The sequence below is a fragment of the Cyphomyrmex costatus genome, unplaced genomic scaffold, assembly GCF_001594065.2.
Source record: "Cyphomyrmex costatus isolate MS0001 unplaced genomic scaffold, Ccosl1.0 scaffold55, whole genome shotgun sequence".
Lineage (NCBI taxonomy): Eukaryota > Metazoa > Arthropoda > Insecta > Hymenoptera > Formicidae > Cyphomyrmex > Cyphomyrmex costatus.
The window spans coordinates 39,294-154,579 of record NW_017279708.1 but is presented as its reverse complement, the minus strand read 5'-3'; the positions used below and the strand labels follow the sequence as shown (position 1 = coordinate 154,579).

The 115,286-nt window shown below is 34.5% G+C and overlaps 5 protein-coding genes across 5 annotated transcripts; 2 read left to right on the top strand and 3 right to left on the bottom strand.

Moving 5' to 3' along the window:
* Nucleotides 1-23,253: 23,253 nt before the first annotated feature.
* On the bottom strand, nucleotides 23,254-26,026 carry LOC108779069 (RNA polymerase II subunit D). Its single transcript, XM_018546418.1, has 3 exons — nucleotides 25,885-26,026; nucleotides 23,598-23,778; nucleotides 23,254-23,450 (listed from the first exon to the last, which is right to left on the bottom strand). Exons 1-3 carry the CDS (start codon nucleotides 25,946-25,948, stop codon nucleotides 23,276-23,278), a joined length of 420 nt encoding a protein of 139 aa, XP_018401920.1. The 5' UTR covers nucleotides 25,949-26,026; the 3' UTR covers nucleotides 23,254-23,275.
* A 13,639-nt stretch (nucleotides 26,027-39,665) lies between these two features.
* Nucleotides 39,666-59,929, top strand: Nep2 (M13 family metallopeptidase neprilysin 2). The gene is made up of 10 exons (XM_018546391.1): nucleotides 39,666-39,987; nucleotides 51,061-51,200; nucleotides 54,787-54,915; nucleotides 55,503-55,748; nucleotides 56,151-56,362; nucleotides 56,547-56,723; nucleotides 56,830-57,324; nucleotides 57,694-57,985; nucleotides 58,146-58,396; nucleotides 59,521-59,929. Exons 1-10 carry the CDS (start codon nucleotides 39,956-39,958, stop codon nucleotides 59,857-59,859), a joined length of 2,313 nt encoding a protein of 770 aa, XP_018401893.1. The 5' UTR covers nucleotides 39,666-39,955; the 3' UTR covers nucleotides 59,860-59,929.
* Nucleotides 59,930-64,302: 4,373 nt separating this feature from the next.
* Nucleotides 64,303-68,441, top strand: Plap (phospholipase A2 activator protein). Its single transcript, XM_018546393.1, has 6 exons — nucleotides 64,303-64,532; nucleotides 65,498-66,367; nucleotides 66,466-66,796; nucleotides 66,934-67,177; nucleotides 67,274-67,692; nucleotides 67,912-68,441. Exons 1-6 carry the CDS (start codon nucleotides 64,396-64,398, stop codon nucleotides 68,236-68,238), a joined length of 2,328 nt encoding a protein of 775 aa, XP_018401895.1. The 5' UTR covers nucleotides 64,303-64,395; the 3' UTR covers nucleotides 68,239-68,441.
* Nucleotides 68,442-72,006: 3,565 nt separating this feature from the next.
* Nucleotides 72,007-75,981, bottom strand: Mkp3 (Mitogen-activated protein kinase phosphatase 3). Its single transcript, XM_018546441.1, has 4 exons — nucleotides 75,591-75,981; nucleotides 74,290-74,475; nucleotides 73,876-74,118; nucleotides 72,007-72,679 (listed from the first exon to the last, which is right to left on the bottom strand). The coding sequence occupies exons 1-4, from the start codon at nucleotides 75,979-75,981 to the stop codon at nucleotides 72,303-72,305; spliced, it is 1,197 nt and encodes a 398-aa protein (XP_018401943.1). The 3' UTR covers nucleotides 72,007-72,302.
* A 23,534-nt stretch (nucleotides 75,982-99,515) lies between these two features.
* On the bottom strand, nucleotides 99,516-104,911 carry LOC108779090 (ATP-binding cassette sub-family G member 5). The gene is made up of 7 exons (XM_018546444.1): nucleotides 104,799-104,911; nucleotides 103,973-104,238; nucleotides 103,187-103,408; nucleotides 102,650-102,932; nucleotides 101,085-101,590; nucleotides 100,481-100,947; nucleotides 99,516-100,404 (listed from the first exon to the last, which is right to left on the bottom strand). Exons 1-7 carry the CDS (start codon nucleotides 104,909-104,911, stop codon nucleotides 99,808-99,810), a joined length of 2,454 nt encoding a protein of 817 aa, XP_018401946.1. The 3' UTR covers nucleotides 99,516-99,807.
* Between the last annotated feature and the right edge of the window lie 10,375 nt (nucleotides 104,912-115,286).

Below are 115,286 nucleotides of genomic sequence, written 5' to 3'. Positions count from 1 at the left end.
TAAAAAATTATTAAAAAATGATTATTAAGCGCATATGTCATTAAAAATCATAGAGAACTCTTCGTATCGTCAAAAAGAAGCAGGAATTACCATCAGAACTATTGTATTTAAAAATTAATTTTTCAAAAATTTTTAATTTTTTTTTATTATTCGAAAATTCTTTTTACATATCAGGAACTCTAGGCAATCGCAAATTGAATCTATTAAGCCGCCCAGAACTATTCCACCTCGAAATTCGATAAAAAATTAGCACCCCATTTTTAAAAAATATAAAAAAAATGTTTATTGAGCGGAACTCTTGTTATTAACTATAGGGAACTCTTCGTCTCGTCAAAAGGAAGTGGAAACTCTAATCAGAACTCCTGAGTACTATAGTTGGGGTGCTAACTTAACATACCCCAAGAAAGGAAACAATTTGGAGCTAGATATAGATCTGAAAATAATTTTGTTAAATCATCAAGATAAATATATAGGAATCTCAAACATGATGAAAAACGTTGCAAAAAGTTTTGACATTCTAACAACCAGATTGACATTTTACATATTTATTTTGATGATCTAAACAAAATTATTTACAGATCTGTGTATCTAAATTAGATATTTTACCAAAACCATCCTTTCCGTGCGCCTTTTCAGGAATATTTGATATCACAATTTTCATCTGGAAACATTGATTTTATACTGCATTGAGATAAAATTGATTTTATCACAAAGTTCTGACGTATCGATAAAACTGGTTCTAGCTCCAGCGAGAATCTCGAAGAAGCTTAGCTGCGTTTACTGTGGACATCGCATCGCGAGAATCCGCGACTGCGGAACGTTGTTCGCTGTCGCTCGTAGCGACAGAACCCGTCTAAGCCATGTTTGGTCACCACGCGAACAGCCTCGGGCTACTGCTTCACGTTTGCTCTAGAAACGCATGGCGACGAGTTTGCGGACGATCCAACCGGGGGCAGTCCGAACAAATACAACGCCCGGAGCGAGTAATTCCTGTGTGCTTCTATACATGCAAATGTCCTCGCCTTCAGACCCGGATCTGACATTCGGTTAATTGTTATTGAAACGCGTGACTGACATGGAACGAGTTACTTTCTGTTACGAGCAAGTGGAAAATACTAATTTCCTATTGTTGAGTTATTTGCATACAAAATGTATTTTGGAAGTCTCGATTCTGTTTAGAGAAAGCGCGTGGCTCTTTTACTAGACAAATAATTGTTAAACATATCACGTCAAAGAGTGAAATGATTTTTTTTTTTTTACGAAAGAGTGTACTTTACTTTGTGCAAATATTTACAATATTTTGAAATATATACTGAGAAAAATATCTGACTGAATTACATGGTTAAAATGGAGAATTTTATAGTCGAAAAATAACCGGAATTCTGATCGATATATGATCAAAATCTTCTGCCACATTTATTTTAAATCAGATATTTTTCCCAATAACAGTAAGTTTATAAAAAAAGAGTAAATTTATAAAAAAAAAGTACGCGGGAAATTATTTTTGAGAATTATTGTGAGAAACAGCAGATTCCTTTCTTTGTTACAAGATAAAAGATTCAATATCGAATTTTAAATGACAATTTAAAAGTTCGGAAACGTCTCTAAATATTTGAACGTCTTGTAAATTTTATAAAATGCTTTCAACGTTATATTGTTTGTTACGGCAGAAATGGTTACAAGTTTAAAATAATACTGTTACATTCTTAGAAAATATATTTAATTACTTTTTCAAGTATATAATGTCATTAAATTGCGATGTCACAGTACTTTATTCCTTATCTTACAAATCTTACTTATCTCGTATGGTTTCACGCGACTATCGTTACATTACTTCAAGCAGTGTGTTTAATAAAGATATCCCATAGATAACGTATCAGTTTCAAATAGCAGTTCGCATTAAATCGTAATATCAGGATCGATAAACTTCAAGATGCTGCAAATATGACAATATCTTCCATCGCACTTATTCTCTCCTCAAACGATATCCGAGTGGGAAATGTACTACTATCTATTGGCGTCTTTTAAAAATAGATAACACACGTCACGAGCACGCGTTATCGAGCGCAAGAAGCGTGTGACAAGCACGGGGACATCGTGATTCGAGAAATCGTTCGGTGTCGCGTTTCACTCGCGAGATTGCGATCAGCGGCATTGGGGAGAACGATTGCCGGTGATGATTCTTCGGAGAGGAAACCGTAGGTCTTCATGGAAAAAACCCGATTGCAACATGCTCCGAAATAAGAGAAAGAGGCAAGAGTGGAGGATGAGACCAAACGCACACGGAGAACGGGGAGAGAAGAGAATCGAAATGGGGGGGGGGGGAGGGAGAGAGAGGAAGGACACGCGCGCAGGAGGTGATGCTGGATGAGGACGGGAGCCCGGTGGAATGTACAGAATGCATCCATCCAGCGCACCTGCTCGCAGACTTCAGCTTTGACTGAGACGACTCGCTACTCGTACCTGCGAACAAGGAGTCTATCCTCGTGTAGGTGACACAAACGCGCCGTTAGATCGAAGGGTGGGAAAAGACAAGTTGAGGAAGGAGGATAGATGGGGACGATCGACTGGGAGGCGAGCGGATGGAACGGGAGGCTGCGAGAGAGAAGATGAGCTGGACCGCCAGGAGATCCAGGAGAAGTTTACAACGCTCTTCGTTCCACGTCGATAAAATCCGTTTCGCGCAATGCGTTCTCCCGATAGACCAATCATCTGGTCGCAATTTACGACTTTCGCTCGTTATTCGCGAATCGGCACACGTTATATATTATACGGAAAAGAAAATCTGACGTGGGAAAAAAAATTTGTTGAAATAACTAAAAATTTCACTGATTCAGCAAATCTACAGCCGCATATATATATATCTACATATAGGCAGCTAGTTTTCTACGTTAAAATAGCAAAGTACAGTTGAATAAAACTAGCGATCACAGATAATTATGTTTGTTGTAACAGCACAGCAAATTTGTTAATACACCACAGATAACTTTCTGATCAACCCAATGTACAGATTAAAATTTTTATCAAAACACGCTGGCTATAAGATTACTTTGCAGCTTTAATAAAGAAAACTTGTTACATTGGCAATTTTCATTGTCGCAAAGAATTAACTGAATTAGCATAATAATAATTGCTTACAGACACAATCTCTTTGTCGAACCATAAAATCTTCTTATATAGTTAGAAATGTTAAATTCGTGCAGCAAGCTGTTTAGCTTTGCTGAATCGTACAATCTATTTTTTCCCCGTGGACACATAAGAAGCTGCAAACGTAAGATCTTTCAAATTGCTTTAACGCAAAAAGAACGATATTTATGTATATCGTAAAAAACGCATAAAAACTATGTAAATCATCGATATAACTCGGAATGTATAAATAAGACTATAATAATTTTACTGATACAAAAAGTCGCGATAAGAAATCGTAGCGCGCGAGAGAGACATCCTGGCACGTTCCTAGGGTTAAAAATCGCACCGCGCCGTTTCGTTCGCACATCCAAGAGCGGAACAAGCGAGAGCGAGAGAAAGGGGCGTTTTATCTGGCTGAGAATGAGGCTTATTGACCTGCCGCTAGCCGCCGCGCTGGCCACGCCGACTTATGGCCTTAAAGCGCACTCGCGACCTCGAAGAAACCGGCCGCAAAATCGCATTGCTCACAAATTGGATGGCTTTTAAACGTGTTGGAAAACTGCATCTACGAACTCTACGGGATTCTGAGAAGAATTTAAAAGAAAAAGGTATCTCGATAAAAAGTATATTCCAGTAAACGTTTTAGAAAGGTTTCCTCCACGAATTATAAGCGATTCAAAATAATTTTACTTGAATTATGACTATTAGTTAATAGGAGGAAATCAATAATTAACTACTAAGATATTCAATACAGAAAATTAGAAAAGCATAAAAATGGCATTAATTAAATTTTCTCTGAACAGCTCGACTTCCAATTAATTAAAGAGACCATAGTAATAATATTCTTTGCATTTAATATGATATAAGGTATCTGACGTAAAAAAAATAAAATCTGATATAAAAATAAATACCAATTTTAATTGGAATTAAAGACATTTTTCGGATGCATATGTTGAAAATATAATTAATTAAAGTTTCATCAAATTTCAAATACAAATAGCAATAAATATTAAACTGGGTTAAATCTATAGTATAATTACACTTTTGTGTGGAAAACTTCGCAATTCCGATAGCTATTGAAAATTAAATATTTATAGACATTAAATAAAAATAATAAAAATTTGATCGAGTCTCCTTGAGAAAATTTTTGAGCTCATAAAGTTCATCCAAATATATAACGATGTATTATATATCAGCGATGACGACAACTATTTGATTCCATCATCGCCTGTCCTATTAGATACGAGACACCGTATATATGATGCAACAGCTCTTTATCTTGCGGTAAACCCGGTTTTGACTTTCAAGCGAATATATTATCTTATGGCGAAGTGTACTGCGTTCAAACGAGTCGCCCGTAGATGAAGCGAAGCAAGGTAAGTTCATTGAGAGAGAAATAAATAGAGATAAATAGAGAGAGAGAGAGAGAGAGAGAGAGAGAAACGCACTTTTTAGATATAATACCGATTAAAATTCATGAGTTGTACAGCACATGATAAGCTCATAATAGGGATTGGCGCAAGAAGCTTGTTTGCGCACCTTTTGGAGAAAACACGATGGAAATTCATGATAACACGTGTTCATTAATCAAAATTGAAGTACATGCGCGATTTTATTTTACAAAATAATTATATTTTCCAAGTAGATGTATGAATCTTGTACTTTATATGAAAGAACACTTCGTCAAGCAATCGATTAAGTACCTATCAGATTTTTATAACACGTTTCTGATCAGGTTTCAATGATTAAACGATAATCTCTCTTATCACCCATCTTGGATGATAAGAGAGATTATCGTTTAATTGAACTTTCCACAGGCGAGCTACAATTTGATATGAAAAATAGAGGAACATTACTGAAAGAGACTTCATTCATTATAAATTATCAAATTATTATTAAATTATCATGATCTATGTTATTGTTGTTATGTATATTCATAAAAAATTAACGAGCGCGCGTAAATTACGTAGTTAATATATATTTGAAAAAACAAACTGAAAATTTATATTTCATATAAACTTAAATTAGAATTTATTTCGTTCATTTTTTGACAAGTTAATGTAATTTTAACGAAAATCGAAGTGTTTTAATGAGCATTACTTCTTCGTACAGCTTCTTTCTTTCTTGCGTACCCAGAAAAATGAATCGAAGTACACGCAGTAGTCAAAGACGTGCTCGGCCAGACGGCCGAGTCGTCGGAGGCGCACGACGTTTTTATCCTTTTCGAAACCGCATTTAAGAGTCCCTTAAATACCTCGCCCGCTGACCGATAAGGATGGAACATAAACGTAGGGCACAGACACGTACCCTGAGTATGTCGCGTGGGTGTTCGTCGCAAAGCACCATGGTCGGTTACGAGGCTCTCGTTCGACCTGATCGGTGCTCACCGCATGCTTTTCACTCACTCGCGTGTTATACAGAGTGACCGATGATATCGCGTGCAACAGCCCGACCCGGGCGAGTTAGTACATTCGCGATGGGAAATAGCAAATAGTTGGCAGAATTATTTCGTCAGTCGACATGAAGAAAAATAATTTGATCCTAAAGAGACCTTTGCATGCTTAATATCATTAACGCAAGCGATTTTTAACTTTTTTTTTTCAAGACAGATAAAATTCATCTTTTATTTTTTGCTATCAACATAAAATACGACGTTTGATTAAAATGTAATTACTCCGTATATTCTACATATCGTCAAATGTGGTTCATTTATCATTAATATCTTGTTACTAAAATATTACTAAATTACTGCGCGCGACGATATTTATATTTTCATACAGATCTTTCGAACAACAATTTGGCATTAAAAATCTTTGTCACTTTGATTTCAAACGATTATATTAAAAATATACCATAAGTATACTGCACATTTAATAATGGCGCGCGCGTTCCGTCATTCTATTACGATTTGATATCCATCATAATAAGATGAAGAAATGAAAGCGACTGATAACTTTCTAAATTGTATTTACCGTAATTTACAAGACGTTTGAATGTTTTATTCAAACTTTGTTTGAATATTTGACAAATATAAATATAATGTAAGGGAGGATTTTTTAGCTTTTATGCGACTAACATTGAGAATGTCCTAGTTTTATAAGACGAAACGTTTGTTACAGTTATATACTTTGAAATTTGAAAGCCAGTAAATATTAGCAATTAAGAACTTGCTTTGGCTCTTAGCCCTTTCTATCATTTGTAACAATGGCGTGTTAAAACCGTTATTAAATTAAGTGACATAACTCTGAAATTCCTAATTGTATATCATGCCTTACGTGTTTCATTAACAGCGAAATACCGCCGACAAACAAAAATGCACGTGACTCAAGGCGTGTGCGACATAATATTTATCGTAAACGCGACCGACCTCGCGGCAACGATTACATGCGACTGACGAGCTGCAAAAGTCGTGCACTTAAAAACACGAGGCGTAAAAGCTCTCCGCGTGTGCATTTTGCGGTCGCCCTGCCGATCGCATGCAATGGTTGAGGTTCATTCGATAATAGTAGCGAGCTCGCGCGCGTTTGCATTATATCTTTAAACAACGTCAATTTCGTTCCCGTACCTGCCAGTTACCGGAGTCTAGAATCCCTCCGGCCCGTTCTTTCCTGCTCGATCCAGCCATTCGATAGTCGGGCTTCCGCGATAGTTTCGCACGCGTGCATAATTCGTAATTGACCACCGCTCCGGGACTGGAATTATCGATGCTGTGTCCACGTTTATCTAAGCGAAGAGTGCAGCTCTGCTTAACATCGCGTGTATAGCTCGCCCAAAGATCAACGTAGATATTTTGTTGTTTCATTTTGCACCACAATTACCGCATTAGAATAAAAAAAATCGAATCTAAAGTCCTATATATATATCCTCTAAAGTCTTTGGAACAGAATCTCACTCTAAAGGGTGAAAATTGAGCCAATCTTAAAAAAGAGTGGCTCAATTTTCAATCTTTGCAGAATGAAATCTTACTTTGAAAAGTGAGATTTCATTCTTCAAAGTGAGATTTACTTTAAAAGTATTAGAGGGTACGTAGAATTCATATCTTGTAAAACGATAAGAAGATCAAAATACTATCAAGATGATTAACGCGAAAAGATTAAATAATATCCATTTTGTAGTTTTGATGTATAGATTCTACTGCGAATTGTCTTCTGCCGTTTTTATTCGCTTTGTTCTTCTTCGATAAGAAAACGTATAAAGAAACGAATAAAAAGATACATGAAAAAAAAGTCGCAGACTTGCGTTGCCGAACGTGATTGCGAACAGCGTAGCAACGGCCAAGGTACGTTGATTAAGCACCGCGTGTGAATCAAGCGTGGGCAAAGCCATCGGGAGACAATAAAACCGGCGCCTCCGCCAGAAACGCTCCTGGAATCCGGCCAGATCGCTTTGTGTCGCGAACTCGCGACTAATGGTCGTTGACGACATCGATTAACCCGGACTTACCATATTCGTCGGAGCAGAAAGGAAAGACAGTTTATATCACAATTTATGAGACTTATATTTTAAGATTTTTGCAATTAAATCCTTCCTTCGAAATTCAATCTGCTTTAATTTCAATATTATTATTTGCAATTCGAAAATCATTGAAATACGATATAATACATTGTATTATACCAGATTATCCATTTTAATCTTAATAGAATTTCTCTCATTTAATTAGATTTATTCTCGTCGGTCTAAATTCGTATTATATGGCTTAATAGGCAAATATCTCGAAAACTTGCAATTTTACAACCAAAAAACATTTCAAATAAAAATTGTATAATACAATTTTACCGAAAAATATTTTAAATAAAAATTGTATGATATATATATATATTATATATATATTATATATACCATACAACTTTTATTTAAAATATTTTTAAAATTGCATATTTTCGAAATATTTATCTGTTAAGATTAAAATGGATTATCTAGTATAGTATAGATATACGTTATAATAATAACCAAAACATTTTATAAACGTGTAAATATTCAAGTTCAATGTAATCTATGTATGTTTACTTATCTAATCTAATAAGGATACTACTTGTGATAGTTTGGCAAACAGAAATTTCTGGCAGTTGACATCGAGACATGACTTAAATAACATAGGTAAAATAGTGCCAATTGACATAAAAGATGAAGAGACGAGTGCTAAACAAAAAGTGTTATAAATAACGTTCTTATTTAAAACAATCAACATCTGCTGTTTTTTATGTAAATATTTTATAATATTTAAATCATTAACACAATATGAAAATATAAAGAAGAAAAAGGAAAAGTAAGTAACAAAAATACATTATTATAAAAAAAGCAGTACTTTTTAAGAGTGAATCAGTGGCTTTAATGCTGTATTTATCAATGATGTAACCATCAACGAATATATTTATTGTTTTTAAATAATAATATCTACACTGAAATTCACTTTCAGACAATAGAAAGGAAATATATATGTATAAATGAATATATTGAAATAAACGCGCTAGAGTCTAATTTCATAAAATAACAATTTCGACCAACAATCAGCCACAAATCTCTAAGATTAAATCTTATTCTTAAATTTTATATACGTAGTAGAATTTTATATACAAAGGAGTTTGAAGTTACTCAATCGTGAACTACGTATACGATTTTACTTTTATTTGTCTTAATGATTAAAATTCAAACCACAATATGGAGATCGAGAAATTACTATCTCAATTATCATCTCAGAATCAATTTAACCGAAACAGTAATAATCAATCTTCCGAGCCTAACCGAAACGGGAATAATGAATCTTTCAACCATATCCGAAACAAGAACAGGAGGTGCCGTAAATGCAGAGATTTAGTAACACGTGAAGATGTGCTATATCACAACAGACTTCATCAATGCGGTAGCCTGCCAGAGAAGATTGAACATAACGAAGAATAATTTAACACGAAATAATGAATCGAAATTTGAATGATGAAATTTGCTATTCACGGTGTAGGCGACTCATCATGTCAAATTGCCAATAATCTTTTTCTTTCCACTTTTTGACATTTCTTTCCAATCGATGATTCGCGAGAACGTTTATTATAAATCAAGGCACGTACTAATATTTCTGATATCATGAATTGTGCGATGATGTTATCATTCGATTGTACTACGATAAACTGATAATTTCATATAATGTAAATGTGCATCCATATATGTGCGTATATACGTTACATGAGTAAATGTTAGTTATCATTACATTTATTCCCTCAAGGCATGGATAAACATTTATTCATGACATTTTACACTACGAAGCTGACTTTGTAAAATGCAAATTAAAAAGATTAATCGCATATTCACAATAGTAAATTGATGCGAAGAATTGAACGATGATCTTGATGATAGTTTAATGTCTACTGGGAAAATATGAAATCATTGATGTTATATGATAAGAGATTTTTAAAAGAAAATTTAAAAAATTAACAATATGCCATAATAATTTATACATATTATATTATATTATATATAATATATTACGCATAATACATACATATATATAATTATATACATTTAAATATACATGAATTATTGAAATAATAAAGTACGTGCGATAAATACTATATATAAAAAATATCCAAAACAAAAACTGACATTTCTTAAAACATTTTATTAATGAAACAAATTGCGCAATGTTATAGCAAAAATTAATTATGATACTTAAATCTTCGTTATGAATATTTAATTAAATATAGAAATTTTTTTTACACTACGTTTTTTAATTTATTGATCTTCCTTTACTATACAATATGTCAATATAATATTGCCAATATCTAGTATGAATTTAAAAACTAGATATATAAAATAATTTTCTGGTATATTTTGTTTTCAGAACATATGTCATGCAGTTAACATTTTACTTTACTAAAATTAGGATTTAATAAATATGACAGTGTAATATTTTTTATTTAACAAAATTAATTTTCTGCGACAAAATAATTAAAAAATTGTTTAAAAAAAAATTTTTTTAAACACATTTACATAATAACTAACAATCATCGGCATGACATGATGAAATATACCGTTATCAATGTAATGATAAATTTTATTGTATTCTCTTTTATAGCGCTAATAAAAAAACCAATGATAACATATCATTATAACGGTGGAAAAATTCATTCTTCATAATTTATGAAGATCGATAATAGATTGATCCCATAAATTATTAAAATACCATTTTTTTTTATTTGTCGATGAATATCTCACGAGAAATCAACATGAAAAATGTGAATTGGAAACAGAAATCCAGTCTGAAGTTCTGGTCTTGGTACAAGAAGCACAAAGTTCAAGATCTTATCGCGTCATAGTTATCATACGAATTGTACATGCGTTTCATGCGTATTCATTACGTGTCTTTAACGTTATTGGTATTAATTACATAATTGATGTTTATGCAAATACGCGCATGCAAACGGAGAAATATTTAATGATCGCTTTGGTAAACGAGAATCTCCAATATCTGTAGCCGCAAAGAAGCGACTTCCGTCAAGGCTACACATACAAATACGCTTATTACCTTTATCGCAATTGTCACTCTTGTACAAATTAGCACCAAACTATCGAAATTAATTAAAATTACAGATGAACTACGAATATATAAAAGTGCCAAGAAATTATCGTGAAACTCAATTATATTCGCAAATATAGCTCTAATCTGTACATCTGTAGAGATACACGGATACTCACTCTTAAATTAACCTGGACTGGAAACGTTTCATGTGGCAAAATAAAATATTCCATATCTAAGGATATTACATAATGTATGTATCTACGTAATTATAATATTGCAATCATAATAATAGCCATTTTGTACTTTCTATTGTTAAATACATTATTCCTACAAAACTAATATCAGTCGTGTAATTCACTGAGAAATGAACTACTCTATATAATATTATACACATGTATGAGTACACACACACACACAGATTATTATTGTCATTAAAATAATGGGTGTTATTGTAAAATAATGAACGTGTTGTGAATCAACGGTGTTGGCGTTTTCGAAATGGCAAAATGCAAAGCGATTCAAGTGAAAGTTAAACAGGAGAGTCGTCATTGTTAAAATATATCAAACCAATCGAGAAAGTATTCCGGATGAGTGCTAGCTCGCGTGACTGCAGCCTCTTTCTCTTATCGACAGGATCAATTTAGAACTCGTTGTAATTCTTCGGAAAGGTAATGCGATCATTCGCAAAGACTAAAGTTTTCTGAACAAAAGTTCAATTGCAATTGGTTAAAAGGATTGTATGATCCATGGTTTTCAACTCAACCCAAAGCTCAATTCACGAATTCAGGATGTAATCCGAAAATCAATGCTTAAATATTATTATCAGACAGAAAAATATCTAACAGATATGGTACTTCTCCCCATGGCATTGTTAATTTATCTAAAACTACGAAGACTACTATACATTCCAGTAGCACAATAAATTATCGTGACACTGATTGCTCTTGTATCTGCAAACGAGATGCACGTCATGGCAATCGCGGCCAAGTAAGTTCCCGAAAACGTTTCGTATCGTGAAACTTTCGTCTTTCTCGTCTCTTCGATCTCTTCTTCTCTAAGACGTTTCTCCCTCTCTTTCTCTCTCGTTTCCTTCTGACTCTCTCACCATCGCGTCGTATCTATGGGTCGTTGATATCATTCGCCTCGTGTTTTCTCAGATAACGTGCATGCAGCAGCCGTCTGCGAAACGCGCGGCACGCACTGCGCACCCGTGATAATAATTATTGACAGATGCGACCGACTAATGCGGCTTTCGTCTCACTAATATACCAGTTACGATGACTTATTTTACTGATGAAGACGCTGCGTGCTTCGTTCACTAACCAATGATAAATCGGCACGAGATATAGAAACTATTAAAAATTAGTATCGTAATTTCGCAACAACCAAATACGTATACTGTATGTATATAACAATTCCTAATGATAATTCACAATATTATATTACAGAACTGAATTAGTAATGAGATCCTAATAATTTCGTGTAATTCAACAGCAGATTCGTGTGTTGCTTCAACTATTTCTTTCGTCAAATTAAAAAGTAGTCTGTTAAGCAAACTATATACATATTTATTATAAATGCTTTAAACCCACGTGTAATTATGAGGATTTAATTATATTCATTAATTCTGATCTTATATATTAAAACGGATCAATGATTTAATGTACGAAACAGTATACTCTCTATAGTATATACTAGATATATTGTATCTAGGTACTTTACACACTAGCCGTTATGAATCTTGTATCGTGAATAATTAAAGAGCCCGAAGCAATACGTGTTAAGTCCCACGAGGGAAAATCTAGCGAGGCTCATGGCTTATCTCTGTCTACAGTTCGATTATAATATCCCGTCCAAAATATTCTCACATTCAAAATTTCAATAATAAAATAGTAAAAGTATGAAATAATATTTAATCATTAAAATTTAATATTCTCGTAGCTTTTACTGGATTCTTCAATTAAAGAGATAATATGTCGAACTTTATGAATTTTAAATGAAATTTAATATTCCATCAGTTGCAGTTTTGAATTTACTTTTCACTCTCGATTGTTATGAGAGAAAACGTCTTTCGAGTTAATTATAATATTACATAATCTTTCCTTAAAAAAGAAATAAAAGAACACGTTTCCTTAGTACTCTCATATTATAAATTAAATTACGATATAGTTCTTTCGACGTGAATCATTAAGGAGAATAAAGAAACACATTGTTTTTTAATACACGCCAGACACTACGCGACGGATAAAATATATCTCGTATATAACTCTTTAATTCCCTCGAGAGAAATGTATTTTCGTTACAAATTCTCAGCAGGATTGCAGCAAACAATCTTTTGACGCCATGTTAGATGTATGAATGTTTGATTCATTTAACTCATATTTATTATATGTATATTATACATGTGACAATAAATGTATATAAAATAAATCACTTTTATAAAAAATCTTAAAATTTATTTATTTTTTAGAATTTCATCGATATCGATCGAAAAATTCGTACTTCAAAATTAAATAATTTTAGTCCAAATTTTAATAATGTCCAAACGACAGCATGCATATTAAAGTCGAGACATAAAACTTCTAAGTAATTCTTTTTAATTTAAACTAAAGTTATTCTGACTGAGCCAGAGTTATTCTATTTTATGGAAACAGAAAACTGTTAGCAGAAAAAAACGTAAGAAAGGCAAATACTAGTACTAGCATGATAAAAAAATTAATCATATTAATAGAGTTAATTTTATGAATCATAAAAAAGTCTTGGCTCTTGAATTGGCATAGCATATGCAAAACGGTTGCGTAATTCCCCTTAATATGTTTAAAGAGAATTAATAAATTATAATATTAAAATAATTATGATTTAATGGTATAAATTATAGTAACATTATATATAAAATTGATTCGAATTTTCGTCATAATTTAAACGATAAAATGTAATTGATTCACAACGCAACGAAACTCAGCATCGAGCTGATATTAAAAAGTGACTCATTCGACCTTAATATTCGTGACGGAAACGTTTATAACCCGATTTTCATCGCTCGTATTCAGACGCAAGCGTGAAAGTGGGAAATCATTTTCCATGACTCATTATACAAGAAATTGCACGTCGCAAATATCATTGTGAAAAGAGGAACCTGTTTCTTCTTTCGAGGACTCTATGAATCTAGAAACGCAATAAAAGCAAACAGAAAAAAAATTAAGTAAAATGTTCAGTGACACTTTTCTCGGTAGCTAGAGACAAACTTTAATAAGTACTGTTTTTCATTCTTACGAGAACAAGTCGCGGGCTTTCGAGCGGCAAGATAGTGCCATCTTCTCTCGTTTATTTTTCCGTGATAAAAAGCAAAAGCCTCACAAATCAAGTGACTCACGGGCAAACTGTGGTTTTGTATCCGAAACTAATGAAATTTACACTTCAGGCTTGCAATGGAAAAAGTAATTTTGTTTGAAAATATTAAAAACATTTTTAAACGTCATATATATTATAAAAGAAAAGTACTGCTAACAAGGCGCTTTCCTGAAACAATTAGTATGAAAGCAATGTGACAATCATTAAGGAATTAAATTAGAAATTAAATTGATACAACAGGCTTTGAAATATAATGAAAAATGGCAAGAAAAAGAGAAAAAAGACAGATTAAACAAATACTTCCGGCAATACATTATATTATTATAAGCGTTCATCGCCAAGTTTTGTGATAACAAAAGTCAATAAATGAACGATAGACGATACCTATGCAGAAAAAATATTATGAACACGTATCCAATCGTTAAATGCAATCGCCATAATGTACCGCTCTCGGAAATAAATTAAAGTTCAACGTGCGCTACGCGTGCATTCATTCACGGAAAATCGTCTGCTGCAATTTGCATTACCATAGCCATCTAATTTATAATATACGTCATTACATCAAGTCCATTGCTGAAAAATGATTATTCACTATTATATAAAACATTTTGCAGAATGAAAATTGGCGGAATATATGGTATTCTTCTTTCAAATTTTAAATACGTCTAACAAAAAGCTCAATCAGCAATTTAATTATGATGTTGTTTAAACGAAAATCAAAGAACCGACAAATAACGTTTCAAGAACATAAATAAGAAACGGAAATTTATTTAACGATTAACTTAAATTTTCGACTTTGCTCAAAGAGAAATTTTAGATTACATAATAACTTGAAGTTTACTTCATAAATTTGATTTCTCATGAAAAATAATTCGAGCTATTAATATTAATATATAATACAGAGAAGGAAAACCTCGGGGAAAATTTGTAATAAAATCTCACTAAATAGGTACGTGTAGTTCGCTCTTTTATAGAGATTATATCCGTTAAAAATATGTTTGCAACAATAAATTAAATATAATAAAAAGATATAAATAAAGAAATACTCCAAGTGCTTTTTAAACGCAGGAATATTTGGTGGATTTTGAACCTCATGGGTATTTATCTATCAATGGCTATAGTGCTTTGCAATGCATGATGCACTGCATGCCCCGTGTTCGTCTTGCTCGCTTACTAATGCGCGCCTCCATTCACAATGCATGTTCGTTTCACAAAGCGAGTCAACCGTTTCGCGGAAACGTTTGCTTCGGCAAAATGCCAACAATAAATTCTATCTAATGTACTCGTAATTAAATTCATTCGCAGTATATTTAAATTCACTCACTGTAGAGAAATGATCATCTACTATCGTGCTAAGAATCGTTATACAACAAGCATACGCTTCTTTGAACGCATGTTCACCTTGTACGAGCAAAGGAATGGACATTTTAACGTGAAAAAAAGATCCAACGTCAGTGTTTTGTGTTCTTAGAATTACAGATACCGTAATACCTTGTTAATATTTATATAAAAGAACACGAGTTTGCAACACACGTTCGTGCGCACAGAAAAATATAATACATACTGTATTTAAATATTAATTGCTTATTACAAAACAGTTCGTCTATCCGCAAATTTATCACGAATTCATCACAAGAGCATCAAATTTATTCAAAATATATTCTAAATCCTAGTAAATTTAATATTTCAAGATTGTTAAATAAAAACAAATTCGATTGCTTATATTACATAAATATCGCTTCTTCATTCTTCGATAAAGTTTGATAATATATTTTAAAAGAAAATTAATTCTTCAAGTTTTTCTAAAATTTGTATAATAAATATATTTTAAGATTATTATCAAGAAAATATATTTTTGTAATGTATCTCAAATAAACCATTACTTTAATAAAAAAAAAAAAAAGTAAACCGAGTAATCACTTTTCTTACTGTTAGTAGTAGAACAATATTTTTCTATATGCATAGTAAATACATGAGTTTACGCGCGGATTAAAACTGTCGGATCTAATTAACTCTCCGGATAGTAATAAGATTTTTCGCTAAAAAATAAGTTTGACTTTCGAGGGTAGTAATACATTGCAGTGCAGTTTCTGAAATTAATGTAACGGGAAATACGAGGTAGATGAAAAAAAAGCTCGCCTGTTGCTGAAATGGACAAATATATGAATGCAGCTCAGTGTACGTACATACGAGGAGTTATATATTGTACACCGAAAGTAATAGTACAATGGTAGCGAGTCATTCTGCGCTCTGAACATTTGCGTGACAAACGTACGCGACAATATTGTGTGTCCAAGTCGACAATACTGATCACCACGATGAATCAACTCGCCCCTCGCGGTGTTAGGCAAAATGTATTCACGTATTATAACATTTTCGCGTATGTATTTGCAAGTGTAGTGCTGCGTACATTTTATACACGTATACGCTGATATACAAATACATATTCAGTTCGTCGACTTTGAATATGCATTTTCGTCGATGCATTTTGTTCGATATTTGTCCAATTTTAACAATAAGACAGCGTATGTTTTGTTAATATAATTGCTCGAAAAACGAACCGCTTGTTATTTCCATCCACATATATATTTTAATCTATTTGTCAGCCTTTCCTATATCTTTAAAATAATATTTTATCTTTTATATCTCTCTTTCTTTCAAATCGAATTCTAATTTCTCCAATCGATAAGATTCAAGAAATTAGTCCTCAACATTCTTCAAAATTTCGTTTTCAATTTCAGTAAAAAAATGCATATTTCATACCAGAGACCTCGTAACAAAGTTCGGGAACGAGAAATTTTGTCAAAACAAGAATAAAAAAAGATATATATAACTTCCTATGCTGCTTCATTCTAATTTACTGAAGTCCCCAAAAAACGACAGGCCAAACAAAAGTTTGGCATCTCACAGCCAGATTAGGCACTGTAAGAATTGCCGCAAATTCTTTATCCTAAAATTTCATAACTTTCCTTCGATTTCCAAACACAATTTTCATAATTTTTTTCCGATGCTTTCAATAATATTTTGGAGTTTTTTGCAGTTTCGTCGTGATTTAAGTTAAATATTTTGTCAAGAGAGTAATTTACATAATAACGTAAATCACTATTAATGTTCCCGCGACGCCGCTTGCATTTTTAGTTGCCAAGTTGGTTGCATTAAAAAATTCCGTAGGTATATGACGTATGCACATTGAACTCCTTTAAAGTCAAGAAATTTAATTATCTGGAAAATTTTGCAAAATTCCTCGACTCTTCCTCGATTTTCAGTTATGCGGCAATATCTTGTCTGTTATAGGATCTGCACCAAAGGGAGAACGAATCCAGGCATTTACCTTTCTCGAACGCCTCCAGCGACGAATCGTCCTTCCGATGGGCGTCCACTTGCAACTTCCTCTCTCGAGCAGCAGCGCAGTGCAGTGCAGCGTGTAGTTATACCGGTGCAGTCGGTCGGTGATAAACAAAAACACAAACTCCACGACTAGTCCGATCTCGTTCTCTCCGAGATGGCGTGTCTCTTTCGCGCGCGGCGGTATCAATCGCCCGCTGATTCTCCTTCTTCTTGCATTCGCTCGCGAGAAAATACGCGGCGCGAAGCGAGCGAGACTGCGGCCGCGAAGAGAGGAAGAGGAGGAGGGAGGCAGAAGTAGTAGATGGAAAAAGAGCGTGCGAGAGGGTCACGGGAGAGAGAAGAACAGAGACGAGGAATGATATATCCTGAGAAAGAGGTGGAGAAAGGGGGACGGGAGCGAGGAAAAAAAAGAAAAGGCGAGTGATACTACAAGTGATGGTGGAGGGACGGTGATAAAGAGCGAGCGAGAGAGTTTCCTGGGGCGAGACACAGCCGCGCGTCCAATCGGCGCCAATAATCGATCTGCTCGCTGTCGATTCCGCGACGGCGATGCCTCGCGCGATGCGTTGCCGTCGACGTTGTCGGGTCGGGTCACATCGTCACATTTAAAACGGACCGCTCCGAAAATGCGATCCTCGAAGGACGTGGTGCGCGAGCGCGAGCGCGACCGCGAGCGTCACCAACGGTTGCAGTTGGTTGCAGTCTCCGAGGGCGAATCGCACCGAGGGAAAGAGATCGTCCTCCACACCTCCTCCTCTTCCTCCTCGTCCGCTGGTATATGTTCCTGCTCAGGATCCGATCGAGCAGACACTGACCCCACGAGACGACGTCGGTGCGCAAAGAAGAGAGAAGAAAAGAGCGAAAAAGACGGAGAGAAGAAGTACGAGGAGAGGAACGAGTATATAGAGGCGCGAGGGAGAAACGGGATAGAAGTTGAGAGAGAGAGAGGAAACGATAAATAATGCAGCAGGAGGAAAGACGGTGGTAAAAAGGAGCAAAAGGAAGTAAACGTACGCGATTTCTTCGAGTCTCTACTTCACTTTCGTCGCGACATTTTCCCCCTTTCGAACACGCGCGGCTTTTAAAAACTGCGAGTCACGGAAACCCGAAGAGAAGCGACCACGGAGCGCTTCTTTTCCGCTTATCGTTGCGCGCACTTGGTTTTTCAAATTTCATGCATGTCCAGACACGCGAAAGTAGTGCGCAATTATATATCGATATGGGAAGAGAAAAAGAGAGAGAGAGAGAAAGACGCCGATCGTCGTCGGCAGCGGCGACGATGCGCGATGGCTGCGCGCTCGCGGAAAGTAAACGTGACCAACTCGTATCGCGCGCGCCTGCTTAACATATACTGAATACGTTTCGGCCGGAGCGCTCCGCTATACTGGAGCTCGACGCTCGGCTACCTTCGATCGTCCCCGGCGACCTTCGGCCGCGCAGACGACCGCGGCCGAACCGACCAACCGATGCGTTGCCCGGCCGACGAGACCCGCGTCCTCCCCCCCCCCACTCGCTCAGATTTACCTCGCTACCTGTCAAAACATCGCGCGCTACGTTCTTTCACATTTATTCAGGAAGAATTTGTATTTGCATGATGGTAATGTATGGAGAGTGAAAGCGATAATGGTGTAAGTCATTTTTTAAACCTGTCGACTTGAGGTCAATGATGCAGTCTACGTAAGTCGTAAAGGAAAATATCATTCTAATAACGCGCGAAGAAAAAAAGTGATTAATCATTTTTTTGTCTTTTAAATAACAATTATCGTTAACAAGAATATTTTCTTGATAATAATCTTAAAATATACTTATTACCAAATTTTAGAAAAACTCATTATGTATATTCAAAAACAAGAATTTATTTTCTTTTGAAGAATATTATAAAATTGAGCGAAGCAACTCTTATATAATATAAGCAAATTGAATTTTTTTTGTTTAATAATCTTCATTAAAGTATATTAAATTTACTAGAATTCAGAATATGTTTTGAATAAGATTATAATGCTTGTGATAAACTTATGATAGATTTACAGATATGTGAAATACTTCAAACAATTGTTTATTATTTGCGTACAATATGTACACAAATATGTTAGAAATAGTAATTTAACACAATTTACATAATATTGAATTTTTTTTTATAAATACGTATAAGTAATACGTTTTTATTTTTCATTTTAAACGCGAAGCGTTTACTTTCAAGTTTAATTATAACGTAAAAAGATTAATATGCTCTTTTTTGCATTATAGAATTAATGCGTTTTTTTAATCATAAATGTATATTTTGTAATTAATAAGCAACCGATATCTCTAAAAAATTAATTCTCCCGGACTGTCCTTACACGAGGATAAGATTTATCTGAAAATTATTTATGACTTACAGTGATTTAGTAAAGATGAATTTATATGTCAATTAACAAAAACATTCAAAAATATCCTCATGTGTACCTCGAAGCTGTGTAAGTGTTACTCTTAGTAAACAATTTAAATTTTATTTTATCGCTACGTCCTCTCGAATAATTTATACGAATGGAATTAATTTTCGTTGTTCTTTTTTTAAAGATTAAAACACTAGCAGCAAAAGTGCATATCATAAAAAATGTTCGTATGAAATACACTCATTGTAACAACATACATCATTACACACAATATATTGGTACACAAGTCTGATGTACGTGATATGTACATTGTGACACATTAACCGTGTGTTATTAATCGTCGTTACCAGACACAGTGCGACAGTTTAAATCAGTTTCTACCTCATTTGAAAGTACATTAAAACAACAGAACCGTGTCCTGCAGCATCATTAGTTTGACAATCGTTCACTCGGAGAAACTGTAAACTCGCTTAAAGCGTGAACTCGTTAAAGTTTGAAACATTAAATTGTTTTACAAATACAGAGAATCGTAAATCATTTTAACATGCAATACGACTTTATGATCTTATTCAAAATGATAATAATTTCTCTAAATTAATTTAATATTAAACACGATTTTATTATTCAGTCATCATTTTGTAATTTAAATATAATTTTATAATTTCATTATTCAAGAGAGAATCTTTAATCATCAATCGATAATGTGCTATAGCCGCGCATATTTTGCATATTTTAAATACAGCCAAATTTTTTTATCTTTGTAAGTTTCTCGTCACAATTTTATTTATGTTAGTGATACGTCAATGATATTCCCCTATCACTATATATGCATAAAAGTAACTCCGGCACATTGTCGAGCATACGCGTTCGCGTGTATACATTATGCAAATTGATTCCATCGATTGGCCACCAGACTCACCGCGCGAAATATAGACTTGTTGCACGTTTCAAAAGCTCTATCCTGATCTCTAGAACATGCTCCACCTGTAACTCGTATTTATACCACGCAATCTCAAGAAAATCATATTAAAAAAGAACAAATATGATAACGAGTCTTCCAGCAACGTGTCTATTGTGAATGTACTTTACAAGCGTTTCTAGAATATATTTAATTTGCATTTCAATTCAAAATGTAATAACGAAAAGATATACCGAGAAAAAGTATATTAAATTTTAATAAATATTTGAATAAAAATAACCTAACATCTACATATAGAGAAAATAAGTATTTACTAAATCAAAAATATTATATTTAAATTAAATAAATGGTTCATGTATCAAATAAATATATGTTTATATTTAGCAAATATTTAGTAAAATTTAGTATATATTTCTCTCAATAATATTTGAACGTAAAAATTCAGATTTTTCTTTTATTTCTCAATTTATTTTATTATAAAAATTAAAGATAATAATTACATTATATTAAAGTCTTAATTTTTGTAAAAACGATATATGATAATTTTACATAAATTTTAAAGTAACATTAGGGTAAATAATGAAAACCATTATGTTTTCCATTATGACTCCGTATTTAGAATTGTAGAAAAGTCTAATTATTGTAAGAAGAACAAGGTCAAAATAATTTATTTCTATGACGAAAAATCGTTAAAATTTTCTTGGGTTATTTATATCATAAGATTCATAAGTTTGTACCTTATATAATCTATTCGTCGTGAATACAAACGTATGCTATTTCAATTTGATCGATTCATCCCGTATTGATGGCATTTCTCCGAACATTTCGATAATTTCATTATCGATTGCTAGTCACGCGCAATTCGCCACGTGCAATTTGCCAAACGAGCGACATTTTCTCCGAGTTTACAGACGATTAAGGGTTGTCGTAATTATTTTAAGAGGCTTCTTCGTGGGAGCGGTGCTGTTGCCGATTGCTATGTGTCGCCAACGACGGCGCCACTCTTCTTACCACTAATATGGGAGTCATTATGCCTGGAATGTAAGCACTTTTCACGAGATTATCTAATGCACTTTTATTTGATTTGAAATATTTGCACATAAACGAAGACGAGAATGATTCGTCTTAGTAAAAAAACATCATTTGATAAAAGCTGTTTATAAAATAAAATTGTCACTAATCATGTTTCATTGTTATATCTTTTCATTTTGCTTGCATCCAGTAGATACAATTGCACAAAATAGTTTAAAATAAGATGAAAATCAGCGGCAAGGATAAATTTTTTAATTTAGTTTAGAATTGGTTTTTTTTAATCGAAAATTTTATCAAAGATAACAATTTATCGTACATTTTAATTTCTGTCATTAAATACTTCAGCTTTTATCTTCAATTTTTAAATATAATGGATAAAAAAAAGATGTGTGTGTGGAATATTAATTATATAATTTTTAATTTTTCCTTTATAATTATTAATTATTCGTACATTATCTTTTAAATTTAATATTAAAAAATAATTATTATTACAACTCTTTTATATCTAATGAGTTTTAAATATCGGAAGAAATGGCATGTGTTAATACGACCAGAAAAAAACAAAGCCAATGACGCAGATCTCTTTGTATTGCAAACAATATTTTTATAGAAACTAAAAGAAGAGACGTATATATTTTATTTCATCATAAAGTTTCCTAAATATGCCGTGTAAACGCAGGGAATACATTTCTCGCGAAAAGTCAAGAAAAAAAAAAGATTAACGAGAAAAATGAACAAGAAGAAACACTAACATGTTTAAATGCAAAAGGCATAGCGAAGAGTAGCCATTACGATTCGCAGTAAATGATAGGTAGAACGACATTATCGATCCTTATCGCGAGCTCGACTTTACTGAAGAGAGCAGCAAATCGAGCGGGTTTTGCTTGCTACCGGTTACCCAAGAATCATACAGGATGATAATGAGAGCCTACTATCTCATACCAAGCCAACCATAATTAGCTCGTTGGTAATACATGGTTGTCGTCGGCGCGATTAGTGCTGTCTTCTTTCGCGAGTCGTCTCGTCGTATCGCAAATTGCCGGAATTGGGTAACTGAATACGAGTTTTCTGATTACAAGCGAGTTTCTAGCAGTCTTTCTAAACTTGCGTCAACGTCGATTTTTCATATATATATATATATATATATATAATATATGTTATATATATGATCTAATAAATTCAGTCGTTAATTATCAACAGAAACTCTTTCCATACAAATTCGAACATAATATGAAATTTTTAAAAGAGGGTGACCATATTAGGATTAACAGAACTTATACCATGTACATAATTTATGACAAATTTTATTTAATTTATGGAATACTATCTTTTTTAAATAATTACGATACGAATCGACAATTACAATTTAATTAATCGTAATAATTGGATATCGTGGAATTTTATTAGAATTATAATGAATATTGGTAAAATGCGTTAAAATAACAATTAATGAAATCTTGCCAGTGCCTACAGCAATATATGAATAAATTAATATAATGTATTTTCATTGGAACAAAGTCCATGTTGAAATTATTTTATTCTTTATTAAAGATATTCATATTTATATTTTTGGAAGAAATTGCAAGGAAAATAGCATGTATAAAGTTTATTTTAATATTGTAATGATCTTTTTGTTTGTATATCATCCAATATCGTTCTGAGTTCTTCATCTTCTAGGCGTCCTTCGAGACTCGGGATGAGAGCTTTCGCCTCCTCAGGAGTTTCGGGACACAAGTTGGCTAACGAAGCAATTTCAAATTTGTGTAGCTTCTTTTGCATCAATAAACTGCAACGTAAAAATATTATATTTCGCATTATATTTTACTCATTTGTATATTTCGTGATGTTATAATATATTACAAGTATTTTACATAACATTCCATTTAAAATGACTTATCTGTATTAATAAGTTCATAAATATTAATAATCTAACCTTCTAACAGCTGCGATTGTCTCTTTATTTTTTAACTTTCCAAATCGGTTAGTATATGTTAAGCTCTTCATGAAAACTTCGGAAAATTCTTGTTCTTCTTCCGCAGATTCGTTTTGAGCTTTTCTGTGCTCAAGAAGCATATAAACTTCTGATATCAACAATGTCTCTGCATTTTCAAATTCTGCGAAGGAATTTATTGCCTTCGTTATTTGAATAATAAATTTACAAAAGAAAATCTTAATAAAAACGGCAGGCTAAAAAAGAACTTACAATCTATTTTACAAAATCTTTTTTTCTAAATATACAAAATTTTCGTTTATTAAAAATCATAATTGTCTTATAATTATTTTTTTCTAGAAAAATGCCGAATTTCCATTAATATAATCATTTTATTTAAAAATATATTAACTTAATTTAAGTATATCACAGTATTAATACTGCATTTCGTACAGTATATTTTGGCACCGTATCGGCTTCTTTGAAATAGAATCATTGAGCTGGCTTATTTATATGCCCCTTCTCCACCAAGAAGTCATATATCTTTCGCGTTTTGTTCACGTCGATTTTTAGGAGAATACGGGCCTGTGCTAATCTAAGATGACCACCCTTCTTGCTTTCCATTATCAAGAGATGCTTGAAGTCTAAATAATTGGCGGGCATGACTCTCGCGACGGAGCAAAGCTCTCTCTCGTCGGCGCTCAGTTTTTCGTATCCCGGTAAACCTTTTATAGCGAGAGGCGGCGCTGTTTTGCGTTGTGTGTTTCCGATCAGAGCTGTGTTACAGCTAACAACGTTATCTGGCAATAGATTTCTCCAATTGTATTCTGGATTGTTTAGATACTGCTTTCTTTCCCGTTCATATTCCTGCCTCAGTTTACTTAGCTTCTGGAACATGGGTACGCTATGAAAGTGCTTGAGCCCATTTTGCCTGAACTCCAGTAACCTATTGATACGATTCTTTAGCTCGCCGACGCGATGAAGACCTTCCATGAGAAGATCAAATTTTATCCCATCTACGAGCTGCATGAATATCAGCAATCTCTCTGCGAGCGGCCTCGTTATTGTATTCTCGTATCTCTGTAGCGATAATATAACTTTGCGTAATGCAATTAAACCATGTTGGCGAATAATTCTGTGTCTTCTCTTGCGCTCCTTTAACCTGTTGTTATATGCCTGTACTATTGCCACTTGCAATGCTTGTCCTAATTCGTATGTGTTGTCATCTGGTTGGAAGTCGTCGAATTTGAGCTCAGATATCAACGATTCTGCATGATTATCGAAATTCACCTCGAAATCAGATCTAGCCGCGTTATAACCTGCCAACAGTCTGCTGTTGGTCGTGTTTGAAGCAAATCTAGGAGGTTCTTCCAGATCTTGCAACTTGTACAAGTAAGGTATTGGTTCACAGCCAAATAAGCTGACTTTATTCTCCTCAATCTTCGGCAGACCTGGCAAAGTCTGATTTTCAATGTAATGCTGTAAATAATGTGTTTTACACTCATTGACAGATTTTCTATGCATCCTACGTCCTATATCTATCCAATTTCCGAAGCCACATTGTTGCAAAACATCCAGTAACTCAAGCTCTTGCTTGGCAGTCCAATTGCTGCCCTCAATCAAAAGAAACTCGTTCTTTATAATGGCATAGTCATGATCGTTCTTGTGTTCGTCAATCTCACAGCCCTTGGCAAAGCACGGTGGACATATCTCGACATCAGTGCATATGGCGCAACGAATGTATGGTTCCACTAGGATAGACCTGCACACGCGGCACATCGGATCTGAGGCAAGAATTTTGTCCTTCAAGACTGACACCTCAAGTTCTACGTCATTCTCAGATTTATCTGTTGGACTCAATAAACAGACTGAAAGAGGAAAATCGTTACCTTAGACTTGACCGCTCGGATGTGCAGGCATTTTAAAGTAATGTTAACGCAAAAAGCGAATATACTCTGCGGAATTGTTTGAAACTGCGTGTGCTTAAGCTTCATAACGTGAGTCAAGATTAAAAATTTACATTAACGTGTTAACACTGCTGTTGTTTACACAGCAGCAAACTGCATTTACACATTTGTTCCGTTTCTTCTTTTAGCGGGTAAATATCAGCAGAGTTAAAATGTAAAACAATTGATTAGATTTACATTTTTTATTGTAAGCTCGTGCAATTTCAAAGCCCTCGCAATTAATTACATTCACTTCTACTGTTATTATTAACAAGTATCACGAAAGTGAGGTTAACTGTAACGTTTCTGTCAGTTCGTAGATAACGGTTAAGAAATAAATATACCTTTCGGGAACTGCAGATCTGCTGCATCCTCCTCTGTCATATCCGTGAGATTAGGATTGGCCATGTTGACTGATTTTTACTAAATATATCTTTTATTCACCATTAATAAAAACGTTGCCGCGTCCAACACAGTCATGCTTCATTCATCCTAACCCAACTTGTCCTCCTCAGTCCCTCTACACAAGCCCAAGATAAGTCACGTGCAGAAGTGCTTAGTGGCGCAATCAGGTGACAAAATAGCAAACGTTTACACAACATTTTAGACCAGCCGGTATGAAAGTCTTTAAAAAACATTCCTCATATCTTAAGTTTTTTTATTATTTAGATTCAGATGGAGAAAATTAATTCTCGTTTAATTTATAAGATGAGAAAATTGTTACATAAAATTAATTTGCGTTTAAGGGGATGCTGGAGTGCCTGTTTTATCATTATTTAGTTAAAGACTCGTTTCTCTTAATTGCATTTACGGATGGAAAAATCCTTCTGCATAATTAAAACATCGACAACAATGAATTGCGCTAGCTACATTTTAATACGAAAAACGGAAGAAAATTAAAAACTTACAGTTTCGTTATCGGCTTCTGCAGTCGACTCGACACATTAAGCTGGTTCTACATTAGTTGCAAGTCGATCGCAAGTTCGTTGCGACAGCCAATCTCAAGCTTGCATTTTGAAATCAACGCTTCAGATTGGCTGTCGCAACAAACTTGCGATCGGCTTGCAACTAATGTAGAACCGGCATTATGTGAGAAGCCGATAACGAAACTGTAAATTTTTTTCCGTTTTTCGTATTGAAATGATAGCTAGCGCAATTCATTGTTGTCGATATTTTAATTATGTAGAAGGATTTTTCCATCCGTAAATGCAATTAAGAGAAACGAGTCTTTAACTATAAGTAATGATAAAACAGGACACTCCAGCATCCCCTTATATAATTGATTAAATTCATTTATTTAAATATCTCGTTTAATCATTTCGTTACTTTTTACGTACACAAAATTATTTTACAATACGTATAAACTTTGAAAGAGATAAGATTTCATTAAAAAATACCATCTGCAAAAACGTCTCTATAATTTTTCTTTTTTCGGTAAGTCAAACATTTGTAATATACATATATAGTCAGTTTATAGTTTGATACTAAATTTAATTAACATATCACGTCAAAGTGACATCGCGTGCGCACGACTGCGTTCAAAATATTCTTGTATGCTGTCGGCGCAGAATAATAAAACAGTCTGACAACTGGGAGTTTCAGTGCAGGTACTATTATTTCGTAATGATTTAAATAGCATACTCTATAATAACTCTGTATAACATGCAGAATGTAGACGTTATACTAAATGCGTCCTGAACAATAAACTAGGCGTCGCTTGAAAATGCGGGATAATTAAGGTCAAACGTAGAGCGATAACATCGGAATACCTAATCGAGAGAATCCGCATTGAAATCATTAGTATGCACATTTGTCACCTTTCAATGAGAAACAATGAACGTGAGACCATGAATAAATCGTCTATACTGTTGTCGGAGAAGAGAAATCATTTTCAGGATGCATGTTTGTATCATATATCACATAATAATTTTTAACTTTCCCTTAAAGACAAATATGTTCGAAAAAAGTAGGATTAAATCAACCATCGTCACAAGATGAGTAGAAAATATTAAACAATAAGAATTATCGCAAACAAAGTTTGCTTATAATATCTTAACGCAATTATTGGCACAATATTAGACATCGGCCAAATATTAGCCCAATATATCCTCAATGTTTAATCAATGTATCGTCAATAAATTGTTATTAAGATATCGTTAGATAATAAATAGTATGTGCACGAACATACAAATAAATTAAATAAAATTTCTGATGATTATCTTTTCTCGCTATACGAATTTTTCTTCACTGTAAAGCTTCATTAATAAAAATAAAGGAAAATTGCAATTAGCGGTCTATAAATTTTGTACATGCTGCGAACATTTGCATCAAATTTTGCTGCCGTTAAAATAATTCTTGCGTGGTGCAATACTCGGCACGAATAGAAAAATGAATTTTTAATTAAAAAATTACATTATTGTGTACAGATACTTGAATAATATTTTTTAAATTTCTGCCGTGTATAATTTTTTATTCGTTACGCATTTAAGCATTTACGGTAGTAAGACATTCATGTAGTTGAAATATATACATAAGTATATACGTAACAATAACATTATTATGCGCACATATTAGCCGACATTTTGTGAAAGCATCAGGTAAAACATGTCTTAAACACGCTAATTAACAGCTTTCTATGCCGAAAATGTATTGTTAATAATAACGGTGATTAATTTTTAGAAAATAAAATGTCTTCTAAAAATCAATCACTTTTACATCGCTGAAGAGTATAATTATACAAATGTAATTTTTTTTATGTTTTCTCATTACTTTTAGTATATATATAATTTCCTAAAAATGTAGAGAGCGTCTTTTTATAACTTTATTCAACCAATGGTATAAATATATCAATAATTCACGTTTATTAAAAGTATACAAAATTAATGTTATAATTGAGAAATTAAATTTTAATTAATTTTTAGGAGTATAAAAGAAATTAATTGTATCGTTTTGACATACACAAAACACATTCGTCCGGGGTACCCTATACATACGTTAGAACGTGGAGAATATACTGTTTATCTTTTGCTTTCTATATGTCTCACATGCGCCCTACGAATGTCTCCCGAACCGCACCATCCTTCACGCGACGCGTGTCCTGGAAACAATAGAAACTCGCGCTATACACGAGAAAAGTTTGCTCCGTGCAGTTCTGTCGTGCGAGACGTGGAAGCGTGCATTAATACGCGAAAAGCTGGTCGCTCGGTCGCGGATATTGCGGGAAGTGTCGACGGGAGTGTTACACGTGAGAAGTCGATTTCCGCATTTTCGACGGGATACACGACCTGCTTAAAAATGGAGCTGACGTACGACAACGTCGAGCCGGATTTCTCAAATACGAAGACGCTGCATGTCTGCGAGCTGATAGACAAGAAGGACGAGGACGTTCAGTCGGCACGCAATAGCATCTACGATACTGTTTATGGAGTAACCACCATTAAAGGGTAAGATATCGTTTGGTTTGTCAAAAGACTGTAGGAGAAGGTAGTTAGACAATTGTTCAGCGAAATTCTTTCAGAAGCTTTTCTGCTAAAGCAATCGTTAATCCTTCATTGATCGCGACGTACATATTTATCAATGCCCAGAATTACAAAACTTTCCATACATTTTATATACACGACGACGAAATATTTAAATTATAAAATTCAACTGCCGCATTCGATGTGGTATAACTTATATTATTTACACGTCCCTCTCTTTCACCTCAAAGTCATCGCGCAACGAGCCTCAGGTATTGACCTATCCTATCGTATTGACAATTCGATTGTGTTGCGCAGAAAAACGTTAATCATTGGAGAATTAATAACAATAAAGCAATTTTCATAATAACATATAATGGAATGATAAGTCATCTTTCAAACTATAATTAACTTTGAAAAACGTCTCAAGTAACAATATCCCAGCTAATTGTAAGTTTTTATTAAATCTTTAAGAATCGCGCGACGTAACAGATAAAACGCAAATGAAGGTTATATTCTCCTTTGTGTTTGACAATTATTATTATGTATATATTTTATGAAACGTGTTTTATGAAAGGAGTTGGTAAAATTTACATCTTGTGTGATCGATACTTAACCGTCAGCGAATAATTAATGTTACGTCATCATAAATTACATCCATAAACGTAGCCGGTGCGCTGTTCATTAACAAGAAGAAAAATTGAAATGCATTTTTAACAAATTTTTATATTCTGAGTGTCGAATACAAACATTAATCAATCAATTTGACAGCTCGATTATATCTGATCTATTCTTATTGATATAACTAGAAAGTGACAATGCCACATAAAAAAACAAGTTAAATGTACAAAATAACGAAGAAACTCATGTGTGTTTTACATTTTATATGTCTCTCCTTATATCACCCATAGTTACAAACCACTCTATGTAAGATAAATAACTGCAGGGCTTTTACTGAAAACATCAACGACTTTCTTAACCGGATCCTGAGATAAATTATTAATAACAGCATCGAATTAATATTATAAATAACTGAGTTATATCTCCACGATGTAATTAATCACCCGTGATATTTTACTACTTTGTCGAAGCATTAAAATACATCATACCAGCCTAGCTAATAGACTCTTATTGTTTGCGTAGATTCAAATTGATGACTCCGTAAAATACATAATAGTTATCGCGGCGTCACTTGTATTATCGATAGTAACTGTCAAACGCATCCTAAAATCACAACATGATGTTTAGCTTACAATTAGAGATTTCGTAAAAGAAATCTATAGACCTGACTAACAGTCAGCGAGTTTAAAGAATGTCTTCGTCTCCGCTCAAGCATTAAGAAATGACACTTGTCTCTCTCTCTCTCTCTCTCTCTCCCCTTTGATGGAGTTATTCAACCTTTTACGGTTCAATTACGACTACAATTTATCTCATTAACATCACTGCGAGCGTTTCCACATAACGGTGCACACACTAGTGCCGGTCGATCCCGGTGCAAAGGACTTCACAAGCAATTTACAATTAAAACTGCATAGGATTGCATTTATTTTTTGGCATTTCACCGGTAATTCAAAATTTATTTGTCATTTTATATTTTAATCTGAACATATGCAGGCTGTTGGGTATAATAACCGAGAAAAACCAAAGAGATTAATTTAAAAAAATAAATTAAAAATGTAGAATAATTTTTGAATCCTTTTTTTTTTTCAGAGAGAAAAAAGTTTAAATGTTTGTCAAATACCACATACAAGTGCACACGTAATATCTAAGTATATATACACAGGATTAGGAAATTTACATTTATAATTTATAATATCATTCATGTGAGCTGCGGGTAGTATGTGATTATATCTTCATTAGATTTAATTTACATGACAAAAAATGCTACATGTGACGATTTATAATTCAAGCGGAATATAATTCTATTGTAATAGTATAGAATTCTAAGAAGTTCTTCCCGAAGAACCACTCAATCATGAACCTTCGAACTATCTTCATCTAAATTCAGGTATAGGCAGGTACTACTTATAAGATCGATGGATCGATCGATCCTGCCTCACAAGTATGATCTCTTCTTACAAGTTTGATTGCATCTTCGTCTCTATTATAATATTACGCTCATCTATCGACATCACAAAGCTTATATAAAACTCTTTCATTTGCCCGTTGTAAAATGTTCTCTTATCGCTTTTTTAAATGCAGCAATTTTATAAACAAAGTAAAATTAATGAAATATAATAAGATATAAAACTAGTTTTAATGATATAATTGAGATATTTATTGACGTAAAATTTCTATCACATCGCTAAAATATTGATCCTTCAAAGAAAGCAGTTTTGGTAATTTTGACAAGATATCAAAGGATTAAGATTACAATGAACCTTAAGTCTGGCCTTATTAAAGTAACATCGATAAATATTCATAAAGTGACTTTAGTTGAATCCTACCGGTATTCATGGACACTACGATTATATGGCTCCAACGCAAATTACGATTTACGTAAGCTATCGTGATCGATGATAGCGAGGTCAACTTCTCCAAAATGTGGCCTTGCAAAGAACGAATAAACGAAAAATATCAAATAGCAGAAGTAAATATATTCAAAAGTGTACGGTTTTGAAAACAATGCTCGGTAAAAGTTGTAACACTCGAATAAAAACCGTGATTCAGCGTCCTTTGGCTTCTTCTAATTTTTTATTATCGAAAATCGCACTCTCTAAAGATTACTATTTAATCTATCTAAATATTATTGAATTAACTCTCTCTTTTTTTGTAAAATAAAAGATCGTTCTTATGTAAACATTATTTTAATAATCTTATGTAAACATCCTTTACTAATCGTTTTTATATATAGTTTAACATTCAATCAATGTATATATTGTATATATAAACGAAAAATATATTTTTTTTAATTAATACCTTTCTTTAAATTTTCTACATATAAAACAAAATTATAATGATTTTTAATTCTAATAAATATTTTAATATTATATATATGAAGAGTAGTCATTAAATATTTTATTTCTCCTTTACAAACATAAATCTAGTAATTAATAGGTAATAAAAAAAAAACAACGTTTCAACGATGTTTAATATATATGCAACGATTAAACAGTTTAACTATGAATAAATTCGATAATTTAATATAAAAAAAATAAGACGCGTTTAATTTTTGTGCATAAAAGATAACGTATTTTCGTATGCTATATATAGATAAGTTTCTCCTGTGATCAACAGTAGCACTGTCATTGTGATAATTTAAAGAGAATGAGCCTATGTTGCGAGATTCATGACGATAGAGAGAACGCGAAACTACTTTCACCGGTCGTTAATCGACGGCAAACCTTTTTGCCATTATTCGATCGATTAAAACAACTTAGAAAGTTAGCAACATTGATCAAATGTGTGAATTGCCGTAGTTTTGTCCCGGCAGAAATAATTCGTTTCCACACTTTATCACAGTATGAAATATTTTAACTTACCAATAGGTTTTTTTCTGTCTAATATATACAGACTGATGTTGCGATGTAAGATACTAGTCATATTTTACTTTGAATCACAATGAGTCCGTATTCTGCTTGCTTCTAATATTTGACATTACGTTTAACACTAAATGTGACTGCGTGATTTAGAGTTTTGTTTGTTCAGAATGACTATAGTTCCAAATTTAAACATGAGACAAAAGAAAGAGTCAAGTTGTTGTCTTCTATGCAACAACGAGGTATTTTCTTACAGTCTTTCGTTGAGAAACGAGGTTCAGGTGCTCGGAAATTAACTATCACGTCCCGGAAGCAAGAATAGCTCTAATTTTGTTGCGCAACGTCATTCGAGATTATCATTTGTGCGTTCGATTCACGGAAAGAACTATTTTGCTGAAGTATCTAGAAATTTAACTAGATACAAATCTAAAAATAATTTTATTAGACCATCATAATAATTACATATAGGAATCTCATATAGGAAGCGCATAAGCAGTGCTATAAAAAGTTTTGACCAGCAACCAGTTTGAGCGTTCTAAATAATTATTGATAGTATGATAAAATTATTTTCAGATCCATATCTAGTTAAATTAAATTTTTAGATATTTCAATAAAATCATTTTTTCCTCGTGTTTACTCTTTGCGTACAAAGATATCAAGCATTTTTCATGACATGAATAAGACAGTAAAGCAATTTAGAATTTGTAAGATTAAAAGAGATTTAATTAAAATTCGTGGAATATATGATAAAAAGTGATAGTGCACATTCTAAAAAAATAAATTTTATTTCTAAATATAAACGGCTAGATGTTTCTAAAAGAAAGTAAGAAAATAAAGAAAGCATAGAATTGTATATAATTAATTCTTAATATTTTATATATGAACTATAAATTTATGTTATAAACATCGTTTAAATTTTGTAATGATCTTTTCTCACTTTAAATTCCATAGTTAATCACAAGTATTACACTCTTAATTACTTTGAACTCTATTTATTCTTTGCACGAAATGTCAATAAATCGTTGCTATCGTGATAGTTAACGGTCGTAATATGTGACTTTAATTCTCTCAATAAGGAGAATACTTACAGACGATCTTCGATAAAACCGCTGCTGCACATTACCTGAACCTAACGGGACAAGACTGATAAACATTCGTCGACCACTGTGATAGTGGTGCCACTCCTAGTCGACTGCTGCATAAGCGAGGTTGTGCATCTCGTATGTATATATGTATCCTTCGTATCCTGCGTATATAATTGACCTGATCCGATTTAATATGTATTAGGTCAGATCCTTCTTCGAGAGAGAGCTAGATGTATCTTTACAACGCTTGAAAACGTTAGAGATGGACAATTTCAATTTTCAGTTTAAAATATCTCATTACAACTTTCTCCTTTCTTTTATAAATATTAAAAATGCTTCAGAGGTGATTGAAAAATACTCCAAATATAAAATCATAACAAAAAGCTAAAAGAAAAAGAAACTGTTAGAGCCTAAATATAAAACACGACAAATACGTGCGTAAGCATTTAATAATAATTGCTTTATTAATAAAAATATGAATATCCAATGCATCTAATTTAAAATATGATTGTGTGGCGAAAAACAATTTACGCAAACTGTCTATCAAAAACTACTATCATCTACAGTTTGTGCAATATACGAACAATATTTGAATAATATGCTAATTGTAATGACCAATGAATTTTTAAAAAGTTTTAAGAGATTTTTTTATATACAGTGGTAACTATTATCGTATATTTCGCGAATCATATTCAAGCTTATATAAACATACCGAAACATCGACGGCGAATATTAGTAACTGTATATTGTCACGTGGTATATCCAATCGCATTATAGCAATCATATACTGAAATGATTTAAGCATTAAGTTCTATATGTTATTTATAGCTTTGCATATTCATTATGATCATAAGAAAGGCATTATTTATGAGAACTGCCAATTTCAATAAAATATGCCTGTGTATCTCATATAAAAGTAGGTAAGTATAATTCCATATATAATGTATAAATTATAATAATTATTTAATTACCGAATATATGAATTAGTATATTAAACAATAGTGATTATAAGTATCAAATTTTTTAATATACTATACCGAAATACATCCATAGAAAATACATTCAAATCAAATCGTCTCATACCGTAGCATAACTCGCCGAAATTGTTCGTCGATATAATGATATCATTCAATTAGTTTTTTAAATAACTTCTAAAAACTTTTCAAGTGATAATTTCATTAATTGACAAATTAAATTGCTTACATGCAATAAACAAAAATAGATTTTGACGAAACAAGAAAAAAATAGTAGTGTTGGATAAACACAACTTAAAGGAAACAATTAATCTGTCATTCAAATGAGTGGTTAATTCCTCCTAGTCGCAAGCGAATTTATTTGCATTGATCACGATCTTAATTCGAGAGAAATAGAACTCGAACGACTGTATCAGATTATCGATAAAATTTGACTTACTTCCAGACTAAGAGCTTTAAACTGCCATGTAAATACCTTATCTCAGATACTAGGTTTTCCTCGAGTGCGGACAAGTCAAGTGAATATTTTTATCGTGACCGGTCTAATCGGTTATCATTAATAAACTGGTTCGCACGCACCGACAAACGCCAAGTGGAATGAGATGACATGGAACACTGACCCGTTGACTCTGTTTTACGAATAGACTGCGTGAGACGTACGATAGGCAATCGGTGTCGCCGCTCTTGTTGTATTAGGAACCATTAATGACTTTCCGATATCGCTTGATAACGCGTGTGGCGATCGTTGCACTTGCCGCGGTATTTGCATATTAGTTACGACGGCGCGACGTGTATTATACATCATCACCGGATTGTGCCTGGGAAATCGCAAACAAATTTCCAAGAGACTATAGAGAAATCTACTCACTGTATAATTGAAGTCAGATATTACTACATTCCAAGTATTACACCAAGTATATAGTATTTTCATATCTGATTGCACAGCGGACGGTATGTCCACACACTGATCGAAGTTTGATTATCACGCAAATGGCAATGTAAGAAACCGTGGAAATAAGAGCGTGCTCGCGACGATTATCCATACTATTGTGCATTTTTGCACGATTTCCCAATTATCGAGATTATAGGTTCTTTATTAAGAACCATACGTAAAAATAGAAAAATATCATTCTATTGATAAGAAAAGTAATTACTCAATTTACTTTCTTTCTTTCAAGTGACAATTATCTTTAACAAAGAATATTTTCTCGATAACAATCTTACTTTACGAACTTTAGAAACATTCAATATATACTCAAAAGAATTAATTTTCTTTTAAAGAATATTATACAATTGATTGAAGAGAAGCGACTTTATATTATATAATAAGCAAATCGAATTTGTTTTAATTAAATAATCTTATAATTTTGAAGTATTAAACTTTCTAGGATTTTCAGTATATATTATATTTTGAGTGAATTTGATGCATGTGATAAATATTATAGATTTGCGAATATATTAACCTTTAACATAACTGAAACAAATATAAGTATTAAAAAATATATTTCATATTTATTTTTCTTTCTGTCTCTCTTTCTTTCTTGAAAGTTTATGAAATGTATTTACTCAAATGACATTTTGTTTTTCAATTTAATATTAATGATCGGAGCATATGAAATATGTGATTTTAGGAAAAAGATTTTTTTAATAAACAGGTATTAAGTAAAAACTAGAAAAAAGCATCGCATACTTCAAAGAGGGAAATGATCAAAGGGGAATGATAGTCTAGCGAACTAATTTTTCGGATTATTTTATCCAAATTTTTTCAACGTCGGGATGGCTATCGGGATTTTATTTTGTCAAACTTTTTTAACACATTTTCACATTCAAATCGATTAACTAATGTTAATAAGTATGTCAATAATGTTTCTTGTACATACAATCTGCGTTCCAAATCGAAGCGCGTCTGACATATCAATCTTTTTAATGCCACGCTAACGGTATCTCATATCTCGCTGTTTGGACCACTATCACATTTGCAGACAGAATTGTATTTTTATTCAAAAATACGCAAAACGAGAAATATATTATTCGCATCAAGAAATTTACATTCATGTATATATAATGTAACTCAGAGATTTGTAATTAATCATTGCAAATTTATTATTTGCAAATCTGTATTACCTATATACAAAAAGTGATCGTTAAATTTTTAACGTGTATTTATTCTCGTCTTATCAACTGGAAAGTATTTCAGTTTCTTACTAAATCAAACAGCTTATTTTGTCACACTATATCATTTCGCATGCCCGCAAAATAAGATACTGTAGCATTCGAGATACGAGAGTATAATAATTAAAATATAATAACTAAGATTAATAACTTATAAATAACTAAGTTAGTAGTTGCAAAAATCTGAGCTGATCCTAAGTGAGTCCTATCCACAAAGATCGCGACAGTATCTAGAACAAATGACCCATGTTCTTAAAAATATCATCACGTTGCCATCAATTTTTTCCTTTCAACTTCGCCATTGTAAGACGTCAATCAATAATCAATAGAATTTCTTTAATTAATGTTGACACACTTCCGCGTTATATACCGTTTACTGACTTTATTTCAGTTCCACTTTCATCTTGCAACTTCTTTGCCATAACTTCGCCAAGATAATTCCCATCCAGCTTGACGACAATGATGGCTGAACGAAGAATGTCATAATGGCTCTCAATTGGGTCCAATCTATTATTTTTTATAAATACTTACAGAAATTATATGTTGTTCTCTTTCTCTTTAGGCGCTTTATCAAACTAATCAATCGACCAATACGCCAATTGAAGGAAATAATCACACGTCAAAACATTCCGAGCTTTGCCTCGAACAAAATAGTTTCGATGTAAGCAAATATTGTATAACTAGCTTGTTATGTGTGTGTGAAAATATTAAAATAACATAATTTAACATTAAGATACTTGGTCTAATCTGGAAAAAAATTTTTTTCATGATGAATATTCAACCGAGTCATACATTTTACTCGAACGAAGTGTACCTTATTTGTAACGAACAAACAGAAGGAAACGTGAAGAAACGGTGACAAATTATAGAAACATTCCACGACAACCGTAAAGGTTTTTACGAGGTTTCTACGCTACGCCGTGTAATGTAACCTGATTAGCATTCGCCCTTGATCATTACCTTTAATAAAACTTGTATTGACTATACTCGTAATACTCGTAAAGAAACTTTTGTCATGGGAGGAATGAAAGAGGGTGAAGGATAAACAAATCATCAACCGCGATCGTGCGTATCAATTGTTTCCCTGTGAAGCGATATATCGACGTTCGTACAGATTTACCATAGACTACGTATGGTAATTTTAAAAACACCTACAAAATAAATGAAAATACAATTACAAAAATTAAGCATAAAGTTATAAGTATATATGCAACATGTGAATATATAATATATAAAACTAAATAATATTAATTTAATGCCATATAATTTGTGATTTAAGCGATATTTTTAAAAACACTAAGTGAAGTTATTTATCATTCCTTCTCTCTCTCTCTCTCTCTCTCTCTCTCTCTCTCTCTCTCTCTCTCTATTTGCAAAGTGAGAAAACATGATCCTGTAAATTTCCTGAATTATCCTTTAATTTGCGAAGCCATAAATCGTTTATTGCGTCCCTACGATCGACGATTGCACACGCGGCTTACATAAGTTCAAGCCCTACTAACTGAGTTCTGGAAAGAGAGAGACTTCCATCCTTGTTCAGTTTGCACTATCGAAGAGTTTCAAGGATGTTTGTATAACGGAGGACTACTTACTATTTAATTAATACTTGCGCATTAATACTCTTGAAGAATATAATCGAGTCAAGTTTCCGAAACTCGGCCAAATACATGAAACTGTTCATTAATCTTTAATATTCCACAAAATTATTCGGAGATCACGTCTCATGTTAAAGAGACTTTGTGGCCATTGTCAATGATTATTCGAATGTTGATTATATAATTTTCTTCAAATTTCACAGCTCTGTGGTATTATAATATTTAATACTATTTTAATCAGAATAAATGAATAAATGCATTGGATGTTTCCCAAATTTATCGCGCATATTGAATAATTATATTTTAATATCCATATCTGATTTAATATACATTAAAATGAACTTATGCACAATATTTAATTGATATTTTTAATACAATGTTTAATAAAATAAAAAAGAGCACATCATATATTCTTTGACTAATATTTCTCAACAAGTTAAGCATGCGTACAATTGAAGACTGAAACATAGAATTCTTGGAACGTTCTAAATAAATTATATTGTTAAAAATTCTTGCAACATCACGCAATGACAACATTTACAAACGACTATAATTCTGCACTTATCATAATAGATTTCTCAAAATTGCTCGTTTATAACGTGCGTCAGATTCGCACGTTATAAATCGTGACGTTTCTTGAGCCAAAGCGACAAATCGAAATCAAGTGCACTATAATGAGGAAGTCTCTCCTTGATATTCAAATCAACTGAATCTGCAGTAGTATGCAGAGCTTAAACTCAGAGTTTAAGAACAGAGAGCTCGACATTTTCGTCAGAATTTCTTCACATTGTTCTATAAATTCTACTTTAATTGACATATACTTGGATTAAGATATATTATGTAATGCCTTGGTAATTCATATTGATAATACAACAGATATTATTTAAAAAAAAAATATATATATATATATAATACAATTAGAGAGAAAAATGGAAGAAGGAGAAAGAAAAGGGGAGAACGAAAAAAAATTCGGTTTCATCACAAAGTTTTTCAAATTAGTTTCCTTGAAAATTCTTTACAATGTATGCCGCGAAAGTGACTTTTCAAATGTATCTCTTACAATATAAAGAGATCTGAAAAATACAGGTTCAAAAAAAGTTTTGTTTCTTTGAATTTATACTTTTATATCCCTTTACTTTTGAGCTACGCGAAACGACACGCTGAATAGATTTTTCTCGGATTTTCGTTCAAACTGGTGAAATGTTCTCGTGAGAGAAACACTGGAACTTGCATACGAGAAAGAGAGACAGAGGGAGGGAAAGAGAGGACGTGGCAGGGAGGGAGAGGACGTTTAAATACGAGCAGAAGCGCGCGCGCTACTTCAGTCCGACGCTAACAGTCCAAACAGATTGGTATCTGGATCTCGGAGGAAGGCAACAACCTCCCTTTACGGTCTTCTTCTCTCTTTGATTTCCTTCGGAAAGGATCGTCGAATAGATAACGGAAAAATCGTGAGAAGAAGGAGAAAAACGTAGCGGCCACACGAGAAGTTTCCAGTTGATATTCCGGAAACGACCGTGGGTCTCTCGACTGAAGTAAAAGCCGGGACGAAGGAAAAGGACACAAGACGGAAGAGTGTGTGGTTATGTGCTAGTGAGACTCAGGCAAAAAGACATTATACCCAAGACATAGAAAACACTAATCTAGTCACGATGACCAACAGCATGAAGCAAACGGTTATTAAGTGAGTTGCCGCAATAGTTATTACTTAAAAACAGCAATTATTATTGTCGATAGCAATAGCGATCGTTCACAAGAATATTTCTCCGAACTATTTTTTTCACTTTAGATGCAACTATTTATAATTAAAATAATTAATAATATAATTAAAATTAATGCAGTGGTATGCAAAACTAATTTTTAACGACTTCAATTGTAGAGAAATCAAATAAATACTATTTTAAATTGTTCATAAAAAATAATTCTCACGAGAATATAATATTGATATCCTTTAATTGCTTCTGGCGTATACAATTTATGTTGAACTTTATCCTTTTTTTACGTAAACAACTTTCCACGAGGATATCTTTTTAACTTTTATCTATAAATAGGAAACTTTTATACGTTTACATGAAAAGACACGTGTTTGGCAGTTATAAACTGCTGACGCAGTACCGCTACCAGAACAGATACTTTTTGTATTTTTTTTCTTTGTCTATTAGCAAAGTTTTACTATGGACTACTTGCCTGCAACTTATGCAATGTTGCTAAAAACTGATCGTTTAAAACTCGATAAAATAAATCAGAATGCGAGAGAGTATTTCGTAAGAGATGAAAGCGTTCTTAAATTCGATAACGAATCGCGATTATCATGCGAATTATCGATTATTGATCTTTGATTCAATGACTTTTAGAGTTTCACTCTTCTGTAGGTAATATAACATCTTAAAATTAAAGAATTATAAAGCCATTTCATGAGAAATATACCGATACCTTTATGCAAAATAGATATCACTGACCTGCCACAACTTTGCATCAAATATAATTGTAGTTCTAGCCTTTTCTTGACATCGAGAGCTTAGTTTATTAGTATTTATTTGTAGTTCTGGTCTTATATTTTATTTGTCCATTATGTAAATTTTCCATTCGATATAAAATGAATCACTAAATGTATACGTTGTAAATGTTTAAACTTATTGTTAAATTCGATTTAGCTTAAAAAGGTATTGTTGTACGATGCGAGTATTCTTTGATATATTGTTTTCACATTGTTTTAATTATATCATAAATGATTATGTAAGACATTGTCTTGCAATTATGGCAAGCAAACTTTACTTTGTGTTAATGAGACTAACACGAGATCTGTTGACTTTGCAATCTGCACATCTTGCAAATTTACTCCACTTGTTGTTATCTTGATTTACACATTAAAATATCAATATACCGTCCATGTTTTTTTTTTCTTTTTAGAATGGTAAATATTTACAATTCTTATTTTTATGGATTATTAGAATCTATAAAATTGATTAGATTTAAGTATAATAGAACTATTATACGCGAATAGTGTTTATCTGAACGTTAATTATCTAAACTTCTGTTATCTAAGAAAAGAAAGTAAACATTCAAGTTGAGACTAATAACTCAGAGTAATTGGGAAAGCGAAATGAACGATAAAGAAGGACTATTTATTACATTACATTTATATCTGCCGAGTAAACAAATCTTTAAAATATTAAGCCATTATTATCAATAAAAATCGATTATCTAAATATCTTTTCCTTTTGACTAAGGTTCAAATAATAAAAGTTCTATCGTATATTAACAGAATAATCTGATCATTTATTACATTTAATAAAAGAAATATTGTAATTAACATGGATTAAAAAACTGTTATTGCCAAGCCAAGGCAATTACTCAAGAATTATGATAATATTTTGATCAGTCTAATCAGTTTCATAAATTATAATATAATTGATACGAAAGTGTAGTTAATAATTATTTTATTTTGAAAACCACATTTCATCTTATTAAACAAATGTACAGTAAGCTGACATCCGTATCGTATCGGAGCATTATAATGTTTATCGGCTACCGTAGCAAATCGCAGTATCGACACGAGCAAGTCTATTAAGGCTGCGGTTCAGATATGCAAATGAAAGAACATGACATTTTAGCGCAACGAGAAATCTCGCGATTTCAATGCACGCAGGGACAGCCAGTGATAAAACGTACCAGGCGTTGATGTTACGCCGAGAACCGGCCGGCCATTGCGCCGCGTAGAGACAAAAAAGAGCAATCAAATTATTTAAAAAAATCCTTCTTTGCAAAAAAGTGTTAGCCTTATCAGCTCTGTTTACGTTAATGAATATTCATATAATTATCATATGTGTCACACCATTTCTCGACAAGCTTGACCTTGCATTTGCAGACGTAAAGAATATGGTATATCATAAAAGTCAAAAAAATACGTTTCCCCTTGATAACTTGTCTCGTACGGAAAGAAACCGCTTGTCGTACAAGACAAGGGAAATTCGTTTTGACTCATAAAATTAGAATCGCGTAACATATAATGCGACTATTATTTACGAGCACAAAAACATTTTTTATAGTTCGCGCATTGTAGCAATTTAAAATTTGCAAGATATATTTCAAACTTTCGAGGACATCGAATTGTTACTTGGATATTATAGCAATACTGTCATTATTATGTATAATTGCATCTGATAACATCAATGTTGTTAAAAATGAACACCTTTGTGGCGTTTCCATAAAGAAATTTATTTTTTACGTTGTTATCAAATGCAATTATATATAGTACCACAATTATATAATAATAATATTGCAATTATATATAAAATAATGACATATATAAAATAATCGCCATAGTGTTTAAGTCTAAGCAACAATTCGACATCCTTGAACATCTGAAATATATATCTAGAAATGTCCTATTTATATCGCTATATATGTTGGACGCCTATCATACATCCGAAGGACGTCATTGGAACATTTTATAAAAGTTATTTAAATAGATATTTTAAAGATGTCCCAGTTACGTCGTCAATATTGTAATATTCTAATTTTCAAGCAATGTGCGACATTTACTAAAAAGAAACACACCAAAGTTCTATTGCTCGTATTTAAAAAAAAATCACATTGAATAGGATAAAAGATGCAGTATAATTTCTTACGAGAAAGGATAAAAAGTTTTTATCCTTTTTTTGATAAAATGATGATGTCTTGAAGATGAGTCTCCATGATTGGACCTTAAGATAACATTAAAAATTTTGATAATTTTCATCGGACCTTACTGACGACAACTGTTCAGTGTCCTCCACTTTTCCTCAAAAATTTATATATAAGAAAAGAAGAATATTTTCAGAATTATAATTCTCTCTCATTGAGGATTGAACGTTCATACTATGTTGCATAGGTGGTAATATTTATTGTGATTATTTTGCGCGTTGCTCAGAAGTTTTTAACTTTATATCGTAGTATGCCTTTGTGTACAAAGTTTATATAGCAATTCGAATTAATCGCTCAGAATCAATTAGAACTAAATATATGTATAGTAGTAATACACTACTGTATTATGTATGTAGTAATTTATAATTATTTAAAAAATTAAAGTTACATTGCAACATACAATTATATAAAATTAAAATTGGGTAATTATATATTGTTAAATAATTAAACAAACAAGGAGGGGGAAACATTTTGCATGGCACGTATGGTTATACAATAGTCTTCAATCTAGTCTGCTTGAAAATATTTTTTTTAATTGAAATATTTTTAGAAATGAGAACGCAAGATATTATGATCATGATACGGCTTTTCCATCAAATAGAAACTTTTTGTGCACGGAAATAATTGACTATTAAGAGAGAAATGATGTGTCACGACAGTAAAAATACATAGTAGCAAAATAAAACGAACTCATGAGTTTATAAGTACGATTGGTTTGCACGAGGTGAAAGTCTCTTGCGAAGTACGCTGAACATTGAAAGCGTTTACGACTCATGGTGCAAGTTTACAAACGCTTGTATCGAGTTATTACGTTGTTACGATAGCCACGTCGCGTCGTCGCGATGCAATATGTATGTAAAATTTGAGCGATCCTATTTAACTTCCTTGTCGGGTAAACCAACTTTCGGATAAATCGATTTCACGAAAATGAAAAAGTGTGAACTTAGCAATGTATTTTGCGGGCGACACATAATTATATGAATAATTTTGTGCATAATAGATTCAAATGCATGTAATTTTATGTTTGCAATCGTAGATAATATATTAAAAATTTTTTAAATATAAATGAAATTTATCTGCTATTATAAACAACTTATAGCAAAATATTATGTTAAAGAGATGATAAAGTTATAAAAGTACAATATTTTATCGTCTCACACGTACACAAATTGTTATCTCTACGCATGCACTTATCACTCGTTATGGAATATTTATGCGAGATAGTTAAAAAAGAATACGTAGATTAGAAAAAACATCGGAGCTGTATCATAAATTCTCACATTTTATCTACTCTTTTAAACGCTTAATCGCCGTAATAATATTATAACTAGATATATATACATAAAATTCTCTTACTGCTTTGACAAAATAACATACTTCTACTTTTATGTAGAAACTTATTTCGTAAAAGACATGAACAAAGTAAAAGAAATCTTATTCATATTGAGTGATGATTCATTCATGTTTTCTTCTTGCGAAAATAATGAAGGAATCAACTCGCGTAAGAATCGCTGACTGAACACTTTCATATGGCCCGGAATTACTAATACAATATTACACACAATTACATGATCTATAAAATAATCAATAATCAGAGTAATCCATATATTTTTATATAAATTTTAATATATATGACAAATTTTAAAATTTATGAGTTCTATATTCCTATTATTATTTCCTGCTTCTGTATAAGTATTAAATTACGTATTTGTGATATTATGATTTGTTTACAATATGTATTTAAATTTTTTTTACTCAAAATATATTATTATAGTAGATTATTTAGAGATTCCAAGATTTAGAAAAAAGATATATTACATTAGATATATATTATATTATTTATTTAGTAAATAAAAAACACACTTAGAAAGAGGATGCTAATTTTTGGAACACACATCAGTCATCGCAACAGTTGTCATGTATCGAGTTTCGTAGGAGATACACCGTCCGAAAAAATCTTTTGTGCGGCATTCTTTCGGCTTTTGTAAAATATGCCAGGTGCGGTAGGTATATTGATATTCCAAACATGTCCAGAGAATCCATCACAATCACTATAGTTCGCTAAGAACGACAATCAGAATTAATTTCACGGTCTTAAAGGAGGCCTTCCTCTTTTACCTTGCGGTTTACGCGAGACACAAATCACAAAGGTCGAAAAAGTCACGCTAATCTGCACGCCAACTGCCATAATTTGATAATTGGAAGTAAATTGAGAGTAAAACGTCCGTTTGGCTTAAACGCGACCTTCTGCAATGCGAAAATCTGCCGTTACACCGTCGTCATCGTCGTTATCGTTATACCGCGCCCACTCAAACTGGCCCCTGGTCGACCTCGTTGTCGTACAACGGGAATATCGAAAATACGTGAAAGCTTATGACACTTGTCGTCTGTCAAAAGCACATCTCACCTGATATCCCGTTAAAAGAATTTACACACATGATACTCGCGTACACGAATTTTAAGTCATCAGTGTTTCTCATTCTCTCGATATTTTTTCTGTCAAAAATAACATGTTGGTAAATTTTAAATTTATAGAAAAATAATTTCTAAATATATATAATTTTATTGAGTTCATTAGTCTTTCTTTATTCAGTTTTAATTTATAATTTTACTATTTTATTATTTTTATTACATCTATTATATATTTATTGATTATTATTTTATTCCTATAAAAGGATTTTTGCGAAAAGTTGAATATCAGAATTTTAACGAATGAGCACTCTTATAATTAATTTAAATGAATATACAATTAAAAGTAATCACTTCCTTTATCTGAGTGCGATACATTTCTCACACAGAATTTGAAGAACCATATATCTAGTAAGCGCGCGACACATTAGTGGGGATTGATTACCTCGTGCATTATAATACTCGTGGAGTCAGGCAACAATATGCTATCGTGTAATTTACGAGAATTGGAAAATGTACTGCTATCAGAACAACCCACGAGAAGTCGTGCGATATCGCGAGTATGAACGGAGCCAAGGAATGAAACAAATGCATACAAAGATACTAGATCAATGAACTGTAACGTATAGTACGATATCAGTCTCATTTACAAACAAACTGTAAAGATAATGAAATTACGATGCTGAAAGTACGACGCGTTTGTCGAAATAATGAAATAAACGTTCATAATAAAGACTGAAGAAATCGGAGATTACGAGAGAATAGTAGCAATCTGAGCAATCGGTATTTTAAATATTGTAATAAGCCTAATAATAATTCTCAATTAATGTATTTACAGCAGAATTATACATCTTGAATAACGAAAAATGGACGTGTCTTATATTATTTTCGTGTTAATATTAATTAAAATAATTCTTGCGATAATTAAATTGAAAATCGAGATATTTCCTAAAGACAAAATTACAAATCATCAAAAAATTGTATACTGAAAAAAGAATCTATAGGTATATTAGTAAACTACCAAATGTTAAGTGAAATGACTTCAATTAAATGATCGTTGTGGTTAATATAATGAAAAATAATTTTACTTTTCTGTATAAGTATTATAAAACGTAATATTATAATTAACCATTTTGTAATAATATTACATTTATTACGTTAACTAATCATTTGATTGACATTATTTCACTCATCTGAAACTACTACTAGACTCCTTTTTCAGTATGACAACTAATTCAATAAAAAAATGTCAATTCTATTATTAGTTAATATTGATTAGTATTTAGCAGCGCCATGTTCCCATTTCTAATAAAGGAGTAATTATTTATACGATTGAAGAGGTAAACGCGGACACATTCATTGTGGCTCACTTCCATTCCGGAATTAATGTTGCGTCAAATGTAGACAGTACAGTATTCTAACGTATAGAGGGAAGAGGGTCAGGAAGACGATTATAAAAGAGGCGCCAGGTCATGGCACGTGAAGGCGATGTCACGCGCGTCTTTCTTACTCGTGCGTCTCTTCATTACGATGCAGCTCGCGCTGCTTTGCCTTTCCGTCGGTCCTGTGGCGACACAGTTTCGCGGTCGCGGTACTCTGTCGGGGCCGTCACGTGCACCGGTGAACGTATCCGCGAGGACAGCACGCTCGATGGAGGGCAACGGGGTGTTCCGATAACACCTATACCACGCGAATCGATTTTCTATGCATTGAGAGGCAGGGCGCTGATTACAATAAGAATAGAAGCAGTCTTTTGGTAGAAACCACTTTGTTCTGAGATTATCTTCTCACTCTCTTTCCAGAAATCTTGGAAATTACATTCGATAATTATATTGTTAAAATTATGTAAGTGATCACGCGCGATATAATTTCATAAACTGACTTAGACAGTATTTTTAATTATTTGATCAATTTGTGGCTCGACGATACCCCACTTAACTTGATAATGTAAAAATTGTATTTTTTTTTTTACTGAACTAGTATTTCATTTTATGTAAATACATGAAATAATATAAAAAAATTTGAATCTCCGAGGAAATGTAATTTGAATAATCAACCATTTCTCGCTTCATGCACAGTTACGCATGCTGTGTATGCAGCATCAAAGTTTATCGCTAAAAGTACGCTTATTTTCACGTTTAATTCGTCAATGTTGCCAGAGATGGTTATGTGCAAAAATATACATGTCGGCGACGTCGCCGTGTCTAGGGTAATAATTATATCTTCTATCATAATGACTTCGACTACGATGATTTTCCGTCACTTTTATCCCTATAAATATGTGTCGAACCGGAAAAATTCGGAAATTCTATTTAAAGGAAAGGCCAAGTGTGAAGGTATAGAAACGTTAAACGAGCACGATTCAATGTGCACCATAACTCGAGTATTATACATCTGCAATCTTTAAATTAATATATTGATGCTAATTATTTAATATTGTACTCTTCCTTTATTAACACAGTTGTAATTAGTTACACACGTTGAGTCATTAAATTTGTAGACCAGAATATTCTGTAACGCGGATATTGCTATCAACTCAATTGCGATATAGATACGATCTTATATGCACGTTAATTTCGCATATAGTCGCCTCGTCGATCAATCCATCGCGATCCGACGATGAGGCTTGATTGCTTGGTTAGTGGCGCGACAAATATGGAATACGGATCGCAATTTCTCGCCGAACCCTGGGGGTAAATACCGCGAAATCAGTGGATAATCATACTGTATCGCTTTTCCACAATCTTCCACTTCATTGATATTTTGATATGCAGTTATTTTGAAACATATACGTATACAATAACGATCGAATATTGAACCAATAAAAATTACCCGTGACCTTACCTTTTCATTCTGATTCAACGAAACAATAACGTACAATTTTTCCTAATTTCCTGCGAAAGAAATAACTTTTTTTTATAGATATAATATCTCAATCTCAAACCAAATATCAAAAAAGTTTCCCTTTTTTCTTTATTTATATACCATTACAGTATATAAAATTAGTAGAACAAAGTGAGCAGAATCAATTTTAATGAGCAACAAACAAAAATGTTAGTTAAAATCGATTCTGCTCACTTTGTTCCGTTAACTTATATAAGACGTCAGAATATAAATATTATTTTTTACAATCAATTATTTACAAGTTTTTAAGATATTTATTAACTTCGCGATTAAAATGAACGCGATCAATATAATTTAAGATTAATTTTATTTAATTTCAGTTCGCGATTACGTTTCGTAAGTCCGACAAATCTTATCGGCGCGCAGTTTAAAAAACTGAAATAATACACTGTTAAAAAAAAAATGTTAATTTTAATCTAGAGATGTATAGTGGACTTTCCGTATAACATGAAAAAATGTGAAAATTAATATTTTATTTTTAACAGTGTTGTTTAAATTTGTATTTAGTATTACATTAAGCACTAAGATCCGCTTTGACCAAAAATAAGATTATATTTTTATTAATTGATAAATAAATTGAGTTGTTTATCGGCGCGAATATCGAATACGGGCCGCGCAATCTCGTGTATTAAATTCATAAATTCGTTCATACTGTCAGGGTCAAGGTCGCGCATCAGATGCAGACGATACGCGGCATTGACTCCAATATTACGTAACGGAGGATGCTTCGGCATGTGTCGTTGCTTTTCAATGAGGTCAATACACTCGTCGTTGCATTACGCGCGCTATGAGTTCCATTATACCCTCTCTATCATCCTAAGTATCTACACTCGATGTATTTACGCGCGCACGTGGATACGTCTGCGCGCATTGTTTGCAAGATAAAAACACACAGGACAAAAATCAATAACTATTGAATAGTTGCTGTTACATATGTTGATTATTTCTTGCGTAGATGCAATCAATACGTACAATCAACGTTTTGATTGTAAATATAAACGATTATGTCAAATCTCGTCCGGATGGATATGTGCAGTAGTCGCATTCCGAGATGCACTATTTCCTAACAGGATATTTTAACTCTAGTACCAAAAAAAGAGCTCGCCACGCGTCACCGTCCTCTGCGCCTGCGCGAGCGGAACTATTATCAATTTTCTTTCTGGATAAATTGAAGATTTTTTTCTATTTGTACATCAATATTATGTCTTAAAACAATCAAAACTACTACTCTAGGAAACATAGTAAGTCATATAAACAACCGTGTAATAAGAAAGATAAATTCAATAATAAATTATGACTTTTGATCAAGACAAATCGAGAGGGTAATCACTTCATCACAATCGTATATTGAAGAAAATTATTTATCAAATAAAATCGTACGAAATCAAATGAAATCATGTAATCTATGAGAAAATATTTCAAGTAGTGGTTATCCCTTCGAGACAAATCGATTCTTCTTGTTATTATATATTATCGGTGAAATTTGTGCTTTGCGTAACTATAATATTTAAAAAAAAGATGTTTCAGACTTAACATTACGAATCCGTAGGTTCGAAAAATAAAAAAATGCTGACACATAAATATTATTACTACGTTACGGAAATTATCTTTTATTTTATTGTTAAAAAAAAAAGGCTTCCTGACGAAGCGCGCGCAGAATTGCAACATTTTTGTGTACATTCAATTTTAGTCTGTTTGTATTTCTCATCACGTTCTCGGACAAGGTCTCGCTAGCCGATTATGCGAGGAACTTAATGGGCCACGATCTCGCGAGATGATCGTAAACATAAAACGCAGAAATGGCGCACGGCTGGGACGAAGATAAAAATCTGACTGCGGTTTGCCTTTCGTTCGCTACGCGAATTCTCCGCTGTGAAAAACAGCAATTCTCTCACCGGATAGGAAAAGCAATCCATAAATTCCGATGTGCGACGTGCTTTAGATCCGAGTGGCATTTTACTGCGCGTCGACAGCACACGTGTATACACACGCAACATAAAAATACAGAGAATCAATTTCATACGCGAAATCAACGGAAAAAAGTACAATATCTTTGAGCATACGCAATGATATCCTATGTCTTTTATTATCAAACGACAAGAAATAACTGATCTTTTCGTAATTCCCTTATTTACATTATGTAAACGACGTATGGTTTCTTGTATTCCATGCACAAAAGTACACGTATATATATTTCTTCGTGCATGCATAGAGATGGTATAGTATACAGAACATAGGATTCGATAGTACAATACATTATTTATACATAGAATTCATACACGATGACCAACATTGTTTCACGTGCGATTAAACTTGGAAATACGATGCATAATTATCGTGAGGATTACAGCGAGAGGATTTTGCAGTTTGTATTACAAAACATATTTAAAGCAAGTCGCAACATCTTGCGACTGCAGACACGTGCAATACGCACAAATAATTGCAAAATTCATAACTTAAAAGTGTGATAAAATTAAATTTATAAAAAAAATACGAGACTCAAGTAGAGAGAGAGAGAGAGAGATATTCTTCCTTTTCAACCATAAACATTACACTAAATATTTTTACAACTCAGGGTAAAAATATTACCTAGAGAAAGAATACCCTCTTATTATATAATATTTTTAATACAGTTTTATATAATTGTATATACATATATTTCTAAATATATATGATTTAATTTTGAGGGATATCATTTAAAAATAATGTGATCTTTTCTTATTTTATTGTTTCTTTTACTTTACGATTTTTGTAACAGAAACCCGACATGGTGGAAGAGGCGATCCGGTTTGGAACGCGGATTAACGGTGATAGCGGTTTCCGGGTTCCTCTTGTGCACCGCTTTGGCGGTCGCCCTCGGAATTTTGGCGGCCAACACAACATGCAATACCAAGTCCGGTAAGAGCACTCACTTTTATGGTAACCTATAGTGCAACACGAGCCGTTCACCACGCATGTTGCAAGTATGCAGTATTGTCTGAGAAGCACAGAAGCGAGACCAGCATTTTTCTATTCTTAAGAGATTTATGTTGAAATCAAAAAGACCTCACTTGCATATTGCTTTTTATGAATTGCCTAGATCTTCTTTATTTCAAAACTGAATCATCACAATATTGAATGTTACTTTTGTTATACGCTTTTATCTGAAAATGATGTACAGTAAAATATATACAGAATGATTCAGCTGGAAAAAACCTGAAACGAGAGATATACTTAAATATTTCTCTTGAATTTCAAAACGGAAATCTACCACTTATACAATCCTGTTCAGATCTATTTATATAATTCTGAATATCTTTAATACTTAAACTTTTAAACTTTTAATATAAATTAAATAATGTAATTTCGTTTTATTTTTCTTATAATTCGTTTTGCAAAATAAAACTGTAATTTTAACGCAAAAGCAAAGAAGATCTAAGCGTCTTATGTGTTTCGTATTTATTTGTAAAAGGCTGTAACATTTCTGCATGCAGTCTGATTTATCTTAATAGAATCTTTCCAGATTTTATTTTTAAGTATTCGATTTTTTCTATTGCGTAAAATATTAATGGCACTTCTTCTTTTTACTTTAATGAAGTTTTTGTAACATTAAAGTTTTTAAAGAGAATATCTCATGTTCCACATATACAATCTAAATTTGTAAACCTCAAACCTACACCTGCAACAGCTAAGTATCATACACGGACATCTTAAAACGTACGTTAGTCTCCTCTTGCAACAAAGATATTACTTAACATCATCCAATTGCATTAATGCCTGAAGCGAAATTGCTAGTGACGACAGTGACAAACAAATCATAATTTCTCGCAATATGGCAGCAACAGACTTCTGTAATAGTTTACGCGATACGCAATTTGCAAAAATCTAGATTTAATCCCTGAAATAACTGCTTTTGACTCCTGACGTAATAAATATAAAAACTTTGTTCCTCTTATATCAGTAATAAAGTGTTAAAATTATTTTTTGGCTCGTAGCCCTTCTTATTTTGTATTTATTTAATTTATTAGTTGAGCCACATTCTATATCAAGTTTTTGTAAAACTTTGTGTTATTAAAAGATTCGTAATAAGTTTCCGTAAATACAGCTCGAGTTGTAGGTACCAATATATTGAAAACAAATTCCAACAAAATTATGAATTTTAATAGACGTTAAATGTAGAAGACATCACAGCACTTGGAAAAAGTGTTATATCGTCAATTTATCACAATATCATTGACATTTCTCGTTAGTTCTAGTAGAATTTTATGCTCTATAAACATTTTTATGCTCTACAATCATATTTAAACAGAGTTCCGGCTGTTACTTTTTCAATTTTATTATAATTCTTTTTCTTATATTATAATTCTTTTTTATTTTCAAGAAATTGTCAAACTATGAAAAATTTTACTCAAACTGTCATTATTTTTTTGCATAGAATGTCATGCTAACTTCACAAATGCACGTTTTTCTATTATAAAATTTAGATTATAAAATTAGCACGCCGTTTTATTAATATAAAAAAATAATGAGTTCCGAAGTAGTATATTTTATAATCCTACAGTTCCTTAGTAAAATAAAAAAGTCCCTCCTACTTTTTTATACCAAAAATTTTAAACTAAAAATGGCATGTTAACTTCGCGAATCTAGCATAATACTTCTCCTCTAAAAAGAAAAAAAATATATTTTTACTTTTGGCTGCAATTCGTAGGTTGATAAATTTCTGACACTTATTATAAGAATCTACAAACAATAATATCTAATTACACTGAAACAGCTAGATAGAGTTTTCTTTATTAGATACGTCTCATTGTTGATAAAAGGTGAATTATTCATTTACAAATTAAATGCTATTTGAAGGAAGAATGTTTGGAATGCGTAATAAAAGAGAGTTGCTAATAAAAAAGTTAAATTTATTTTGCTTCCAGAAAGATGTTAATGGAAATTTTAATGGTACTTAAATTATACGCGTTTAATTGCCGTTAGAAGGATCATCGTGATTATTTTATCTCACGAATTCACATGTCGTTTTTCTTTGACATCTCGAGAGAAAGATCCAAAGATGTTTTTTAATGCAACAAACGATGAATATATTTACGATCGAAGCCGTTCAGTAACGGTACGTACCCGTACCGTAAAAATTTTAACTGTGCGAAAGTAAGACGCGTAATTGCAACGTGGTCATCGTAAATTTTATTTCTACGTCGGCGCCTCATATAAAAATGCTCCACCCGCTTATTAAACGCGAGAAAGAGAATTACGAAAATACTTCCGCCTTGGATGACAAGAGGACTCTATCATTTGATCAATAACGTATACTTGATACAACAATGTGTCTTAAATTAATTAAATTCACGAAGAAGTAACACTTTAAAAAAGTAATGGCACACACCAAAACCTAAGACAGTAAAACGTAAGATACACTAAACACTTGGCCAATCACAGTAAAGATCGCAAAACCAGCGAATCTAAAAAATGTTACGATTTTCTTATTACTTACGTCTTACTGTCTTACGTTTTTGTACGCGTCATAGGCTTCACAGCGAAATTCATGACGTACAAATTGAAGTGACGTCAACGAAAGGGTAATTCTGACGCATTTTGATATTTCTAGTGAGCAAATATTGTTGTGAGAATTATTCACTCGCTACGTGTGTTTGCACTAGTAACACACCCGTTAAACGCGTAATCACGTCAGTTTACAACGCGCACACCCCCCATGATCTAATATTTTGATTATGCATCGATTTAGCATCGAGCTTGCGATAGCGTTCATTCCTGACGCATTCAAGATATTTTCGAAGTATTTTTAAAAAATTGACGGAGAGAATACGAAACGAATCAGCGCTCGGTTGCCTTTGGTAGATGTTGCCTTTTCTTATGCGAACACGTGCAGTGATTATATACGCAATCCGACAAGGAATAATAATAGGTGAAACATCACGCGACCTTTTACGTAAATACGAATGAATTGAGAGGAAGAAAGAGAGAGAATCGCAATTACAAATCTTGTTTCAATCTCTAATCAATTAACTTCATTAGTTGAAAAATAATCTAAAAATTCATGCACGTCTCTCGTAATATTTTAAAGAGAAAAGGACAAAATAAATCGTTTCTTATTTAATATGTAATGTAATTCTTGCATCCGATTAAAAAAATTTGTTTTATAAAATATATTCTCTAGAATTGATTGAATTTTTTTGTCAATATAAGAAAAATATCTTTTTTTTTTTAAGATATGCTACACAATATTTTTCGGAAAAGAATAGGAAGAGACTTTCACTTCTTGATAAAATGGATTGAGAATAGATTTAATCATATAGTAACATACAACACAATACACACATGTTAACAATTTAATAGAGAAATGATATCAAACTTCATTGTATATGGTGGAGTTTAAGTTTTATCACGGCTTGTATGTTCCAATGCTTCGCATTCATTAATTTGTTGCTGTTATGCATTTTTTTTCGCACCTGCAATCACACCTGCATCCGCACGAGAACAGATACTGTTAACCTAGAGATGATACCATCCACAGCCGAGGCGTTAAGCGGTTCGGAACGATCGATGGTGACACCAATAAAGGGAACGAATTGCAATGATGTCTGTTTAACATATGAATGCATTCACACAGGTCAGTAAGATATATGAAGAAACTTAAAGTTTTTCTTTTAGTAATATTGTATCGTCACATATATGACTAATAGACGATATACCTATTTTTAAAACATTATTTTAAAAAAATTACGAGATATATATTTTATTGTTTTAAACCATTAAAAATTAAAAACAAAAAATTATAAATAAAATTTGAATAAATAATTTTAATCACATATATTATAGCTACCCGAATAAATAGTTTATTATACGTTTGTAAAAGAAAAATCATACATTCAATATTGAGATATCATACTATTTTCATTTAATAGTCGGTATTTTTCTTCTCGGTAATATTTATTCATGCATGTGTGTTTAATAACCAGAAATTTTATCAACAAATAAAACGAATATTTCTCTATATAAAAGTTGCTTATGTCAACAACACGATATGCAATGATCGATTTGTTACAGAATACATATTTATTTATCGAAGATATTTCACCGAAATATAACCTGCAATATTTTATACTAGAGAAATTAATTTTATAAAGAAAATTAAGAAATTCTTATTTTGTCTAAAGATATTGAATTGTACTAATTTGTTCAACATATGTATCGCAGCCTCTAACGTAATAAAAAACATGGATCCTAATGTGGAGCCCTGTGATGATTTCTACAAATTTGCCTGCGGTGGTTTCCTCGAATCCACAGTTATCCCCGACGATAAAACTAGCGTGACTGCGTTCTCTACTATCGTTGATGATCTCGAGGAACAACTGCGACTCAGTATCGAAGAAGAAAGTCCTCCAAACGAGCTGAGACCGTTTAAACTCGCCAAAGACTTCTACAAGGCCTGCATGAACAAAAGTAAGCAGCCGCGACATGAAATTCCATATAAGTCGTCAAACTTGAAGAATGTAACAGATTTTTTTCGATAAACCTAGTGAAATCATAATAACAAAATTAAAAATCCTATTGATTTATTTAACAGATTATCTGAAGTTTTACTCTTATTATTGTATATCTCTTTCGATATAAAAGTACATAATATCTGTAATTGTGATACTTTATAACACGTAATTTATTAGAAGAATAATTGCATTGCAAACCCTTATTTTTATAAAACTAATATATAATAACAACTTTATTATTTTCTCTTTGGCGTTATAAAATATTATAACGCCAAAGAAAATATTGTAAAAAGATAATACAAATTGAAACAAAATTTTATCTTTTTTTCATTCTTAAACGTACTGTTTTTTTTTTCAGCCGCTATCGAAGCGAGAGGCTTGGCACCATTATTGAACAACCTAAAAAAACTCGGTGGATGGCCCGTTCTGGAAGGCGAGAGATGGAACGAGGGCGACTTCACTTGGAAAGATTCAGTCTACAAATTCCGGAGACTGGGCTATTCAGTTGATTACTTCATCGATTTCGGCGTCAGTGTCGACTTAAAGAACAACTCTAGGCGTTTGATCGACGTAAGCACGTAACTATCCTAAATACGGGATCCACAACAAACGCGGAACGAAAATTATAATTTATAAATATAAATAATCATATTTTAAGTAAAATAATATAAAATATAGACTTTTTCTAAATCAAATATGATATTATTTATTTTCAAGCAGTATACACAAATAAAAATTAAAAATTTTTTTGTAGCTCGATCAAGCAGCGCTCGGACTCTCGCGCGAATATTTGTCGAAAGGCTTCAACGAGAAAATCGTCCAGGCATATTACAAATACATGGTAGACATTGCTATAATTCTCGGAGCCAATCCTGACCGAGCCCGTGCAGAATTAAAAGAATCACTTGAATTCGAAATCAAGCTCGCAAATGTAAGTCCTTAGTATTAACTGACATAAAACAATTTTCAACAAAATTTGATAAAAAATATTTTCTAAAGCGTCGATCGATTGATCAAATGAATAAATATGTACACAGATCTCTCTGCCCAATGAGAAACGGCGCAACGTGACTCTTCTCTACAATCCCATGACTGTGAATGAGCTATCCTTAGCCTATCCTAATATACCGTGGTGGGAATACTTTAACACCATCCTCGCACCACAAGCAAAACTTGATCAGGATGAGATAGTCATTGTGAATGTACCCAGCTATCTAAAAGACTTCGAACAACTAATCAACACAACGACGAAAAGGGTGCAGGCAAACTATGCACTTTGGAGAGCAACTGCTGCGTCGATCAGCTATCTAACGGATGACATCCGGAAGAGACAATTGAAATATACAGTGGAGTTAAACGGCAAAACAGAGAGAGAACCGAGATGGAAAGAGTGCGTTGACATTGTTTCTGGCAGTATGGCAATTAGTGTTGGCTCGATGTATGTAAGAAAATATTTCAAGGAAGATGCGAAGCAATCCGCGCTTGAAATGGTCGATGATATCAGGCAAGAATTTACAAAGATTCTGAAGAAGGTGAGAGAATACAAAAATTTAAATTTAAGATCGTAAAGGAAATAAAAACCTGATGATAGAGAGAGAGAGAGAGAGAGAGAGAGAAACTTTTTATCTAAGATTAAAATTTCTAAAATAAAATAAAAATCTTTTTTGATATTTTTTCCTTATCTGAAATTTACAATAAATTAAAATAAAAAATAAGATTTAAAAAAATATAAGTCTCGTCATATGTGTCATTAATAAATTAGAATCTTGAAAATGAGATTTTAGTTATCTATATTTATTCTTAAAAAAATATATGTTAATGATATTAATTCTAAAAGTTCTTGTTATATATTTATTACAGGAACGTTAGTAGATTTTTATCGAAATTATACACGTTTTTAGGTGGACTGGATGGATGAGAAGACCAGAAAAAATGCTTTAGAAAAAGCAGCTGATATGACTGCACATATTGCCTATCCAAATGAATTATTGGATGACAGAAAGCTTGAAGAATTTTATCGGGAACTTGAATTGAGTGCTGACGACTATATGGGAAGCATTTTTAATTTATCTACCTTTGGAACTAATTTCTCATTTGGCAGACTGAGACAGCCAGTAAATAAGACAGAATGGATAAGTCATGGAAGGCCAGCTATCGTCAATGCATTTTACTCGTCGATTGAAAACAGTATTCGTAAGTATAAATAATCTTATAAATATCAATAAATGAATTATTAGATTATGTTTATAATTTGAGTAATTGGCGTATACTTAAAAATAAAATCCATAAAATTATATTAATTTAATTCCTTATTTATTTGTCGCTATATACTGAATTTTTTTATTTTTTATAGAATTCCCCGCGGGTATTTTGCAAGGCATATTTTTTAACAATAATCGACCACATTACATGAATTATGGTGGTATCGGCTTCGTTATTGGTCATGAGATTACTCATGGCTTTGACGATCAAGGTAGACAATTTAATAAAGAAGGTAACCTCGTTGACTGGTGGGAACCAGAGACGAAGAAACGTTATCTCAAGAGAGCTGAATGTATAATTCATCAGTATGGAAATTATTCCGTGAAAGAAGTTGAATTGAACGTAAGATTAAATCTTTACATATCTATATTTATTAAGTTTATTTTCCTTGCTATGTAAATGTTTTGTATATGTATTTCTGACGCGAAAGAATCAAATTATATCGATAAAATATGGAAAAACTTTAACCGTATTGAATGAGTAATTGTTTTGTAATTCATATTTATTTTTTAAGGGTATATTTCTCTTTAAAAAAATATTTTTTAATACTAATTAAACGAACGTGATCGCAACTATCGTTAAAATCTTGTATTGATCTATTTACTATATAAAATCGTATTATTCTTTATCAGAATAATTATACCATTTTCATCATTTGCCTAAATTTTCTTCGAAATATCATAATACGTAATATATTCCAAAAATGTTTTTGCGTTGATACCGTTGGCAGAATTTACGTAACATATCAGGATTTTAAATAAATTAGAATAAAATGATCAAAATAAATTTTTTGTCATTTTTTCATTCTAATTTAAAAGTACAATTCAAGAACTTTAAGATGGATTTCAGTTCAGGGTCGTTTAACTTATTTAGAGAAATAAAGTGTAAAACAATATTCAAAATAGCCAATAGTAATATCATTATTAGCCCATTTTATCTCAATTTATTTAAAATCTTGACATGCAAATTCTACCACCAATTACGTTTAGTGCCAAAAAATTTGAGATCTATATTATAGCACCTCACAAAAAGAAAAAAAACTTTTTATCAAGTTGTATTAATGTTCAAGTCAATGTTTATTCATTGTGTAGCAGTATCATAAGAATGTCAGAATATTCATGTGCGATAAGAATAATGATAATGATAACAGAAGTTTCGTAATGTCATACTTATATAAAATTACGAAAGTAGCAAAACGACTTTGTTAGAGAAACATGCAAAAATATATAGTATCTTTTAATGGTCTAGAATTTTCATCGTGTAGTTATACGCGAAAAAAAAAAGGTTTATTAGAGAAATTAAAACGTACAAAACGATTGGTCATCAAAAATAATTAATATAACACAAATCGCAAACATTTGATACAATTTTTAAGATATACATATATAATAATAATATCGCATTCTCCTTATATAAAAAGTTTTCTAGTTTGCGACTTTGTCATAATATATATTACGTTTCTACAGCTAAATGGGATAAACACACAAGGTGAGAACATTGCGGACAATGGTGGCATAAAGGAGGCTTATTACGCGTACAAAGAATGGGTCAAACGAAATAAGCCGGAGCAGAAATTACCGGGTCTGTCGTACAGTCCAGAACAATTGTTTTGGATAAGTGCAGCTAATTCTTGGTGCAGCAAATATCGACCGGAAGCACTGAAGCTGCGAATTACAACGGGTTTCCACAGCCCAGGCGAATTCCGCGTTCGAGGACCGTTGTCGAACATGGAGGAGTTCTCGCGCGACTTTAATTGCCCGGTCGGCTCCAGAATGAACCCCGAGAAGAAATGTACCGTGTGGTAGATCTCAGGTGTCGACAAAATACGTGTGAACGACACCGACTGACTCCGTTTTTAACCTTGGAAGTTACAATTCCCCGTGCTTGTTGCTTCGTTGAAACAATTATATTCCTAGCGGCTCGGTATTGGAGACACGTTCAAATTTCTTGCTTTTTTTAAAAGATAGGATAGTGTTTGGTCTCAGATATTAAAACCGCTTCATCATATTTATAAGATTAATTATTTATTTAAAAATAATTTATTTTTTTTTTGCAATTTTCAAGCATTTATATTGTCGCTTCTGAGGTTAATAAATGCAATGGAGTCGTCGATCTCATGCCGACAGTATATGGAGGTAGCTTGTTCCCCTCTTACAGTATCCTGCCATAGCGACATTGCCGCAGCAGAGAATATTTTATCAGTGACGCTACTCGAAAGTAAGAACTGAAATTTCGCTTTAATACAGCGTATGCAAAAGGGAAGCATTTTCCATGGAAAAATCCATGGAGATCGACTTGACCTGCCTGACCTTAGACATGTGGGACATATACTATGTATTGTCTTTGGTAAATTTTTATATAAAGTATGTCCCGCGCGGACGCATGTACGTGTAAATAGAAAGAAGATGAAATAACGTCAGGTTTGAAAATTAATTAGTTATATACAAAGTGTTTGATTGCTTAACTATTTTTAATACTAAAGCATTAGTGATTCCTATGCCAATGACAATATTTGTCAAAGGTTTTAGATTATTATGGAGAAAATTAAGTTAAATTGTCTAATATAATTTCAAGTTTAAAGATTTTTATGTATGATAAAAAATGTTGGCAGCTTTATTAAGAATTCGCTTTTTATCCTCTTTTTTTATTGTTGACAGCTTTGTTAAATCTGCTTTTTAGAATAAATTTTAAAGTATTTTACTGACACCCGGAGATGAATAGCAATGTGGTATACATTATATAGAATGATCTGTAAAATCTATAATGAGAAAGAAATATTATATGAATAGAACCGACATGAATATTTCTCAATAAAAGAGGATACAATATTTCACTTTTTCGTGACCATTTATCATTTTATTTCTACATTTTCTTATGTATTTTTTTTATTAAAACCGAAAATTATCATAATAATGATATTAAAATTAGCTCAAGAAAAAATTAATACATTGAAATAAAATTAACAAAATTCGTAATCACATCATTACAAAATTGCTGTCAGTTCTGCTTCAATCATTTAAAAACTAATGCAGAATTGTTAGTCAACTCTCTTTGAATCAGTTTTTAGATGATTGAAGCATAACTGACAGCAATTTCGTAACAATGTGAATAACGAAGCCAAAAAAATTGTATCCTCCTTTAATAGGCTAATTTTTTAATAAATATTGGAAGCTATCATTCATCACAACTATTTTATGTTGAGTATTATTTTATAGTATTATCAAGTAGCAGTTAAATAGCAAATTAAATTTCCAATAAAACAAAATCCATGTAATAATTAAACTAAGCTAAAAAAAAAGTGAAGCTTTGTTGTTTGCTTTCTTCCTTAAAATATTTGAGTCATTGGAAAGACCATAAGGCGTTATTTAATATTTAAAAAATTCGTTATTATTCGTAATTATTATCTAAATTATCAAACATGAAGGAATAATCGATCTCTAATATTCTCTATAATACATACGAACCACATTTCATATATAGTCGTATAGTATCGGCGTATCTGCGAATTCAGACAATTTAGTGCGATAATTGTTTTGTTGTACGTTCTCATGTAAGATCGTTAGTCGTTAGAAAATTACGAAGTTACTTAGAACAACTTATTACAAGTATTAAGCGTAGCTATTTAACTGCGAGCGATTGAAACTCAATGTTCGCAATTACTTTAACTCCACCATGTTATCTCTTGCATCCGTATATACATTACATTTTTATTTTGCGCCACATCCTTTCTTGCACACATTTTTCATATTTATATTACGATGGCCGTAAGGTAATCACCGAGTTAATTACTGTAAATTTAAGTAAAGATGTACCTTAAAGATATTTTTGTTGAATGTAAGAATTTAATACAAACAAAACTTCATGTAAATATGAAACTGTATTTTTATACGTTTCCCTTTTATAGTATAGGCAAATAATTTTCGGCCTGACTGCGCGAACTGGCGCTCATAAAAATTGAAAAATATCGTGGAGGAGCACTTAACGCTATCCCATATAGCACAGACTTCCAAGGAAGTATTTCGTAAGAAATTTCTGAAATATTTCAAATCTAATAACAAAATATTTTGGAAATATTTTAAATCTTTTATGCTACATAGACTTTTGAAAGAATACAAGTGGTAACCCTATCCTAGAACATCTACCTTCGAAGGCTATGCTACCCAGGATATTTCTACGGTAAAGTGTGTCGTGTGAGATCACTTACCTTATAGCGTTATAGTAACCACCTTGCAGCTCCACCACACTACCATGATGCTCTTTAAGAGGACGACGAGATAATGAGATGATTGCTCGATCATCTCGCAGACTGCGGTTCTCGAAGGTGATTTGTTGCTGATGTCCGGCTTACGACGACGCGAAATCACACTGCAATAATTGCAAAGGTATACATCCTTGTAGTCCAAACTGAATTCGGTACTCCCGACACGACGAAATACAATACTTGCGATCGAACAAGAACGAACGCGAATAGCGGCAACTTCGCGCTGATGCCCAAACCATCGTGCCGCAAAAAATTACATACGTTGAAATTTTTATCATTTATTTTTTTCATTTATTTAAAAAAAAAACAGCTTATTATCGCGCACTTATACATTGTCTCATTGTTCGTCCAACACATTTCCAATTACATTATATTCCCGTTGTACTCGTTTTAAACGAAAACGACGTGACGACAACTTCCCGCCAAAATGTCCGAGCCATTACGACGTCGAACACCAAATCAATTATCTTTGAAAATTAGCTTATCATTGGGCACTTGAGTATTTTATCGCTGTATATTACCTTATACTTGTTATTGTACGTTCGCATCGCGACTATTGCGCATTTTCAAACGATTAAAGTCGCGGTCAGTCGCGGTACGACAACTTCGCACCAATGCCCGCATTATAGTTACATGTTACGTCACAAAAAGGATTATTACACGTAGTGCTCCTATAATAAGATTTGAATCTTATCAAGACAATGTAGTCGCAATTTTTTATTGGTTACCGCAATCTATACCATATAATAGCCAATTATCGTTTTTGATGTAATCAGTTGGCGTATAAATAAACAGAAGTTAATGATAAATACTTTACGCGTGTTTTATTTTCTAACTCGTCTACATTTTCTACAGTAGTAGTCAACTTACACGTAACGAAGTCAATGTAATCAATACAAATTTGGCTGTCAGCGGTTTTATCTCAATCTTTACATAGGAACACTAATTACGCACGCATAGCAAAATTTCAAAATTATTTTCGAAAAGCAATTTACTATTATACGCATTCATACGTTATCCGTCCAACATCACACTCGACGCTTCCGGCATTCTTTTCACGTGCATTAAAAATTTTTATATTTTTATAATTATCAAAGGATGTATATTTTGATTGCAATAATCGCATTCATTTTGCAATTGTTGGAAGTATTTTTGCGCGCTGATTAAGTTATACTTTTCTAAAGGGACATTTCTATTTCAGCAAAGAAAATTTTCAACAGTTGCAAAATAAACATCCTGCTGAACGCGACTATATTGATCTAATTTCCACCGAAACCCTCATAATGGTAATCATAAATTCATCAGAGTATTGTTTCCATTGGAAATAGAAACATTTGTCAATCAAAGAGAAAATGCAGCCAAACACGTATTTTCACCGACTAAAATTTGATTCTATATACCTCATTAGCTGCTTCAGTAGAAATTAAACCATTTTCGCATTTTGTCGTTTTGAATTTTGTTGCTACATATCGAAAAGCAACTTCACTTCACATAACACCTTAGAGTCTAAATTATGCTTATTAATCGATACTTTATGTAGATACCTTGTTTGACTCTCGGGATATATACTTCTTTCACGAGCGCGACGTGATTTTTCGATACGAAAGCACTTGAAAGCACTGCGAAACACGGAGAAGCACGCAGAAGTGAGGAACTAGTTTCGAACGACGCTAAGATGGCGGCTGCGCATGCGCCCCGCAACAAGTTTTCCGCGATGCGCAACTTTACTTTGGCGCTCGATGAAAACCCGCTGAAAAATCTACAATCAAACATTACACGACGGAAACGATGTAAAAAAATTTAATTCTCAAAAGAGTATGTACGTTGTCAGTTTGGAATTGGAAAAGCAAAAGCGCGCGGTCCCGAGAAGCACTGCGTCTGTACAAGGATGTGCGCTTGCGCAGCTCGGAGGTGGATAAGGTGGATTGCGTTTGTCATCGCGACCGATTGCGCCGATGGCCGATCGCGGCGTAGTGGAGCTCGTAGCGAGACGAGCTGCTCGTCGTTCGTAATTAGGTTGTGAGAATTCGCCAAATTTATCGAAATTGACTCCAGAGAAAAACCGACGGGTACTGCCAGCATGGACAAGCCGCCGTACAAGCTGAGTAGCGTGCTGCTTGGTCACAGCGCGGACGTGAGGGCGGTAGCGACTTTCCTCGACGGCACCATCGTGTCGGTCTCGCGAGACAAAACTGCGCGTGTATGGAAACCGACTGGGTTGGTAGTGCACGTAAATTCTTCCACGTGATCGGAACACACAGTGATCCAAGTCATTCAGCCTGTTTTTGTACAATTTTCCATCCCTTTTAGCTTTTAAAACAGAAAGACACGTTTATTTGTGTGCATATGTGAGGTTAACCTTCCTTGGTCCAACATTTTTTTCATTGCTTTCGTAATCTAATCGGATTACTGGTACCTGATTATGTTTTTCAGAGTTTTCAAACTTCACAAAATCGGAAAGCATTTACTCTCAACATTTATATGATTTTACAATTATGTAATCCGAAATATTTTCACTTTTTTATCCGAAGCAGAACAATTAAGTTTGCCTTGATCTCGAAAGCTCTTGAGTCGTGGTGGATTAAGCATGCTTGCATATGAATAGGATTTTTAATTGAATATTGATATTAAAAGTCATCTTTAATTGCTTTTGATATTGATTAATCTTCTGGAGCTGATAGGCCTCTTTCGACTATGTCCTCTAGACACTCTCAGTGACCTAAGGCTATTCTATATGAAATTTGCTATACGAATCTGTTGGATCCATTCAATTATATTTTTATCTTTATAATATGTGATATTATTTCAGTAGTTTAGCTGTATTTGTAAGTCTAAACAAAATTTTGACATGTAGTTTGAAATAACTACAAATATGGTATATATGCATATATACAATATAGTATATATAATATAATTCACATTAAATTATTTAAACAACAAAGATCCAGCTTTAATCATTGTAGGCTTTTAATTCCTATTTCTTATTGGTTATATCCTCATTTCTATGATCTAATAAGATTCTTACATTGTTTATATTCTTTATGTCACATCAGTGTCTTTTAATAAATATATATTAAATAAGTCTCACAGACTCAACATCATTAGCCATTTTGATGTCAACTCTGAAGGATTCATGAAACTGTACGATTAATATGCCTTACTGACACCTAGAATTTTTTCAGGAAGGACAACGAGTACGAACAGAGTGCGACATTAACAGGCCACTCTAACTTTGTCAATTCAGTGTGTGTTATAAATCCATCAGAAAAAGATCCCAAAGGTTATATCATCACTGGCAGCAATGACAACACCATATGTGTTTACGTAGCGACTGAAACAGTGCCTGCCCACACATTAACAGCGCATCAAAATAACGTATGTAATTTAAAGACCGGCAAGAAGGAGGGTACATTTCTTTCAAGTTCCTGGGATCTTACTGCTAAGTTATGGGACATGAAAGATTTGAGTAAACCACAGTTAAACCTAGAGGGTCACACTGCTGCAGTATGGTGTGTAGCAGATTTATCAAACGGCAGTATTATAAGTGGATCAGCCGACAAATTGATAATAGTATGGTCAAGAGACGGTTCAGTGCAACACAAATTGACAGGACATACCGACTGCATCCGTGACATAGTTGATATTAAAGAGGATGAATTTCTGTCTTGCGCGAACGATGCCACTATAAGACACTGGAACGCTAAACTTGGGACCTGTTTAGGCACTTATTGCGGGCACGAGAATTATATTTATAGTATAGCAGCCATCCTGAATGGTACATATGTCTATTCATCTGGAGAAGACAGGACTATTAGGATATGGTACAATGCAGAACCAAAACAAACCATTGTTCTACCTACACAATCGATATGGTGCATTAACTTGTTTTTGAACGGCGACATAATTGCCGGAAGTTCCGACGGAGCCATTAGGATATTCTCGTCTGATCCCGAACGACATGCAAGTAGGGAGATGTTGGAAACATTTGAAAAAGAAGTGGCGAACACAAATCTAAATGCACAGCAGGTAATCGGAGACATCAATATAAAGGAGTAAGTACACATTGTTTTGGATAAAGTAATTTTTCATTTATATATTGTATTTTTATTTTAATTTGTAATTAATTATAATTAGTTTATATTGTGTACAGTTTGCCAGATTCGAGAGTTCTTTTACAGCCTGGTCAAAGAGATGGCCAAACAAAGATTGTAAACGAAGGTGATGCAGTTATAGCGTACAGTTGGTCACAAAACGAGCAACGGTGGATAAAAATTGGCGATGTGATGGGTGCGTCCGGCGGTACCGCGGCTACCTCCGGAAAACAACTTTACAATGGCATAGAATACGATTATGTCTTTTCAGTCGACATACAAGACGGTGTGCCTCCTTTAAAACTTCCATATAATAAGGGTCAAGATCCCTGGCATGTTGCACAGAAATTCCTTCATGATAATAATCTCAGTCAATTATTCTTAGATCAGGTATACATTGAAAAGTACCTAATTTTGCATAGTATTTAAATATAATCTTTTACATTTTATTTGTTGCTATTTATATTTAAAAATAATTTAAAAAATCGTAAATCTGAAAAAGGAAAAATAAAATTTATATATTTTAGGTTGCAAACTTTATAGTAAAGAATTCTGAACCAGGTCCAATTTTAAATATTGGATCGCAATATGTAGATCCTTTTACAGGAGGAAGCCGATATGTTCCTGGATCATCAGGAACATCATCTAGTACATTCGATGTTAGTGCACAATCATCGACATTTAATTCTTCCAACACATCTGCATCTCCCTCTTATATACCTCACTTGAAATATTTAAAGTTAGAACAAGCAAATTTATCTGCTATTCTCGGTAATTAGAATTTATTTATAAAATTAAATGTGGAAAAATATAATATAATTTTATTTTTACTCTTTATCAATAAAACATTTATAAAATTAATTACAGAAAAATTACATGAGTTGAATACTAAACAAGAAAATATATTTAAAATAACAGAGGAGAAGCTGAATGCGATAGAAAAATTTATGAATAATCAAGTGTCTGAAGAAATTACAGCCGGTGCTATCAGCGCGCTAAAGAGTTCTCTAGATTGGCCCAACACCATGGTGTTCCCAGCTCTCGATATAGCGCGACTCGCTATACTTCACAAAGAAATAAACGATGAACTATGTACGGAAGAATTGCTATCAGTCATACGAAGGCATATCAAATCCGATGCAATTTTGTCGAATCAGATGCTTACCTTTCGTCTGATAGCCAATATGTTCCAGCATGAAAAAGGAGAGAAACTCTGTTTAGATTATAAGGATGAAATACTCACATCTTTATTGGATCTACAGTCTCTTGGAAACAAAAATAATCAGGTATGCCACACCAATTGTTAAAATAATAATTAAAAACAGAAAGTCTACTAAAAGTTTAAATTGCAAATATAAAATTATAAAATAATCATAAATGCAATTATCAATTTTATATCAATTATTTTAATATAGTGATTTTTTTTATACGAAAAACCGGAATAAATAGATATAACGATATAAATGTAGATAGATGAGTTTACAAATTGTAATGTTACATTACAGGTTGCAATATCAACTTATATATTGAATTTGATCGTAGCGCTTAATAAATATAACGATGCACCTGGTAGAACGAGAGCTCTAAATGTATTATTTACCGTATTGCCTCGTTTAAATGAACCCGAAGCAATATTCAGAGCTCTGGTTGGACTAGGAACATTATTAGCCGCTACTCCAGATCCTAGTAATCGTAATGAACTAATTAGTGCTGTGCGACAATGCGAAACTGCTTTAAATGTTCTCAGAACTTTATCGGAAAGCTCGACTGACCTCAGTACGTCAAACAAAGTGGTAAACTGTTCCAAGCAGATTATTGATTTGATTATCTAATGCATTTATGAGCAGTGGGACACGCTGCTTGTAAAATCATGAAAATAATCTTGTAATAATTAATCAAACAAGAAAAGAGATTGAAAAGATTATAATTAATTATGACAATGGTGAATATAAAACATTTTGTGATGCACTAATATAATTTCGGTAAAAGCGACTAAGAACCTAAGATAAAATAAGTTTGCACGTGTATCTATGTTTTGCAGCTCGGTTGCTAAATTGTAAAAATAAATACATTTTTATACAATTTATATTCATCATTTATATGTACTATACAATGCCCTTCCATATTACAAAACATTAAAAAAAAAAAACAAATTTACTTAATTAATGGATCACAACAGTTATATTTTATGTTTACAAAAGGTACAAAAATGTCAAATAAGCAATACCTTTAAATGTGTTTTCAGTGTATCTATGGCAATTTATTAGTTGAACTCATGCAAAATTTTAATATCTTAACAATTTATTTATTTGCGCTCAATTATTCATTACAACTGACCAAGATAAAGTTATTCGACATACATATTGACTGTTTGGGACTAAGATAAAATGATATGTGTGTTTAGGGCTTTTACGTATTTTTTAATTTCATTTTGTCGTAAAGCATATATACATAAATATTCCTTATTAAACGAACATGTTTTCAAGAGATACATAATGTATATTTTATAATGTACATCGATAATACAAAATTCAAAATTTTCCAAATTTTATTATCGATTTTACATCAGAAGTACGTAAATGAATTAATTGACGTGTTTGCAATATAGGGAAAAATTAAAACGATTGTTACATGTTCAGATAATAGAAACTGAATGAATTATTACTATTGCCATGACAGATATAATATCCCAACGTATAAATGTGTACAACGCATATATAGGTATAGTCTTGTGAATTAATATAAACAAGAAATAATCTTTCTAGATTTATGTACATTTATTACATAAAAGGATTTATAATATTCATTACAAATTTTTTAAGTAATTAATAAAAAATATTGTAATATACATATATATATAAACGCTATATATATAAATCCTTATATAATAAATATATATAAATGTAAAAATTACATCTTGTTCACATTAATTTGAACAAGGCTGTATTTTGTTTTACAACAAACAAATTTAGAAAAGAAGAGACGAAGTTATCTGCATGGAATGTAAATGACCTGCTTAAATGACAATGGATTACTTATAGTTAAGTAAAATACATTGCGTTTCTAATGAAAATTAGTTAAAATATATATACAACGATGAATATAAAATAATAATTTATATAATATACACATATAATATTTGATTAAATTTCTCGGGCACACGCACCCAGTAAACATACAACAGACAACAGTGTAATAGTAGAATATTGTTATTACATTAACGTCAAATATATATATTTCCTTAGTTATATCAATTTTACTCCCGTAATAGCCACGAGCTATTAATTACCGTAACTCTTGCAGTTAATTATTACACCAAAAATAACATTCATTTGTATACACTCATATTAATTTCAATTATGCTCAATGAACGATACATATAGTAGTAGATGAAAGGTAGTTACAGTGTCAGGCCATTTTGGCTCGGGAATGTGAATGCATTTCTTTTCTTTACAAAAATAACTTTCAATATATATCTGAGATCTGTAAGATAATAGAAACAGTGCTGATTCAATTCGGAATCCAATTTAGTGCACGAGTTATTACTAGCAGTGTATAGCTAGATGCGTTTTCATACGAATGCACAGGCCCAACATCCTTGTGTAGAAAAGTATCTATGTAAAAAATCTGATGGGCTAATATTGCTCTAATGCCAGCAAAAATGTAACGTGCAGGAACCATTATCTTTCAGATTTTTGTATGTAACAGTGACGACGGAGTCTGCTTGACAGTAAAACCAATTTCTAATATTTAAAAGCGTTACTTCAATAGTTACTTTAGAGTAATACAAAACATTTAGATTTAAAAAAATAAAACAATTATTAAAATAGAATAAAAACTGAAATTTCAACATTATATATGTATATGGATAAGTTAAGAAATAAACTAAGTTAAGAAATAACAAAATCAATGAAGAAACCAAGATCCACATAGAATCGCAGCGCTTTTACATTAAAAACTTTAGCCCGTCAAGGGCTGTAATACAATGAAACAAAAAGATATTAACAAATACTTTTAAAAAAATATAAGATCTTAAAAAAGTCAGATCTATAACTTTTTTTAGTACTACATAACTGATAAAATAGCGCATTAATTAAATTCTCTTTTAAATTCTTTTTTAAACTTTTATAATTTCTGAACTTTGTACTGCAAATAAAGAAAGAAAATTTTAAAGTAACGCCTTCATGTATCATTTTTGAGTAATTTGGACGCAAATCCTTCCAACTCCGTTAAAATTGGTGATAAACCTGGTTTTCTCATGAGTAGGAGAGATTAGGAATGCCCTACAGAAATGCACTGATTCCTAAGATGTGTCATCCCTTAAACTTAAGTTACTGGCATATGTACCTGAGGCGATGTGCATATACCTTTCGCGCGTCTCGAAGGTCAGAATGCATTGAGGCGATTATCCGACGTACGTTACTTTAGGGGTCGAAAAACTACATCAAAAATTACTCATTATAAATTTCGAGTTTTATTTTTTACACAAACTACCACAGTTGAGTAGAAGCTCGGTGGCGGATTTAAGAATCGGTTGAATGGAACTTCGGCCTTTTCTTGGAGCCTCCAGATTTCGGAAAAACCAGTTTCCGAAAGAAAATATCTGTGCTTTCTTTGTAGCTTACACAAATATCGCGAGTAAACTGCCGATCTTTGAAATCTATTTCTTGCCGCGTAAAACTTCAAATAACGCCTCTGTGTATACAGGATCATCTCCTTTAATTATACCATAGAACTTAGTACACTAAGCAGTGATATTTACTTTTAATTGCCTGGTGGGAACTCGTCATTTAGAGATTACTTCGCGCATGAAATATCGCTTGCAGTAAAATAAACACAGCCTCAATAATTGAAGGATTTGGGGAAAGAAGTAGTAAAATATATATATATGAATATATACATATATATATATATATGTATATATATGTTCTAGAACTCTCTTGAGGTATGGCGGTATGCATTATTTTATACCTCGCGAGTACACAGTGCTTGAATCCAATATCTCGCATACCGTTTACAATCATACATGCTAAAAGTTTCTCAAAACTTGGAAGCATAACATCAGAATGTACAATTACAATTACGCGACTGTTGCGTGATGAGAAATTACGAAATCTCATTTACAAAATACTTTCAATATCCTTTGCTGCTACAATTCAGAAAAAAACATAAACATTGCTTCTTTTTTTGCAGAAAGATATCAATCGTTTACTCTTTCCCACAACACGACTGCATCGCATTAGAGTGATTTGACGTGACATGCCCAATCTTTGTAACTGAAAATTTCAAGATAGACAAGCATCGTCGCTGCAAAAATATATCAAAGCGCATTATTACTGAACGCGTATACTGAAAAGCTAATCATCTAACAAAGAGATAATTTCTTTCTAATCGGAGATATATGTATATATTTTTTTAATCCTCTCATTCCTCAATTTTTTCTAAATTTAGACGAACGTTTATTTTCTTCTTGATTTGAAATTAATGTTGAATATTGTATAAGTAGCACGGTAGTAAAGATACTACTTACATGAGTGTCTTTAGAAATTAATCTTTTGAAAATTTAATTTTAAAACTCAAATGCTTTATGTATCTTTAATAAACGTAGCCATACAATAGTTACGCTAGGAATGAGAGGCTCGGTAGAAAGAAACGAGAGATTACGAGGTATCGGCGCGATAACTAACTTCGGATGCCTCTAACAGCTACGTCTCGGCGCTCGCCAAACGCGTCTAATATCCCATTTCATCTGGAGATATACCGCGAAGGGCGGATCTCAATGCGTCTCACATATCAAAAATGATAAAGCGCGTTATCATAACGTTCGATCAGGATTTTCCTGATAATTTCATGTGACGGAGACCTAAAATTTGTATTGGGTACCCCCAAGTTCGTTTCATTCGGCCGGTGTACTTGCCGCCCACCTGTCAAACTCGATTCCTGAGTCAGGACTGAGTCCCAGATCGATGGGACTTAGGAAACTGGGCGCTGGACAATTGCAGGGCCCATTGGGCCGACATGCTCCGATGCACCTTTGGTCGTTATTCTTGTTTTCTCCCCCTCGGTCCCTCAACTCTTGCTCGAAGCTGTGTAACTGCTCCATAAAGTGAAAATTCGGTGCAACATTGGACTTTCTACTACGTACTAGGTTGAAAGCATCATTCAGACTGAGGCTACACTTGTGCATGAGATAAGCCACGGTAATCGTGACGGACCGAGAAACTCCAGCTAAACAGTGTACCAGCACTCCCTTGTCTGAGCTCCGTGCCTCCTCTGAAAAATACGCAATTAGCGATTTTAATCTTACGATTTTATAACCATCATCTCGATTATTATTATTACGCTGATATTTAGTACTTATTTGTATTTAAAAATTTTTTAATTGCACGAAATTATGAAGTATGCAGGAAAATTTTTATGTTGACTTTTCAAAGTATGAAAGTCGGATTTTACAATCAGTCGATATTAGAAAAATTGAAAAATATACTTTTATATTAATATTGTTAAAATATTGAGATTGTTGCTTAAAAGCTCTCTTATTTAATAAAAATTATACAAATAGGATATTAGTTAGCGTTTTTTACATTACTATTCGTAGATATATTAAATGTTCGTTAAATAGAAAATTATGATAAAAATTTTACAGAAAACAGTGCATGTCGTGTTAAATTCGTTTAAATGAAATTAACGAAGGAAAGTCGAATCATCAAACATTGTAATGTGTCGGAACAGTCAAAAATGCCAGACTGGCTCAATAGCAATGTCAAACCTCGTCATTCAGACGTAAATATAGTTCTCGGCCTAACCGGACATCCGTTGTTTAATTGTCTAGCGCGGCTTACCCGCCACGTGGGAAAGTTTCTATTTAGGCGAACCTATTTATAAGAATGCCCCTTTCAGAAGCTACGCGGGGACCTTCTTAAACAGGAAATCCTGTTTAAGAAGAAGCGGTCCGAACAAGATTTTGACACGAAAAAAGTTCCAATGCAATAAATAAATCTCACATCACATTCGCGCATTCTATACTATTTCTCATATGTTAAAGTAATATGAAATGTGAATTATAAATCAAACATTTAATATCAAGAAAATTTTTTATTAAAACGTACGGCACACAAAACATTTGATTTAAATTGTAAATATTATATATCGATCACTGATATAGGTAATTTACAGTAGAGCAAGCGTATAATTGACAAAACATTCATTAAAAACAGAGTAAGAGTATCAGATATCAATCAATAACCGAATTTTAACGGAAACATTTTGTCTTTTTGTATACGTTTCGTGCAACAAGTTTTTGAAAAAATTCACTATTTGCTTCATTTACAAACATGCTTACAAAGAGCAATTTTTAAATATAAATTAAAGAATTTTTTAACTTTAAAATTAACTACAATAAAAAAACTTTTATTTCTTGCTTAAATTTAGTTTTTAATAAAAATTCTGCTTCGTATATCGTCACTCACCTATGAACTGAATCGCCTGTGGGAAGAAACTAGCCAAGTTTTGACTCCAGTGATCGCTTATTGGTATCTGCATGTACTTTATTGAACCGCCGCTTTCAAATACATTTGGCAAATCCGGTGTCACATTGAGTATGTATTGTATCCTGTGCCGCGCTAAAGCCTCGCGATCTTCGCTATTGGCCGCGTTACCGAGATACAAATGAGGTAAAATTTCCACAGGAAAGTCTTTATCTTCCTCAGGACCTGAAATACAGAAAAACGCATTCATTATTATTATTATGTTACAACATTGTATTATTTATATATTACATTATTATTCATTATTTATATATTATATTGTTGTTAACATAAATTGCTATCGCATAGTTCTTTTTAATTGTACGGTAAAAATATACACTAAGAATGTCTGCTCACCAATTGAATCACATGTGCTGTCACTGTCAGAGTCTGAATAAGACCTGGTTGGTGGAGTGGATATCCGAAGGGATCTAAGGCCCATTAATTCACCATCATTATTGTCCTGACCTGGGTCACATTCATTAGTGGCTTGACTACCTTCGCACCACTCTGGGTATTTATCTTTAAATGCTTCGAAACCACCTATAAATACATAAATATAACTTGATAATATAATTAATTAAGACTAAATGAAAATCTGATTAGAATTATGAATTAAAAGATTTTCTAACACACATATATTTGTAAAATTTAAATATATATCTGATCATTTTATTCTAAATTATTAGGAAAAGTATCAATATTTCCAAATTAAAAAAAATTTTATTAATATTTTCAATAAACTCATCATTAACTAGTTGTAAGTTAGAAATTAAATTTTGTACATATAACACTTAAAAAAATTAATAATCACATTTATATCTCCTCAATATATACATTTTTTTAAAATACTTATCAATAAGGTTCTAAAACAAAACTTGAAACAAGTAAGCAATATTCTATTTTGCATTCAATGTATGTATTAATACATTTGCAATCAGTAAATTTCTCATGTCAAACAAAACATTGAATGACTGAACAGTTTTATCTAAAGCCAGATAAAAGCTGGCTATAGAATTAAGTGTCTGGTTCTACTGGAATGCCTCCCACATAAATCAATATTTCATTCACAACCAGTCTCTATGCTTTGACTGTTACTTCTGAAAGCCTTTCTATACTACAATTACTAATGCTGCTTGTGGACACATATATGACAATAAAATGATATGAATGCTGAGTTATAATTAGTAACTATTGTATGAGATGTTTAATAGTTAAATTTAAAAACGTTTGTTAAAAGAATATATTTATTACATAAAAGTTTCTAAAATATTGTCATAAATAACAATTTATCAGTAATTGGAATATTGACATCAATTTGTATACATTATATCATATTTTTGCAAATTTTAATTTCACATTTACACACAATATATCATTCAGGAATAAAACAATAAAAATATTCTAGTTTCAAATATAAAATTAATGCTTAATGCATTTAAAATATCAAACTTTGTGATCTTAGTAGAAATTAAATTATAGTAGATTAGTGGAATTATATTCTATATGGAATAAAGATTGATTCTATAGTTTCAAATATAAAAACTTGATGCATCATGTGTTAGTCTACCACGTTTAGAATGTCAAACCGTGTGATCTCAATGAAAATGGAATTACAGTGGCTTAGAATATAGGATAAAAATTGATCTCTCTCTCACCGATTAAAGAGGCAACATTTCCTCCACTGCTTTTAAGTCTCCGGCTCAAAACTTGTAATGTTTCACCCTGATGACCTCCAGAATCTGTAGAGTCACCGATTAGTACAAATGTCCCTCTTCTGTTTTCATCTCCACACAGAAACATCTCCACTCTGTTTCTCAGATCTAAGCACCGTATTGTGGACAAGAGGTCCACTTTACCAGCAGCCAATCTTCGCAACATGATACTGGGTATAGTGAGAGGTACCGAACCTCTTATATGAGCATCAGAAAAGTCCGAGTGTGCTCTACAATCCAGAATAAGAAGTTTGTTGGGACCATCCTGCGATCTCAACTCCCCGAACAGCCACTCTGGACCCAAAAGATCCTCTTCCATTGCACTATCAGGCATCTTGAATCTTTACACTTGTATTCTATAGCACACTCTTACGTTTTGTCGTATTTATGTGTCTTGTAGGCAAACGGCGCTGATTTGTCCCGCAAACAGCTTCCGAGCCTAAATGTTTTTCTTTCAAAGAAATCGCAGTCACTGAGCTTCTGCCACAAAGATATTCTTGAGCCTCCGCAGCCGTCAAAGTGCCGTCATTACTGGACACGGCACCTCCGGCAAACAGTAAACAACAGAACTGTCAAAACTGTAGTTAATTAACGAGGATAATTACGATGATTCTTGCTGGTCGTCACTTGAAGAAACTTCCACGCAGTGGAAATAGCGCGCGATTCCTCGGTAAGACGTCACGAACTTGTGCCCGTCGGAACCCAGGGAGTCGTCAGCCCTGTCGCACGTTCTCCACAATGAAAGCGAATGAACGGAGAGCGTGTGTCCCGTAGTGAATGCGTGCACGCGCGTTTCTACGAGCGTCTCCTGCGGCTAACAATTACTGAATATGGATATATACGAAATGGCACTTGGAGTTAAGTGACGGCACACGTTCCCCGGATGCGTCATCCGGGAGAACGATCGCGCGACGTTTACCCGTCGACGGCGCGTTCCGACGGGTTCTCACGCGTTGCCATCATTTCCTGCGATACTACGCCGCGCTGCGTGTTACTCCGCCTTCGCCTCTTGCTTCTCCGCCGCTGTTGCCACTACCGTAGCCGCGACTGTAGCCGCCACTGTAACCGCCGTCGCCGTCGTCGTCGTCGTCGTCGTCGCTGCCACCGCCAGCTTGTCCCGGTTATCGATCTCCTCGTGAATCAAGACGACGCGTCCAATTAACGGCACGGCTGTGGAATGTTTACGCTCGCCGTGCGGGAGATGCATGTCCGACCCGACCGTACGCGACCGACGCGCTCACTCTATCTCGCGCTCACCGACCCTCCGTGAGCTCGCCCCCATCGTTCTCTCGGCGCGCGCGAGCAGCGATCGTTCCATCCTCGTCGCGCCCTGCACCGCAAGCCGCACACTTCACTCCCACCGTCGCCGCCGTACCTCGTCTTGCCGCGCCCCCCCACCGCGCTCATTCGCCCCCACCTTCAGAGCGTAGGTTCCGCCGCCGCGCACACGCTGGACCGCGTTTCCGTATCCGTCCGATCGGATCGGCACGACTCCTCGGCGTGTCGTTCCTCTTCTCTCTCCTTCACTTCGCGAGTACCTCTGACAACTGCCCCCGAGAAGACAAGAAATTTTTTATTTTTTCGCGTCGACGAATTATCTCGACCGAGAAACGGGCGGAATTTTTCAACGACTCCAAGTATGTCTCTCTCTCACACACACACACACACACACACACACACAAGATCCTCTTCTTCCCGCTTCTTTCGCGTTTCGCGAATTTTCTTCTATTGTTTTTTTCACAATTCTACTTTCGTCTTATCACGCTCGCTCGCTGCAGGCCACACCTTACACCGCGACCGTCCGTCCGTCGAAGAATGGAGCAACGGGCGCTCGGTACGTCGCGCGCAGGGGCGAGACGCGGCCGCCGTGCAACGTGATTCGTCAACGGTCACGTGAGCCCACGCGGCCGGCCAATCGCCGCGCGGACTGACGTCAGTTCATTGACAAAAGATGTTTCCATTAACTAGGCGTGGGTAGAGGTGGAGGTTGGGTCGGGGGTCGGTGCTGACTGAGCCGTCGTTGAAACGGCGGAGTGGCTTCGGCGGCGGAATGGGACATCGCACGTTACACGCGCGCGCTCTCTCACGCGTACGTGGGCGCGCGTAAAAGGGGAGAGAGAGAGAGAGAGAGAAAAGAAGGCCCGCCGTATATACCCGACACACGCACACTCGCGTGCACGTGCTGTTCGCCAACAGCAGGGCTGAACATAGGCGGACCTGTCACCCCCGCGTTAGTTAGGCCACCTCCCTCTCTTTCCTACTCTCTGTCTCTCGTCTCTCTCACGATCGAATCAATATCGCCACTTTCCTCCTGTTATCTATTTACCGCGTGTGTATGTACATGTATATATACGTACATATGCTATGTAATGAACTCTTCCGTCACACTCATTGCCGAACATGTCCGTGCTGCTCGCGATTGCAACATCCAATTGTGATATATCCGAAGCACGGACGTATGTTACACGAAGGATCGATCCACGGTGAGATACGGAAAGAAATTATTTGTAAACAGTATAATTCTCTCTTATCGCGGCACCTGTCACCGATCGATAAGTCTACGCATCACGTACCACGTGGTGAAGTAATGGTATATCGATATATATCCGCAGTAGTATGTCCAAGTCTGCGCAGCGTACGTAATACTAAGCGCACTAACGATTTCCTAGATGTATGTACGACAAAACAATGACCTCTTCGTCTCGCGGAATCAATCCGAGCTTCGTGGAAGCACAATACATTTATGAGATAGTCTGTGCATCAATAATGAGTATAGACGATATTAAAGAGAAGTCAGGATTACACATCGCAACATAGCTATTGTAAAGAGACTAATATACATTTAATATACTAGATGGAAGAATGAATGTATATGTAGGAAGGAAAAGAGAAAGGTTTTTGTTTAGATTAGAAAAGAATTTTCCAAATGAAAATAATTCCATTGTTCTTTTGTTCCTTGAAAACTGAAGTAAACAATGATGGTAATTTATGTATTATTTTTATAGAAAAAAGTAAAGAATAAGAACATACAGAATAAATAATAAGTTCGCTCTTTTAATTTCGTGTTGCGAGATAAGAAGGAAAAAACAACTATTTTTATGAACGTCAAGTTGAAGATGCTTCGATTGTTATCAAAATAATGTACATAAATAGACTTGAGATAATGAATGAATGCATCAGATTAGATTCTTTATTGTATGTATGGAAACTAGAGGACTTTTTAAGCACTCTTTGTAAACACAAAAAATACTTGAAATTTTTATAAATACAATAGTATCAGTTGACTATTGTATTTATGTTCATTATTTCGATAATGGAGTATTTTCAATTTGAGAGAAATGCTTGTTCTTCCTTTTTATCAAGAGATACAATTTGTAGTTTTTTAGAATAGATTTATGACTCACTCTATAGCTACGCGTAAAAGATTTAAAAGTAAAGTACGAATAATGTATTAATATTAATTATTAATAATATTTGCAATAAAGCTAGCTATAGTTTGAAGCATAAACAACCTATTAATCTAGGTTGCAACGTACTGAATTATTAATTGAAATTTGTATTACAAGTACAATATAGGAGTAGGAATCTATTGATTTTTTTTTATCAGAATGACATTATAAATTATCAATGAGACCGAAATAACTAGATTTAATTTCAAGTTTTAATCCCTTTATATACAGAAAGTTTAGGAATTCATTTCATGCGCGAATGCACAAACAGTAAAACTAATTAATTTTTTTTAATTATACTCAAATGAGAATACGAATGTTTATAATCGATTAAAAAATGAGATTCTCTTCAAACGAATTGCTCTTCAAAAATGCATAGAATAAAGTCTCTCTTAGTTTGTAGGCAATTTTAGATAAGCTTAGACAAATTCTTGAGGCATAATTATATAGCGAAAGGCGTTGAAAATTCATAAAATTTCCACGAAGAAATAGGTAGGTCCAATTAAATGTCCGATGAAGGAAAAATCGATCTGTGTGCGACTTTAATGAGATTTTGCCAAACCCGCCCACGTTGTCGGTTGCACTCCATATACAGTTACATACGCAACGTCAAGTCGCGGTTGTAAAGAGTTTGAAGCGAAAGACGCGCAGGAGGATGGCAAAACGTGCCATCGAGTAATACGGCCTTGGCCCTTGCCGTTTACATTACACGAAGTCCGTCCTCGGCCTCGCCCGTTCATCGCGCTCGGCTCGGTTCAGCTCGGCTTAGCTCGGCTCGCCCGTTTGTTCTCTTTCACCCTGGCAGGAGGGGACGACAGCCTATCAGACGAGTGTGCCAGGCGTAGGTCGGCATTCCATTCATTTGGGCGGCTGTCGTTGAAGATTTTCGCGTTCGATCACACGGCCGCCGCCGCATCCACCACATGCACCGCTTCATCGCTCTATCTCTCGCGAGGGTGAAGGACGGGTTGGGGGTAGGAAATGGGACAGAGAGGGTTGATACAGAACATGATGTGGCGAGGAGGGAGGGGGAAAGAGCCGCAGGCGTCTGTGACCTTCCGCGGGTATCTGGACGCGTGCCGACGAATTGGATTCGATCCGCGTGGGTGCTATGGGTAAGGTGAGCACCCGACCATCCTTTCACGCGCGCGCGCCTCTCTCGCTCGCCCTACGCTCAATAATGCTCGGATGACTCTGAAGGCTTTAACATTAAAGCAGAAGAAGGAAGCTGCTCGTCGACCGCCTGTAGAGAAAGCTCGAATCCGTCGATTACTTGCTTGATATCGATTTCCGGCCTGATCGCCGAGGCTGACTCATCATCCAGCCTTTGCGTGAAGAGAATTATGCAGACACGATGGAACGGAAATCTTGCACGATTTTAATTTTTTCTAAAGGAAAAGCCAGCGTAAGATATTCGCTGTAACAGTAATCTATATTTTTTGTTACCAATTAAACATAACGAATCTAATTAGGACGTCCAGCAATATGTGCGGTTAAAAAGATAATTCTAGAACATTTCAGATTGATTGATTCTTATTAACTAATTTTTATTATTATAATTCACGCAATATTATATTTTTTGTATTAAAAATGGGATTCTAAAATATATGACAAAAAAATTGAAATGCAAACAAATGGTGCAATATTTTATTGCTTCATAATATCAAACGAACGTTCAACACAAACAATAATTTCTCTACTTTATATTCTGTTTTATAATTGTTGGCATTAAATCCAAGTATCTTATTAGTAAACTTTGCCTTATTGCATCTTTAAGGGAATTGTGTTTACACTCTCAAACACAACTTTTCTTTTTATTAACTTATATTAAACATCACATCTTATGAAATTATTAATTTCTTGATGCTTCATTAAATTATTAATCTGATTTTCAATGTCCGCTCTTGCTTTTTAAGCTTCATTTGAAGTCACTTTTTTTCTTAATTCTTTAAAACTTTATCTTATTTCTTTGACTCTTCAATACCATGTAATTCTTTCTTGATCTTCTTTTTCTTTTACTATCGCTTCTTTATGTCGGGTATGCGCGCACACTGTGAACAAATTGAATCATGAATTTCGTAATCTCTCAAAGTTGATATTTTTTACATAGCGTAAAGAATGAAACAAAAATGCCAAGTCAGTCTAGAACTAAAATTTCAGGAATATTTCAAAAATACATAAAATTCCGAGATATATTCCGAGATTCAAGGATCACTGGACACTCGGTAATTTACAAAATGAAGTGTCGAGAAAAAGAGAGAGTTGAAAGTATAATTAATACGCTTCATTTTACCTTCTCTTTTATACACATAATTAAAACTTTGCAATTTTTTAAAGAGTATATTCACTGAAAGAGCAATCTTGCTGAAATATCTAAAAACTTCTATATACCGAAAGAATGATGTTGCTGCTGTATTTAAAACTAGTTAAATAAAAATCTAAAATTAGTTTTGTTTGGATCATCAAAATAATTATAATATGTAGAACGCTCAAACTAATTGGTAGAATATTAAAATTTTTTACAGCATTGTAAGCAAGTCTTAATTCTACATTAATTTGACAGTCGAAAATTATTTGTATATCTAGCTAAATTTGTAGATACTTCAACAAAACTGTTTGTATACGGAAAAGAGAAATGTGAGATACATATTTATTTCACTTTTCAGTCTTTTAATGTCGCAAAGCTATTTTCCAGACATTCTATATAACGTACGAACGGACGCCCTTCGAAATTCTGCTATCAAGCACTACACAAACGAATTCATATCTAGACATAAATCTAGCTAGGTGGAAATGTCAAATATCAGGAAACGTGGATGTTATACAAACTGTACCTAGGGTATACAAACTGCTTGTGCATCTAATAATGCTCTCTCATAATAACGTTCCAAGCGTTTCGATGCATTACAATGAAACGCGTGGGAGCAGCGCAAGAATCCTAGATGGAAATAACAGTGTAACATGGCTAATTGTGGGACACGTAAACGATTATTGTCCTTCGTTCGTTGCTATCCATCTCTCTCGTACTTCCTACGTCAGCTATTGCGAAATTTGCAATTAAAAATTAACGGAAGAGATCGGACGTGGGCGAGTCGCCTCTATTGGTACGCGGCGAAAGGTCTTGCACGTTGAATTAGTAACGAATCTCATTGGAGAGTAGTAATGCAAAATTCATGACAGCTCGCTCGAATGCCTCTAAAGATGATTCCGGAAAATTATGTTATTCGATTATACAATATTATTTATAAATTCCATATATTACGGATATACCATATACATATAACTTCTGTGTAATTCATTCTAAGAATGCGGAGGAGTCGCTACAGTGGGACGACAAAATCTAGCTTTGCTGATTGTTTTTGCATTAATATTTTCCATTAAACGACCGAACTCGGAATTTTATTAACTATTGCACGTCACAGGAAACACCTACACGCATTATCCCTGCGATATAATAAGTTATTAGAAAAGTAGTGCTTCAACGGTAGTATTTTTAGCGTATTTTCACGCATTGATTTTTTTTGTAATCGAGTATAAAGGAATACTGCAGAGAAGGGTTATTCAAAAAGATATTAAATAATGGAAGAAAAAACTAACATCATAAGAAGTGTACAATAAAAAATTCAACTTTATCTTTTTCCATCCATAGATAATACATGATCCATAAATAGGATATATAATTTATGTACGAGTAATTAATACATATAATTATAATAACGGTGAAAAAAAAATTGTTCATTTATTTAAATTAATTCAATTGTCTTTATTTTTCTTTCTTTAAAGAATAACGTATGTACTTAAGTTCTCAAATATAATATGGTACATTCTTTATCAAAAGAAACAAAGACGAATTAAATTATAATTTAATCAAATTAACAATTTTTTGCTTAGTGTAGATAATTCCATATTATCGCGTAGAGATATTTTTTATCATGAGGAATTCAGTACTCGACAGAAAACGAGACATTTCTTTTAATATTATAATTACGACTCGTACGTTTGCGACATAATTAATACACGATTGTAATATCTAGAGAACGTCGCATATTCTCGCGTAAAGATATTTTTTATCATATAAAATTTAGGGTTTGACAAAAAACGAGACAATTCTCTTAATAATTATGTCCACGTGACATAACACAATTTTAATATCTAGACAATTCTGTGTATATATATATATATATATATATATATATATATCCTCGAGTAAGGATACTTTTTGGAGCTTGACAAAAAGCGAGACATTTCTCTTGACAATTACGCCCTCGTAAGGTATGATGTATGTCCTATCACTATAGTGATACAATATAGTGAACCAGCACCTCAATCCTGACCTTTCCGAAAATAAAATACTCTCGTTCGCCATCATCTGCTATCCGATGTCAAGCCATATCATTCTGTGCTGATGCAAATCCTGGTGGGCGTAGCGAGCGCAACGCTATATACGTAGGGATTGCGCGTATTGCGCAATTGCGACAGTTAGACCGAAGCGTTTTGTACAAATAGCGATTTCTGCGAAGCTCTTAATCCGCGTGCATTTGTAAAAATGTCATTTCTGCAATTTCGAGAAGAACGGTCACCGCCAGATTGAAATTTACTGCTTGAAGAATAACATACGCGAACGACAGCTAGAATTGTTCTCTTTGTGATGTCAGTGCCGTTTTAAATGACATTTCACAGTTACTAATAGGTCAGGAGATATTTATAAGTTTGGTTTTTTTACAACGAAGGGCACGTTACGTCTAAAAATGGCGCTTTATTGAGTCGTAATTAGTTTAGGGAGAGCGGATAATTATTATAATTGCAATCGGATCAAGGCGGGGAATGGGGGTTCGTTTTCATTTTTTTAATGAGGTATTATAAAATCCTCGATTTTCCTAGAAAGAAATAAACTTTTTACCTTATAAACCATGAAAATTCTTAGAAAATCTCTCAACTGCGCGCGCGTATTCTTTTGTTCCAAAGTGATTGCTACAATAAGTAGTAAGATATGAAAACAGCAGCAGTTATTAGTCGCGTATGAATGTTGACGTTAAACCTAAATAAATAGATTCATGATGTAATAAGACAGGTATTCACGTGGATGCGCAATAGGAGAGTGCATCCAAATGAATGCATCCACGTGAATACGCCCAATCGAATTTGGACCCAAGCCCAAATTTGATTGGACGTATTCAGCGAATTCAACAGTTGAGTGAGTGGTTCGCTACTATCGATGTATTCTGCTAGATCTAAAGGTTTGATCGAATGATTTAGAAAAATGCACCGATAACGGCGAGCATTCACTCAATTGTCGAGTCCGCTGAAAGTGTCCGTTGGCCATTATGTACAACGTTACATCTGTTTTCTTACATCATGAGTAGGTCTATTGACTTTAAAATGAAGTCACGCGTAAACTGTTTACGATGCTGCAATCGGACATTCGTATTGAATTCAACAGATTCTCATTCATTTTCACAAAGTTGCTACTTTCCCTCATTATCATTATAAAACGGCAAACGCAGACGGTAGAAAAGTTAAACTTAATTAAATGGTAATGCTACTATCGCTTTAAAGAAAGAAACGTATTACGTAAAAATAAACGAGTTTTCATACGGATGGATGAAATAAGTACAGCAGTAGTAAACATCCTTTTTAATTATTATTTTAAAAAATTGTAATTTTAATACTATATTAATTTTTTACCAAATATTTGTAATAACAGATTTCTTGTACATTTTTTAATGTTAATGCCGCAAGCCAAATTTCTCCAGTGCTCGTCAGAGGTTTCTAAAATAATTGCGAGATTTAACGTACAAAAAATAGTTTTTGCAAAGTAATATAATTAATTTTGCTAAGTTCAGAGAGTTATTAATATCACCAGCATTAGTAGCTTAAATTTAAAAAATGAAGATTAAATAGTTCCTCTTCAGAAATAACGTCGACCTTTATATTGAAATGATTAGATCCAATTCAAGGCTCAAAATAAAAAATTTTTATTTGAATAACTATATAAAAAGAAAATAAAGAATCTCGTGGATCGCGTAAATTATTACTTTATAATATTCTCCGAGGTATAATAAATTCGTTAGTGGCCTAAATTATCGAGCCATTCCTGTTAATCAGGCTTATAATTAAGTGTTTTGTGTGTTTGGTTTTTCTTTATAGATTATTTATAAAACAAATTACAATATTACCAAAATATCGTCACACGTGTATACCTCTCTGACGAGGCAGGATACATAATAGACAGCAGAAATTTATTAATAGAACAAAAGGTGCAGCCCACACACGCTGTAGCTTTACGTCATGATAAAAATCACGCGTCAATTCCGGGCTGAATCGCGTAGATGAGCGTACGCAAACGAAAGGGAAGTCGCGCGCGCGTTTACGTTGCAGGCGCCGATTACGACAGGTACGATAATGCGTACGGCGGATTGACGTAAGCAATACCTGCCTACTGATGACCTTAACAGCTGTGCGCGTACGTAACAGGCATACGGTCATTATTTCGCGATGCAGTCGCAAGTCGGATATGTCCCGGACCACTGGTGTTACTCAATCGTGACTTTACAAATAGTAAAGTCGTACATTTTTGCACATTTTTCTCCAACAGTCCTAAGCTCCCAGAGTATTACGGAAAATACTACGTGGGCAGCCACACGCACGCAGTACACTCTCTCTGGTATACAATATATAAAATATAAAAATATACCATGCACGAGATGCGAGAGAGCGAGATATGAGATATATAATATCGCCGAGACACGCGCGATAAGATAATAACCGCAGGAAGTAACCAATTACAAAGTACACGTGACTAAAAGATAATACAAATGCGTGGTCGTGTTGCATAATACAGTAGTAAAAGCTGTAAGCTTCTTTATTCACGTATTTCGCGGGTTCGCGGTTCGATGCTCGCGCGAACGTCTTTCACGTGGCTTGAAATTCATTTATCCACAGAGGGATTAACAAAAGTGATGAAACAACGGATATATTTCTGACGCTTTCATTTTTAGTTGTTTTCATAATTAGCTGGAATTCGCGAAATTAGAATTTCTTATAAAAGAAATATCAAAGAGATTTTTACGTTTCCTTTATATTTTTATACTTTATTTTTTTTTAATATATAATATGTTTCTCTGTACAAGCTTCTGTATTTTTGCTTCGTTATTTGCAAATTTCCGCGATGTTTGCATATTTCAATTTTTGCAGAACGTAACTCCCACAGTTACTACAGATTTTATTGCATTATATTATTTATTTTACGTTCGCAACTGATCAAATGTTGATTTAAATTTTGCAAACGTCATTGCTTCTCATTTAATTGCAAATATTTCAGTAAAATAATCTCTATCATAACTTTTCTCCATTACATCTTTAATGTATCTATTTACATACATTTGTATTTGGTACAAAAACCTGTCTAATTTCGACTTGATTTGTTTGACATGACACCCGGCTTCGTATTAAATTCAACGGTCATGTAATATTCAATCTTCTAACAACAATTATTTTCAATTTCGTTTGACTCACTTATTTACGTAGTTCAAATTAATTAATTACATTGCAAAATGAATTTCTTCGTCGCCAAATGCGGCGCCCAGACGACGTTAATAAGATTAGCCGAGGAGTTGTTATCCGAGCCGGCCGCGTCGACGTTATTTACCGTAGTGAATAGATAGCGCATAGAGATATAACATGGGCAAGGTCGATGGGAGCTATAACTGGTTTTCATAATTTATTACGATTCCTTTGTGTCCCCCGCGCGCTCGGACCGTCGTTTTCCATTCATCCCGAGGAAACGTAATGTAACGAGAAATTATTGGCCTACGATTGGCTCGCGAGCTAGCTCGCAGGTGAGATAGTAGTATTTCTACTCGTGAGTCCATTCAGACATTTCCGTCGACTCAATCTACCGTTACATTCTATGAATCGGAAACGTCGACGATAAGGCACGTTTACGTGGTTTTTCTTTTATTGACTCGTGTCTCGCGGGAGCCTCGCGCCTCATTGAATTATCGATCCAACACTGCGAGCGGAGAGCAACGAAAACGATACTTGACATACCCTCGTAGAAACACGTAATATCGTGACAACGTGACGGTATCCGCGAGGATTCATTTTACGGACGATTTGCTCGATCCTTCACGTCCGCCCGGATCTCCCGCGTCACGCGCGAAGACGTACGTAAGTATTTTTAAACGATGATCTCAGTGCGCCAACGCCGCTGTCGTTTAATCGCACGATAACTGACCCGCCGCAACGTGCTACCGTAACGAGGAATAGTCGGTTGCAGATAACTTGCTGTGATGCTGAGGTCGTTCGAGTACGGAACGGAAATCGAATAATTGAAACGTGTCATGAAACCAGATAGAGGAACAAGGGGATCCGCTTCAAGATTGATTTAACGAGAGCTTGCCGAGAAAATTAATCTCAAAGTTGTAGAAATTAAATTTATATCGACCTCGGGAACTAATAACTTGAGGAAATTATGAAAATTGATTTAACTTTTTCGAATTCTTCGATAAAACGATTTCATGACTTATACCGTGTCGAATTCTACTTTTAGATATCTAAATGTTGTAAACTATTTTAATGCTTTCTCATTTTTTTTTTTTTTGAAATACTCATATATCATCGCCAATGAACGCAATAAGAGCTAAAAATCGTCTATTGTAATACGCAAATGAGATGTAAATTGTTTAAAAATCCGTATGAGTATTTAAATGTAGCTCTCTCTACTCCAATACTTGGATCCAACATTCGAATATAAAAATATACAGATATGTACAAACATTTCATTTCTTTATAATTTGTCGCAGTTATTTCTAACAATTTTACAGAACATTTTCGCAGTGAATTATTATACTTTCAATTATCACTTTTAATGCCATTGGAGGTAAATATATAAATTATTTTTATCTAAAAAAAAAGAACAAGCGTAAATTATTAATAGCGACATGTCGAAATTCAGCGTAGTTTTTAGCGGCATGTTTTTAACATGAGATCTGTATTTGGAGCTCCAGACGAATTGTTCGAGGAAGCGAAACATCCGCAGGAAACGTTTCAATTGCCTCTGCCTGAGTCAAAACCATTCTGAAGTTTCAACGTTTCCACGAGCCCGAAATTGCGAGAGTGTATAATTTTGTTAATTTAGTCCAACGATGTACAAAAAATATTCTTTTTCGCATCAAAATTTATTAAAAATAATAACAAATTAAAAGAAACAAGACAGTTTCTCACATTTACGTCAACTCTTTGTTATTTTTCGATAATTTATTTTCTAATTGAATGATACATGCAAGTAATTTCGTTAAATTTTTTTTATCTAAAAATATTATTTTATTGCTGCAGATTTCACTAGCTGCGTAAGTCAGTTGAGATACAATTATGATTTTCGAGTTTCTCAAATCGCTTTGTTATAAAAACAAGCGTAAGGTTGAATTATTTTCATTGCAGTTTTTTATGACCTAAAATTATATGCCTTGGTTAGAAATTAAATCGTTTTTTCCCTAACGTGCACAAAGCCTGGAAAAAGACGGAGCGCGTCGATGGCGATTCGCGATATCTATTTTTGCTCATGAGTTGCCGTAGTGGAAAACAAGGTCGTTAACCCGGGCTACGAGTACCAGTGGATCGATATAATCCGTGCAAGAAAATGAATTCATCATGTACGAGGGAAGCCTTCGTAAGTTCCTTTTTCACGGGGTGCCCAGGATTATTTTGTCCGTTTCTTTTTTCATCTCTATTGATTTCAATTATAGGCATTTTCCTTCACTCGTTCTTCACTTGTGATGTACAAACCATGTTTTAAGATAATTTGATAGTTCCGCCGAACATTATATGGATATACGCCGAACTGTAATTAAAATAATTTATTTAATGCCGTCTGTGATTTCCAAACGAAATAAATATACATATAAAAAGTAATAAAGTTACTTTTCTATTCTATATATTTGCAATTTATTGAATGTATATAATTATGTAATGATTTCTTAAATAAAAAAAGACTAAATTTCAATTTTTTTATTTAAGAAAAGAGCGCTGCATGGAAAATATGAAATATATTAATTATACATATAATTTGACTTTTCAACATTTAGCTTCTTTCTCATGAGAATCATTCCATATCAAATTAAATGTCATTAAATGGATATTTAATAATTTCTTAATTATTTAAACCTTTCAATCTTTTGTTAATCTCATATACATCTAACCTTTTTCTTTAATATATGACTTGTACCAAGTGTCAAATATTTTCACGAGAAATATCATCTCCCGTTTTAGAAGCAGAGGCCGAATTCACGAAAATTCGTCACAGCCGCCAGTATGCATCCTGCATCGGTGAGAGAAAAATGATAATCGTGCTCGCAGAGCAGCGCGTTTTCGCAGCCAGATGCGGCGTCGGAACGCACACGCACACGCGCCGGAAGCGGCCCTAAGCCTCCACATCACAAGCGCGCGTCCACGTGCGTGAGTGCATTCGCGTTGCGCGCCGCGCGCGAGGGTGTGCGTGCGTATGCGTAACACCACTACGAAAGGCGGCCCCAGGTTGACAGGAAATGGTTCGAGATAAGATAATGAGGCCCCCCTCGCCTCCCCACCGCATCCGGCAGCTTTCTTTGCAGCGCCGGCTCTCGTACACGTTATAAAAGGCTTCTTTATGCGCCACTTAGAGGGACAGGTACGATTCATGGCATTAAACGCGTAGGACTTTCGACGCAGACTGCGACCTTGTACGAAGGAAACATAATTAAAGGGATAAAAATAAGAATCAAATCAAAAGAGAGAGACGAAATAGAAATCAGTGATTTTGAAAGAATATTTTCAGCTCGTCTAGAGAGAACAGTTCGTCGATTAGTTATGTTATGTATAGAATTCTTTCTCTCTCTCTCTCTCTCTCTTTCTCTCTCTCTATGATATTAAAAGAGACTTTTTTATCTTTTCATCCGATTTTATTATTACCTATTACATTTATAAAATCGAGCGTTACTTTTTTTAGAACATCTTAATAAATAAAATTTATTCTTCACTAGAATAGCCAAACAATAAGATCGTTGTGTGTAAAAAATTTATCGCACTCTACTATAAATATATTTTTATACACGATATTTACGTCACAATGAGAGAGATTAATTCTAAAATTGCTACTAATGCTGCTTATTTGCATTGAACGTTTTGCATTAAAGATGCTATTATTTTCCATGACGACAGATAATAACTGCCGTTTGTTGAGATTCGTTAGCGCTGCCGTGACTAACCGCATCCTGTTGTCGGTGATAATGAGAAAGGGATGGATGTATAACCGCGCGAGATTCTCTCCGTCGGATTTCATCTTTCATTCTACAAACAGGTACGTCGACGACGACGGTCGTCTTGCGGTCATCGATTATTGCTCCGACTTACACCGGCGGAAATCCTGATTTAATCGCTGCTTTATGTAAAGTGTATTATACGTGCGATTAGCCACTGCGAAACTTCTGAATCACATTTTTCGCTTTGACCGTATCCTTTTATTTCCGATAATATTGCGCGAAACGGCTCGCTTGATACAGTTACGCTTGTGGCGGAATAAATATAGAATATTAAATTGCATACGATATTTACACAAAGGGGAGAAAGAGAGACGGTATTGTGTTTACGATAATACGTCAGATGATCGAATTGCCGCAGTAGATTGTAGTACGTTCGACAAAAATAACCAATTGTGTTTATGCGAGAGTATCACGTTTCTGGAAATGTATAAAATAAACATTGTTTATTGATGCTTGAAAAGATATTGCGTAACATTATCTCATAAAAGATGCGTTTAAATATCAATTTATTATGTCCTTTTACGTTGCACTTTGAATAATCACATTTTTTTGTTGTACAAATGTATAACGTATTATTCGCGAAACATTTTATCTTTTTATTTAAAAAATACAAAAATGTCTAGAATCCATTTACACGCTTTGGTCTTTCCGTAGTAAATAATAATGTACGTAAATTTCCAGAGAATGACAAATGTACGTATCAGGTAGTATGTAATAATAGCAATAATGAGCAATGTCTAAATATAGACGAACAATTACGGTAATAACCATAATTGATCGTCGCTCTCTGTTTACAATATTCCGAGCAAAGACCCCGCAATCTCGGCAATCTGAAAAATTCAGCCTTAATTGAAATAATGGTCAATCATTGGGGGGCAATCAAGCCGCTTGTCCACTCAGATGATAAAACATTCAAATCCGTGGGTGGGGTCTGGATACTTTTTTTTGTTTTTTTTTTTTGTTTTTGTCTACTCCTACGCTCCTACGATGTCTGTAGGATTCTGTCTGAATATGGGCGCCCGCCTATCTCTCTCTCTCAATGACTCTCAAAACTGGTGCGCCCACATTCTTAAAGCACGCACATCCCACGACGTAAATTCTCCCTCGTGCGTTTACCATCTATAGCCGTAAAACTGCCCATCAGTGTTTTTTGCTCTGGTTCCCCTTCGTTCTGTTCTTACACGATTCCGTCGATCGACAAAAAGAGGGAAAGAGTCGGAAAGAATTTAAATTCATCCACGGAGTTATCGACGTAGAGTTCATTGACGATAAAAATCCACCTGAACTCATTCAAACTCATTTATCTTTCTACACAGATGCACAGCTATAGATAAAACAAATACCGTTTTATTGTAACTTAAACAAATATTTTGCAATTCAACAAACGATACAGTCACTAACAGAACTGTACTGACGTAGAAATAATTTGTAAATAAAGATAAAGAAAAATAAGAATATTTTTCTATTATTTACGGAGACATATTTTCCAAAAAAAAAAATTTCTATCACAATTGCATTGAACTCAATCAAATTGATGATGGATATTGATTAATGTAAAATCAAATTCACAATGAATATTTTTTAATTTGTCTTTTTGAAATTATCGAGAAATTATTTATATCGAGTTTATTTTTTTCGTCTTAATTTTTATAAATATTTTTAGAGCTTTTCATTATTTTGAATCGAAAATTTCATCTTTTAATCGCAGTTATTTGGTATGGAAAAAAATCCCTCTCTAATACAATTTAATCAAACGTTTTGAAATATGCTTTACTCGCAAGTTTTTATTTTCCAGAAAATTGTTTTTTATTCTCGTCTCTTTCTATCTCTTTCCTATATATTGTCTGGAACAGAGATCTTTCCACATATGTGTCTACATGAAGACACGTTTTCAACATTTTCTTAACAAGATCTTCTCTATATTCAGATTGTGAATGAACCGATTGTTTTTCCTTCTCCTGAAGCGATGTCTTGACAGTTTCGACTTGTTAATGACACAATCGGGTATGTAACTCGGGGAAAACGTCCCGCATAATGCGAAGCATATCCGCTGTCGACATTGGCTGCGGAAATGCAGTGAGGACTTCTCGGAATACATGATATAAAACAACTACGGGCACAGTTCCGAGAAGGTGCGCCATGCTCGCGGCCCTTTCAGGGTGTCCCGTGAAAACGAATGTCAAGCGTGAGAAGATCTGCCCGCACATATATCACAGGTAACAATAAGACGATGAAGAAGAGGGGAGAGGGGGAGCTGGAAGTGCATCAACATATTGAGGGCCAGGCCAAAAGGGTCGTGTAGAGCTACTTAATTTATTTGCTTCGCAAGATCTCATTGTCCACGAAAACTCCGTAAATATCTGTTACTTTCTGGGACTTCCTTTCGCGCTCACAATGAGATGAATAATTTATGGGAAGGTCGACAGGAAGGAACTTGCAGTGACAATTAAACGAGAGGCGATGTTTAATATAAGAATAAAAATACGTACGTATATAAGATTTCATCAAGCGTAACGCATTCATTAAGTAATGTAGGACTCACATGATGTAAAAAGGAAAAATGTGACATTCCCATAGATACGCGCAGTAATGATGGCTTTACTAATAACACATATTGGCTTATAACCTTTTAGACTAATTTTCTGATTGATATCATCGACCTACCCTGCATCTTGGAAATACGAACACCTCGTATTCTTACATCACGATAGGACCAACGATAGGTAGGCAAACGATGCCAAAGTAATCGATGAGGGGGCGAATAGGAGGGCGGATGAGAGAAAGCATAGCAGAGAGACCACACTTCCCGCGCCCACGCGAGAACCTGCATCCTTGTCGTCCATCTCGGTCAACTCTCTCCGTGTAGAATCTTATTATTCCTCGCATACAGCCGGGGCTAGACCTTGGGAAGGAAGGATCGTGCCGAATCGGCGTTAATGGAAAAAGTAGGGTCAACGGGTGGTGCAGCGTATGGCCCCCTCAGGATCGATTATTTGTCCGATCACCACGCCACTGTACTCGCTGCAACTCTAGCGCGGTATAGCTCGGCTTACAAACGAGTTCGTACTCTCTCGTTGCGAAATTAAAAAGTTCGGACTCCGCTTTACGGAATGCAGAGAACGAGAACGGTGGTTTTGCGAGTTCTCTATGCAATCGCCGAGAGTACTCACCTGCGATAGTTCGTAAAGCTATCGCGGTTTTCGCGCTGCCTCTGCGTAACAAAAGTAGCGAGATTGTTAAGGAGTTGTTATTTTGAAGGGCTAAAATATTATTTTCACAAGGCTAACGCTAACTCCGTGACTCAATTAAATTTTCGCCAAGTGTAAATCATAAAGTTAAGCCTGTTTAACTTTTACGATATTCTAGAGGAAATTTACTTGCAATTTGTACAAGTTAATTGCGCGAGAGACCTAAATACACGTTTCCGACACAGAGGCCGCGCGATAATTCGATAAAATATTAAGTATGCTCCGTCAGATATTGGTCAAGGCCGTGTGCCTCGCTTCGGGGAGGACAGGATTCCTCTTCGGAGCGAGGATACCACACCGTGATGACGTCATGAATTGATCGGTTGTTATTTGTAAACCGGCGTACGCCGGTAATAAATAGTATTATTGTTCTCCATTGAAACGCGATCTCCCGCACGTGTACCCACGAGAGGAGGTGCATTCGATCGTTACATACCCCCGGTATATAATTATCAAGTGAGATAATTGGCCTCCTGTGTTACATACTTTTTGATATGTCATTGAATAATTGAACGTGGAATCTATTGACTTTGAAGAGAGAGCGCGTGCCGTTTACAATGCAGCTGTGTCAATCGTGCAACACGCGTGCCATCGGCTGTAGGGAATTTCCTTTCGTCACTTTGCTGCGAGAAACAATTCGTATACGCAACACGTCTCCAAGATCGACTTAAGAAAATCTGCAAGTTCGATATTTCCGATGGCTGTAAAGACCTGGCTGGGTTTGTACAGCTGCGAGAAGAGAAAAGCAGGGTATTCTGTGAAAGATCATTTTTCCTCGTTCACACAAGAAGCTGGTACGTGAGAAAGAAAGTGGCATTGAGGGGGACTATAAATGATATTTATATAAAAAGATTAGCGATAAAAATTATATAAAACGTACCCTTCTCCATGTCTTGTCTAAATGGAAAAACATTATTTAGAATTTGCGAGCCTTGTTTCTGACACTTGTCTTATTTGCGTCAAATACAGTTATAAATCCCACTGTGTTTCTTAAGTTTCTTTTATATTAAGAAGCAAGCAAGAATAAGTGAAAGTTCTTAATATGCGCGCGATTCTTGAGTTTTATAATAATAATTTTACAGTAATATCTTGTTTAACTGAACTTTTAGTTTAATCTCTCGTTGGAAAACAACTTCGGGGGAGAGATTGACGTGTAACACAACTTCGTAATTCTCTACCGAGTGTTCTCTATGAAGTTGTTAATTTTTTTCCTCAATATATTTACCTGTGATAAAGCCGAGATGTATTACAGTTCCGATATTGTTTGCCGAGCAATATCGATCTCGGTACGGGCATGAGAGGAATTTCAATAGCCGCGCGTAGGATGAACCGGGCGACCGGAAATAACGCGGTTTCACTTGCCGCTTGTATAACCGACGATTATCGCATGAAAGTCTTGCTCCTTGGATCGTGCTCCTCATCGTATTATAACACAATCGTTCATTGAGTCGCGACTACAGTGATTCGCACGTTTTGCACTTCTTTTTTCTCTTTTTCGCGACGAACAGTCTTCTTACTCTTTTACCTTTCGTTTTGCTTGCGTCTGATCTGAAACTTTCAGCGTTTGAGCTCACGCTCTAATGATAACGTTAGTAATATTTAATAAGGATAACAATAATTATATGCCATGTGTATGCTACATTTATAATAATAATATATATCATTTATAAAGTTTATGTAATAATATATGTGATAATATTATTATAATATATATTATTAATTGAATTTTTTATTTACCATTGTTATAACTATATAATGTCCACGACTTTATATTCACTGTATTTAAATAACATATTAATTAAAATTATTTCATACCCGCGTCAAGACTTTGTCAAGACTTTGAGGATAATTAAGATTTAATTATTTTAGAAATGATATCCTTAGCGAGCTGCGATTAGTCTTTCGATCCGTGAAATTACGCAAATGTTAAGAAACAATGCGTTGCAAAATAAAACCCGCGTCACCAAGGGCTGACCCTTTGATTAGTGGAGCTTAGGCGCGTAAACCGGCATAAATTGCCGATTACCGTTGCAAACGACCACTTCCGTCGATGAAAGTAATTAAGTCCCGGCGCGGCGTGGGCTGCATGACGGCATGGCGATAATTCTTGGTGAAGCTCCTCTCGCTCTCTTAGCTCATTACGTAAATCGCCGCATAGTAACTCTCCCCACGAGCAAACGAGCGATGTTACACAAACGTGGCGGGATCCTCAATTTCCGTCGTATCGCAATAATTTGCCGGCATTCCGCCGCGGCTTCTCCAACCGCGATGAACGAGTTTCTTGTGGCTGTACAAAGGTCGATTCATTGAGAAATCAGGGTTGTACCGAGTGTTTCACAACAAGTAAAAGACTCTATAGAAAAAAACCGTAAAAAAATCCCTGATATATTCTGCTTCAAATTACTTTTGAGACTCGCTCGCAGTATAACTCATCTCTTCTGTTTTTTCACTGTCTTTCAAAAACTTATTTCAGATTTGCCGAAGAATTGCGAATAATTACGTCGCGTTATTTATGAAATAGCTTGTATTGCGACTATAGGATGGACTCATTAAGAGGAGTCGACTCGATACATTGTATCCGACAACTTCGCTTTATTTAGACTCCGATATCCGAACTCCGAATTCCAATACTTGTGCAGACAATTCCTTTTAGAGAATCGGCACGCGACTTAACCAGTCCGCTCGTAATGTTACACAACGAATTTCCCTAACACGATCAACGTGAAAACAGGCCGCGTCGGGCAAACTGTTTTTGCAAACATTGATAGAATATTGGCTTCACCTTTGTTAGAGAAACTCTTGTTCGCTTATAAATTTAATTTAACTGCAACCTGGTTCTCTCTGTTTTTATTTTTCGAAACAAATGAAACCGTGTTGGCGTGATATTTGTAGAAAAAAATTGTTTTCGAGAATTATTCGACGTTTACGTTTCTCTCCGTGTAAATTGTCGCACAATATAAAACAACGGAAGATCCTAATGTGTAACACAAAAGTTATATTTATAAGTTTCCCTTCTTACGTTATTGACTTTTACCAAAAATATATTTCCCAAATGAAATCACATCTCTCACTCATTCGGAAGGTAAAACAATTTTTTGATTAAAAATATAGATGCGAAAAAAGATTTTAGATTTTTTTTAAATATAAAATCTCTATTTTCTCGAAATATCTTATTTGCTTCACCAGGTCATGCGAACATATCTCGTATCTGTGTACTTTTTCGTTTCTATATGAACGAGTGTCATCCTGCTACTAAATAAATTAATATTGGATGGATATATTATCTGCGATATGTTATCAGCCGACATTAATGATATCGTGAAAAATATTTAATTTTTATTTTAATTAAACATTCCATTGAAAATTACAATATTAATGAACTTTTCAATTGTAAATTAAATAACGAGAACAAAGAGTATGGAATGTAAAATTTTCGATGAAATTCTACTTTACATTCAAGAGAACATTTCAAAAAATTAATAACATATAACGATAGATAAATACATTTCTAGGAAATATCTACAATCTTGATAATCGCGAGATAAGAGTACTCGTATGAATCAATGACTGGAATCCTTTCATTCTTGACACTTTTATCAGCCGTATCAGACCAGTATTACACGAAAAAACCGATAAGCGATCTCTCGGCGAGGAACGTTGGTGAGTTCGACGAACGTCGACTGCACTAATTGGCGTAATTAATTGCAAACTTGATCGCGATGAAAGTAAGTGCTTACGTAAAAGCGAATTGTCGAGATGCGCCTTTGTGACTGACGACGAGCGAGAGTTCGCCAAAGACGATAAAGATCGATAATCATACACACGAAATAGCGACAGTAAAATAATATTTAACTATCTTAAATGAGGCGAGATCGTACAATTTTCACCGGATCTTTGCTTTATATATCAGTCGAATAAAATTTGGAATCGGGCAGCCACCTTTAGCGCTAAACGTGACGCTAAATTTAGGGAGCGATGGCGGCTAAGTTTGGATCCGATTAATATATTCGCGGTATACAATTATCTCTCCTCGTGTTGCAGCGATAGTAATTTAGCGTTAGAATTTTTACGTTTAATAAATTATCGCGAGAGAGAATCTAAAGCGGCGTGGACGGAGCGGGTTGTTCTTATTTTTAATCGCACTTCACATTTCTTAGCATGCGTCATCCGCGGGATAAATTTGCTCGACATGGTATCGATTTCTAATAGACGTCTGAAGCTCGTTTATTAGACATAGGCTCTTTATAGCTTGATTTGCGTAGTATGGCACCTACAAAGAGTGACATTTTATCGATCTTCGAAACGAAAATGTATATCCCCGTCTACCTACGATTTCATCTATTTATTATAAGCTTTTGTTCTATCATGGAATTTTTTATTGTGACATTTAAATCCGCTTCATTATCGTATGTTTAAGGAAGAATCGGAATACTACTTTCTTAATCTCGGTACTATACTCTTGCTAATTAAAATTTATTATGACAGATATCTTCAATATCGGCAGTTACGATCTCTAGATGGAGCCTACGAACGGAAACCGTTGCATAAATCAGCTATTGTAAAGTTATCGATGCTATACCTGTTGGTACCAAAATTCCCTGCAAAATATCGATTTAGAACTTTATTGAAATAATGATTCAAGAAAATTAATTTAAGATTCCTACAATTAATTTAAGACTTTCTATAGTAAAATATACTTTAGAATTTAATATATGCGCTTGTCTTACTGCGCTGGCTCCTAAACAGCCGCCTAAATTATTACTGTTATATTTAATTATAAGGAGTCCAATGTTTGAATTTATATTTCCAATTAATTTAAGATATTAATTTAAAAGCAAATTTTTTATTAGTACGAACAATAATAAGACTGAAAATAATAAAATTTTATCAGTACGTTTAACATAACCGAGAGAAATTATGATTTCGAACATCTTTATTAATTTTCATTTTCTATAAATGTTATGCAAAATTCTTTTTATAAAAATCTTTATTCTTTCTCTTTAAAAAGGATACTAAAATCAAAATTTAAAGATTAAAATGGCTTATTTGAGTGTGTATAAATAACATTCTGAATAATATAAGAATAATAAATTATTTCGAAATTGCCGCGATCTAAAATTATATAATAAATATGCAATCAAGTTTCCCGATATTTCCAAAAAGTACGAAGAGTTAAACAAACAGACAAAAATGTTCGTTTTATGAAAATGTTTATTTCATAGAATTACAACGAAGTCAGTTAGAACAATAATACGAAGAATTAAGCGCGTTTATCTGTCGTTTATAAACAGCGAGTTCCTATTTCGGAGTATAAAGTAATATCTCGTTAAACTTTGTACTCCATACCGCCTTTCTGTCTACTCTGCGAGTCTCTAAAGTTTGTTCCTTTAAACAATCGCAACGGAATAGACGTTGACGAAACTGTCAAAGTACTTTTCGTCAAAACTCGAAGATCTAGTCGCTAAAATTCAAAATAGGAAACATACAGATGACAAAAGGATATCTGCGAATGTCGATAATGTTTGACGAGTTTATATACATATACCTAGCTAGTACGTGATTTTTAACACTTTGCGATCCGCGTGTTTATTACACTATCGCTTCATCTGATAATCGACTGATCTGCTTATCGAAACAAACTAATTGTAAGTACGATTATGATATGAATCGGATGAATCGCATAATTTTTTTATTAGAAACACTTGCGATATAAAAGCACCTATTAAAGTACTTTTCATTTTAATTTTTATCTTATTTTATAAGAACTGCATGCAATAGAATTGTGTGTATTTGTCAATCAAATTCTTATAAAGTCATAGCACACAGAGGACTTAAACAATAAAATGTAAGCAAGAAGAAAATCAACATGTTTGATTTGCTATTATTTATGTTATGAACTTATATATCTACTGTCATTGGCCGATTTACTTACTGCTTATGTTTCATTGCTTAAGCTTTTTATGCCCTGACTGTGATGATATTGTATCGTCGGCGGACCGCAAAGAGTTAATCTAATCTACAATAAAGAATGATCTCAACGAGGAGCTTTACTGTCATGACTCGCTCTGAAGACTGAAAGCTCACGAATACCTAAATCGACCTCGTGGCACTCGGATTGTAAAGTCTGGATTCTATTTCGCGATGAAGTTGTCTCTTCAACGTGCGATCAAGGTTTGTTCGGGGCACTTCTGGGCCTCTTCGGAGTGGTGTACTTAACGCACAAGAATCCGAAAATGATCAGCACTGTGACGACAGCCACTCCGATACCCAACCAAAATTCCCCTCGCACGTTTAACTTATCGAGGGCGATCTCGCGAAGAGCCAACGCACCATCGGGTGGCTCGCACGCTGCCTGGATGATAATGTCCTGCCGTTGGATCTGCTTGGGCTTGCAATTGGCCAGCTTTCCCACACTTTCGCTCTTGTGTAGACGTGGCAACAGCAGCGACAACGACCACTGCATTGGGCTGATCTGCTGATACCACGACGGCAGATTGTCCAGGTGCAGAGTCACCCCGCCAGCCAGGGTCATCTCGCCCAACACCATTCCGGCAAACAACGCCGCCAGATAGGTCCACTTGCACACGTGGGCGAAGAACGTGCAGATGAGATGCTGCAGCAGCAGATAGAGTAATCCAATGGCGAGGTAATTCCACAATGACATTAGGTTCTCGTCCGGCACAAAATGCAATCCTGTCATCGCGAATGCTGGCGCTAGATATATCAAATAGATCATACACCAAGACGGCACGCTGCAGATGAGCTGGAAATGAAACGCGTTTTCTTTATACCTTTCGCTACGATAAAATTTGAGATTTCAATGAATCTTATAGGCTTACCTCTGCGAGAATGTACATGAATCGACCATAGAGCCCGTCCCTGATGTCTCTCTCCACGTTCGGCCTGCTACTGGCCACGTCGCACATCGCCAGGAGGCTCAGGGGCCAGAAAAAGATACCCAAACTAGCGTAATGATAGCCTATCCTGTCTCGCAAATATAGATTTGATTCACTGGCGATATCCCAGAATATTGCACCGAGTAGAACACTGAGCGACGCGGAAATGATGATCTTCCGCAGCAGTCTTGTTAGTGTCCATGGTTGACTGTAGATGAGCGTTCGTAACAATAGCGCGTACAGTTGTACGAATATATTGGGTCCGGGCATTGATGGCGGAAGTGCGCCGGGTGGACCAGGATCGCTGATCGGAGGTAGCCTCGTTCTGGCTAATTCCGCCAGATGATCTATCCTCTGCGAGGATTCCAGCATCGCTTCCGCCGACAGGTCGTCCAACGTTACTAAATCAACTAGAAAAGGAAGAGAATCTCGTCTATATTATTTGTTATAAGAAAAATTATAAATTTGTAAGAAATTTGTCAAAAATTGTTAGCTGCTTTCTTTTCGTGAGACTTTCGAATTTAAGTGAGACAGTTTCGTCACGTACGATAGTAATCGGACGGATTCTTGAATGGCGGGCAGGGGAACTCGGCGAGGGCGAAATATGGCAGCATGTCTCTTCTAGGCCCGGAGTACATGATTCGTCCACCGGAGGTGAGCGCGACTCTCGACACCATCGTCAAGATCTCGTAAGTGGGTGGGTGTAGGGTCAAGACGACGAGACGTTGACCACGGCTGGCCCACTGCCTCAGGTACTCGACCAGGAAGAACGCGTCGAAAATGTCCAGACCGTGCGTGGGTTTGTCCAGAGCGAGGATGTGCGAGTCTTGAAGTAACCGGCAGGCGAGAGCCAGTCGTCGTGCCTCGGAAGTCGTCAACGTGTTCACCAGACAGTGTTTGGTCGCCTCCAAACCGAGCTCTTGCAGAATAGCCTCAGCCTCGAGGGTGGTGGTGTTACGACCGCCTCTCAGCAACATATAGAAGCTGAGAGTCTGCTGAGCAGTCAGCCCGGGACTCAGGCCATTCTCCGTGGGTAGATAGGCGACGCGAGATCTATTTTGGGTGCAGTATTAAAAATATTGAACCAATCATTCCGAAAAAAGTATTTAAAAAGTTTTCAGATATTCGCGCGAGAACAGAAAAATCAAATTATTAAAAATAATCTATATCCGGAAATCCAGATAACTCGGTTTAACGTAAAAAGAAGAACGGAATAAAGAGTCCAATGAAAATTAAATGATAATTTTTTATGCATGTAATATTTTTAATGGTAAATTCTACAATGTGCTCTTTGTTTCCTGCTGTTTCTTGCTGTTTGTCTCTTTCCTTTTGGTCAAAAAGGCAAAAGTGGGCAATAAACAAACAGCAAGAAACAGGAAACAAAGAGCACATTGTAGAATTACCGTAAAATGTATGATGTAACCAAAAATATTGTTCGAGTAGTACTAAAAGAAGTTGCAATCCGCGAAGATTAAATATGAAGCAATAATAATTAAGACAGCAATTGAAGCGATAATTGAATAATGAATAGCGCTCGTTATTCACCTTATTATTCAACTCTATTTGTAAATTTGAATGCTAATACATTCACTAGTTACAGCCTGTTTCGCTAATGTCGATTACCGTTAGCCGTAGTTAATTAAATGTTTCTTTCCTATTTGGATCATAGCCAGTGTTATGATCTAGAAAGGAATAAAGAATCAGTCAACTAAGTTGAAACTGACTCACGTTAAACCAGCCATGGATCTCTCACTTAACTATCCTCGCATTTATTCCATTTAATCATTAATGACGATATCTACTAATGTATAATAGATTAATTTTAATTTTGCTTTAACTTATTCCGTCTTTTTCAAATTTTTAGAATTAAATGAATAAATCAAAGTTAATTTACATATTTTAGTAGAGCATTAATCGTTTTCACTTTTTATACATATAAGCTAAAAGCTTATTACATGTAATGTATTTATCGTAAAAATAACTTTTACGTGATGCAGATAACAAAGAAACGTTCCTTTCACAGAGTAGCATTTACCAATCACGTAATACATTTATGATTCATTGCCACGTTACAAGAAAGCGTACACGTGTTACAAGGAGATTAGAAAGTACCTCAGGCTGCGTGCCGATACAGATCTTCCATTGAGCAAAATATCGCCCCTTTTTATACGCCTCCTACCCGCAATCGTCTCGACGATCTGCGTGCCTTCCTTCTCGGTAGTCGCCATAATAGCCAGTACCTCGGCAGCGCCGGCCTCGAGGGTAATCCCACGAAGAAGCGGCAGCCCGTCCGAACCTGAAGCCTCCACACCTCGCAGCTGTAGGTGAGGATGCTGCAGACACGGCATAGGTCTCAATGGCAGCGTGTAACCTTCCGGTCCGAGGATACCATGTCCTATAGAATAAATATATATCGCTCATAACATACTTCAAATTTGTTAAAATTCCAAAATTTAAAAGGTCGAAAGAATCGGGAGTCTTTCAACGAGCAATGACCTTTAGTGAGTAAAACACTTCAATAGATTTTAAATCATCAGTTTCGCGACTAGTAGAGGAGAAACTATTGTACAAAGAAGAGTGATAATTTTCAGAGTTTGTGAATATTAAAGATATACACTCATTCATTTTCGTTCATTGTTTCCTTTTTACCGTGCGCTATGTATCCGGGATCGATCGGTGCGATGCTGTGTCGTCGATTGGTCCTGACGGCACTCTGCAAGAGATTAGCCTCGCTGGCACTCCTCAGCCTCGGATGGTCCCTCGCGACAGTTAATTGTGAATGCGCTGGCTCCCTCGGGACAGCGTGAACATGCCTGAAATCCGGATCGCTTCTTGCTGAACGCATGATCGAGGTCGTATGCGCCGGAGCACCTGCACATCGAAATAGAATTTGTAACCCTGATGATCTTCAATTTCATCCATGTTAAATGACAAATTGTAAAATAAAATAGAACATTTTTTTAAATAATAGCCTAATAACTTAGTTAAAATCTTCTAAAAATGTACGAAGTCTTTTTCAATAAGAAATTGGCAGAAGGAACGACTTGACCGAAGTATCTAAAAATATATCAAGGTAACAGAACACTGATTACTATAGAATCTCAAAATTGTTTGCAGCATCATACTTGAATTTTTTAAATAATTATTTTCTTATTACTGTTATATGTTAATTGTAATTCTAGCTGAAAAATGGACAAACCAGAATTTTCTTTAAATCTATTAAAGTAGCGATAACCAGAAATACCGATTGATGTAATCAAAATGTTCTGGTCCGTTTATTTTTAGTCAGATATTTTTCTTCTCGGTCTATCTACCTAATGTTTTAGATATTTCAGTAAAATTGTTCTTTCCGTGCCGAAGAGTGCAATAGAATAGAACAGAATAAGAAATCTGAAAAATGCAGTCGAGCTCTATTTAAAATATCAGCGGTCGTACCTGCGTGCGACACACGTCGTCCTTCCTCGCTGGAGTCGTAGCCGCTGGAGCCGTCGCGATTCCGCGAGCTGGGCGGTAAGACGCGCGGTAAACCGAACTTCAGATACGTGTAAGAGTTGTTGGCCAACGGGCTCTTGGGACCGTATCGCGGATGCCGCAGTATGCTCTGCACTGTGGAGTCGCGCAACTGGAAGTTCCCGTACGGAAGCGGCGACTTCTCTGCGGAGCCGAGCGCGGAGTCCGTGAAGTCGGAGTTCAGGTTTTGCCTGCGGAATCGCGGAAATGCGTATACTTCGCACTCGTCGACACACACATTCCCGTGTGTTTAATATCCATTCTTTATATACAAGGTGTTTTTAGTTAATTAGACGAGAGAAAAAGAAAGAGTTAATTACATGATTACAATGATTAAAATGCGTTTTTTTAGATCATGTGTATAAGTACATAGTATTCATTACACCGAACCTCTACCGCGAATTGTTTAAAAAGACAAAAAATTTAGAAAAATAGTGTGGTTTAAAGTATCGATATTTCCCGTTAATCGTTAAAATGTTCCGCAGTCACGCATGCTTGATAATATTCACTGACATTTAATATTTTTAGCGATAATAATAATACCGTTGATGTAATACACGAAAGTACGTAGTATATTGTAAATCAACAAGTCCGATCGGCAATTCCTTTCACATGGAGGGCGGCAAAAAAGATGGCACAGCAATGGACAGCATATTCGCTTTGGCATTCCGCCTCCGGTGAGGCTCGGATTGGACGACGTACGGTGCGTATACGCGAATTATACGCTTGCACTTTAACTACAAGTGTTCACCTGTAAATCGACCATGCGTGCAGATCCTCGCTAGCCGGCGGCTCCAGCCCCCTGGTGTCCAAAGCTCCCGGCACCGAGTACCTCCTCTCCAGCTCCCAGGCCTCCGAGCCCATATTTTCCGGTGGCTGCACAGAGATTGCAGATGCGACCGGTTAAATTTCTGCGAATTATTCCGAGATAACGTAATATCTCTCTTTTATTTTAATTACCACGCTTTAACGCCGCCAAGGGAGAAAGTAAGATAGAGACACGCTCTCTCTACTTTATCGGTTTCAGTTTTGTACTCGATCAGATTTGTATCGATTAACCGAAGCAATTATGTTGCAATTTTCAAATAAGAAAATAGATCTTTTATTTGGAATAGAATCGATTAAGTTTCGATATGCATATGAAAGTACTATAGACGAAGGGGAGAAGAACTTTTGCTAGAGAGAGATGGTCTATTAAATATTGTTTTCCAAAGGATCACATAAAGCATGCGGTAGACGTCTGTTTGATGAGCAAAATAAATTATATTGCAGATTTCGCGAAGAAACTTTCGCGAACGTTTTCCTCGCATGGAAGACCTTTGACACTTGGTATGAATTTATCGCCACTGCCGCCCTGCAAGGACGTTGGCACGAGATCGGATTTATTGCGCAACACGTCGGGAGGCTGTTATTAAAGCCTCCCTGCGTACAGAATTTCTTTCGCGTGTAGGTAACCCACCGTGTATTTGCTTGGCTCGTTCTGGAAAGTCCTGTAAGATCGAGTAATGTGCTCACGAACGATTTGACTCACAAGCAAGCACCGAGTAATTTTCAAGGCGTGCCGGGATTATACGGGATACCGGCGTTCTCAACAGTGTATTCCGTGGCCGGATACAACCGCATCAATCATCACGATTTCATGACGAATTTATGCTCATATCGTTTAAGCGATGAGAAAATCAAGGGGCAAAAGAGAAGCTCTTTATCATCGAATACGGCTACATTAAATGGAAAAGACTGTGATACAAAATCCAACAAATGAAGAGTTACGGCTCAATCAGTAATGATAATAAATAGTTGGACTTTACTTTTCTATACGGAAAAACAGTTTGCTGTTTTTCCGTATTTAAAAATAGCTAAATACAGACCTGAAATCATTTCGCTGAACCATCAAAATAATTATGTTAGAAACTCAAGCTGTAAGACGCTTGGAATGCTAAATTTTTGCAGCATTGCACATTATACTTGAAATTCCTACGTAATTATTTTGATCGTTCAACAAAATTCTTTTCTGAGCGTCTAACTAAATTTTTAAACACTCCAGCAAAATCATTCTTTATATTTTTCAACATACGGTGCGTTTTAAAATATACTGACAGTCCCAAAAGTTTATAATTCATGGCACGTACTCTCCAAATTCTTTGGAGTGAATCTCACTTTAAAAAAAAATTAAGAATAAAAATTCTTTCCAAAAAAAATATTTTGGCAGAAAATGTTCACTCTTTTGGAAGTGAGATTCACTCCAAAGAATTGAAAGAGTTACAAATATTCCAGTCTATACTGTTAGTTGCTCTTAGTTCGAACGTCGTCCATTTCCTGTGTTAAATTACAACGCGACAACTTCGCGTGCGATGAATTTCCTTGTTTGGAATTTAACTCTGACTCCGTCTCGATAAATCGCGCACGCAATGTTCTACTGACTCTTCGGATCCTTCTCACCGACAGAAAACTATAGGTAGTATCTTGTAGTTTCCGCCGGTGAACAAAGGGGGATGGCCTCGTCGAATTTTATCGCGATGCAGCAAATTGTTCTTTGCCCATGCTTGATCGTCCATAAAGAATGGAACGTGCAGACTGCAGAAAATGTATCTCCCTGCTGGTATACACGCCGTATAGTCACGGTGCATACCTACTTGTCTGCCAGTATTGTTAAGCATCTATAAATATATATCTACCGGATCTTTCACATTTCTCTCTGTATATTATAATTTTCTACCCTTCTCTATATCTTAATCGCTAAATTACTACCAAGCAAATTCACGAATTACTTTCTTAGAAACACTAGCTTGTTAAATATCAATACGTCGAGATTAGACGTCATTATTAGAATGTCAGTTTATTACTGTTACTCGCTTTTTGCGTACCCCAACACCAATTCGAGCTAGCTTGTGGCAAAAACCGCGATAGAGATAGTAATAGGTATGTATGCCGGAAATTACCGCCGGTGGCAATATCGTGGCGTATAACAGTACGTTTAATGTCGCAATTATGAAAAGTGGCGCCACAAAATGTCAGCTAGTTACAGACTCCAAATAGCCAGGAAATCGATAACTGACTGGTTTCCGTATTTCACCCTCCTTTTATAAACAGGTATTCTGGATCGCTTGCTCTTACAAATTACGGAGTTCTAAATATTCGCTCATTTTCTTGCATAATATCTCACACCGACGCATACGTAGGCGATGATAACTCGTTAGATGTTATTACATTATGAACTTTCTCTGTGTACAAGGTCTCTTGCATCCTTAATTTGTCACATCTCGGAATTGTATAACGTGGACTGCATAAGATATCAGAAGTAATCCAGTCCATTGAGTTAAATAACATTTTGTTGTTTTTCACTTCCATGTGTTAAAACATAAAGCAATCCATTTCTGATTAATTTCGCTCAATTCTGTTTAAGTAAAGAATGTCTATATAATATATTAACGTATACATTTAGTAAATATAATAATAAACTATAGAGTGAGATTTAATAAATTTTTTGTGTTAAATTTAATTCTATATTAACTCCTTCAAACGCAGCGTACATGGTGATTTACATCAAATTTGAAGACATTATCCGTTGAAATTATTTAATTCGACATTATCTGAAATCTATAATGTACTAATAATGTATATGTTGAAAACGTTGGAAAATAATGAAAATTTTGAAAAAGATTGTTTAATATAAATTATTTATTTAAGTGCGCATGAATAAAAAAAAAATTTTAACGTAGCTCTAACAAAATCAGATCTAAAGAAGTTGAATAAGAATAGCAATAATCTAATATAAAAATGATTAAAAATAACTAAAATTGGATTACAAATTTTTACCAGTGTAAAGATCTTTTTTGAAATTTGATTACCTTTCAACTTTTCACCAAAAAGCGCCAAAAATGGATTGACTCAAGTTTTAAAAATCTTATTCTTAAATAATTACAGTACGTTATTTTATTCTATCTTTTATTCCAATAGATATTTTGTTACTTTACTGTGGCTAATATTCATACTTGGTTCTTACATTTAAACCATTTTAAAAACAGTCTTAAAATGTCATATGCTAATCATAAAACTGTAATTAGTATCTTAAGACATTACTTAAGATAGTCTTAAAATAAAAACAAACTATGAACACCGGTCTATATATGTTTCATGTTTTTCTTTTTCGAAATAATTTATATTTCTTATCGCATATTTTTTTCCATTTTTTGCCTCATACCATTTTATATATTCGCATTCACAGAATATATTGTTTCTTGCATGAGATAAGCTGCGCCTTTCGCAATTTATCGCAAAAGTTAATTATCATTTTTTTTCGTTTAAACATTATCTAATTATATATATGTTGCTTTCCGCATTCCGCGTTGCACATTCCTCATCGTGTTCTACCGAATAGCTCTGTCAGGGACTCATCACCGTTACCAGAAGACATGCTCGTGCCGGGAGTTTTGTAGCACCAGGAAGGCGCTCGCACGAGGATAAATATCATCGTCGTTTGCGAGGGGACACGTGTACACGTATGCCTCGATGGAAGCGAACGTAACATCCCATTTAACGGTGGTACTCGCGACCTAAAAACGCGCACGCAGCACCTGTTTCATTGCCATTGACGTACGGCAGCTTTTAATGGCTTTTCGCGAACACGTTTGTACACTTCGACGCTTTAAAATCCATTCCATACCGGGTGTTCGAATAATGTACACCTCTTCCGGAAAAACATCCGGGATTTAATTCACGTTTACTATCAAAAGTCGACGTTGCGATCTCTGATTACCATAATCAAATCATAGACATTAGATGCAGGATTATAGTAGTATACATATATCATGTCGCAAAGCTGTATATAGTCATTTTGGCATCAACGATTAGTCATTTTAGTTATTTATTAGTCAGTCTTTTTGACGTCACGTTACCTATTTAAAATGTAATAATAATGTTATCTTTTTGACTAATTATTGACGTCATTCATTTATCCATTCTACGATATATTTACGGCATATATACTTATTGACGACGGATGACCGATCAGAATTTACTAATAATATTATTAGTGATCAATTAATAATAACGTCATTCACACTTATGTCGCCAATCATACGAAAATAATAACATATTTTCGACGTCGATTTATGACATATATGGATAAGTTATATGGATGACATATATGGATGAGTTATATGGATAAATTTTTGCGATGTTTGAATGTCATCTTTGACATAGAAAGGATTAATTAATGATATCAAATAAACGACTCTTTGCTACCTTCTAAAAAACACACAAAAATCAATAAAAAAAATCAAGATAATTTTATTTTTAACGTCGATAAACAGTTAAATTTTGTAACCAAACATTATCACGTTGACTTTCATGATGTCAAAATGGAGTCATTTTGACTTTCTCTTGACTTGGTGTGTTCTTTGAAGAGACTGGGATATTTCCATACTTGCTAGTTCCATACACGTTTTAAAATTGAAGAAGAGCCATGCTAGAAAGTACTATTACGACCTGCAGTATAACGAGAAGTCGAGAACGCAAGATTACTTCCAAGTAAAAAAAAGCAATGTCGTCAATCTTAGATGCCATGAATACTAACGATCTCTATCATTTTTCCATCGAAGAGCAAATCCCATAATCGTATTCCGCGCATCGCCCTAATAAATTTCAGAGCAAACGTGTACTCGAAGACACCTTGTATATGTTCTGGACTGTCAAAGGACGATTAAATTAAGCAGAGGCATCTCTTCCTGCTTATGAGAGAGTCTCGACCTTGCTCTCGATGGTGATGTAAATCGAACGGCGTATCAGGTCAATTATTTCAAACTGCTTGCGAAACGCATAAACCATCTGCTTCATCGCATTGGAGCAACAACAAGTTTTAATTTGTCTTCACGTGTCAGTTTGCGGTATGCGTTCACATTCCCGAGTTCCTGGCGAGTGCAAAAACGTATCGGGTGTTCAACGAATACACGTCGAGTACATCTATTAAGCTAGCGCGTTGTAACTCTGCAAAATTGTTGACATACGAATTGTCCACGAAGTACTTAATAATGACAATATTTTTGCATAAAATTAAATTTAAACCTCAACTATGACTAATAATAAATTTTCAAAGAATTAGAAAAAAATAAACAGTCAAGTTACGAGATTGAGTTATTACATTGGTGAAACAGGACCTTACACGAATTTTGCCGGGTTCTTTAGAGAAAGACAAGCATTAAACATCCACCGTCACAATCGAGTACATCGAGTATCCAGCTTGTAGAATATATTCTCTCGTACAATAATCTTGTAACAGGTGCGATTTGTTGGCACTTACGAAGATTTAATATCACATCAGCGCAGATGTTACGTTTACGTCGTCCGAGTGGAATGCGCAGAATTACATAATCCGTTTTAGCGCGAGCGGCTTAGAATCACACCTCGGATAATACAGGATGCACATTTCTTTATAGTTACCGCAAATGCTGGACGGAATGACATTTTTTTTCCCCGCTTCCCGGAATCTCCCGTTAGAAGTGACTCATCAGCGAGTCCCTTGAAATTGAGCTGGCTCGGGTACAAGAATGTTCATGCCGCGTGAGAACCGGCAAGATTGAAATCGCACACCATATCTTATCGAAAAAAAAAAAAAAGAATGCTCGCGCGCAGAGAGCACAGCCTGCCAGTCGTTTGACGGAAGTTATGATCTTTGTAGAGAACGGAAATAACATAACACATTATCCACACGCAATTATTTTGTGAGAGATGGAAAAATACTTGCTGATGTTTAAATTTAGCGATAAATTTTAGGACAAGTTCACTAATTTCCCTTCGTGAAAGACGCGAATGAGTGACAGAACTTTTTGTTCGCTCAAAGCGGATGTGAATCGCGCGTATAGTTTTACTGCTAGATGCGAGTGTTGGACGATCGAGAATCAGAATGTTATGTCATACGATGCCGTATGTACGTTAGATTAATTCGCGCAGAAATAGCTGTTATATCTTCCGCGGTGCCGTGTCAGAACGAGAACTACGATGTAACACGTGTTCGTCGGTGAAGTCATCAGCGGATCAACGGATCAACGGACCGTCGCTATATGAAACTCCTTTTACGCTCTACGTTTGCAAACAGCTGACATTTTTAACTGACAAGAAATAACGGTACGGTATTATACGAGGTCCAGTAAGCAACATTCTTTTCCTCGCACGAGCGGCCGATTATTTTTTTTCTATTTTTAATTTTCAAATACTCATCCAAATCGATGTCTATCGCTGAATATATTCAAAGTATTTATATTTATTAAAATATGAAATGAAACTTAAATGTTCAAAATTAAAAAAAATAGGAAACAAAGTGAATAAAATTGTAATTCTAACAAGAGGAATTTACGAGTCAAATGGAAGATTTATTTCTGGATGTGGCACAACCTCTCGGTCGCAGTCGCGGGTGTAAGTTCACCTGGGTCTCCGTGTCACAGCTACAACGGTCGACCGATGAGATGTTCCCGCATGAACAGTATTTAATGTACCCGCATATGAAAGGAGAAAGAGCCTGCAAGTTTACGAGCACGATTGCGTCGACGCTTGCAATGACAATGGACGTAGTTCCCGCTGCACGTCGGCGTCGAGTAATCCTTGGTCTCACGATCGTGCATGGAATGATTTAACCCACTCGTAATTACGGATGCGAAACATCGCGGACTTGGCCAACACCTCTCATAGAGAAATACATCTCGGAAACAATAAGTCGAGGTAAAAATTTATTCTGTAATTAATCCAGCATCTCTAAAAGAAAAGGATGTCTATAAGATTTACGATATCAACTTTACAGTTTTTATTAAAAAAAATTGTTAAAGGTATAAACTAATCTTTTCGAGCACAGGGGAAACCGAATCTCTCTTTAGTGGTAAACGCTTCAAGGGTGTTACACAATATTCGAATAATTGCGTCGACGTATTAATGTGACAGAACTATAATGTCGCGGTGGTACCCCCTACGTCCTTTTCAATTTACGTAATACGGTGATTTTTGCGACGGCCGATAACCGCCTCTCGTAAGGCCCAGTTAACTGTTCATTTGCATATCCCGTTTCTGCAACAGTTGTATCGAGCGACGACCGTGTGCGTTTTCGCGGTATGAATTTACCATTAAACGCCATTCCGGTCGTGTTCGTTGCGGCTTTTTGCCGGCTTTTGCACGCGCGTGCAACTGAATCGACTAATGCATAGCGCGAGAAGGAAAGTGCAGATATGGCCGCGGAGCGATATATTCGTAAAGGCCGGCGAGATGATACGCTCGGAAAAACGGACCTGCTGCATGTGCCTATTGCGCGCAGCTGAGCATGTCGAAAGCAGGCGGAAAGTGATGTCTAATATCACGCCGGACGATATATACCCGTATATACGTGTACCTGTAGCCTGTACTCGAGCGCGATACCTGGAAAAATCGCCGGTCGCGTGATCGCTCTTACGACGAACTTATATCGCAATCCGCGGTCACGGTGTTTAATTCATTCAAGGGGTAAGTAGTTGAAAACGAGAACGTTTGCTCGCGGCGATGCAGATACATGCGATGCTCTCTTCGTATACAGTCAAGTGTCTTCCTATCATCTTTTTGTGCATTTTAGCAAAGTTTCCTAGATGTTCACACAGAGTTCTCACTCGATCATCCCTATTTATCGAATATGTTGCCTCAGATAAAAAGCGTTCAACGAGCCGGAAAGGAATCGAGATCTCTTAACTTCGATCTTTTGAGCCGCGTATAGCTAAATTGATTTCAGTCTTTTTATTACACCGAAATGGATCACACTTGCGGTTTACGTCAGATAAGTGAAAATTGGAAGCTATACATATAATCGCGGAATGTCTCCACTTATTTAGGATCTCTCAGCGAACGGAAACAATATCTCGATTTCATGATCTCCAGAATCTACTGTGAGACTATCCCACGCACTGATTTCTATAGCCATGTTTGTACGCCAGTGAACCGTGCACGCGTGTCCGTGTGTACCTAAATAAAGTACACTATGGCCTGGATTGTTACAGTGTTACAGCCATAATTACACGCAATGCGGTTGGAAACCGTGATGGAAAGTCTACCGAAAACCGTCTCGTTGACCCACATAACGCGCGGGTATCTCAAACGATCCGAAGTGTGCACTCATGGCTAATTATCTCGATTAATTAAACGTCAGCATTCCCGAGATTATAGCTTTAAGAAGAAGAGATCGTGTCCGTATATTTCACCTCTTATATCTGCCCCTAACGTTTCTTAAAGAGAAGTGGCACAAACGCGTTCTTCTTAAAGGAATTGAATCATTTAATATAATTTTGACAATTAATTTAAAAAATGTTTTAATTTCAAGAATAAAAAAAGAGTCATTTGGAGAAATGCAATTTATATTGAGGAATAAAAATATTTTAATATCACTCGCAGAGTACAGTTAATATTAACTATTTGCGTATTATGTTGATCAAACGGAATGTAGGTGGAAAGTAGTTTTGTTGCCATATTCTACTGATAATACGAGTACAACGTTCAATCATAAGAAAATTAGACAGCGGCTGAATGCCGATAGTACTTTTACTATTTCATTATAAGCGATGATGAGCATTATCGGGCCATAAAGCTTCATCGAAGAATACAGGATATAAGCGAGGTCAGCTGTTAGACTTTTCAATATTCCATCGAAGTAATCGCTGTGCCTCGCCTCCCACTTCCCTCTTCCACTCCCCGCGGAAGACGAAAAGGTAGGAAGATCCAATTGAAATTGCAAATCAGTTGAATCACCGCGCGAGGAAGAGCGTCGAGGAGCGCTCCTATGCGCTCGTTAAAATCTTCTGGCGTGACTCCACGATTCTCGCCGAGGTACAGCTCGTAGTGGCGCGCGCGCCGTTAATAAAAATCTCAGTAGCTCGCGATACGATTATGTATTCGACATATATACTCGCCGTGTCCGATCAAAGTGAACGGATTGAAGTGACGAGGATTGAACCCTCACCTTTCCGCCTCGCGCTCGCTGTAGGACCTCAGGATACACTAATGTGGAAACGCGCGAAGGAAGTAACGACGCAAAACGCTTTTGCTTTTTATTAAAAGAAACGAAAGGAAACACGTCTTGAGAAATCTGAATAAAGATACTCATATCTTTAGCGAAAGAAAAAGATGAAGAAGGTATAAATAGATATAACTGAAGACTTTGCACTTTGTATTGAAATTAGATTGTACCGGCATAGCGGAAATTTAATTCAGTGGGTAATTCTATTCAACTACTTGTATTTAATGAATTCAGAGTTAAAAATATGTTCGGAAGAAGAATGGTAGTGCATCACAAAGTTCGTATCTAAAAAAAATCGAAAGAGGTTTCAAGTTTACCAGAATCTAGGCCAAAAGGATGTCCGGCGGTTCCGGTATATTTCTTTCCGCAGTTGCTCAAATAAATGCTAGGGTACTTGAATAGAAGTACAGTCTATTATTATTACTTTTTTTCCAGCAAAATCCGAGAAAGAGAGCTCTCGAGTAATATCTCACTGCTCGACATAAATCGGACGCTTTCAGTGTTTGTAATCTAATCGAGTAATAATCTGTCCATTGCGGAAAGTAAAATATTATCCTCGTATGTAATACGAGTAGAAGTAGTACGCGCACACATAAAAAACTATGCTATCGCAGTTAAAATGTGGCGAAATACAACACAAAGAGCTGCGTTATTTTGCAACACAAAGTATTCTATTTCACAAAATATTTTATTTCACAAAAGAATTATTTATTTGGCATGAAAATATGGAAAATCTTTAGTAATAAAGTTAAATTCTTCTATTAATAAAAATATCAGTACGCATGAATAATTAATAATTTTATTAATAATAATTAGGTTGTAAATTTAAATTGATTCTTTTTTTTATTATTTTACACTTTTGTTATATCAAAGTAAATAGATGGATTATTTTATTGGATTAAATATATTGCATTATATAATGACTTTGTAGATATTTATGTCTCTTATTTGCCTTTTGCTTTCTTAGTTTTTAAATAGATGGTAATTTTACTAAGTTCTTTTAATATAAACAGCAAGGAAATATATGCACACATGCAGTTGTCTCATGCTTTTATATGCAATCGCATTTTCATGGATCGCTTGTCAGTGGGTCACACGTTTTCCTCGAAAAGAAAAGAAAATGCATATATGGAAGGTTTTATAACGCTATATATGAACTTTTAATTCACGGTTCAACGACAGGGAACCTGATTTTGCATAATAAGAAAGAACTGCCGGTAT

Bases quoted from the DNA above. Each gene is read 5' to 3' on its own strand.
- LOC108779069 (XM_018546418.1), bottom strand. From the start codon at position 25,948: ATGGCCAATCCTAATCTCACGGATATGACAGAGGAGGATGCAGCAGAT. The intron at 23,779-25,884 runs GTATATTTATTT...ATTCCTTCGCAG, and splicing joins AGATCTGCAGTTCCCGAAAG to AATTTGAAAATGCAGAGACA. The intron at 23,451-23,597 runs GTTAGATTATTA...TTTACGTTGCAG, and splicing joins ACAATCGCAGCTGTTAGAAG to TTTATTGATGCAAAAGAAGC.
- Nep2 (XM_018546391.1), top strand. From the start codon at position 39,956: ATGACCAACAGCATGAAGCAAACGGTTATTAA. The intron at 56,363-56,546 runs GTAAGCACGTAA...ATTTTTTTGTAG, and splicing joins ACTCTAGGCGTTTGATCGAC to CTCGATCAAGCAGCGCTCGG. The intron at 58,397-59,520 runs GTAAGATTAAAT...ACGTTTCTACAG, and splicing joins TGAAAGAAGTTGAATTGAAC to CTAAATGGGATAAACACACA.
- Plap (XM_018546393.1), top strand. From the start codon at position 64,396: ATGGACAAGCCGCCGTACAAGCTGAGTAGCGTGCTGCTTGGTCACAGC. The intron at 66,797-66,933 runs GTATACATTGAA...TATATATTTTAG, and splicing joins GTCAATTATTCTTAGATCAG to GTTGCAAACTTTATAGTAAA. The intron at 67,693-67,911 runs GTATGCCACACC...GTTACATTACAG, and splicing joins TTGGAAACAAAAATAATCAG to GTTGCAATATCAACTTATAT.
- Mkp3 (XM_018546441.1), bottom strand. From the start codon at position 75,981: ATGCCTGATAGTGCAATGGAAGAGGATCTTTTGGGTCCAGAGTGGCTG. The intron at 74,476-75,590 runs GTGAGAGAGAGA...ATGTATTTATAG, and splicing joins AAATGTTGCCTCTTTAATCG to GTGGTTTCGAAGCATTTAAA. The intron at 72,680-73,875 runs GTGAGTGACGAT...CGTATTTTTCAG, and splicing joins ACAGGCGATTCAGTTCATAG to AGGAGGCACGGAGCTCAGAC.
- LOC108779090 (XM_018546444.1), bottom strand. From the start codon at position 104,911: ATGGGCTCGGAGGCCTGGGAGCTGGAGAGGAGGTACTCGGTGCCGGGA. The intron at 103,409-103,972 runs GTACGACCGCTG...TTCGATGTGCAG, and splicing joins ACGACGTGTGTCGCACGCAG to GTGCTCCGGCGCATACGACC. The intron at 102,933-103,186 runs GTAAAAAGGAAA...TTTATTCTATAG, and splicing joins TCCCGGATACATAGCGCACG to GACATGGTATCCTCGGACCG.